Source organism: Lepidochelys kempii, chromosome 5 (genome assembly GCF_965140285.1).
Source record: "Lepidochelys kempii isolate rLepKem1 chromosome 5, rLepKem1.hap1, whole genome shotgun sequence".
NCBI lineage: Eukaryota > Metazoa > Chordata > Testudines > Cheloniidae > Lepidochelys > Lepidochelys kempii.
Genome location: NC_136384.1, coordinates 93,111,075 through 93,255,253, shown reverse-complemented (window position 1 = coordinate 93,255,253; position 144,179 = coordinate 93,111,075). Strand labels below are relative to the sequence as shown.

Genomic DNA, 144,179 nt, shown 5'->3' with positions numbered 1-144,179 from the left:
TCAAAATGTTAAAATCCCATTTTATAGGGTTTTTTTTTTCATAATGTGGCAGGTAACAGTCCAATTCTGCTTTGGTATGCATTTTCCAATGCAGACTTGGACTTAACCCTTAAATCTCAGTATTTCTAGTATAAAGTGAAGTTCATACACCACTAATAAAAATGGTGTTAGTACTGCTTGAGACAGCTATTGCTACTGAAGGACGATTAATTTAGTCTCACAGTAGACACTTAAAGTTCATTTTGGTGATATTGTTGGTTTCAGCTATTTTTCTCAGCTTAAATGGACAAATACTTCAAGAATCAGTACTATATCTGAAACAAGCATGAATTTTTAAGTGTGCCTAGTACTTGCACACTAATATAATACCATGGTTATGACGGTACCATGGAAATAATGTGTCTGACTTGATTGGATCCTGAAATTCTCTCCCAGGATTTTTTTTTAAACCAACATGAATGGTCCAAAGTGCTTCTTCCAATTTTGAAGCGTTTGCTGTAGAATATGGCTATACGTTGTAAAAAAAAGGGGTGCAGTCATTAGTGTGACCATAAAGAAAGACTTCAGTAGCTAGAGTAAATCCTAGTGTTCATCAGGGATGTCTGCCCTCACACAGTCTTCTCACTGCCTCACAACTCAGTGATAGCTTGGTAACTGGCAACTGTCTAACAGCAAAGAGAGATTTTACTTCCTTAGTTCTAATTCCCTGTTAGAATATCAACATATATATCAATTTCAAAAGAGCTGGGCACTTGCAGCTCCCACTGAGTGCGATTTGCTGGTGGCTAGTAACTCTGAAAATCAGATCATTACGGTCAAGGTGCATTGTACATGTTTGTTTTACAATCACACATTTAACAATATCACAAGAAAGCTGTGACTTGTCATTACAATAAAGATGAATTTTACTCTGTAGTACATTTCAAAACAAGTGAATTATATTAACAGACACAAAACTTCTGATTACTTTTAATTTGTACATTCATAATGCTGTGGATTACTAACCATTATCAATCATTTCCCCCCAAATAGTTTGACACTAAATACTAGCGATCACAGAGTTATAACAAAACCACTGCTTTCTGACTGCATGAAAATATAAGTGCATTTCCCCCTTAAATATCTCATACACCACACTCATCCTCCCAACTCACTCACTATCTCATTCAAAATATGGTATGGGAAGGCTTTTGAGTATCTAATGAGAGCACAGAAAGAGATAGAAACCAAAGGGTGGCCAGACTTGTTCCCTGAACAATTCCTCAAAGCTGTCTGTACTGTTGCCTCCAATCAATCTGTTACTACCTGTGCTTGACTGACAGCTCATTTCCACCATCCGTGTAAACATATGGCCACACAATTCTAGGAGGTTCCTTAAAGCCACAGATGCCTTTTGACTTTATTTCAGAGAACAAAGTTGATTATGCTTATATAATAAAATAAATAGTATAATTAAGGGGGGGGGAGAAACATCAGTACAATGAACAAACTAATTTTAAAGGAATGATCTCTGCGGGACCTTTAGTACAGGTTGAGCTGCCAGCAAATTCCAGAATAAGGATAAAAGGATAGCAACAACCAAAGGGGACAGATAAGGCACTGCATTCTTAGAGCTGAATTTGTTAAAATTATTTTCCTATTTTTCTCCCCCAGTGACCTTGCTCCTTTTGCAAAGATCACAGTTGTTGTCCCCTCTTGTAACATGTGGAGACTGCTCCAAAGCGGAAATCAAGAAAGAAAACACGGTGACACCCTGAAGTGCAGATTCAGAGCTTGTACTTCAGATAAAGCAGCTGGTTTGCTCCTTCTGCTTCAGGCACAGGTCTGGGACATTTACCCTTTAATAGCCTTTTTTCATTTCATAGAATTAAGGACATAGATGAACATATTCCCTTGGGGGCCAGGAGAGACATGGCCCAAACTTAATGAGAAACAGGAATAATTTCATCAGGAAGAATGATTTTTGTTTAATAAAAACTATAATAAAAAAACAAAAAAAGAAAAACACCAACTCCCTTGCCTCATGCAAACAATCGTTCATTAGTTAGCCCACTACTGAGAATGCATCATTGCTAACAACTTGAGTGAAGGAACAGGCTACAGCTTTAAACCAATAGTGGCTGGAATATTTATTGGGTTAATCAGGTCAAAGCAACCTGCCACCTAGAACTTCATTAAATGTCATCATTGCCATTAAAAACAAATGCTAGCTGGACTAGATGGGGGAGGGTAGATGACTCCAACCCAGGAAGAAGCAGCAACCTACTTTGTGTGTTGACTTTCTGTTTGCGAGATATATAGTCAGCATTCCTAATGAATTTGCTCGAAGCAGCTAGAATATTATGATTTATAGCACCTTCCCACTCTCTATCATAGCATTTTATTAGATGGATGAGAAGCCAGTAGTAATGAGGTTAGGAATGAGAAAACATCCATCAAGCTTGGCTACATCTTTTCAGGAAAGACAACACACTAACTCGTATGTCATAGGCAGTGATCTAGGTCACGATGATATAAAATGTGTGATTAAAACCAAGCATTTGACACTAGATAATAGGCATCTAGTTAAAAAATAGCTCTGGTGTTCCCAACTTTTAATTAAACCCAACTCGTAAATATGTGCTGTGGTAAATATACTGCAGAATGGGACTTGTTTATATTCCACCACATAACAATTACCTCCAGAATGGACCCTTTATTTCACTACATGGTGTTATTAGGCAGGAGATGGTCTAAAATACAAATGTTAAGCAAGCGATGTTAGGCAGGTACACAATGATATCATCCACTTCACCCTTGCTTTCCTTCTCACACTTGCCACTGCAGTTATCAATCTTAAATAAAGCACCTTTAATCATTTGTAACAATCTTTTACTCTACTTCTGATTGCATCAGTAATAACTGCAAGAGAGGGGACCTCTTAAATACATAATGATAGTGCTCAGTAAATCTATTCCTTCAAAAGATTTATTTTTACTTGTGGCTCATTTAAGAGAGATTTTTTTAATCTTACATACGGTAATGTAAAACTGACAAAGTTGTGTAAACAAATTGTGCTCATTAAGTAGGCTTGTTTATTTAGACTCTGATTCAGCTGTACTTAAGCATGTGCCTAAGTATGTATAGGGGTAGTCCCACTGAAGGTCAGTTAACAATTTCAGTCTATTTTTAATTCAACAGTCAAATCAACAAAGCAGGCACTCAGTTCCTCATAACATCAAGAGGTAGCATCCTCAGATTCAAACAAAAAGGTTCTGGGTTCAAATTCCATATGGGTGAAATCCTGGTCCAGCTAAAATAAGTGGGAGTTTGGCCACTGATTTCAGTGGTACCCAGGATTTCACTGCAGGACTTTGGCTCAAGCTAGCAGTATAGTAAATGCTAAAGGAAGGGCACTTTAAGAAAGTAAAGTCTCATCCTTTGAGTCAGCTGTTAAACCAGGGACCCCTTCTAGGATGTCAGCCATCCAGATGAAAGTTAAAGATACTAGGGCACACTTTGAAAATAATAGGAAATAAGCATTTCCACCTATAATGGCAAAAGTGCAAAGATGGACAATTTCCTTTCTGTTTACACCTGCACCTAGCCCCCATTGGGGGTGGGGAGATACTTTGCCACTGGGGAAAATAGTTTTTCTTGAAATTACTTTTTTAAATGAGGAAAATAGGTCTTCTAGTTTACAAAGTCAAAACAACAGTGGTGAGGAAGCCAAGTACCGTCTTTCTGTAGGCTGCTTAGACAACGCACACCCCTCTAAGCAATACAACATTCCACACGGATTACCCAAAACAATGCTGCATTTTGTACCATCACTGTACTCTAGTACTTTTTCTAATCTCCATTTTGCCTCTATTTTATTCATCACCCCTTTCACAGCTGCGATACGCCATTGTACCGATGGCATCATTAAATTCCTAAGGTTTTGAAGGCCCTGGGAAATCCTCTAAAAGCCCAAGTCTTGGGCCAAAAGCCTGTGATTAGGCAGACGGGATACTACCACTATCCTGGCCAACCCTCTCTCTCAATTACATTGGTTGTCTGAGGCTGAATGAGATTTACTGCTGAGTATGTAGTAGCTGTTGAGTTTTTCTACAGGGTCATCTCATCATCAAGATCTAATGCATTGTTTGTGGAAACGGAGTAAGAAATACCTTCTATAAAAGGCCACTTCCATTCCAGAGTATATCAAATGAGTTAATATTGAGATGTGCAAGAGCCTAGAATTCAAAGTTATAGTTCCAACAGCAACAATAGCTCTGCCCCTTGTGCACATTTATTATGTAGAATTAAATGCAAGGATTCTAGCTTTAGCGCTAAATTCTAGGAGGGCCTGGAGTGTGTGCACACAAAAGCATCTCCTTTTGTATGCATGCATCACAACTGCATATACATATCAAATTATTGTCACAGGCAAGTGAATATTTTGGTGCCTCAGACACCATTTTTGCACACAAAATTGTGAGCTTATTTTTGTCCACAGAGCAATCAATCAATCAACCAACAAATAAACAGGGTCCTTAAAGCTTTTATATGTGCAGCATCTCAGCTAGGTTATAATGCACTATTAACAGTTTGCTACATTGAATTTCCTATTCTTTTTTATCCTTCAAGTGCAGCACAGATGCCCTCCAAAGGAGTATGTCTTATACAACATAAGCACATTATATAAGCTCAAGTCAGCACAACTGTTGCTTCTGTGGTTTGTGTGATACAATTGCCACCAGTTCAGTCTGCCGGGTTATTCTCTTCTATAACATCGCTGAATGTTTGTACCTCCATCAGCTGAGCTACCCTTCTTTCTGCTTCACCTCTAGTTTGACTCCTGAGCTCAGGCAATTCACTCTGTAGATAGGGTCCCTGCACTGGTCTCAGATAGTCACTGTGAAGGGACTGTTGTGTCAGTGAAGGGACTGGTGGGGACACGCTGGGGGTGGGCTACATGGGTTCCAATTTGATTCCAATTAGTAATGTGTCCCACTTCTGCTATCTGTGGTCTCGCTTCTGCTATCAGTTGTGACAACACGTAAGGAGACTCCGTCCCTGCCCCAAAGTTCTTACAGTTTAAGACAAGAACTACACAGAGAGAGTAGGGGTGAGGGACACAATCCTATATAATAATGTGATTGTGAAATACCAGCAAAGAGATAAACTGACAGTAGAGACTTTAGGTGCTGTCAGGTGCCAGTTGTGAGGCCCCCCATTATAATGATTTTATCATATGTATTTTAGATTACAGCAATAACTCTAACTGACAACCAGCCCACTGAACAAGTTATAGCAATGCCTGACTATTTTGCTCTCCATTGCTTAGATGTGAGACACAAACAGCCACTAGTCTGATTGATATGTCATAGCGGGTGAATACTCTGACCTAGTCTCATCAGTCATTTCCATTGTAAACTAAACTATGTTTGTCATGTCAGACTCACAGGGGCCATCAATGTCTCTACCAAGAACTGTGTGAAAAATAATCACATTTCTTGTGAGACAAGAAGAAACTCTTGGTGGGGAAAATAATTTTATTTTTACTCATCCTCAGAAAAGGGAAGCAGCTGGTTTGTTTCTTTTTGCAAGCATTTCAAGAAAAAAAAAAGTCATTTTACTGGAAAATGGGTAACATTGCTTGGTAAATATGGCAATCGTCCCCTGGAGAAAATTCACAGAATTTCAGTTTGCCCCAGAAGACTTGCAGTTCTGCAATTTCTGCTATAAAATTTGTACTATATTCTTTGCCAAAGACAGTAACTTTTGTTCTTAGGGCTACAAAGAACATTTCCTAGTGGTCTGCAGAGAGCTGGATGGTCACATGATGCTGGGTCCTCTTCCTTATCTCACCTATGAAATCACATTGAAAGACAGCTATAAAAAACACATGAAGTACTTTCCTCGTGTGATTTTTCCAGGCATTCAAATGCTGGAATTGCCACAGGGATGTTATTCTGTAGTCAGAGATAGAGGATGTGGTCTGCTCAATCATTGTTGGGACTGACCTGGTGCTAAGGGGCGGGGCCGGGAGAAAGAGTAAAGGGAATATTTGCTCCCCCAAATGATCCTCAAGGGGCCCAAAATTGTGATAAAGGCCAAACGATGTACAAAGGTATCTGATGTTAAGCAATGGAACAGCAGCATCCTTTATAAAAATTATGTCTCAGCAAAATACTGACATGGTGGCCAAATTTTAAAATTTTTTAAAAACACTTAATATTCAAAGTTTTCCAGTGGTCTAACTCACCTCTGGACTTCTGAAAGGTGGTGATGGGGATTTTTAAAAAATAATAGTGACCTACAGGGACCCCAAAATACCCACTCACCCTCCCCCATAGTGGGACCCTATAACCATCCTGACTGAGGTGATCCACAAGAAAAATCTCAATTAAAATGTGGTCCAATGTATGAAAATGTGAGAACCCCTGAATATGAACAAACAAAAAAGGATAGTGTCTCAGAACGTTATGCTCTTTGTCACACACATTGTAGGAGCAACAGTAGTAGTTGTTGCTGGGTTTTTCCTCGGAAGTTTAGTTTTAGAGAAGGTATGGGTTACTGGATGCAGGATCTCTCCCTAATGGGAAATGGAGTTTCTATATGGTAGGATCATTCTAGTCCTACAAGTTTACCAACGTTTTTGGGTCATAGTCTGCTCTTCTTGACTTCAGTTATGGAGTATCTCCACTGAACACAAAATAGTTACTCCCAATGTATACTGTTATAGCAGCAGAATCTGGTTCTCTGCCTTGAAGTGCTAAACCTTGGCTCTTGCTCATTTGAAAAGACAACTTTGATCAATTGGTTCATGTGGGTATACTTTTTATCCCCTTTCCTTTACCTTGGCTTGGAGGGTCTTCATTATGTAGTCATCATTTAACATGTTAAGATAAGTAAACTAGTACATTCAATAGCATTATAGTTGTAAATTCTACCTGAAAGTATTGTATTAGGTGCATTCAGGAAGATAGATGAATTTTTCTACCTGCAGTATTCATTGGTTCATCAGCCAGCCATAACCTCCTTATTTTTAAAATGACATTTTTGGTGAAATTAGATTTTTGTGTTAAAGCTCCCTCTTACTTGTATAGAGTTTATTACTGAATAGAAAATTATTTTTGCTATAAAAGACATTGGAACAAGAACCAAATTTCATCTTTATTTCATTAGAAAATTCTTCAGATATTCCTCTGATACTCGTATGACTACCCTTCCATTCCATGCTAACCCCACTGGGAATATAGTTTCTGATATGCAATGCAATCTAAAGGCACATTTCACATCAAATGAACTTTACCCCTTACTACCAGTTGAGTGCCCATGGTTTTTCCACCCACAAGGATGAAATTGAACAAATTTTCATTTTACAGAGACATGGCTTGCATTCACTTTTGTAAAAGTGACTCTGGACAGTGCTGAAAAGCCACTAAGACCATAATATTCAAAGGAGGGTCTCTGGAGCCAAGAAAGTAAAATGTTAGTGGTATACAGAGAACAGAAATTTTGTTTGGTGAAGGAATTTGATATTTCAAAATTTGGCTTTGTTTTGAATTAGAACAAACCCTGAAATTTTCAAAATTGTGAAGGAAAATTCTGATTTATTATTTTTTCCCAGATTAATCAAAACTCACTTCAACAAAATTGAAATGCGTTTTTGATTTTTACTTTAACTTTTATATTATAATATATAATTTTTAAAAATTAGAAACGTAAAGGTTTTTCAAAAAAAAAAAAAAAAAACCCAAACACCAAAACATTTTGCTTTGACAATGTCCAAACAAGGTATTTTGATGTTTGTTTTTTCCAAAATGAAATTGATGCAATTTTGTGAATTATTTCAATTTTAATGGAACTACATTTTCTAACAGAAAATGGTTGTCAAAATTTTTCAGAGCAGCTTCATAGAACATGAATGAAGCAGTGAATGTTTCTCCACAGACACTTGTGATCAATACTGAGTCAATCCACTGGTGATAAGTAGGTGACATACAGGTAAAGTACTCCCTACCCCCAAACAATGTGCATCAGAAAATCCCTCTCTTCAAAGATAACTAGATTTTGCTGAATTGGTTTAACCCATTTCTAGTGCTCCATTAACTTAATACACAAGGGATCCATTCGAATATCACATATTTGTATAAGTGACTTCATTTTATGGTTTATTTGTTTTTTTAAAAAGAATAAAAATCTCAGATGAATTATTGAAGTCTTCTTGGATGAAAGTGCTTGGCGTTGGAATCCAGGTTCCATTTGTGACGTTTAGACTGGGAAATGTATCCTTAAAAATGTTTATAAATTTCCTATTAGTTTTGTGTATTGATAACAGGACTACTCTCACCCAATAAAAGGCATGATCTTCACATACAAATAGGGTGAGCTACAGTGTAACAAAGATTTCTGACTTTGCAATGGAATAAAAATAGTTTCTTGGATGAAACAACCACGTTATAAGCAGGCTGAGGGACACCTACTTTCAGCCATCATAATCTTTGCAGAAAGATTTATTACACAGGGTTTTATTACACACCCATTTTTCGGAGGAATAAATTACAAGCTTATATTACTGTGTTAATATTGTGGGCAACCATTGGTGCTGTTTCCCTCAGCAATGCCTTTCATACAGTGCCAACTGAGCATTAGGTGGGAATGTTGGCAAAGGGATTTTAATGTCTCAGCTAGAGGTCAATGCCACCTACTAAGACTCCAGCATTTACCTAGTAATGGATTGTATAGTCAGCACTTGGTTTGAGCCCAGCTCTTGAGGGAATTGAATATACAGTCTTCTGAATGAAAGCAGGTGCTATCAAAAAAGCCATATTGATATTCAGCATGCATCCTATAATAACTATGGAGCATATCCATGACCTCATCTTACCAACTTGGCTTGTTTACCAGTGGCTTTCAGGTGCTGTTAATGTTCCATCATTGACTTAGTATAATTTATATACTGAGAGAGACAAGGTAAGTGAGGTAATACCTTTTATTAGACCAACTTCTGTTAGTGGAAGGAACAAGCTTTCAAGCTTCACAGAGCTCTTCTTCAGGTCTAGGGAAGGTAACCAGTGTCTCTAAGTTAAGTACAAGTTGAGATACATTGTTAAGAATAAGGGGTTCACACTTAAAATGATGTAGGCAAGTAAGGGTTAGCAAGCAGTAGGGTGTGTTACAAATTGTTGTAATGAACCATAAAACCAGTGTATCTATTTAGTCCATGGATTTTAGTGTTTAGCAGAATTAATAATTCAAGTTCCCGAGTTTGCTTTCTGAAGGTTTGGTGCAGGTTTCCTTTGAGAATGAGGACTGAGGGGTCAGATATGGAGTGATTGCTTTGGGAAGTGTTTGTCCAGGGGTGATTTGGTATTTGTCTTAATTTTCTGTGAGAGTTCCTTCACCCACATAGTTGTTGTTGGGATATTTGATGCACTGGATGTGGCACACCACATTGTGTGACAGGCATGCATAGGACCATGGACACTGAAAGATGTTGTTGTAAGGGTTATTGATCATCATAGCAGTGGAGATAGCTCTACAGGTTGTGTCTCTTTTGCTATGGCAGAGGCTTGTGCCACTTTGAGTTGGTGTGTCCTGGTCTGTGGGGAGCAAGCCTGCCTGCCTGCCATCCCCCCCCCCCGCCCCACTCACATCTATATATCCTGGGACAAGCATGGCTACAACATTGCAAATAGTTTATATACTGACACTCTATTATTAATACTGTGTGGTGCGCATTGTGCTCAGTAAGTGTACAACTTTTTCTCTTCTATTTTCTACAGCTGGCAAGAATTTGTAACTGTGATCAAACAATCCAGCAGTTTGGAAATCTTAGATGTTTACAGTATCCAATCAAAGTTAATATGCATTTCAGGTCATTCTAGAAATAATGGGTAATTCCAGTTCTCTGTGGGGTTCATTGCTCTTGAATGTTTAAATTTGATATTCACTTACCTTTTCTAGAGTTTCCTGACACACACACCCAACCACTGTTCACAGATTTGGTGGTGAGCTCCTCTTTTTAAATGCCAAGAGGTGGACTGAAAAAATAGCACAAGGTTTGGATTCTGTCCAGAAACCACAAGATAATTTTAGGCTCTGAACATGATCCCAGTTGTTAGACAATTTGGCTTTTGTGAAGGAACATGCCATTAGATATTATCTTGTTTTCTTCATTTGTGACCGAGATAGTCAATGAATCCTGCTCTTGGTAAATAAAATTCAAAGTCCTGGATGTTGGAAAAATGGCCATTTATTGACAGAAAAAACAAACAAACCACAAACCAAACAAAAACAAACCACCACCAACAGTCCATTAGATGAACTTCAGCAAACACAAGGTCTCTCAAACATACCACTCAATTCAGGAGAAAAAAACCTTTCCTGCAACGTTTGAGGTGAGGCCAGCTAATTCGCTCATCTTCCTAAACATTCCCTTCAACTATAACCAAGTTCACCTACCCTCATGAGATACTGTTCCCTTCTCAGCAGCATGTGCACCCAGAGACTCCTTTGGACAATAAAATTCCCCTCACATCCAGCATTTAAAAATAAATTAAAAACAAAACAACACACAAAACACAAAGGTCCTGCCCAAATTCTTCCTTTTCTCCCTGCATATGAAGGGGGAACACCCATGTACCCAAGGGGCCTCCATTTTCCCCAATACCCTTTTTGTTTTCAAAAGAAACTGAATGGAAATTGCTTCACCTCCATATTCTAGGAGCTGTAAAGGGACAATACAATCCCAGTCATAGATAAGGTCAGCCTGAGGACTGCTCCTAGTGGAACCCTCGTGGCTGGGGCCCCTATTGGCCTTGTAGCAGACAGAAACTAGCTAGAAACTGTACTGCCTCCTCTCACCGCACCTGCCAACTACACTACCAGGGTTCCTGTGAGGAAGCCAGCTCTGCACCTATTGGAGAAGTCTTCAATGTCAGGGATATTCCTCAAGGGAACTACAAGGCCTTCACAGCCACCTTACACTAGCACAGCTGGCATTAACTGGCTGCAAAGCACTGAAGAATTCAGCCCAGAGACAGCAGAGTTCCATGACCCTGCCTTAACCAAGCCCCTGAAGAACTTATCCAGCGTTGCCAACTCTTTTCGGTTTTAGCCCCTGCTGGAGCTGGTCTGGCAATGAGGATGCAAGAGGTCCCAGACATTGTATGATTTTCATCACTGACCAGGGGAAACCCACCTTTGAATTGCCTGACTTCCCTGCTTTGGCTGCTCTTTCCAAAGACACAGCTTTCCCCTCCCCCGAATCAGGAGTAGAGAGGATTTTTTGGTATGAGATGGGCAAGAAAGAGCAGCCAATACTATTTTCAGAAGAGAGGAGGGGAGAAGGTCTCCTCCTGGCCTTTCAGGTATGATGAGCATCTCACCCTATCACACTCACCCTGCACATGTTGCACTACATGATGCAATATGCACACAGCTGAAAAAAGAGGTATTTAAAGGAAGAGGAATCTCTTGCCAACTTCAGGCAAAGTTTTGGATTCAGATCTTATACAAGATAATGATTTTACTGTTACCTAGCTCTTACTCTTGTATTCTTCATTAATATCCTCTCACACTTGAAGCATTAGGCAATATACTCTATTATTTTTCCAGATATTCACATTGGGCAGGATTTGGTTTATTAAGCACTAGTCCATTTTGGGGCCACACAAAGGTGTGCCACACAGAAGGAGCACACTGAGGTAGGTACTGTGGCTTGCACACAGTATAATGTACACCAAAGAGGTTCCTGGTTCACAGAAGGAGCATTACTGCTGGTATGCTCCTGAAGAGCATCCTAGGAACTTTCCTCTTTGTGGCCTTTTATCTCCACTGACTGGGGTGAAGGAGGCAGTGGAGATGGCTAGTGTAGAGCCCAAGGACTGTGACTGTGCTCAGTCCCTGTGCATGATGAACAAAAAAGGGGAGGAAGCAGGGCTCACAGGTGCTCGAAGTAAAACAAGTGAACTGAAAACAAAAAAAGTTTTTCTATGAACTGCTGTGAACCAAAACAGCCAAGCTTTGGTTATTCCACGTCTAATCAGAATAAACTGTAGTAAACGATGGTCTTATTCTCACTCTGAAACTTAAACAGTGCCTTCACTGGAAAAAACAAGGTGAGTTTTACATTGTTACGATAGCTATCGTAACAAAGTCCTAATGCGCAGGTAGTTTAGATCTTCATGTTGCTATTCAAGGTCAAGGTAGGCTGATACTGACCCAAAAGCCTTAAGGAGTCCCAAAGGTAAGGGTTCTCTTACTGCACATGATGTCACAATAAGTAAACAGCACTAGGAAGATTGTTTCCATTTTAATCTTTCAGCAAGGAGCATGCTGCAACAGAAAGAGAACAGCATCTTCCTTGCTAGAAAACTAGGCTTCTGTCTCACTTTCCTAACAAGACTTCCCTCAATGCCATTGCATTTACTTTCTTTGCATAGAAAAGCTAAACAGTGAGCACATCAGTGCATAAGCCCTTCAACCATTGAGATATTGAATTCTGATCTTTAATAAACCAACACTGATTTACTTCACTGCTTCTGTTTGCTTAGTTAAGCTCCATTGGCATAAGAAAAGGCACACATAATTTAATCAGATTGCTTTTTTCATTTGATTTTTATTAATGCAGCAAGCAGGCACTGAGCACTGTGAATTCTCTTCTCACCAGTAGAATGCCCCTTCCCCCAGCCCCAGAATGGAAGTTTGAAACTACAACAAAAAACAGCAATAAAAGTACAGCAATTTATATAGAGATGATGTGTTTTGATTCTATGGGACAGGCGGTTTCCAATCTTGCATTAAAAAGATGCTTTGTAGAATTGAGAGAGCTGTGATAAACATACCATTCTATTCTTCTTAGCCAAACAATCCATCAGAGTCCAGGACATCTATCCAGCTACTCGTGATTTTTAGTGCCCAGCCAATCCTGCTGTTCTTAGTCTTCTCCTACAATCTAGATAAAAACAGTCCTGCTCAGCTGTCCCAATCGGAGATTTGCAGTCTTATTTTTTCTGATTCATGTTTCTCAACAGTACTTACCAAGACTTTCCCATTGACTTGAGGGTCTAATCTTTAAAAAAGACACACGTACTTTGTCTCTCTCTCTCTGACAATGTTTTTAAGAGGAACCAGGTTAAACGGGAGTTGAAGCTTGTGAGGATACTTTTGCTCTCTTCCCACTCCAACCTCTGAAGATATTTGTACTATATTAGAGGGAAAATTGAGACAAGGCCTGGACATTTTCTTGACTGAATCAGTTCTGCCTACCTTTCTTCCGACTGAATGAGAATAGCTTGTTTATCCTGGCAGTTACGTTATAGTACCTCTTTTCTGCCATGTCACAGTGTGTTCTGTTTTGGCATACTGGAGGCTGACTCATCACTTTGTAACATTCATAATCATACATGTGATGTATCAGGCTTGGAAGTTACTGCATGAATGTATTTAATCAGAATTGTATGTTGCCTGCCCAACTTCAGTGCTACTCAGCATCTCCAGCCACCGCATTTTCTTCAAGTCCTATATTTCCCCAAGGGACCATGCAAACTTCCAGTGTAATTGTCAAAATGATATTTCCTAAATGATGTGAGATTTTCCCTGAAGGGGAAAATCTGGATAAGAGCTGGTAAGGGGAGAAGAGAATACCATAGAATTCCCTTGGCAGTGCCCTCTTTGGAGAACAGGTTTGAGAGCAGTAGGGGGAAGGGATGGCAAAATATTTGGGAGGTTGAATCTCCTTCCAACCCTGTGGATTTTGGGGATTTCCTTTCTCACAAAGCCAGGAAACTTCCTGCAGGGAGAGTTGCTATTCCACTGCTTCCCACCCCCACCAAGCAACTCCTGAGCCTAGAGTTAGGCACAGACATGTTTCTACTGGCTTCAGAATACGTGAGCAAACTCAAGGCCCTCTCAATGGGTCCAATCCCACTATCATTTTGAAACCAAAGGGAGTTTTGGTTGTGTAGAACTGCAGGACTAGATGTTTCCTCTTCTCTTGGTATGATGCAATTTTTGATGTTGGACCTGCGCACGTTTTGCTTCTAAACATATCCAGTCATTTGGACTGCTGGCCTCTTTCCATGACAGTTCTCTATCCAAGTTTCAAATCTATGATTTGAAATAAAAGTCTCAATGTACTCCTGACATCTAGGTTGAAATTTTCAAAATGGGCTCAGCACTGGACTGAGTCCATAATTAGTTATGTGACCCCCGAGCTCTAGCACTCTTACTTTGGCCTGTCTGTAATGATCTTTTGGTCTTATGTTTAGATTGCAAACTCTGGGGCACAGGTCATCTTTTTGTTTTAGGTTTGTACAGCACCTAGCACAACAGGGATCTTGGTCCATGACTAGGGCTCCTAGGTGCTATGGTCATAATAAAATAAATATATACAATAGAGTATGCTTTTCAGTTGTGGGAGTTTTATTATGGACTTCAAGGGGGCAGAGTTAGGCCAACGTAGTGTGCTTTTGTAAATACTATCTCTGTGCACATTGCCTTGTGGTACTGAAAGACTGGATTACATTTATAGATACATATATTTCAACAAAGTATATTCAGAGCAGCAGCACAAAAACTACATCCAAAATGTTCAGCTTTGGATGCCAGAAATTATGTAATTAAAACTGGCCTGATATGCTGAGCACATAGTGATCCCAGTGATGACTTAAAGGTAGTGAGTTCACACGGCATTGTTAGGTGGCAATGACTCAACACTATGGATTAATAAGAAGTTACAGGTCTGGAGGGCTCCAAAGGACACAGATAATGCCTGGAATATAAAATGTCCCCATGTATTTATACCATACTTCATCTTAATTGCTCTCAAGGTTCTTCAACATCCTACTTCAGTAAACATAAACATGCATTTAAATATGTATTCAAAGGCAGACCTGCACAGACTCCAGAGATATTGAATACCATCATAGAAAAAAAAAATTCAACTGAGACAAATTGCTTTAAGGGGACAACTAAACGAAAAAAACAAGTTGTTTGCAGTGTTGTTGTGGCCACGTTGGTCCTTGGATAGGAGAGACACAAGGTAGGTGAGGTAATATCTTTTATTGAATCAACTTCTATAGGTAGAAGGGCAAATTTTTGAGCTTCTGAAGAGGAGTTCTGTGAAGCTCAAAAGCTTGTCCCTTCCCCCAAAAGAAGTTGGTCCAATAAAAGATATTATCTCATTTACCTCTCTCTCTTGCTCTCTCAAAACAAACAAACAAAAAAACCCAAACAAAATAAACCCCCACCCACGCACAAAACAACCAAGGACATTGACAATGAAGAGAATAACTAATGTTAATTAGTCTCCATTCCCGGATTTGAAGTATATGCATAATATACAGGGATATTCTGTCATGCACTGATGTGAGACCTATGAGATACCTATGCACAAAGGGAGAGGTGGGTGGGTTCTATTTTACATTTAAAAATGCAATTTCTTGGGTTTTAAACCTATAAAAGCAGCATTCATGATCTCATTTAAATTACAATTCTTTAGAGTTTAATTCTACATGAAACCCAGCAACAAAAGAAAGACTCACAAAAGCTATTTTGCAGAAGGCTGAAAAGTTAATAGAACTGCAGAAATACCCATTGCATACTACTATATGGACCAAAATTTAAAAATGGTATGGGATGCCCTGAGTAAGCATAGGCCTGTTAGTTTGACATAGATCTTGGGCAAGATAATGGAGCAGCTGATTCCAGACTCTGTTAAAAAAGAGCTAAAGAGGGATAATGTAATTAATGCCAATCAAAATGAATTTATGGAAAAATAGGTCAAACTAACTTGATTTTTAAAATAAAATTACAAGGTTGGTTGATAAAAGCAATAGTGTTGGATTTCTGCTTGGACTTCTTTAAGGTGTTTGACTTGGTACCTAATGAAGTTTTGATTAAAAAACACTAGTAGGATATAAAATTAACATGGCACATATTAAATTGATTAAAAGCTGGCTAACTGCTGTGTCTCAGAATGTAATTGTAAATGGGGAATCATCATTGAGCAGGTTTGCTTCCAGTAGGGTTGGTTCCAGGTTCTATGTTAGTTAATATTTTTTATCAGTGACCTAGAAGAAAACAAAATCCTCATGGATAAAGTTTACAGATGGCAGAAAAACTGGAGGAGTGATAAACAATGCTATCAGAGATCTGTCCTCTTCAATCTGGATCACTTGGTTAGCTGAGCGCAAGCAAGCAACATGCATTTTAATATGGCTGAATATAAATGTATACATCTAGGAACAAAGAATGCATGCCATACTTAATGATGGGGGAATCCATCCCTGTAAGCTGTGACTCAAAAATATTTGGGGTTGTGGTGGATTGTGATGGGGTATATAATCCCTAGAACAGAGGGGGTTAAGAAGCAACTCTGGGCTAAGGAGACTCCACCCTTCTGCCCAAGCCAAGCGTGCTCCAAGTTGGAGCAGGGTTTAAAACCCAGCCAGGCAGCTCAGTCAGGGGCTGGCAAGCCAGGAAGGAGGGTGTGCCCTGGGAGCTCCAGGCGAGGATATGGGCTGAGCCCACACCAAGCCAGAGAGCAGAGGAGCCAGAGCACCCAGCAACCGTGACCAGGGCTGAAATCCTGGAAAGAGACGTTCTCCAGAGATGGGCGGCAGCTGGATGGAGTGCAGACCAAGGTAGGAAGTGACCCAGGGAAACTGACTTCAGGCTGACAACAGATGAGCAGCTGAACCAGCCTCCCAAGGCCCTGGGTTGGAACCAAGTCAAGTGGAAGGGCCTGGGTTCTCCTCCCCTCCCCCGGCACCGTACCCGTTGCTGTCATAAGAACTGGATTCACTAGGCGGAGTTACCGTCCCCTAAACCACACCTGTTAAGAGTGACTAATATCATAGGCACTAATCATTAGGCAGGAGACCACCCACCAGATCACATGAATATTCAACTGAACATGAGTTCCCAGTGCAACCCTGTGGCCAAAAGAGCCAATGCAGTGCTGGGATTCATGAATGGGAATATCAAGTAGAGCAGAGAGGTTATTTTACCTCTATATTTGACACTGTATTCCAGCGGGGTTGCACCAGTGTCCAGTTCTGGTGTCCACAATTCAAGAAGAATACTAATAAATTGGAGATGGTTCAGAGAAGAACCACAAGAATAACAAAAGGATTAAAAAACCTTGCCTCAGATTGAGCTCCTTGAGTCTGTCACTATATTTAGCTTAACAAACAGAATGTTAAGGGGTCACTTGATTACGGTCTATAAGTACCTGCATGTGGAATAAATATTTGATAATGGGCTCTTCAGAGAAAGATATAAACACAAATGACTGGAAGGTGAAGATATGCCTTATTTCTGGTCTGAATTTGTCTAAGTGTTTAACAGTGAGTAATTAACCATCATTATACCAAGGGTCATGGTGGGTTTTGAGATGGTAGTCTCCCCATTGTGCCAAAATATATATTAGGGGTATGGAACAGCTTCCCTATGAGGAGAGATTAAAAAGACTGGGACTTTTCAGCTTGGAAAAGAGGCTACTAAGGAGGGCTATGATAGAGGTCTATAAAATCATGACTGGTGCAGAGAAAGTTAATAAGGAAGTATTATTTATTCCTTCTCATAACACAAAAACTAGGGGTCACCAAATGAAGTTAATAGGCAGCAGGTTTAAAACAAACAAGAGGAAGTATTTCTTCACACAACACATAGTCAACATGTGTTAACTCTTTGCCAGATGATGTTGTGAAGGCCAAGACTATAACAGGGTTCAAAGAGAACTAGATAAATTCATGAAGGATAGATCCATCAATGGCTATTAGCCAGGATGGGCAGGGATGGTGTCCCTAAACTTTTGTTTGCCAGAAGCTGGGAATGGGCAACAGGGGGTAGATCACTTGATGATTACCTGTTTCTGTTCTTTGCCTCTGAAGCACCTGGCTTTGGCTACTGTCAGAAGACAGGATACTGGGCTAGATGGACCTTTGGTCTGACCCAGTATGGCCGTTCTTATGTTCTCCATCACTGGCAATTTAAAAAAGTCAAACTGGAAGTTTTTCTATAAAAGATCTGCTCTAGAATTATTTTGGGGAAGTCCTATGGCCTGTGTTATACAGGAGCTAAGACTACATGATCACAAATGGTCCCTTCTGGCCTTGGAATCTATGACTATATATAATCAAACGTACGGAAATTTTTTAAAAAATACCCTATTGTTCTGTTTGCATGGACACAAAAGCTACATTCAAACCAGAAGATTGTTCTGAGAAGCATTTTTATAGAATGCTACCTTCAAAAAAGAAAAAAAAAACCTGTCACAAAAGTAGGAAATGTTATCCGTCACAGCATACATACTGTCACTGCCCTTCTGATTGTGTATCTCTGGTTTGCCTGCTTTACATGAAATATAAGGGGCATTCATATTCAAAAAGCTTGTGCCAGAGGATCTCCGTCCCATTTAATAGTCAAATCACTCACTGTTCACACTGTATGACAAATTGTATTACTAACTTTAGATATTCCAAAGAAGTGTATTCAGGATAAGTATTCTGCACAGTGTGATTCACTGAGGCAGGCTATATAAATCCTCTTAGCACTTCACATTTATTTGATGGAGACTTTGATTGGAATACATGTGACACCAACAGAAGCATTTCAACCAAGTTTGGTTGGTATTTGAATGGAAAAGAGAGATGCAGGAACTGTTATGCCTCCAGTACTATTCATCTGCATCTTAGAAGCAATTCTTCCAGCAATGACTTATCCTTGGCTCACAAAGATACTTTAAAAGACCACAATATTTATGTTTGAAGTGTTTCATGATGCACCAACTAGCGTGTACTTGCCAGAAAACTTCCCTGTGGGGAAGCATTATAATGTGTTATATATAGGAAGGTATGGAAGATGGTATTGTTTTTTCTATGAACCACTAATTTAAAATCAGTAGCTTCTGTGCTAGTCTTCTGGGGAGAGGTAGTGCTCAGAGGCTACTCCGTTCAAGATGGAGGATCTTAGAGGGAAAAATATCCACTAAATTTTTCTTGCCCACGAAGATTTCATGTTCTCCCTTTCCCCTCTTCCCACCCCAAACCTAACATAAAAGGAAAAAGCTAATAAAGCGCATGCTTTGCCCATCATGAATTGAAAACATAAGAAGATATTCTTGGGTCTCCCCTCAAGAGCTTTATCCCATCCCACCTGAACCCCCTGCACATTATCCAGTTGAAACAGGGAGCGTGTGTGGGTGTATATATTAACAACTTGTTTTTTGGTTCCCTGCCCCAAGTTACCTTTTAAATGTCTTCATTCCAGATATAACCATATTTCATTTTGTAATTCACTTAGGGCAGGTCTACATTAAAATGCTGCATCAGCGCCGCTGCACCAGTGTCACACTTTGACATGAAATGAAGACACTCCACGCCGATGGTAGAGAGTTCTCCCATCGGCGTAGTTAATCCACCTCCCCGAGAGATGGCAGCTATGTCAACAGGAGAAGCTATGTCAACAGGAGAACCAACATAGCACTATCTACACCAGGGGCTAGACCAGTATAACTAGGTTGCTCAGAGGTGTGGATTTTTCACACCTCTGAGTGACGTAGTTATACCGATGTAAGTCTAGTGTAGACCAGACTTTATTCTATAGGGACAACACTATCCCTAGTCTTCATTCCATTGAGATATGATATGTTGGATCATACCTTTTTAAAAACATGTTTGTGCAGCTCCCTAATTCCTAGGTTGGAAGGGGCTGAGCGCCTTTGACTCCCACTAAAGTCAATAAGAGTTGAAGGTATTCACAGCAGCCTACAGATGGTGCTAATCACCTGATAGGTTCAGGCCCTCCTGAGCACTATGGGTGAAATCCTAGCTGCACTAAACTCAATTGCAAAACTCCCATTGTCATTAATGCAGCCAGAGTTTCACCCTATCACTCTTTCATAGGGTATTACTAGACATCAGGAGCAGCCATTTTGTTTATTATGGAACTGTATTTTTTATTTTCAAAAACAGATTTTAATCTCACCCTTAATTTATTGTAGAAGAGTTAATGATCAAATATTATTTATATTGCAGCATCATTTCATGACCCCAGCTGACATTAGGGCAACCACTATGCTAAGCACCGCACAGACACACAGAGAGGGACTGTCCCAGTCCCAGAAAGCTTACAATATCAATAGGTAAGACAGTCAAAGGTGGGAGAGAAAATGAGGTAGAATCACTCGTCCAAGTTTGCAGAGTGGTAACACCAGGTCTCATGATTTTCAATTACCCTATCCACTACACCTAGCAGATTAAATATAGTTACTTGATTAAGAACATGAACATCGATCTTACTTTTAAGCCTTTGCTATATAATATAAATATAATAAATTATATTTCATGTTTTGTTCTTGCTCTCCTTGAATTTTCTGCAGCTTCCATTAATAGCCAACATTCAGTTTAAAAACTGAAAATATTTAATTAGTTTAGCTCCTTATGCGGATTATAAATAAGCAGCTATGACAAGATCTCTATCAAGCATTCTTAAAACTACAATACCCACCTGCTGAAGTGAAGAAACAGATTGACAGAGCCAGAAGAGTACCCAGAAGTCACCTATTACAGGACAGGCCCAACAAAGAAAATAACAGAACGCCACTAGCCATCACCTTCAGCCCCCAAATAAAACCTCTCCTTCGCATCGTCAAGGATCTACAACCTATCCTGAAGGACGACCCATCACTCTCACAGATCTTGGGAGACAGGCCAGTCCTTGCTTACAGACAGCCCCCCAGCCTGAAGCAAATGCTCACCAGCAACCACACACCACACAACAGAACCACTAACCCAGGAACCTATCCTTGCAACAAAGCCCGTTGCCAACTGTGCCCACATATCTATTCAGGGGACACCATGATAGGGCCTAATCACATCAGCCACACTATCAGAGGCTCGTTCACCTGCACATCTACCAATGTGATATAAGCCATCATGTGCCAGCAATGCCCCTCTGCCATATACATTGGTCAAACCGGACAGTCTCTACGTAAAAGAATAAATGGACACAAATCAGACGTCAAGAATTATAAGATTCAAAAACCAGTCGGAGAACACGTCAATCTCTCTGGTCACTCGATTAGACCTAAAAGTGGCAATTCTTCAACAAAAAGACTTCAAAAATAGACTCCAATGAGAGACTGCTGAATTGGAATTAATTTGCAAAGGGGATACAATTAACTTAGGCTTGAATAGAGTCTGGGAGTGGATGGGTCATAACACAATGTAAAACTATTTCCCCATGTTTATTTCCCCCTCTCCACCCGCCACTGTTCTTCGGACGTTCTTGTCAACTGTTGGAAATGGCCCACCTTGATCATCACTACAAAAGGTTCTCCCCCCCACCCCCGCTCTCCTGCTGGTAATAGCTCATCTTACCTGATCACTCTCCTTACAGTGTGTACAATAACACCCATTTTTTCATGTTCTGTGTATATATAAATCTCCTCATGTATTTTCCATTGAATGCATCCGATGAAGTGAGCTGTAGCTCATGAAAGCTTATGCTCAAATAAATTGTTAGTCTCTAAAGGTGCCACAAGTACTCCTTTTCTTTTTGTGAATATAGACTAACAAGGCTGCTACTCTGAAACCAGCTATGACCTAGAATTCACACTGGTTCCATGTTTTAAAAATGTCTAATGTCCTACTGGATTCTTTACTCTACTGTATCCTTAATGCTCTACCTGAACTAACAAGATCTCTCCCTTGTATTCTTGTGGAAACTGTAAACTGAGGTCTGCCAGTCCATCTGTGTGTTTGCCTGCTTTGGTAGAAGAGTCGTCATGACACCTATTTTACTTCATATAATTATTTAATCCATGAAGGAAGCAGGAGAGCAAGAAAGCAGAGTAGTTTAAATGTGGTCTTCCTCATCTACATCATCATCACTGAATGGGTCTCATGATGGGGAAAATATAGGTTCAATTCTTCCATCATGGAGTAGGTCCTCAAGGAATCAATTCTGAAGCACTTAGAGGAGAGGAAAGTGATCAGGAACAGTCAGCATGGATTCACCAAGGGTAAGTCATGCCTGACTAATCTAATTGCCTTCTATGTCAAGATAACTGGCTCTGTGGATGAGGGAAAAGCAGTGAATGTGTTGTTCCTTGACTTTAGCAAAGCTTTTGACACAGTCTCCCACAGTATCCTTGCCAGCAAGTTAAAGGAGGATGGGCTGGATGAATGGACTATAAAGGTGGATAGAAAGTCAGGCTCAACGGGTAGTGATCAATGGCTCAATGTCTATTTGGCAGCCGGTATCAAGCGGAGTGCCCCAAGGGTCAGTCCTGGGGCTGATATTGTTCAATATCTTCATTAATGATCTGGAGGATGGTATGGATTGCACCCTCTGCAAGTTTGCAGATGACACTAAACTGGGAGGAGAGGTAGATACACTGGAGGGTAGGGATAGGATACAGAGGGACCTAGACAAATTAGAGGATTGGGCCAAAAGAAATCTGATGAGGTTCAAGGAGGACAAGTGCAGAGTCCTGCACTTAGGACGGAAGAATCCCATGCACCGTTACACACTAGGGACTGAATGGCTAGGCAGCAGTTCTGCAAAAAAGGACCTAGGGGTTTCAGTGGATGAGAAGCTGGATATGAGTCAACAGCGTGCCATTGTTGTCAAGAAGGCCAATGGCATTTTGGGAATGTATAAGTAGGGGCATTGCCAGCAGATCGAGGGACGTGATCGTTCCCCTCTATTCGACATTGGTGAGGCCTCATCTGGAGTACTGTGTCCAGTTTTGGGCCCCACACTACAAGGAGGATGTGGAAAAATTGGAAAAACATCCAGCAGAGGGCAACAAAAATGATTAGGGGACTGGAACACATGACTTATGAGGAGAGGCTGAGGGAACTGGGATTGTTTAGTCTGCAGAAGAGAAGAATGAGGGGGGATTTGAGAGCTGCTTTCAACTACCTGAAAGGGGGTTCCAAAGAGGATGGATCTAGACTGTTCTCATTGGTAGCAGATGACAGAACGAGGAGTAATGGTCTCAAGTTGCAGTGGGGGAGGTTTAGGTTGGATATTAGGAAAAACTTTTTCACGAGGAGGGTGATGAAACACTGCAATGCGTTACCTAGGGAGGTGGTGGAATCTCCTTCCTTAGATATTTTTAAGGTCAGGCTTGATAAAGCCCTGGCTAGGATGATTTAGTTGGGGATTGGTCCTGCTTCGAGCAGGGGGTTGGACTAGATAACCTCCTGAGGTCCCTTCCAACCCTGATATTCTATGATTCAGTCCACAGTACACTTGAGCAAATAAATGCAAGTTACACCAAAAATTATGCTAATTTATGAGCAAAGGGATAGGGAACATAATAAGGCTGTACATATATCCTGATCCTTTTAAGAAAACCGTAGAAAATGTTGCCATGACCTTCCAAAAGGTGGTGTGGTTGGGGCCATTAGTCTTGTTATAATTTATTATATCTTACAGGTAGAGCAGGATTTTTAAAAATATATATATATATCAAAACTAGGAACTCAGTTTAACAATTTCCACCCCCACATCCATTTTCCGACTAGCTGTTCACCTGGGAAACAGAACAGAATTCACATTATCCACTCATCTAACAAATTCTTGCTGCCTATCTACCTGTTTCTACTGATAGCTCCAACTGCCACCAACACACATCTGTACAACGCACAATAGTGATATTTCATATTGAGAAGATTGCTGTGATAACCACCAATCTGTTGAGTCTTCAGGGGCTGTATATGTTTGTGCTTTTCCACATTTAAGAAAATATTGCTTGCACTTCCTGATGCAAGACCCCTATTCTCACTGAAACCACACCTACCAGCGACTGATTGTTGCTCACATTGCAGATTCATGTGGATTCGATGGGAGAATAGGATGAAATTTATACTTTTGTAGTACATTCTTAGAGCACCTTTTCCCATGATTTTTATTTTATTTTATTTTATTTATTTCAATGGGAAATGAAGTCAAATATACTTTAACTATAAAAGAAACTGCATTGCATGTTTGGTTTTGGATTGAGAATCTAATCTCTTCTCCTCCCTTCTCTTCACAAATGATATGCAGTTCTGGGGCCTGATCCAGCACATGATCTGAATTCCCAGTGACCTCAGCGGGAGCTATGCGTGGAGAGAGCAGACGGATGGCGCCTTCAGTTTAAGAAAGAAGATTCAATGAACATGTCACTGCACACCATTTTGCAGTGTGAATATTTACATGCAAGCCAGATATATTACATACCTTGATGGTAATTACATATGAAGTCTGCAGGTCCAAGACAGAACCGCTTCATGGAAGCTCACTTGGAAGTTTAAAATATCCCCATTATCTATGGAATAAGGACTAATCTTTTACAGAAAGCACATGGAATACTAAAATTGCCACAACTATTTATTAAGGGGGGAATCACCAAAATCTGAGAATATACTGAATCTGATTTAGGGAAGGACAAGGTGTACTTTAATAGTTGTACTGAGGATTCTGTTGAGATACTGGCTGATGTTAAAGGTATATGTTACAAAATGCAGCATATGAGACAGCTATAGAAGGTGGGTGGGGTCAAATGGAAAGATTTCAAGGAAAATGGAAACTTCTTTCAGGTAAAGTCGAACAAAGTGATCTTCACCAGCAACTGCTCTCTCCAAGGTCCCTCTCTATCAACTACTCTTCCTTTCCATCATTGCTAACTCCCTTCAGAATCTCAAGTGTATTGATCATTCTGATTTCTCAGCTTCCCTTTTCAGCTTTCCCCTCCTGTGTGAGTGTCCTTCCCCTCATAGATTCCACAGTTTCTATTTATAACTTCACTCCTACATGGAGTTTCTTTGAAGTTGTGTGCCTTCAATATGATTCTCCTCTTTGGTACTGTACTCCCAAAATCTCTACCACGCTAAAACTATTCTTCTCCTTCCTTCATGGGACACCTACTGCCTTTCACCATCGCCACCCTTTCTCTACTTTGGCTTCTCCCCTTAAACTCGCTACTCCATCGCCTTCCATTTCCTCAAGATTTCGTGGAATATTTCAAAACAAAAATCAACACTATCCAACACAAGCTCTTCTTCAGCACCTCTCTCCTCCCCTTCTCCTTTTACAGGCTTCTCCTCCTTTATTGAATGAGCCTGTCTTCCTCCAACCTCACCCCATCTAGGGTTTCATTCCATGCTCATCACCACTGTATCCGAGTGCCTATCCTCTCAACCCAATACCCCACCCTGATGTCTAGCTCCCTTTAGTATTTTCTTCTGTTTTTCTCCCCAAGTGAATGGCCATGCTATTCCACCTTTTATTTCTCATTCTTATCCTTATCTTCTCTTCCCCTGCAAGCACTTTCCTCTCTAAATTTTTATTTTCACCTTTCTAAAAATCCCTCTCTCCTCTCCACCTGGCTTGTCTAACTTCCATCATCTCCTTTCTCCTCTTCAGCCTCCTGCAACCAGGCTTTCACCCTCTCCTCACCAGTGAAAATACTTTCACTAATGACATTTTAGCAAGTCTGTAAATAATTCAGGTACCATGTTAATAATGCACAGCAAAGGAAGAAATAAATTAAGAGGTACAGGACAAAAATTTTCAGCAGAGATCTGAAATGAGATTGAAAGGTACAATAACTTTTCTGCACTAGATGATCTCCAGAGAAAAAGACTCATATGCCAATAATAGTGCAATTGTCTGATGAGGAAAGGGGGGCCTGGTGCTAAATAAACAGAGGGGAATAGAAAACAGAGGTTCATGAGGTAGTCTGAAGTCAATCCACAGAGAAAGATCTTAAAACCATTTTTAAAACTAGATAAATGAATGGGGAGTAACTGTAAATTTCAAGAATGGAGGATGGTTATGCTTCATTATACTTGTGACAAGACAGACAAGCAAGCAGTGTTCTGTGTGTGCCTTGAGGATTTCCTACTTTTAAGACAGTACTTCTCTCAAATAGAGTACACACTTGTATTAACACTAATAATTCTATGCTTGCATCCGTACAAGATGAGGCAACACTGCCTAGTCAATGCAATGGTCAGAACTTTGTATGGATCTATTGTGATTCTGCCTTTGAAAGGATGCTGATGAAATTGCAACACAGTACGTGGACTGCTTTTCATAGTGCATGGGATTTGCAGCCTCTTTGTCATAACTTCCAGAAAATTTCTTTGATCCATTCTGTTCTGAAGGCAGGATGGCCTTAAACCAGTTGATCCAGCAACTTTTCAATGTTCTCATTACAAAAGACAGCTGCATTTTCCAGTCACACAGTGGAACCTGAGAGCTGTGTTCGTGGGAGCAGAGTGCTGAAGAAAATACAGATTATATTCATCCCCAAATAAAACAGGAACTAGAGTGCTCTACATCATCAGTCAATTCCAGCTCTGGATAATAGGAAGAGAGAGACATTCCTTTCACTTTTGCAATTAGCAAGAATATTATGCATAGCAACAATGTGATTTATGATGTTTGAGCTAGAGGTCCATTATTTCCATGCACATATGAAGAATTCTTTAAATGCTACATCTTGCTCAGACAGATAGATTTGTGAGGAAATCTGTGATTTCACTTTAGGTTTTCTCCTGAGGAAATGGCAATGCTGTGTCACATGTGAACTTACCAAATGTGAGAGAAGATTATTTAATTTCTTTGAGGAGTCAGCTGGTTTGTTTGGAAAACAGACTTTGCTCCAGAAACTTTAAAAGGCTTAATCAAGCTTACTCTTTTTAAGGGGGCTGGATGGTGGGGGGGGAGTCTGCTTGAGTCCCCAGTCACAATCCCAGGATCCTTACTCCAGTACCATTGAATGCTTCTAGAGGAAGAGCATATCCCAACCTGCAAGCCATGCTTTTCTTACTGTGGTCCACTTTTGGCCCATTTAGTCCCTACGTGGATGCTGGACAACCACTCTCCTGTAACTTGAATCTATGATGGGAAAGCAACTGTTGTAACTTCTCTCTCTTGCCCTCCAAAATACATTTTGATAGTATAAGCCCTAGCCTCTGCCTATATACAGTTCTGAAGCTTCTGTTTCTCCTACCAGCAGCCGCATGTTTTTATCCTGGGGAGAGATGTTCTATAATCTCGTGTGTTGTCCTTGTGCTTTATGATCCCTTGTGCTGTCATTTAAAAAAAAACAAAAAACCCAGCGGCATCCCCAAACTATAGTTCATGGGCTTGAAGTGCAACAACCATCGTAAGATTATTGGGAGAAACCAGACAACATTACTGCAGATAAGCATAACAATAACACTAAGTGAAAATTTAACAATCCACTCTTGAAATAAAGCCCATCAGCTCTGGGGCAGTTTTTAGAAGCTGAGTATAATACCAGAAAAGTTTATTCCGCCTAAATCTCTCTCTAAGAATAATTTCTTAGGCACAGCTTCTGCCTACGGGTTATTCCCACACACAAAAAAACAAAACAAAAACAAAAACATTGCATCTTGCCAACATTGCAGCCCCTACCACTCCTCCCCAAATGAGTCCGCATAAAAAGCCCTGAAACCTATACACAAACCTGGAGTGAGTTTCTGGTTCATTAATTACAACCAAATCCAGATTAGTTTTGAATGAATTCAGACTATATTTTTCATGTTTTGTATAGCTCTTCTGCCTTCTTAGAAGGCTTTGCAGGCAAAGAGTTTTAAAAGTGTTAAAACTATCTTGTTTTAAATTTTTTTCCATGCATACACTTTTTTCTTAAGCACTGTTCATCTTATCTGGTTCTTTTTTTAAAAAGGCAAATAATTAAGAAGAATCTCAATTTTTAGACAGACAATTTTATCTTGTAAAACTGTAATTTCACATCAGCGGTAAAGCTACACTTTTACTGATACATGCATCAACTTAAGGGACATCAATAAGAGTAAAGCAGGATTTCATGGTAACAACTTTTCCACTCAACTCTTCCGGGTAGCACTTTATACTGAAAAGTTTGATTTCAGCACTAGAACATAATTAGCGTATCCTTGTTTTGTGACAAGTGTTTGCTACTGAAGCTTGAAAATAACCTCCTAACCTCTGAGAAGTGTTCCTTGGATGCCAGATCTGAATTTTGAAAAAGTTGACTTTATGTTAAATTACATTGAATGGCACACATCAGCTAAAATCTAAACTGTGAAAAAAAACTAAATATCAGTTTACTGACAGATTTCAGTACTGCAATCAAGACAAATCTGACTTTTCAACATACTACTTTATAACCAAAATGACCTTCCACAGGGAGATATGTAGCAGATCTACTCAGCCTCTATGTTCAACTCTGTATTATCACCACATCATCATATCCTCTACTTGTCACCATGTCATCTGAATGGGAGCAACCCACAGTTCTAGCATCATTCATTAAATAAAATTAATGACAGGCAAAACTCAAAGGGTTTGATGCAAATCAGGCAAGCATGTGTGACAATACCTGCCTTTTATTGGTATATGCATCAGCTTGAAACAGTTCAGATTCTTATCCTGAAATCCAAGTCTTTTGAACTAACCTCACATTCCCCTGGAAGTTTCTAGGTGAGCCAATTGCCCATATCTGCACCACAGTTAGCTTCTTCCTTCTTTCCCAGGCTCTAGTCACCACCTTCCATTGAAGATCTGTGGGGCTTATCAGTTCAATTAGTCATCTTTGCTGAATGGGCTTAACACTGTTCTGTCAGCCAGGCTCTCTGATAGGGCCCAGGCTGCTAAATGACTTGACACAGTCAGGGCTGGCCTTACCATCAGACGAACTGAGGCGGCCAGCTCAGGTGCCAGACTGTGGGGGGCAGAGAGGGACACTAGGACCCAGAGAGTAAAAAAATTGTGTCTGCTGCTGGTGCATATGTATTCTCTCTGCTCTAGATGCACAGAGATGGTGGAGTGCTGTGCTGGAGGAAGGAGGGCACAAGAGACATAACAGGCAGGCAGGAGAAAAGGTGAGAGGGAATAACAGAAAGCAGCAGGAGCTGCAGGGAGAGAGGAAGAGGAGGAGCCTCTTATGTACCTCTCTAGCACCCCCAGGAGCCTGGACTGATTGACACCAACTTCTCAGGGAGCTTCCTGTTTCCTGCTGCTTCCCTGAACCCACTTGAGGAGAACAGAGAGTCAACTGAAGTAGTAGGAGCTAGTTAGGCCCTTAAGACACCGATATCTTCCCTCACTCAGGCCCTGCTACCAGCCTGCTTATTTGTCCCTTTCAACTGAGTGTCGAGAGCCACTATTGCTGGGACAGAACAGCAGTCATGAGTGAAAGAAGAAAATGCCCCTCTGGGGCAACATTCAGAAAAAGAAAAAGCAAAGGAAGCTTTTCTATCTAAGTAGGAAGGAGCTCTCCTGAGATACATAGACACAAATGTTCACAGTGAGCCTTCTGGCCCCAGTGAAGATGTGAGTGGTGAGGAGATGCCTGATCTTCCAGTTAGTCAGAGTGCAGGTGACCTGACAGCTACTGCAGCATCCACATCTCCATCCCAAATGGATGTAACATGTGCCTCCACCATGCTCTTCAGGAATGTGCAAGGAACAGCTGCTGCTGAGTTTAGTTCCTTAAGTCTAGATGATCCAGGACTGTGGACCCATTTGAGCAGTAGCCGGAGGGACTTCCTTGTACTGCATGGGCCACAGCAAGTGAAAAACTTCATGTTCCCCAAAGACAATGAAAATAGAAGTTTTCATCCAACACATTACTGGCATGAAATCCCCAGTGGTGACAAAGTGGAGAGGCCATGGCTTATGTACTCAAAAACCCAGAATGCTGCATACTGTTTTTGTTGCAAACTCTTCCAGTCTAATGTTCCAGCCACATTGGGTTCGACAGGAACAAAGGACTGGAAAAATCTGGCTAGAAATCTCGCATGCCATGAGAAGGCAGCAAATCACCAGAGAGCATTCCATAGGCGGAAAGAGCTTGAGATGAGACTAAGGTTAAAGGACACCATAGATGATCAGCATCAAGAGAAGATTGCATCAGTCTCTCTTTACTGGCAAAATGTTCTGAAAAGGCTCATTGCCATTGTGAGAATGCTTGCTACCCAAAACCTAGCACTGCGTGGCACTTCAGATCAGCTGTATGTGCCAAACAATGGAAACTTCCTTAAAATTGTGGAGCTGATGGCTGAGTTTGATGCTGTACTCCGGGAGCATCTGAGAAGAGTCACCACCCAAGAAGTGCACACACACCACTACCTTGGAAAAACAAGTCAAAATGAGATCATACAGTTACTGGCACCAAAAGTCAAACAGAAGATTGTGGCAGATCTGAAGTCAGCAAGATATTACTCTGTTATTCTAGACTGCACACCTGGCATCAGCCATAAGGAACAAATGACTTTAATGGTGTGTTTTGTAACAACAGAACGTAGTGAAAATGTCCCTGCAATGGTGACTGTCGGAGAGCATTTTCTAGAATTTATTAATATTGATGATACTACAGGAGCCGGTATGACAAATGTGCTTCTTAAAAAGCTGGAAGATACGGAATTGCGATAGCTAACATGAGAGGTCAGGGCTACGATGATGGTGCCAACATGAGAGTAAAGAACAGAGGAGTGCAGACACGGATCTGAGAGTTAAACCCTCGAGCTTTTTTTGTGCCATGCAGTTCTCATTCATTGAACTTGGTGGTCAGTGATGCAGCATCAGCTTCTAATGAGGCTGCTGAATTTTTTTTAATGTAATTCAAAGTATCTATGTCTTTTTCTCTGCATCAACTCATTGATGGCAAATTTTGAAGCAACATCTGGGAACATCCTCTCTGACACTGAAACCACTGAGTGCCACATGATGGGAAAGTTGAGTGGAGGCGATAAAGCCTATCAAACACCAAATTGGGAAAATAGATGATGCCATAGTTGCCATTATGGAGGATAATGCTATCACAGAAACTGTTCGTGGGAAAACAGTGGCAGAGGAAAATGGAATCACCAGAAACATACATAACTTCAAATTTCTGTGTGGCTTAGTGTTGTGACATGACATACTGTTTGAAATCAATGTTGTAAGCAAGAGACTCCAAGGTGATAACCTTGATATATCTGGAGCAATGGAACAACTGGACAAAGCAAAGTCATACCTACAGTCTTACCGGTAGTTTGAGGGATTTCAAAATGTTCTGAAGAGTGCACAGAAGTTGGCAGAGGAACTTCACACTGAAGCTATTTTCCCACCCATTCAAGAATACAAGAGTCACCGAAGAAGATGACATTTTGATTACAAGGCATGGGATAATCCCATAAGAGACCCCAAACAACAATTCAAAGTTGAATCCTTTAACCAGGTGCTAGATTGTGCAATAGTGTCAGTTTTGGCCCAAGCAAGGGGGCACGGAGGTGTCATTTGGGCTCCCCACCTCAGGTGCCAAAATGTTGTGGGCCGGTCCTAGACACAGTGGAGTCTCTCTTCCCCGGCCGCCCGCCCCCAACTCCAGAATGTAGAAGATTGAGGTTCACTCATTTTCAATGAGAAAAGTTTTAGATTTTAGTTCAGTTTGAGTTTTAATTGACATTTTAGACCAATTTCTCCAAACTGGTTTCCCCAATACCATAGCTCTTGATATAGCCAAACGAATGCCCACAGTTGTAGTTTCTAGTCAACTTCACCCTTGGACTGATTTCCAAAAGGGAAGCAGCTCTGGACCATGCCCATGTGCACACCATCTGTGTGCCCATTTGCACACTTGGTAATCATCATTGCACAAGCAAATTGCCAGATGATTCATGCATGTAGTCATGATAATTGCACAAATGAAGCTCACAGCTGTACACATAGTACCCCTTAGCTATGTACTTTTATACATGGCTCATGGTTTCTGCCCTTTTGAAAGTCAGGTTCACTATAAACACTTCGGCTTTCACAGAAGAAGCTGCTGTAAAATTTTGAAATCTCCCCCTCCCAGCCCCCCACGCCCTTACATACCTAAAGTGAAGGCCAGGCAGAACTGCAGTCATTTGGGAGAGCACAGGGGCTGCTCCATGCCTATCCTCTCAGGAGCATGGAAAAGATAGGATGGTGGAGAAAGCCATATTCTCCCTCTCTCCAAACACACGAGGAAATGGCGACAGTTATACACTTACTACCTTCAGTCAGCTATCAGGGAATGCATAGGTTCTGTGCATCCAGGAGCTATAGGAGGAAATCCTCTCCAGGTGTTCCCCAATGGCAAAACACAGTCTGCTAGCACCCCCAGTGCAGGACTATGTTTGAGTCCTTAACGTTCATAAAGTATTTTGAGATCATTGGATGTTTACTTGTTTCTATATCAGCATTAAGCATTGTTATTTCTTAGTCATTGGTGTGGTCATTAATTAACCCAATATGATTGGTAATGAATATTTTAATAGAGTTTAAACACACTGTATAAATAAACTGAGCCAGTGCTGTGTCACCTGAAGAACTTCTTTTACTTCAATTGTTTAATTAATTTGTGATGCAAGTTCTGTTCTGCTGCATGTCCTCCTTTCTTCCAATCCGGCAGATGGGTTTTACAGTAATCACATCTAGCCTAAATCATCACAGAAAACAAACTTCAGCACAGGCAGGAAAGGTTAGATATTTTTAAAAGGCAAACAAAATGAATTTTTAAAAGCTTCAAAATAGTCTTGGAACCATAAGGTGCTTTCCCAGGCCACTGGCAGTTCTTTTAACAAAAGATGCTCTTAAGTTATGCAGGCTTCTCATTTGTCAGTTCAGAGATTTCTCAGTCTCCTCTGCTCCATACTCTGTATAATTTAAGGTGACTCACTGTACAGGAAAGTTCACCTTCCATTAAAGTGTTTTCTTTAGTAAGCACTCTCCTCCAAGTGCTGTAGTGTAAACATGAGTGGCTACGAATACGAACATTTATTAAATAGAACTGATGAATATTTCAATACCTAAGGGAGAGCAATTCACAGCTCAATCTTTCAAGCTGTTTTAAGTGCACCACAGGACAATTCCACTACATCTTCCATTAATATTTAATTGCCCATTTTATTCTGTTTACCTTTTTGGTTAATATATAATTTAAAGCCCTTCTACTAAAAAGGATTGGAGGGAAAAAAAACAAGAAAAAAAAACGAACAACTGTTAGTCTGCTTTTAACAAATCTCTGGTGAGAGCTTTTGCTTCATTTAAAATTCATTGCAAAGAATTTTTATTTAATATCAGTAACGCAAACCTCAGGTATTAAAGTAAAACTTGGAAGCAAGTGTTGCGTAACATTCCTGATGCTGACTTGGATTTGATTTATGTTAGTTTCTGACTAGCTGCCATTGACAAAGCAGTAAAGCAACCTTTGATGGTGCCATGTGTGATAACCCAGTGAATGAACAAAAAAAAAAAAATTGGACCAAAAAAAATTGCTATGGCAGAAAGCTGGCCACACAGCAGAAAGTGATATTCTTGTAGTCCTTCTACATAGGTTTTACTGGCTAGGAAAAAGGTATTACACTAAGCAGAATGAAAATACATTCCAATAGGGAACAGTTATAGATGTGGAGACTGTGATTGCTAAATACTTCTCTAACTTTTGGTGCATATGTGTAGAAACCTATTGGATTAGTAGACATACAGCATTGCTAATGTCTGGGATTATTTTTTACCTAATCTGGTCAATATATTTTGCAGGTACTATACATAGTATTTTAAAGCAATGCTCATGGGAGTAGGAGACCCAATCTGCACTTGCCAGTCATCAGGATTTCACAACACATCACAGAGTTGTTCAATAGAAGATGGTGATAAAAATGAGCAGGACCTGTCAACTAAGGTGCCCAGAACAATGCTGGGGAATAGCAGTACTCACAGTATTCACTGTAGTTTGGTAAGTAATCAGCAAAACATATCTAAATAATGCAGTTGGACAAGACTTGAAATGGCTATTACACACACACACATTGTGTAATGGTTTATTGCATCCAGTTCTTCTAGAATTCACAGATTTGATCAGAACATCCATAGGCAGAGTAAACTGTGCACTCCTGATTTTCTTTGACACACACAATGACAAACTAATGGACTAGAAGCTGCCAGGCTCCCTTTTCATGCCTCCTGACAGGCATGAGGAAGGAGCAGGATAAGATAATGGATTGCGTGGAATTCCAGACACAGTTTAATGATGATACAATGTCCTGCCAGTGCAATGTGATGCTAGCATTAGAGTGTTGCATCAATGTGTGATGGATTATTTGGAATCATGGCATTTCACTGTCAGGATATCACATTGCAATTATTTTGTTATTCTCTGCAAGGCTGTACAGTTAAGCAAAACTCACTTAAAATAATAAGGAAGAGGGGTGTTGTCCAGGACTGATCTTTTTGTAGGTTTGCTAATTTGTCAAGCCAGCTATTTAAAAATAACAGTGGATAATCAGAAAAGGCGGCACCTACGGTCTAATTGCCACTTTGGTAGTTTTAAAGCAATGCATTGGGAGATGTAAAAGCTAAATATTCCTGTCCTTGTTCCAAATTCAGGTTAGGTTTGGTTTTTGAAAATTGTTGGCGGGGAAGTACAACAAGGGCATCATATTCATCTTATTTCTTGCATCATGGCCTTGCAGAAAAGCCTTGTTGTTGCTGGTTTTCACAAAGATCTGTCAGGTCGTCCCATGGCCACTGCCTACAACTGTCTTTTCAATCTAATTTATGATGTGTGAGAAGATTAAGAGCATGATCATGTGGTGGTTTTTGGGGATGTTTTAACCAACAATACCCACTTACACAAATCACTTTCATGTAACAGCAATTTGACAGCATTTGAAATTCTCTAATTTTTCCCCCCTCAAAAGTCAGACCCCAAAAGTTACTCTCAGCTCCATTCCCTGGTCTCTCTGGAACTTTTAGGGTCATCTTTCCCATATGCCTCCAAGTATGGAGCACTGATAGAATATTGGTACAAATGCAAGACAATCTGATTTACATATTCATATTTAGAAAATGAAAAAAAAAATAAATGTGAAGGAATTAAATTCTGTAGCTGACTTTTTTTTTTGGACTTTTCAGTTTTCTTTCACTATCATTATATGATGGCAAAATTGTGTTTAAAAACATCATTGAGCAAACTAAAGTATGATTCAGCACATAAGCACACACATAACTCAATGGAATGAGTAGTTCCATTGACTGCAATAGCATAAATGGAAACACAGATATAAGTGTTTGCAGGGATGGAATCTAATGTGTTACATTCAACGTAAAATGAGAATATATAAGCATATTTATGCATTCAGAGAGAGACAAACACACCAAATATTATGGAAAGGCAATACCAATTCTAATCAAGCTTTTTTTTTTTTTTAAGAAAAAAGAAAAAAAGTGAGTGAGAGAAACTAAACCAAAAACTAAAATATGAATTGGGCAGAACAGCAGAGCTGCAATTCTTGAAAGTGAAGATTTGCTGCCTGAACAAGTCAATCTGCCTATAGAATACAGTGAGTATATTCAGGATTGTTGCATCCCACTTTTCTGCTCTTGAATCAAATTCCTATGATAGTAAGAGAAGGCTAACAATTATACAAGTATTTAACAGTTTGATAAGAATAAGGCACGTGCAGAAACCCACGTGCAGAAAGTTTAGCCAGAGCCAGGATCAGGCTAGATCGTCAATACAGAATGAGAGGAAGTTTACATTATTTTGTTTGACTGAAACCTTGAACTGTTGGTGAATTCTCGAAAAAACAATTTCTTATACAATGCTGGTCATGGTTTAAAGGAGGACTGGGAAGGAGCAACAGCCTGCTAAAAGCTAAACAAAATCACCTCTCTCAGACCTCAGTGAGAGGTGCTCTACATCCTGCGTGCTCCCATACAGCAACACTCCAATCAGGCATGAGAGCAGGAAACAGTAGTTTCCCTGTACTCCAATACAATCCCAACCTCACAGCTTAATTTCTTTCTCCGTATGATTGATGGGCAGCGACATGCTTGCCCAGGCTTTCTCCTTCTCCAGTGCTGCCATCTTTCATGATTTGTAGGAGAACAACATGATCACCAGTGCCTTCTATCTTTGCTCCCCTATGGACTTGATGCACAGAACCTGGTTCTGCTTGGTGATTATGCATAATGTGCAAGCTCCATTTTGCCTACTGACTTATTTAAGCCATGAATTCTGACCACATCTTCCAAGGCTGTAAAGTATGCAAAGCATATGAATGTGAAATATGATCTCATGCTATTTAAAACCATGCAGATAATCCTTAAACAGTCATTGTCAAGGGTGAAATCAATGCATTTCCTAGGAGCAGAAATTACACATTTGGGGGGGGGGGGAAATAAGCCGAATCTAGTTTCTTCCCCTACCGAAGCAGAGCTATGTGTTATTGTTTTCTGACATGGTGGCAGATACTAGAATGGATTTGATTAGTTACAGTCTCAGCTTGAAGTCATTCTTTGAATATCTTATTTCCACCCATTCTCTTTCTGGGAACTGATACAATTTCATCACAACTTGTGTGTCTTCCAATTAGCGGTCAGGTACTAGAGTAGCCTTTGCTAAGTATCAGAATCCTCCATCCAATGCCTGGAGATGGTATGTGCAGGCTAAATGTTCAGCTTGAAGTAAGATCCTCATGGGCTCTAGAAAACAGCTCTACAGATGAGCTAAAAGTTATCCTATTCTGGGTTTCACTCTTCTAGGTTTCTGTCAACCTCAGATACACATTGCATGTTATGGGCTACTTTATGACTTTGTGCAATGCAGGTCTGGATCCAAATTTCAGTAAGTGGAGACAGAGATTGGGTGAAAACCATTAGTCCATAGTTTAACAGTAATAATATCTGCAGTCTAAACTAAACCCTCTCACATCCTTCTTGGTGCAACATAAGTTTATAAACATGTCTGCTAAAATTTCTTTTAATTCTCTTTAATGTTTTTCTCTTTTTCTTTTTATGGGGTGGGTGGGAGGAGTTGGCAACTTATCTGTTTAACTATATTTTATTCATGCCACTAGTTCTAGTATTATCTACCCAATTCCAAGTTCTTTTCCATTCATGCCTAGAAATCTGATGGACAAAATGTCTGCCTTTTAACCATTGGAAAGATAGCTGCAAGTAATTGTTTGTCTCTGTTCTTTCTTTTTCTCTTGTCTCTGATTTTCCTGTCATTACTGTTAGTGAAATCATCTGATTTCACTGTCTGCTAGACATACTGTACTTCTAAAACCTTTAACTTTTAGTGTTGATGCTCTACTTTATTCAATACTCGTTATCTGGGCTTGAGCCATTAACATATTATATGCTTGTAATTCTTTAGAATCCATCTGGTCCCAGCCATGCACAAAGTTACCAGTATAGTTTGTAAGCACAGCAACACTGGTTTAATATGACAGAATCGGTTGACTCAGTCCTTCCATTTAACATAACCTCAGCAGCTATTAAACTTTTTGATACTTGGTGTTTTGCTTAAGACAACTGACTTAAGCTCACAAGCCTCCTGCATCTTGTCTTTCCCACTGTTTTTTGTTCAGCAGGAGGAGTATGCTGGCTGCATGCCACCTATCATAAAATAAGTTTACTATAACATGAGTTCAGGTGTCGGCATTCTGTTGCCATTTGAGAATGTCTACCTACATGAGGAGTGGGAGAGGAATTCATTTCCCTTTAAAAACATATACAGTACAAAAAAGAGCAAGAACTATTGTATGTAAGATGTAAAACACCTTACCTGATCATCAGCCGCAACATGGGAAGAAGTTTCACTGGCATATCAAGAGACAGGAGAAAGCTTGCCTTGATTTTATCATGTCAAAGAACTACCTCCCGTTTGTCAGATCTTGTTAGTGGTCCTGATGTTGTTCACACTGGATGTCCACAGAGCTCTGCTTAGTAGCATGGCATATTCTTGGCACATTCTAAAGATAAGTAAAACATATACAAAGAACTTCAGGCTCAGAAGATGATAGAAACCAGAAATGGTTCACATCCAAATGCCAGTACTTTGAGAAAAAGCTGGATCGGCAAACCTTTTGTAGCTTACAATAGGGAGAACTCTGGTTTATGGTAAAAGAGAAAGAGGAATTCAAACATAAATGGAAAGTAGAATTTCCGGTGTACAAATACTGAAACAGTGTAGTTTTCTTGAACATAAGAGAGTTCACACACATGCTTGACGTTGCATTGTTAGGGTCTAATGCTAGTTAGAAAAATTATTCCTGCCAGTTTCCGAGTTATATCACAAAGTTACATATCATTTTAGTAAGAGCCATAGATTTTCTGACCAGATGGGACCATCATTATCACGTAGTCTGACCACCTGCATGACAAAAGCCATAGCATTCCTGAATCTAGCTCCATAACTTGTGTAGGAACCAAAGCTCATCTTTTAGAAAAAAAAAAATCACATCTTGATTTAAAGATTCTAACTGATGGAGAATTTACCACATCCCATGATCATTTGTTCCAAAAGTTAATTACAATGATGCTTTAAAATGTCTTATTTCCAGTTTGACTTTTGCTGACTTCAGTTTCCAGCTGGATCTTATCTTGTACCTTTGCCTGCTAGATTAAAGAGACCTGAGCTATCTTTTCCTTATGTAGGTAATTATACCATGGTGTAAGGTTAAAAGGCAACCATGATTAAGTCATCACACAATAACCTGCGCTCTTTTAGTTGCTCATTTGTAAGGCATGTATTCCAGATCACTTATTCTTGTAGCTCTTCTCTGTACCCTCTACAATTTTTAAACACTCTTTTTAAAATGACACCAGCACTGGACACAGTATTCCAGCAGTGGTCTCTCCAATGCCCTAGACAGAGGTAACATCACCTCCCTACTCATTATGGCTATGTTTATTCATCCAAAGATCACATTAGCCACTTTGCGACAGTATCAAACTAGGAATGCACAGTCAGATGATAATTGTTAGCAAGACCTTCTCAGCATCATTGTATTCCAGGATACAGGCCACCCCATTCGACCAAGCCACCACCCTGTAAATGTTGCTCACTTTGTTCCTAGATACGTGACCTTGAATTCTATTGCAGGTGTTCCTACATATGATTTTTGTGAGAAAGAGACTTACCCAGGTCATCTGTTTATATTATAGTTACAAAGGGGCTCAAAATCAACTTTACTTTGAGTCCCTGGTTGCAAGCTTCACTCTGGGGAGGCCACTGCCTCTGCATGACAAGCCCCACAGACTGGAAGAGCTAGTCCTACAACTCAAGGAAACAACTGCCTCTACCACATGAGCTAAAATACAACTGCTGGTAGTCCTCAGATCTAACAGGCTCATTATGTTCCTTATAAGCTACAACCAGCCAAAAGAAAGGAAAATACTCACAAACACGTACAATGCAAGACCCTATTTTTACTGACTTCAGTGGGAACAAACAAACCCTAACTGGAATCAGTAGGAGCAAGATGTAACCCAACGCAATCCACAACCACAAGAAAAAAACCATTAATCTAGTATACGCTAGTTTCTTCAATCATAAACAGCTTGTGAGCTGTAAAATAAACTGAACTATATGGAAAGTTCATAAACGGAATAGCAAGTCACAAACCACAATGGTACTAGATTGGGACACAACATTCATTATACAAAAGTCAAAATTCCAAGTCAGGGTAATTTTTAATTAACTTCAATTCAGAACTGTGCTTGCAGAAATATTTCCTGGCAATTTTCAGACCAAATTAATTTTCCAGTCCAAAGCTATAAAGGAAGAGAACTTTAGAGAAGAAGCTCTTTGTAACCTCCCTATGACTAAGAATGACTAATGCTGCTCAGTAATACTGAGGCTTGCTTGGCTTTATAAAATTGGAACATTTATCTTAGGGCTGTGCTTGTTTTTAAGGAAGCTGTTTTTGCATCCTCCAGTGGTATTAATAGCAGGTCAGGGCAGTTTATACTGCTCTAGCACATTCTCTTCTGTCTATATCCATTATTTGTAAAAAAACCCACTAGACTTTTATTAATTACCAGAGCTGATTCATACTCACTTGTGGGGTAGTTTCCACTCGAGGAAGAACCTGACTCTGCAATTTTGACACCAACACCTAAAGACATTGACTTTCTTAACAGGAAAAGGAAGACTGCCTATTTAGACTTGATAAAAGGAGGCGCTCCACCTGTGCAAAATCCAGCCTCCCTTCTTAATTGGAAAATTGTAATATCTTGGTGATTAATATCAGCTAATGTTGCAGTGAGCCTAAAAAGTTGGGGGTTCCTTATAGTGTGTTTTTAGTCCCATGAATCTAGACCTTCCCCTAGGAAATACCTACAGATAGTGTTTGTGGAAGATTAGTATTATCCATGTTTTTATGTTTTAATTTCTGCACTATCATTCTTTATCTAAAGAAAGAGTTCATTGTATTTCCCTGTACACCACATTAGTGGCACAAACATGCCACACTAATCTCGCCTATGTAGCCAAGAAAAAGCGTGAAACAAACTGCAGAGAAATGCAAAGGTTGCAGTTTACCTTTTAATTTTTTTAAGTAAAAATAATTTTTTAATTATAAAATCATTTTGTTTGCATGCTCCTGGAATAATCATTTGCAACAGAAATGGCCGCGCATCAAATACATCCTAGGCTGATTCAGGAAGTCTGTGATGCATCACCTCTCACCAATTAGGAATAAAGATGCTTTTTAGCTGTTTGTTCCAAATATTCCACTTTGGCTGAGATCTAAATTCTATTTAGATCTGAGCTGTGAATAGCAGTGCTGGCTGCTTATGATTTCTGACAGAAAATGTCTGGTGATAACAGTAATTGAGTTAGTCCCCTTTATCTTAGGCATGTGATAAAATATAATTAACACTGTGCATATTCTTCCTCTGGGTTTGTGAGTGGGCTGGGGCAACAAGAGGCACCACATGGCTCTTATTTGACCCGAATCCTGGGGAAAAGAAGGTACAATTAATGCAGATATTAACATTTCTTAATGAGTTGATTAATTAGAAGTGGATGTCTCTTATTATTAAATATACACTCTTATGAACATAAATGTGCATGTCTGGCAGGATTTGATTTTTCTTCTATAGAGCTAAGAGTCCTGATGTTTCAGTATTTATTTTTCATGCCAAACAGAAATCAAAGCATGTTCTTCTGTTTTTAAAGAAATTCACCCAAACCTAGAGAATAATGAAATTATGCTATTATTGTAGCCATCTGTCTCTTCACATCAGTCTTTTATGATGTTTATAGTGCAGTTTCAGGGCTCCATAAGAAATAGTAGTTTACCAGCATTTAATTTGATGATTTAAGTCTCAATTTTGAATTAGCTTAAACCCAGTAGAGATTCATGTGTTTCCATGTTTGGGGACGGGGGTGGGGAGAAAATGCCTGGAAAGTTATTTATTGCGTTCTCCTTGATTGGCTATTAAAGTAGGGGATGATGTGCTCCTCTGCTTTTGTTATATACTTTTTTTTGCTGTTTGCCACCCTGACAGACAGGAAAGTTACATCCAGTGCTAATTTGAGTAACATCTAAAGCCTGGTCTGACAAGGTAAATTCAAATTATGAAGTGATCCCTTCACATACAGAGACCTTGTTAGTTAGATTAGTGGGGGATTAGCTCAGTGTGACAGCTTGTTTACTAAATGTGAGCTATCTGCATTACCAATGCAGGCAGTCTATATATTCATTTAAAGAAAAAAAAATAAAGATGCCATTTTTCTTATTTGTCACAGAGTTCATGTAATATTCCTTCTCAGTTTTCTTCACTGTTGACTTCTTAAGGAAATAGCTGCAAGTGTGTACCTTGGAGCGAGACAGCTAATTTTGTTATGGATGAACATAGTGTTGTGACAAAACAGTGGCACAGCTGTCATAACAGCTGTCACACATTAATCATGACAGCGGCAAATAGCATAATTACTTTATCTGGAATTCCTAGCATGCACACTCAGTATGCACCACTACAGTGTAAGCATATCAAGTGTGGTTTAATTAAAAGACATCAATACAGGTTAGTTAGACATGGGCTAGGAGACACTGATACAAAATGAAAATAAAATTTATAGTTTCCTTTTTAGGGACACCCAAAGACCAATTACTTAGCCAACAAGGTAATTTGAATCTGTTTTCCTAACCAGCCCTTCTTGATGCATATGCTGTGAGGTAAATTGAGCCACTTGTACAGTTATGTTTCTGACCAATTCTCAGCTATGCACTATTCAATGGCTATTCCTCCTTTCCAGCTGTTTTGTATGTTCGCATTTGTCCCGCATCTTCTGGTACACGATAAGATTCTGAAGCACAAATAACGAGTTCCATTGTATATGTGGTAAAACTTTAATTTCCCACACATTTACATATTGAGAGAGTCATGCCATGAAATTTGCACTCTGATCTGGATCTGCACATGCCAAAGTTTGGGTAGTACATATCAGAGGCTCATTATAAAGACAGTCTAACTCATTCCCATGGTGTCAGATGCCACTTACGGTCCAAACAAGGTTCCCCCGCTGTTTCATTCACAAAAAGAGAAGATGAATGCAAGTTAGGTTGAACAAATGGAACTTTATTAAACCCTGTGCACTTCTCTGTCCATGTGGCTGTCCGCCCCTTCTCTCTTTCCCTGGTATCTCTTCAAGAACAGTCCTTCCAGGAAACATGGTCTCTCTGTCGGGTGACCAGACAAGAAGTGTGAAAAATCGGGATGGGGGTGGGGGGTAATAGGAGCCTATATAAGAAAAAGACCCAAAAATTGGGACTGTCCCTATAAAATCGGGACATCTGGTCACCCTATCCCTCTGACACCAGTTCCAGAGATCATGATACTCTCCCATCTTTGTCTATCCTGGGCCTTTCTTTGTATATTCTCTATGTCGTTAAGTCCCATAAGTTTTTTCTCTCTGAGTAGGGTTTGATGGAGGAGTTCTTTCATTTGACGATAGTGGCTATCAGAGGGTGCTGATTTCAAACAACCCAAAGTCCAGGAGTGTTTGGAACTGAGGTTTATTTCAGGCTCATAACTAGTTCCATATTTCTCTACTTCAGCATCATTTTACAGGTCTATGGCTGCATTTAGCTTTGTTGTGCCTGCTGTGTTTGGATTTAGTTTAAGTTTAACACCACTGTGTTGTTGCTAAGGCTCAGTGAAGGCAGCCAATTCCATTGGTATTTACCATCTCTCAGTATTTTTACTTTTTGCTCCAAATTTGTAAAGCTTTGTGATTCACTGAATTCACTTATTGAATTTCTAGAAGCAGTTCATGAATTGTACTGAAGCAGAGTTAATGAAATATTAATGAATCAATTTCCATAGACATGGACTCATTATCTCACGGGATGCCATTGGAAAACACAGTCCTACAGGCAGTGTCCTTCCGCCTGCCTGCAAGATGATTTGATTTTCTTCTATTATTAATTTTTTAAAAGCCCACACGCAGGGACTTCTTGATAACTTTGGACCAGCAGTTTCCCACCAGATAAAATGAAGGGAAACTATTGTGATACCTTTGCTGCACCTCACTAATCTGTTGAAAATGATCTCCTATAAGCAGGCAAAAAGAGTTTGTCAATGAGATGTGTGGATCACAGGAAGCAAAAGCCATGCTGAGAAGTTTCTAATCCTTTCAAAAAGAAAAATCAACAAATTTTTTTAAAAATCAAAATGAGAGTTGTGGGAAAATGACAAAATACTTTACCAATTAACTTCTGGATGGAATTATAACTGACGAATCAAGCACTTGGCATCTGATATAAATTTGCACGGGGCAGGTAAAATTTGTACTGACATGGAGCTGTCCTCTGCAAAAGATCATGTAAGAACCTGTACTCATTTGACTTGTTAGTGTTTTTAACGATAATTTTAGCAAAAGATGGGTGAACCTGCCAAGGCTTGCCTTTCAGATCAGCTGCTGACCATAACCTTTGTCCCGTACAAAGCCCCAGACTGAACTGCTTGGGCCTAATTCTCCTTTCACTGTATAGCTTCCTCACTGTAGCTCTACTGACCTTCCTGGGGTTACTCTTGGACACACACAACCAGTCCCCTTCTCTCAGCATTGTACCAGGCCTGGAGTCCAAGCATGCAGGATTCTTCAGGGCTCACAGCCCAACATGAGAAGCCTATTACATCATGACACAAATAGTAACCCTTTGTCTATCAAAATGACTTCACAACATTCAGGTTGGAGGCAGCAGTCTCAAATGCTACTAGTTTAGGTCACCGTGGATTGGTACTCAAACTATGCACCTAGCCCTGATTTTTAGGCTGTTCTATGGCATTTGAAATTGATTGCAATGTGCATTCTATACAATATTTCTTCACTGAATTTCAAAAGCCATGCTTGCTTGACTAAAATGAAAGCGTTAACATGAAAATCCTTTATTCTTTTCTCTCTGTTCATTAGATACCTCACAGTAGCACTTTCTCTCCCTAACAATGGGAAGCAGCAGGCTTTTGGTGTAAAAACTAATGGCAGCCAATTGTATTTATCTCCTTGACTAAGAGGTTTATTATTTATCTTCCCTGTTGCAGTGCCCATGTGGCAGTGCTGATATTGAGCAGCTGGACAGATTGTACCCTGGAGCCACATCTGCAGCTATATAGATCAACATCACTTGCATTGCCTCAGAGCTGAAGAAGGTTATCTTCTGTCAGCAAGATTTAGTACCTACTTCATGAATTGTTAAGGGTCTCCCCCTTCCTTATTTGGTTTTCAAACTGCATTAGTGTAATCTGGTACTGATTGTTAACAGCTGATTAGTTAAGCTTTTGTTTACTTCCCCCCCTAATTAATAGGGACTTCCACTGGGGTTTGTGAAGATGAATCTTGAACGGTAAGCTGAATACACAGAGTTCATGGAAGCTAGAAAAAGACAGTAAAAGATCATAGGCTATAAGACATTACAGTAAGATTCAGAGATTCCAAGGTCAGAAGGGACCATTGTGATCATCTAGGAAGAAACATCTGGATGCATGATTATGCCAGGGATTATATGAATTTCTCAGTATTGGACTGGACCAGCTGGTAATTATTTAAATTAGGTCTTCACTAAAGAACTGAGTGGGTCAAATCCAAAATAAGTTGGCTCCCATATTCAGCAGGAAAAAAAATTCCTTCTGAAGCTATGTCTTATCACATCCCACAGAGAAGCTGTAACAGCTGACAGGATCTTTTATTAGAGAGACAAGGTGGGTGATGTAATATCTTTTACTGGACCAACTTCTGTAGACCAATAAAGAAGAGGAGCTCTGAGTAGAAGTTGATCCAATAAAAGATATCACCTCACCCACCTTCTCTGTCTAATATCCAGGGACCAACAGAGCTACACCACCACTGCATAGAGGATCTTCTATAGCAATTTACTCAAGAAATACCAAGTTCTGTAGCAATCCCATGCCCCTTGAGACATTAATAAGCTTCTGATTGGATTTGCTGTTTTGTTGGTAGTAGGGTAGAGTCCAGGAAGTTATGTGGGCCAGTGCTTGAATAATGGCCTAGGAGATAAGATTCTAGTTTCTCACCCCCACTCAGGTGGTAAATTTGGAAGGAGTGACTCAGTCAGCCAAGATGAATGTGTTTAAAGATAGAGCTGGTCCTGAACCAAAAATATGATTCCCAATCAGCACGAGGGCAAGATCACATCTGGATCTGAACTTTGCAGCTGAGACCCAGCTCTAGTTAATATACAGCGATAGGATGAACCAGTTTAGATAAAGCTAGAACAGACTTACAACTTTGTGGGTCACATTCTCGTGGTTGCGGTCATATCAAAGGCGGTAGAATTTGTCCTTCCACTTTTTCTTTTAAAGTTTGAAAAAGTTCAGTTTCAAATTAAAACAAATTAAAATCACCTGTGTTACTTCCACTCCAGATTTCAGGAAGGACCAAAACAACAAATACCAGAAGAATGAGGCCAGCTCAAGTCAGGAAATGCTGGCACTCTTATACTAATGTTTATTATTGCAAGACTTTCAGACCAGTTTCCAGACCCAAAAAGTTTGGTGTAATATCCAAGCTTCTGATGCAAATCTCCAAACTTTTTGTCATAAAGCAGAACCTTGCTGAAGATATATAATTTATTTAATTCAGAAGCAAACACCTTCTTTTCCCTCCTCTAACGCCCTTTCCTGGTTAAAAAACCCTTATGACCCCCAAAATTGGAAAGGTTTTTCTTTTTAAAAGTTGTCTCATGCCACAGTTCATTCTGTTCTACACATACCCCTGTTGACGGAAGCCAAAGTTGACTACTTTTCAACACATTAATTTGCGTAATGGCCCAATGTATTAGCATAACAGTCATTTTAAAGCATTTATTTTTAATCAAGCCTCTTCTGCAATATAGAGTGTATAAGCACATAGGGGACTCTGAGCAAAATTTGACCCGCTTTATATATATCTCATACAAATTTGCATTACAAGGGTGTATTTATTATATATAATAGAACTGGAAAGAATCAGAGATGTGCTTGAGCTGCACTGATTGGATCCAGAATCGAACTTTCCCAAAGTTTGCTACTTGCTTATATCCAGAGTGTTGGTTCAGACTTATTTCTAGTATGAGTAATAGTTGTCATAGTACAAATACTAAATGGAACTGTGGCATCTGAAACCTATGGTGTTCAAATAACCAAGCAGTTTACAGTTGGGAATGTTTTCTTTTTTCACTTTCTGCATTTTCTAAATAGTAAAAATCAGACCTTTGAAAATAACCTTTATTCTAAAGTACCATTTTCAGTGGCCTAAGGGCTTTAGTTTTGCTTCATGAATATTTAACCAGAACATGATTTGAATCATGTTACCAGGATCCACCACTGACTCGTTAAAGCAAAATTAAATAGTCTTTCTGACAAAGGGAGACACAAGCAGCACTCCTTTAAACGTTGTGAGGGGAATTATGGTGTACTTTTAATCATGAGTGGCTCATTTCATTCTGGCTATTTCAAGTGCACTACATCTTTCAGAAATTAGAATAAAATATTGTGAATTAAAGCAGGGCTATGCTTTGCATGGTGTAGAACCTAGTTAAGTGTAGACTTACTCATCATAATGTGGAGTGCAGTAGCCTACTGATTTTTTCTTCTTCCTCTACATAAACGCAGTACAAGGAATATTACTAATGAAGTGGATGCTGGGTCACCTAGTCACCATATGAAAAGGTTAACACTTTCCTTTAAGTATCCCATCAATCACTATGAATTAATTTGGTCTTCCATGTGAAAGTACTGATCATAATAAATTCAAGTGCTATTTCATGAAAATGTCAAATGTCCACCCAGAAAACTTTATCAATATAGAAAACCTTAACCAGGACCTATTCCCAATCTTTCTGCTGATGACCTGGGTTTTAATGCTTTGTATTATACACACACTGGTCAATATGCTCCCCTTGATGCAACGGGGACTTAGATTGTAAAGCCATTTTACCTAAAAATTTATAAAGTGCCTATAAACATGGTAGCCAATCTTTGTAGGCCAGGGATCTTGGGTAAAATTTTCAAAAGCACTTAGGAGCTAGGACAAGTGAGTAGGAGTGGGATTCACAAAGATATTTAGGTGCCCAACTCCCATTGAAATCCACTTAAATAACTTTGTGAATCCCGCTCTATAAGCCTATGTCTCATTCCCAAAAGTAACTTAAGCATTCAGAAGCCTAAGCTGTACTAAAAGTCAGTGGGACTTAAGCATCTAAATCACTTAGGGCCAGATTTTTAAAGGTACTTAGGCAGAAACGGGATTATCCAGTGACAGCTAGTGCTTAATACCCATTAAAATCAATGAGTTTTACGTGCCTAGAAGCTTTTGAAAATCCCACAAGCTGTCTAAATACCTTTAAAAGTCTGGCTGCTAGGTGCTTTGAAAATGTTACCCACTGTTTTACTCTTTGTCTGTAAAGTGACATGCATATCAGTAGTGCAATAGAATTAATAAGTAGGGATGTCAAGCTATTAAAAATATTAATCATGATTAATTGCATGATTAAAAATTAATTGTGATTAATCACACTGTTAATAATAGAATATCATTTATTTAAATATTTTTGGTTGTTTTCTACATTTTCAAATACATTGATTTCAATTACAACACAGAATACAAAATGCACAGTGTTCACTTTGTATTTTTTATTACAAATATTTGCACTGTAAAAAACAAAAGAAATAGTATATTTCAATTCACCTAATACAAGTACTGTAGTGCAGTCTCTTTATCATGAAAGTTGAACTTACAAATGTAGTATTATGTACAAAAAATAACTGCATTCAAAAATAAAACACAAAACTTTAGAGCCTGTAAGTTCACTCAGTCCTACTTCAGCCAATCGCTCAGACAAACAAGTTTGGTTACAATTTGCGGGAGATAATGATGCCTGCTTCTTGTTTACAATGTCACCTGAAAGTGAGAACAGACGTTTGCATGGCACTGTTGTAGCCAGCGTCACCAGATATTTACATGCCAGATGCCCTAACGATGCCCTTCATGCTTAAACCACCATATCAGAGGACATGTATTCATGCTGATGATGGGTTCTGCTCAATAATGATCCAAAGCAGAGACCAGCATGTTCATTTTCATCATCTGAGTCAGATGCCACCAGCAGAAGATTGATTTTCTTTTTTGGTGGTTCAGGTTCTGTAGTTTCCGCATCTGAGCGTTGCTCTTTTAAGACATCTGAAAGCATACTCCACACCTGGTCCCTCTCAGATTTTGGAAGGCACTTCAGATTCTTAAACCTTGGGTCGAGTGCTGTATCTATCCATAGAAATCTCACATCGGTACCTTCTTTGTGTTTTGTCAAATCTGCTGTGAAAGTGTTCTTAAAATGAACATGTGCTGGGTCATCATCCGAGATTGCTATAACATGAAAAACATGGCACAATGTGGGTACAACAGAACAGGAGACATACAATTCTCCCTCCAAGGAGTTCAGTCACAAATGTAATTAACACATTATTTTTTTAACGTGCATTATCAGCATGGAAATATGTCCATTGAAATAGCGGGTGAAGCATAAAGGGGCATATGAATGTTTAGCATATCTGGCACGTAAATACCTTGCAACACTGACTACAAAAGTGCCATGCAAATGCCTGTTCTCACTTTCAGGTGACATTGTAAATAAGAAGCAGTCAGCAGCATCTCCTGTAAATGTAAACAAACTTGTTTGTCTTAGCGATTGGCTGAACAAGAAGTAGGACTGAGTGGACTTGTAGGCTCTAAAGTTTTATATTGTTTTGTTTTTGAGTGCAGTTATGTAACAAAAAATCTTCATGTGTAAGTTACACTTTCATGATAAAGAGATTGTACTACAGTTCTTGTATGAGGTGAATTGAAAAATAATACTATTTCTTTTATCATTTTTACAGTGCAAATATTTGTAATAAAAAAATTAAGTGAACACTGTACACTTTGTATTCTGTGTTGTAATAGAAATCAATATATTTGAAAATGTAGAAAAACATCCAAATATATAGAATAAATTTCAATTGGTATTGTATTGTTTAACAGTGTGATTAATCACAATTAATTTTTTTAATCACAGTTAATTTTTTTGAGTTAATCACGTGAGTTAACTGCAATTAATCAACAGCCCTAATAATATGTAATAAATATTCATAATCTTTTTTTTTAATGGAACAGAAAAGTTTTAGGGTCTGGGAGAAGGCTGGACCCTGAAGTTTGGAGAGGTCCAACTGTTAAGAGGAAGCCATCCTCTTTACCCAGAATCACACTGATCAGGAGACTTCAACATGGTGGCTTCCATGGTAAAAGGAGTTAAATATCTCATTATTACATTAGCCATTCTGGTTTCTTAATTGCATTTTGAACTATTTCTTTTATAATGCATGACAAAAGCACACCTGATGTTTGATGATAACATGCATCCTTTGGCCTAATCCCCAGTAATACAATCTAGAGAGGGTGTGTGCTTTTATGACAGTAACAGACATACTAGTTTGCCTCATTGCTTAAATGTTATAAAGCATGTTCTAGTGATCATCACATAATAATAGTTTGATAATACTTTAATAATAGCATGCTTGGCATAATAATAGGTTTACAACATAGTAATAATCCTAATTACAGAGAGAAAAACATTCCAGTAAAAAATCTGATACAAAAGGATTTTCATAAAACAGTTTACTGGTCTTCTAGCTGTCTCCCACAGCAGCAAAAAAGAACAGGTTTGACTTAGAAGCATGAAGAAAAACAAAAAAAATGTTGATTGACTTTGTAGAGTAAGATTGTTCCAGGGAGTAAAGATCTGACTGACTGTTCAGAGGCTCGTTCACCTGCACATCCACCAATGTGATCTATGCCATCATGTGCCAGCAATGCCCCTCTGCCATGTACATTGGTCAAACTGGACAGTCTCTACGTAAAAGAATAAATGGACACAAATCAGATGTCAAGAATTATAACATTCATAAACCAGTCGGAGAACACTTCAATCTCTCTGGTCACGCAATCACAGACATGAAGGTCGCTATCTTAAAACAAAAAAACTTCAAATCCAGACTCCAGCGAGAAACTGCTGAATTGGAATTCATTTGCAAATTGGATACTATTAATTTAGGCTTAAATAGAGACTGGGAGTGGCTAAGTCATTATGCAAGGTAGCCTGTTTCCTCTTGTTTTTTCCTACCCCCCCCCCCAGATGTTCTGGTTTAACTTGGATTTAAACCTGGAGAATGGTCAGTTTAGATGAGCTATTACCAGCAGGAGAGTGAGTTTGTGTGTGTATGGGGGTGGGGGGGATGTGAGAAAACCTTGATCTATGCAGGAAATAGCCCAACTTGATTATGTAAAGAGTTGTCACTTTGGATGGGCTAGCACCAGCAGGAGAGTGAATTTGTGTGGGGGGGTGGAGGGTGAGAAAACCTGGATTTGTGCTGGAAATGGCCCACCTGTTAATCACTTTAGATAAGCTATTACCAGCAGGACAGTGGGGTGGGAGGAGGTATTGTTTCATGATTTCTGTGTGTATATAAAGTCTGCTGCAGTTTCCACGGTAAACATCTGATGAAGTGAGCTGTAGCTCACGAAAGCTCATGCTCAAATAAATTGGTTAGTCTCTAAGGTGCCACAAGTACTCCTTTTCTTTTTGCGAATACAGACTAACACGGCTGTTCCTCTGAAACCTGTTCTGGGAAGTTGTTTTGCTGAGCATGTTTTCTACCAGGTAATATCACATCACGTAGCAGTGCTAGTTATTTAGTAGAAAATTATTTGCTTTCCAAACTAAGAAGAAACACTAGTCAGTCATAAAGGAAAAAATGACCAAAAAAAAGACATTACATCCCCATCTACGCTCAATGTATGAGGTTTTTAAATTCATGTAGAAATCCTCAGTGCTTTTCTCTTTAAAATTGCAAGAATCAGTAGTATCCTTTAAATGATTACCGGAATAAAGAATATTTCCCTAAGCCACCCCATTTAAACCAGTGTCAATGTTTACCTGGCACTCAAACTCTGCTGAGCAGGGAATATGTGCCACAGAAATGACATATTTAATTCACAGGAAAAAAATGGAGACACTCAAGACCAAAATTTCAAAGCATTGAATGCCCCTACATTAGGCCATTATGGATGCAATTACATGGCCTGAGTTTGTGCCCACAACTGAGTATCAAAGCAAATGTGGTAAAAGGGGAAAGAGTGTCTGAAACAATGACTGTGTTGGGGCCCTACAGAGTAGCTCTCTGTATGTCACAGAAGAAATTCTTGCAAAGGTCCAGGGGTGATAGAAGCAATCATGAACCAATTTGTGGAGCTACAGAACGATCTGGAAAGCCAAACACACAGGAGCCATGCTCTATTTGCGATAGTTAATGTGGGCACAACAAGTGCCTACCAGAGAGCTATATGGAGAAATCACAGGTATTAGAATCCAGCCTGCCACTTCTCCTGCATGTAAGTGCCATGTGCCATTCACAGGAGGGTTAGTTAATATAATAACTTCCCCAGAGATGGGATGTACCAACAAGTCTTGAGAAAATTCTAATTATCAACTGCCCTTATATTACCCTTAGTGCAGTCTCCTCAGGGAATGAGATGACTTCAGATGGGAGAAGGGATTCCATTCAATCCATGTACTAGTTGCTTGTGAGACCAGTCACCTTAACACACAAGAGCATGATTTGCACTACTCCCTCTGATTATCCACACTTGCCAACACAACTTAGTTCCTCCTCCCCACTATCCCACGCCCATTAAAATGGTTTGTGCAAATAACTAGCTAGTCACAGAAAATAAGATTTGTTCTACATGGTGCTATACTGAAATCACTAACTTTTGCAATGAACAATAAAGTTTAAAAGCTTGTACAAAAATAATAAATGATAACTTTAAAAAAAAGGGTAAGGTGACAAAAGGCTAGGCATTTATTTCAGCATATTGGATCCCTGGTGGATTGCAGTCTCTAGTACAAATAGTGCAACACTAAGGGTATGTCTACACTGCAGCCAGAGGAGTCATTGCAGCATATGTAGACATACCCAAGCTAGCTTTAATGTTGCTAATTCAGAACTAATAGCAGAGAAGCCACAACAGCAAAGACTGCAGTACGAACTAGTCAGTCAAGTACAAGCCCACCAGGGAGCCTGGATAAATACGGTGGTGGCTAGCCCATACTGCCATGGCTTCATTGCTATTTGTACACAAGCTAGTTGGATTAAAGCTAGCTCAGGTATGTCTACATGTGCTACAGTCACACCTCCAATTGCAGGGCAGATGTATCTTAAGACAGAGCTGGGGACTACATAGTAACACTACATATTGGAGTGACATTAGGAAACAATGTTACCAAATATGACATGTATCCCCTTATCCTCTAAGGTCAATGCATTAATAAAAAGAACAGGATGTCTGTTTAAACTAGCTAAAACAATGCAGCAACCAACCATGCCACACAGTCCTCTGCTGTGTGCTGCACAAGATGATGAAAACAGAAAAAACAATCAGGACACTTATTATATTTAACTTTCTATGTATGAATGAAAAGTGTGTGGTGGCCAGCAATAATATCCATTAATAGTTGTATATAATTTTACAAGAGTAATATTTAGTACATTAAATGAAGAAATTGAAAAAAAGATATGAAACTATGAATTCAAAAAGATCCTGCCATCCCATTCCAAATCCTTTGAGCAAAAGAGCCTCTTACAAAAAAGAAATTAATTGGAAAAAAAAGAACTTTAAAAGAAATTGAAAAGGAAAGGAAATTACTACATGTTACTATAACTGGGGACAGATTGTATCACAGGATTATTAGAATCTGGAGGAAAACATTATTTTTTAAATTGAATTGGATTATTTATTACAGTTCTAAAAAGTATTGAACACAAGGAAGAGTCCAAGCAAATATTAGATTAGACCAGGAAATAATGTATATGAGAGAAGTGGCTCTGAGATAAATCTCTATATAAACATTACAAATATTAAATTTTTTTTACGTAGCTCAGAGCTGATAAGAATAGCGTTGCATTTTCTAAATAGCTCGCAGTGTAGTTCTAGTTGCTACCTAGGTAGAAAAAAACATAGGTCAAATTCTGACAGGAAGAAAGCCTGTATTCGACAGGGGAGAGAACAGGGTGGGTATTTTCTACTCCCATCCTGGCTCCTCCCAACACTAACACAAAGACTGTTTTACAGGCCTTCCATTAGAGAAGCCACAGAAGCAGTGAGATAGAATGGCACTCACATACCTATCTCTGCACTTCTGAGGTAAAATGCCATTCTAAGGAACCATAGACTCTCATACATGTTAATAGAATAGATTTATTTTCACAACGCCCCATGAGAGAGGGATGCATTTTATAAATGGGGAGCTGAGACACAGGTATTGAAGTGAAGTGTTGCACAACTAGAAACTGAACCAAGGTCTCCTGAGGAATCCAGACTAGTGCCATAATCATAAGGCCATCCTTCCTCTTTCGGTCAGTCTATTTCTACACTATGCCGGCACTATTTGCTAATTGGGCAGCTGCTGGACAGAACACATGTACATGCTAAAGCCTATTTTGCATAGTATTGCCCATGTTCTCCTCTTCGTTAAAGTCAAAGGTATTGCACTGATGTAATTACTTTAATTTGTGGTTTGGGACCATTCACAATTGATAAATTCTGACCCAATCTGTTTTACCAAAATTTGAAAAGTATTGCAGCCTTAGAATAGAACCTCAGCAAAAGTAACAATACCACCCAAGGTTAAGACTGTTAAAAATCAAAACTAGGGAAGACAAGAAATCCCAAAAGTTCCAAATAAAATGAGGGAACTGGTTCTTTGGCTAGATGGGTTTGGCATTTTTCAGCACTATTTTTTCTGCTCATTTTTTAAAAAATAAATTGACCCAAGGTACACATAAGGTCTCTCACATGTATGTAGACCACAGGAGCCCAAGAAAATGAAATAATATTTAATACTCTCACCCATGGCTTCTTTGCGGGAGGGGTCTTCCAATCACAGTAAGTACAATGGGAGTCTTCAGAAACCCTGTAAAACACTGCTATTCATATATCTGTTATGGAGGGTGACACATTTATTTTATATTTTACATCCTGTCTGTAGAAACCTAAAAAGTTTATGGTTGAAAGCACTGGCTGGTCAGAGAGCTGACAGAGTTACTGCTTTTCACTACTATTTTGAATGTGGCCCAGGCTACCACTGAAATCTTTTGATGGCCGTTCCCCATGAATGTAAAAGTGATATTATGGTATCAGTCTAGTTCCTAGGAAACAAAGATGACCACCACATTGGTAATTTCATTGTTCAGTGTAACAAATTTAATTGAAGGATTGCCATTCATGAAGGAATGGTATACTGCTCCGATACTAGTCCACTTCAGGTAGATTTATTAATTGCCTTCTGAGAGAACTATTGATTTCAGTTTCTCTCTTTTCATTCATAATAAGATTAAGTAAATATGGAAAAAGCTCCCAGGCTCTAGGCACCTTTGACATAAGTTACAAATACAATCACAAAGAATAAGCCTGCCATTTCCACTCAGCCCCAAACCAGAATATAACCAACCCCAGACCGTAACATCTCTCATCTAGGGACACCAGCCATTATCATGTCCTGGCCTCTCAGAAGCGTGGTTAAATAGATGGGCCTTTTATGCCCTGAAACACAACAAATTCAAGCTAATTCACACCAAGCAGGGGAGTAAATTCACTTACGAAAAATGACCAGCTGGTGCATCTCCTCCCTTTTAAACTGAGGAGACTCCACCTCAGACACCCTTGTTGATGGCAGCAGTGGCTGTGTTATACTGGGAAAAGGGCAGTCTTTCAAATAAATAGGTCCCAAACCATTTCAGACTTTATAGGTCAAAATCAAATGTACATCCACACAAAAATCAAGAAACAGCCAATGCTGCCTGCAGAGCATCTCTGATTTCTGGGTTGATTTAAGATGTAGAGTTCATTACTGTAGTAGAGTTCTGAAGTGACAAATCCATGGACGATTGCAGGAAGGTCCGCATCTGCAGAAAAATGGTTAAAAACACCCAGCAAATAAAAGATTAAAAGAAAGGACACCCCCACCATTTGATCATCTAGCAGCAGACAGGCATCCAAAAATGTCCCCTAAATATACCATTCTTCTAGATGAAGAACAGTTTCCATAGCAAGTAATTTCAACTGGGGCTGAGAGTGACCACGATTAGCATATGAATAATTTGTGTAAATATTGGTCCAGAAAATTTTGTTAGCTTAGTGTGCCCTGAGAACATACATTATGTTAGAAAACATTAACTAACACTACGTTAAACATGAGATTGCCCTTATTATAGGTAAGGACATTCACCTTAGGGGGAGGGATAGCTCAGTGGTTTGAGCTATGGCCTGCTAAACCCAGGGTTGTGAGTTCAATCCTTGAGAGGGCCATTTAGGGATCTGGGGCAAAAATCAGGGATTGGTCTTGCTTTGAGCAAGGGCTTGGACTAGATGACCTCTAGAGGTCCCTTCCCACCCTGATATTCTATGATCTACAAATGTCTTAGCTGGTTGTGGTTAAGCCCAGGAATGATCAAAACAGTTTTTAAACAGTGCTTGCCCATTTACTTGAGGTGTTAACATGATGCCTTTCCCCAATGTAGATATCACTTAAGAGGCTGGGGAACGGTCCACACCCAAATGTAATGTTTTTTCTTCCCTCACCAGCTGCCAAATGGATTTTCTTCATATCTGTTTCTCCTTTTAATTTTTAACACATCAGCTTGCAAATGTATGTTGGTCCTTAAATTCATGTCTATGCCTAAAAGGAGACTATAAAATAGGCACTTTAAAGACTGCATCTGAAAGAGTACTACTCACTGTACAGACTCCAAGTCTCATTACTAACCTTTGACTCAAAAGCAGTCCAAGCGGACCCTTTTTATGCTCATTGACATTTTTTTTTCCATAAATACAAGTAATTAGAGAAGTTGAAAGCTGAATATATTCTCTGAGTTGTGGTACTAATTACAATGTGGAAATTTGACCTTTTCAGCATCCTGAATCACATTAGCCTTCGCCTAGTAATTCACATGACTGAGATGTATTTAGAGTTTGTAATATCACTATATTGATCGGGTGAGAGGTTTTTCCTTGTTTGTTTATATATCTTTTTATAATTCTCTAAGTAAGGTGAAGAGGTGATCTAGTGATCTCCACTCATCATTTTAATATCATAAGAGTGAACTTCAATTCTGTACTGGTCTTAAACTACATGATAAGACCTGTCAATATCACAGGCAACTGCTTCCTAAGAGCGTGATACCACATGCCAGTTGGAAGCAAGCAGGTGCCAACATATTTTTCCACTTGGAAGACACGGGCAGGAAAATGGATTGAAGCAGCAAAGGGGGGTTTCTCAACAAGGAACTGGTAACAAGCATGTTCAGTATTATCCTTTGCTCACAAATTCTGCCTGTGTCTCAACCTCCCTCACCCCAATCCCTGCTTGTCAGACTGATAAGAAAGAACTGGTCACTTGGAAGCTGCAGAGGGAATTTTGTTTCAATCACAGCCAAGCTGCTTCAAGCAAGCTCTAATATTATCGTAAGCCAAGGACGTCAGAAATTTTTTTTGGTAGGAATACAATAATTCTGTAAATCCAAGGTTGGAAGTATTCCCAGGTTTTTGACAGAAAGGAAACAAAAGTGGACATATGCAGCTATTCTGAAGTGCAATCTCATTAAATTAAAATCCTGCCTCTTCCTCCCACTCCCCAACAAGTCAATTCTGAAATCTCTTCTTTCTGATTTATAACACTTAAACTAGAGGCCAAATTCACAGCTGAAGAAGCGAGGGCAACTCCCTGTGCCAGGGAGGTAGCTGTACTCTAAAGAGAAGGCAGGTAGTCTTACACTTCAGAGGACAGCTTTAGATAATCCAGTGGTTCCATAGGCACTCTGCCATCTAAAGCTGAAGTGGCAGTATGCTAAACAAACACATACCAGTTGCCTGGAACAAACCAGGGGCAGAGTTCCAAAGGAAGACTACTAAGAATATGTCTGCATTTGACTCGGAAGGTGTGATTCCCAGCTCATGTAGACATAGCTGTACTAGTGCTTCTTGAGCTAGCACCTAAAAATAATAGCATGTCCACAACTGCATACGCAGTGGCTTGGGCTAACCTCCTGAGTGCGTACCTGGGGGGGGTCCGGCGGGATTGTACTTGGGGTGGCTAACCCAAGTCATCACCCATATCGCTGTGGACATAGTGCTATTGTTAGGTGTTATCTCAAGCAGAGCTAGTGCAGGTATGTCTAATGCGACCTATGCTGCTACATAATTAAGCACTTCTGAAAATTGTACCCAGTAAGCTCTGTGTGGTAATGCCTCGCACACTTTTGGTTACTATAAAATATATGGAATGGAAATATTAATTTTGAAGTTCTACATATGGCAAAACATATACAATGTATGACTTGCATGGAGTTAGCAAGTGCTCAGCACTATCCAGGATTTTCCCATTGAAATAGCTTGTGTTTTATAATTTATTTATTGTGAGGAATAATGGGTAAGAAAGCCTTCGCTGATCACTGACTCAAGCTAGCATAGCTAATCTTTTAAATCATGCAAGAGAAGCAAGTAAAACTGGATTCTACCCCCTCAAATTACCTCTCTCCCCAGCCCTGTAAAGTAACTAAATAGTAACTGGTGTGGGCAGCCTCTGGTTACCCAGTGAAAACGTGGCAGGCATCTGGGGTTAACTTAGAAATACGTATTTTGAGAGAAAACAGATTGGGAGATATTGAAGAGTCATCTACAATCTTGAGCTAGAGGATGATCCTGAGGCCCTGTCCTGGATTGGGGGTAGTACCGAGCTGTATTGTCTCAAATGGAGCACACAAAGGAGCAGAAAATCTCTTGCAACAAATCAGTGCCTAGGGGAGCGCTGAAAATGGCAGTACCTTTTTAAGAGGTGCAGCTTATTTCCCCCTGACAGTGTGGGGAAGGCAAAACCTCCTTTTGTTTCTGCATGAGTAACTTAGGAATAGTCCCCAGGCTTCACTGTGTGTAGGGGGTGCAGTTCTATCTGAGCCCCATAGGGGGAAAGTCATCTTATTCCCTTCCCCACTCTGTCCTGTATGTGCGAAGTATGCTAGTTAGAACAAAGTCCATGAATAATTAAATCTGTAAAATAACTGTTGATTTTCAAACCATTACCTAAAACACATTTCTATTAAACCAAAGACCCTAGCTCTGTTTCAGCTATTGTGCTACTGCATGACCTGATAGTATGGGGCTATATTTTACTGTGGTTAGGAAAAAAAACACACCTCAAGCCATAAAAATAACTTTGCAGGGAATGTGATGGATCTGCACCAGGAGGGAGAGCCTTCAGAACATGAAACATGCTGGCTAGTTAGATTCCTTTGTAGCTCCCACATCACTCAGATAGACACAGCTGCCTCTGCTTTAATCTACGCTTGACAATTGCTGGGAAGGCAAACCTCAGGCTTCTCCAGAGGGCCAAAAAAAGGGCTGTTGTCAGTGTTTTACTACCAATAATTTCAGCCTTCTGGGAAACTGCACCTTTCTAGTTTACTGTATTATTTCTGTGAAACTCAAGCCAGTGTTGAGATGTTGCGAAGGAAACAAATTGATATTTAGGCCTATATCCTTAGTTGGTGTAAATCAGGAACTCCATTACCTACAATTGAGGTATTCCAATTTACACCAGCTGAGCATTTGGCCTCATGATAAAATGAACTAGAAGAAGAATTTGGTTCATGGTAAAAGGAATTACCTGTGGGGCAAGCAGCTACTCAATAAGAGTATGGAAGCAGAATCAGGCCCAAAATGTTGGGGGAAACGGATACGCAACATCACAATTGTCCATAATTTTCCATTGTCAGGATCCCAACAAGGGCAGTCAGGGCCAAAGGTCAGAGCATGTGCAAACCTGCAGCTGGGAGAAGTGGAGGAGCTAATAGTCAGATTCCAGGTCAGGCTCAACACCAAGGATCAGAGTCTGAGTCAGGTTTCAGGGTCTGACTCAGGAGGTGAAGTTCAAATCAAGCCAAGACCAAAGCCAGGAATTCAGGCGCTATCATGGCAGCTACATGCTGTTGCCTACACACTTCCTGGAGCGCCTCTTGGGTTTTATAGGGCAGGGAACCAATCAGGAGCCAGGAGGCTGCTGTCTGTCAAACCCTTGAGAAGGAGTTTCCCATGATCCGTGTCCACAGTGGGTTATGGGAAGTGGAGCACAAACTGGTTGGAATTGCCGCTGGGTAGCAGCTTGGAGATGACAGCTGCTTGGTAGCTCTGCAGCCCTGTGTTCTAGGGAGTCTTACACTCATTTGGGAAACTGCATGTTACAGCTATGACAATTTTAGGCCAATTCTGTTCCTGCTGACATCAACTGCTAAACTTCTTTTAAATCCAATGAGAGCAGGAGTGAGACATTAACCATTGTTCCCTTAAACAGACTTGAGAACTACTTGTGTTAGTAAGAATTTGTAGGACTAGGCCTTTTGTGAGGATTATCTATTGCTATACCAACTTCTTGTAGGTAATCAATTATATATTACTGATCCATGGTATCCATATATTATACATTCAGTCTCTATTGTGAAAGGCTGAGGCAACATTACTGTCTGAAAAATCAGGAAACACTAGATCAGTGGTTCTCAAAGAGGGGTACATGTACCTCTGGCGGTACGCAGATGTCTTCCTGGGGGTATATTAAATTGTCTAGATATTTGCCGAATTTTACAACAGACTACATAAAAACCATTAGCAAAGTTAGAACAAACTAAAATTTCATAAAGACAAAATGAGAATGTAAGCAATTTTTCAACAATAGTGTGCAGTCTGATTTTGTAAGCAAGTAGATTTTAAGTGAAGTGAAACTTGGGGTACACAAGACAAATCGGACTCCTGAAAGGAGTACAGTAGTCTGGAAAGGTTGAGAAACACTGCACTAGATCACTAACATTTTACCACTATTTCACTCACAGTTTATCACCAATTCTATTGTGTACTCAGCTAAGGATAAAGACAGACCCTGGGCCTGACTATTAGAGATGGCCTCCTTTTATAATGATTCAATTTTGTGCCTGAAAATAAGCAATGATGTGGGCACAAATAGTCATTAGGAAATTCACTACCCATTTATGGAGGCAAAAATGGAAGCCACAGAATAGCACAGCTCAGAAATTGAGTTTTTACATATAGTCTATTTACATACAGAGATGCTAAAAGTTATGCAGATGACAAGAGCTTTATATACTATAGTTCCATACCATTACCAATAGGGCCTAGTCCTGAGAGGTGCTAAGCAACTCTCATTGACTCCAATTTCAGGAAGGTTTCAGAGTAACAGCCGTGTTAGTCTGTATTCGCAAAAAGAAAAGGAGTACTTGTGGCACCTTAGAGACTAACAAATTTATTTGAGCATAAGCTTTCATGAGCTACAGCTGCATCCGATGAAGTGAGCTGTAGCTCACGAAAGCTTATGCTCAAATAAATTTGTTAGTCTCTAAGGTGCCACAAGTCCTCCTTTTCTTTTTGCGAATTTCAGGAAGGTTTTTGCTGGACAGGAATGCAGGACTGGGCTCTGACAGAATAAAGAAATGAGAAGAAACAATTACATCTTGTTTAACTTTGCCATTAAAATTGCTAAACCTTTTTTTTCTTGTCTTTCTCTAGAGCTATCATAACTTTATTCAGCTGACTTTTTATTTGTAAAGATATCAATCCCACCCCCTCTGCCGGATTTCACATAAGAAATATCTAACATAAGATGCAATACTTTTATATGCTGCCACTGCAGTAATTATTAACATTTCTAAATAAATTATGTCATTTAACATCTGTTATTAAACTACATCCACATTTATTGCCTCATAACATTGTTATTTCAGATGAAAGCTGAGCAGATGAGCAGCATGCATTGTAAACACTAATAAATGTACAGTATTTATATAAATATTTGCTTCTCTGACTCTTCATCCTTTTAATTGTGACTATTAACAGCCATCTTAACTGTAACATAGACAAGATGTCTAACCTCCATTCCCATATAAATTACCATACTGTTCATATGAAATAATATTTGTAATTCCAATCTCATACTTCTTGGAAGTGTCAGAGCTTGGGTCTAGGCACAGAAAGAATTGTGTGCTAATAACCTCAAGAAAAGGCTTCTTAGGCAAAATCAGACAATCTGTGGGGCCTACCATGGTCCCAAAGCCACCATGACCCCATGTCATTACCCTTCCTCTCCTTGGAGAGGTGTCAGGTTTCCGAGTTAAGATGAATGGGGCAATTGGCACTTCTTAAAGCTATTTTTCAGACTCCCTGCAGGTTCAGGTAATCCCAGGTTTCACTTGAATCACATTTTCAAGCTTTTCTTTGCAATCAAAAAGACTGGACAGTTGTTAAAAGTGAAAGCTGAAATTCTGATCTGATCAGGTAATTCCAGGAATTGGGGTCCCAGGCATAAGCACTATAGGCCTATGTCTTATTCCAGCCCTGAGGAAGGAAAAAAATCAAATACTTTGTGCTGCAGCAGCATCTCTTCCTTACCAGAATCTCAAAGTGCATTAAAAACATTATCTAATTACTCCCCACAATACACATGTGAAGTAAATGCTATTAACCTACTTATCATGATGGGGAAACTCAGGCACAGAAAGGTGAAAGCCAACATTTTGTGATCGGCTAGAAGAGTGCTGCAAAACAAGCGGCCGCTGCTTGTAAGAAAATGAGTCACAATGGCTTCTGCACACACTCCTGACCATGTGACAAACAATCCTGATCACAGAGTTAGGAATAAAACCATCTCCCTGATTCGATTAATCGTAACCAGCCCACCTTGATGATAAAAAGAAATGTGAAAATTTGAAGCCAATGTTTTGCTGTCATACTAACAGGGAAAAATAGTGTACACTGTTTCATGGAAATTTTGAAAGATTCCTCCAAATATGTAAGGCTTTTACACACATGCAAATAGGCAAATTCAGACCAAAACCACAGTCTGCATAAACACTACATTCTGCATTTTGCCAGTTGTTTCTTTATGGTTTTAAGGGAGCAGTTGTATAAAAATTAAGAATGTTTTCCCATAGCCTCTCCTGTAAATGTAGTTATCAAAACAAAAGCATAAATATAACTTTCAGAGCATAAGTAGAATAAACCATCCAGCAACTGGTGAAGATCCTGCAGGCCTACTTCAGAAAGCTTGAAAGCTCACTGCCATTTGCCCATTCGTCTTAAGATAAAAAGCAAGCCAGAAAGCTGCTGAGAAACATACGACACTGAGCCAGCCAGTGCACTGTCAGCATGGGAACTAACAGATCTAATCCCTCCATTGCTGAAATGAGATAACATAGCGTTCAGTATGAGATCATTGTGTGTTCTGTATATGATTTCCTTGGTGTGCCTAGAGAGAGGAGACAGAGTGTGCGGATTAGAAAGGTAATTTAAATGAGTTATCTCTCAATCAGAAAATTTTTTAAAAATATCATACTATATCCTACTGTGCTGCCCTTGTCCAGTTTTTACATAGAATTAATTATAAATAAGTATCTTCCAAGACGAGGAAAACATTCAACTAAACACCCCCAACAGAATAAAAACAGAAGCATTTCTTCCTATCTCTGTCTTCTCCCAAGATTTTATAAATAAAACTGCATTGTTTTTAGATCAGTCTGAGGAAGAAAGGCAGCAGCACATATGTTTTCTTTTAACTTATGCTGTTTTAGGGGGAAGGAAGGTGTTTGGTTTTATCTTAAAGTGAGACCAGTTGGCTGGAAGGAATAACTCTGATCCCAGAACAAAAGGAAAGTAGCACGTTTAAACACTTAATTTAGTTTGACCCTGAGCTACTTTTCCCTTGTATTTTGACTGTATGTCACTCCTCTCTGTAAATCTGCCTATTCCCACCTCTGGAACATGGCCAGAATTCATCCTTGCCTTGATCCTGTCTCTGCTGAATCCTTAATCCCATCTTGTTTTAACTTCGCAGTTCCCTCTTTTATGGTCTTCTGCCTAGATGCCTATTATCTGAAGGGACTTGAACAAAATCTGAATAAATGGGCTTTGTTCAAGAGAACTCTCTGGGAGAAAAGTACCTTCAACCCAAGACCACAGATCAACAGTACAGCCACTACAAATAGATATAATTTCCCCATTCTCCTCTTAAATTGTCCCATTAGCCACACTTTTTCGTGTTCCGCAAGTCCCTGGTTCACACTGCTACAGAACCAGCCACAAGGTACACAGGAAGCAGAATTTCTTAAAGTGGCTTCTCCATTGCCTGCCTTGTTGCTATGTGAAACTTCCCGGGTTCTGCTATGTTTATCTCTGCACTTGGGGTGGGGAGCGGGAGGATGAAAGCATTTGGTTAAATTTTCAGGGAACTGTAATACAGGAAATCTGTCCATATTCTCCCATAATTTGTCACCTCCAGTGAGCTTCTCTCCATTTCTGAATCCAATATACATTACCTTCCTATTTAAACAGTCTGATTTGCTGCTTGCTGCTGCGGCCACTTATTCTGCTGGTCATTTTTCCAGCCTTGACCTCTTCCCTCTATATGTTTTGGAATGAGTAAAAAAGTTCCCCAATGCTACATAAACACCTTAAGGGGAAGCTCTGCTACTCATCCTTTTACAGTATGTACATCAAATGTTGGTGTGCATTCTGCTTCTTGCTTGGTGTTAATGAAGTTAGTTGAAGAGTGTCTCTGCACATGTATAATTCACATTTCAGTTTTCCAACGAGAAAGCATAAAATTAGTACACTCTTCCCTCTCCCACTGACTATCTGCAGTTGGGTGTCACTACGTCTGTTCAGATGCCCCATCCAACGTTCTCTGACCTCATCAGTCATAGTCACCAATTGACTTCCTTCTCGAAACCTTACCATGAAACCTTCCTATTCACCTCCTATTTACTTTATCATATAACTGCCATTAATCTTCAACCACTGCACCATTCCCATCAGAAGTTTCATCTTCATTTTTACTGGTTTTTTAGCTCTCTTAGTTTATGTTCTATCCCCTCTCAGTACATTCCTCCTTTCTGTAGGCCTCTGTACCTGGTGCTATAAAGAGATATCCTTCATCTTACTGTCACTGTAAAGTGTTTGATGAGGATTAACATGAAAAAATAAATGGAATTTAAGAAAAGAAAAAGGAGGGAAAAATCAGCCAAGGAAAGTGATAGTATATGTTTTGATTGAGGGTCTGTATCTTACATAATTTTTAATTACTTCATATTAGGATGTTATTCTTTCTGAAGTGATTGTATAAGAATCTGCAATATTGATAACTTGTTTTATTTTTGGAGGAGTTGTTTATGCTACACTTCTGTTCTCTAATGCCTTGATTCTTGCCACCCTTACCCATGCTGGAACTACACAAAGAAAGGTACTACTCACCATGAGCAATAATGGCACAAGCAGGCCCTAACTGATCTGGGAAATCGACAAAGCCCTGGCCATCTTAAAACAGTGCAGGGCCTTGTGCTCTGAGGTCTGCACAGTGTAAGTCCATGCACATAGAGGGTAAAATAGTTTAGTCAAGAATCCCTATGTGAATATGATAAGCAGCATGCTGCTCTTCAACATTTAGTTATATATCAGAAAAAATCAACTTCATGGCTCAGTCCTGATTCCCTCAATCCATTCCACTGTGTGCAAAAGAAAAGTAAGATTGGGCTCTAAATTATTATCTGTATTAAATGGACATATTCTTAAGTGTTGAGTAAAATACTTTATGATGTTTGACTGTTAGAAGCTGGAACTGGGCAACAGGAGATGGATTATTGAATAAATTGCTGTATTCTGTTCACTCCTGAATCATATGGCACCAGCCACTGTCTGAAGACAGGATACAGAACTAGATGGACCACTGGTCTGACCCAATATGGCCATTCTTATGTTCTAATGTATATTTTTAAAATGTTAATATGAATTAATTATATAAAACATTTTATAGCATTTGTAGGACCAAAGTAGAGCTTATACATTTGAGATGGATCAAAACTGAATTACATGCCTCCAGCTGCTTCCTAGTAGCACTGGTGGGTTGGTTACCCAACCTTGCAATTAACTGTAGAAATCCACATCAAAATGTTTGGAGCTTGAATTAATTACCCGAACATGACTCAGTGAGATTAGAACAAGTATTGTCTCTTCAACATTTAGCACGGCTGCCAGAAAATAAAGGAGTGAATTAAGAAAACATTAGAAGGAAAAGAATTAAAAGAAGAGCTGCCAGAAGATGGAAAGAGGTACTTAATGATGCTGTGTATTTTCTCCTCTGTAATTTCCCTTTCTCTTGCTTTCACACCTCCCTAAACTACTGGTATCTAGTGAGTTTTGCAAACGAGCAAGAAATAGCACACCCATGCAGTTTAAAATATCTGGTTCTTATACATTTCACTGTACTTTGTATTATTCAGCTAGTAAGCAGATGCCCCATTTTCAGATCACCACAGTTTGTTGTGGAGATAAAGTAAAAGCAGTGTAAGATTCTCTCTCACTTCCTTCTTGTTCATACCTCTGAGGTGTAAATTAGAAAGCCAGAGGTATACTGGATGCACTAAGTACATTCCACTTATTTTAGCATCTACAACCTATTTAAAAAGTAGGTCTTCTTACATTCGGACATCAGAAATAGAACCAAACCTGCCTCCACTGAAGTCAATACAGTTTTGTCATTGACTTCAGTTAGGTCCAGAATTTCACCCAATGAGTTTCAGGATGGGGATTCAAGTTTCACAGTGGGTCCTTATCTCGATAGTGAACCTTGTATCAAGCACTTAGAAACTGAAGTTCTGATGGAGACAGGTCCACTGTTTGGACTAATACATAGTAAACACATGCATACATATGCTAAACATGTCTGTTTCCTTTTTCCATTTTGGGGGTTTACACACCCCTTTCAATTAAAAAACAATATTTGCAAAACTTGCAAAAATAAGGTTTTTTAAATGTTTAAGAAGCTTCATTTAAAATTAAATGAAAATGCAGAGCCCCCCGGACTGGTGGCCAGGACCCGGGCTGTGTGAGTGCCACTGAAAATCAGCTCGCGTGCCATAGGTTGCCTACCCCTAGTGTAGACATACTCATGCTAACTCTCATTAAGCTAGCATGCTAAGAATAGTACTGTAGCTGCGGTTGCATGGGTAGCAGCATGGGCTGGGCAACCCAAATAGAAACTTGCCTGATCGCCGTGGATATGTATTTGGGGAGGCTAGCATGTACAGCCACTGCTCATGCCAGGGCAGCTACTCTACTATTTTTAGCATGCTAGTTCAGATGAGAGTTAGGAGGAGTATGTCTACGCAAGCTGGGGAATCACACCCCTAGTTCAGAGCATTGATGTAGCCACAGATGCTCTACTTTGGTTCTCTTTAACCTTTTCCGCTAACTTACCACTCTTTTCCTGAATGATTGGTCTTCATCCCACCTCATTTCTTCTTCCCTTTCTACTGCTCATTTGACGCTATTTATATATGTACATTGTTACTGAAAGCTAACCCCCAAACTTTTAATTTCTCTCAGAGGGTGGCCACTTGAAATACAAAGCAACATAATACATATAAGGGCATATTAATCCAGTGGTTCCATGGTGATAGTAAACAAGGGAAAGAGCTGTAAAGGTGGCCACCATTAAACACTTACAGGGATAATGGCTGTTTCTCTTGATGAAAAGAAAAGATTTCACAAGTAGCAGCAGCAGAAGTGATGCCTTAAAAAAAAAGAGAGAGAGAGAGAATTGGCTTTGTCTTTGTTTAGTAAAGAAACAATTTTAGAACCTCAGTTGACAATATGGGTCCATCCAATAACCAATGCCATCATAATTCACTAAGCCTGAGATGATGAATTTTATAAAGACAGCCCTATCAGTTCCAGATTTATAGCCTCACATCCACTTTATTCTTACAATAGTTTTTTAAATGATTTTTTCCTTGTGGCTCCTTAGATGATAAACTCTATTTACTGGACAGCATCTCATAAGTTATTTCAGATAATTTCAATACAAACCCAGGCTGAATGCCAGTTTATGCTGCTTTAAAAGGCCATCCACTTTTATTCAAGTTCCATTTCCTATTCCAGCAGCACATCCTATCGCCCTTCCATAAGCAGATGCCTTAAAGGCATCCCAAATGCAACATGGTGAATGAGTTGAGCTGGAATTACATTCAGCAAACTGAATGATTCTCTTACCCACATACTCATAAAAATCCATCAACAGAGAGATATTACATTTTCATCATCTATTCAAAGAAGTTTCTACATCCAAAAACAATTGTCGGCAACCCAGTCCAAGAATGCACAATGCTGCATACTGCACACTGTCATGTCTCCAAATGGCTGTAACGAGTTAGGTATGTTCTGAGTTTCCAACACAAAACTGAACCCAGGGACAGCCAAATAAATATTTTTAATTTTTTAAATTTAAAAATAAGACACATACTTGTTTTCTTCACCTTCCCTGTCCACCCTCCTTAAAGAAGTGAGTATTAAGGGGGCACAACTAGAGACAATTGATTGTAGCTGAGGCAAAAAATTCTTGACTAGGATTTACTTTTGACTGTCATAGTTTAAATGTATTTAGCTAACAGGCTCTGACCTAGTGTCAGAGAGGGAGAGGACTATCAACCAGTTCACTCCTCTAGAAGGATTTATGAATTAGCATTATTCACCAAAGACAGACAGACAGTCACCTACCTGCAATTACTCCTTCTGGTAGGGACTTTATCATCAGATTTTCTAAATGCTGAATACCCGATATTCATTTCTATACATCAAAATTGTTCAAATTAATTATTTGTCTTTGATATTCTTTTCCCCCCAGCCAACTATAAATTATAATTTCATTGTATGTATATATGAAATATATGCAGAGAGACAGAAATTATGTTAGTAATATAACAAACTGAGAAGATCCCAAAGTGCTCAGAGAATTGGCTCTAGGAGTACGGAAAGCCTACTGAATTGCCAACGTTGACACAGACCAAATGAATAGATGAGTCTATAACATAATACTTCCTGGGAGGTTTAAAGTATACACTTTACTCTCTCTCCTTTTAGCAATGTCTTAAAAAGCCATGGGTGGCTGGAACATGTATTGTTCCTGTTCTATATACAACGGTAAACAAACAGGGCCAGATAATGGCTTTTTAGCCAGGGCCTCCATAAAGGATAAGGATGAACGACTTTGCCAGTGGGAGCCCCTGGAGCAGTGATTCTCAACCTATTTACCATTGTGGGCCACATATGCAGCTCTCTATGGGGCCGCATCCAGACAATATATATACACTACCTGTAAGGCCCTGAGGATGTCACATGGGCCACAGCTGTGTGCTGATTGCTGCAAGTGGCCTGTAGGCCACAGGTTGAGAACTGCTGCCCTGGAGGAATTCTGGCTGGCTTTGCCAAAACTGCTCTTCTGGCCCTATCAGCTCTGCCACTGTTTGACATTGTATGGAATGTGCTCCCTTTTGCACCCAGCTAGCTGCTTTGAGCAATGTAGAGTTAGGAAGCAGCGCTTTGGACTGTATCTCATTAAATTCTTCTCAAGTCCTTTCTGAGCCTTTCAGAACACTGTTGTCAGCTGTGCTAGCCTGGAGCACTGTCCACACTCGCCAGTTAGACTGTGCCTCTCTCCTCCACAGGAGCACAAAGACAGACTCTCTTCCACCTTATGCACCTACACAAAGCCAGGAACTTCTAGCCCATATTCCTGGGCCCTATCCGACTACACTTGAATACAATGGGAGTCATCAAATATGTTTGGTTGAGATTTGCATCCAGATTTAGATAGATACGTATGTTTTAAATATCTCAAGTAAGTTTGAAATAAGATTTAAATTTTAAATAAGAAAGCAAAATATTTCACCAATATGAAAAAAAATCTATTTCGGAGATCTTTGTCAAGGATATACTTCCTATTTAGGCATAGTAATCTTCAGATCTATTTACAAAAAATGAAGCAAATTTCTGCACTAGGACTAAATTCTGTAAACTTTGATTTTGAACAAAACAGTCTTAATCAAACCATGAGAATCCATAACATGACTGTGAATTGGGTGACCTCATTGCTGTTATCAGCATTGCTTAAATCCCTACACTGAACTATGCTGTCTTTTAGGGGCATGATAGAAGGGTATCTTTCACCTCCCAAATAATACATCTTGTAGATTTCAACACAGCTTTTACTTCAATGATGTTTGCAATTAAAGGAAGATCACCAACTGAAAAATTCCAAAATTAAAATGAAGGCAGCAGTCAAACTATGAGACCTGTCAAATGGTCAGGCTGAGAATGGTACCTACTGTGTTTAAAATTACCATATACAGTCAGATGGGTCAGAATCTCCGCAAATAAGATTTGACTTCTACGGAGCTATGCTGATTTATACCACTGAAGTTCTGGCCCAGCTGATCCCACACTGTTGGCTTTGATCTCACCTGTCACACTTTTCAGTCTCCTTTTATATATATATATAATTTGACAGGTTTCTGACAATGAATTGACTCAATTGCCTTCTAAAATTGCAGTCCTCTGGGTCATCATTTTTGAAAAATGTATCAAGAGAGCTGAAAACTTGTATGAAATGTCTCATAAAGGGGCCAAAGCATATTTCTTTGGTACTTTATAGCTTTATAGTTTTTCATTCAGTCATAGAATCACTTGTTTAGAATATTGCTGATTAATTTTTTTAAATAAAATTGAATATAATCTGATGTTTTACTGAAGCTATAACTCCACTCTGAAGTAAAGCAGGGAGTCTAGATGGGCTTTGATAACAATAATAAGATTTAACCAGTCTTCCTGCCAAAAAAGCATTTCCTAATCTTTTTCATTTATTGAATTTATATAGTTCACTTTCTATAGTTGCTGTAAGAGAAGACCATCCAACCTTTGTAAAGTAATTCTAATTCTGGCTGGCCAATTAGAAAGTTAGTGCTCTTCATTTTACACCAGTTGTTGAGCAAATTGAGTTAATGAAGCTGTCCCTTCTGAATTTTCTGAATTAAGAAAAAATGAATAGAATCTATCATTTTGACCCCTTTATGCCCGATTGGCTGTGAAGTGCACAATAAGCAATAGCTGGGCAGTGTTACTTTCTACCCAGCTCAGTGCAAAAAGCTCTGATAAATAGCAACAATAAAGGCTTCAAGCATTACAATCAATACTTAATGGAATAACGTAAATCCAGCCCATGTATGTCTTGGGATTGTGTTCTCTTGCAAAGAGCAAAAGATTGATGCACAGTAGCAGAAGTGCATCTTTTTTTCTGAAGTCAGAGCCATAAGGAAGACACAATAATGTGCTAAAGTTGCTTTGCTTGTATTGTGGTGTTGTTATTCCTATTTTTTTCATCTCGGTTTAAAAGGAGCTAGAGAGACATTGTGGTTCCCAGGGCTCTGTAAGAAACAAGTTAATGGTATTCTCAGTCTTTAGACACATTTACACATTCTCCATCTGCTTGGGAGGAAAAAAACCCAGATTTCAATAACAAAAATTGTACAGATCTGCCTTGAGGCAACAGAAAATGCATGTGATAAGGGAATTGCCATGAAGCGCAAAGGAGTATTTAGGTCTTAGTGCTTATTGACTGGAGACAGTAAAGGAGATGTGAAGGATGTGTGAAAAATCCTAAATAAAAGAGCTAGAATAACATATAATATGGATAAGAAAATGTACTTGAAAGGGCCACAACTGTCACACAAAAGAACATAGTGAGTGGAGGAGGGGAAAGAGAGCTATGCATGACAAGAATGAAGATAAGCAATATTCTACATCCAGAGTCTGATTCAAGAGAGACATACTGTACTCTGCGCTTCAATCATTTGAGTACATTACATCAATTCAAACAAAGTTTAAAATGCACAAATCTTACTTTTCTCTTCTCCTTTTCCTTACCTCTATTGAGATAGATTCTATTCTGTGATGAGGTCAGGCTCACAGTAGTTTGAAATGATAAAGACCTGGAATATGCAGACTTGGAGGACACTGAAAACCAAAATACGGCAAATATGTCATGTTGTTAATATTCCAGGATCATAACTGAATTGTAACTCTGTTTAATATTTGGTAATTGTTCACAAATATTGCATTAGAAGAGTATAGGGTATTTATTCACAAAATAAACCAATATTATAGCAGACATGAAGAACGCACATTTTAATTAAGGTTAACCACATTTTTCAATTCCATGTAATTTTCTCAGGCAAATTCTTTGTGGCCAGAAATGTTCCATGACTGGTCTCAGCCCAAAGCTTTCTGGAAAGTTTGAGGAAAATTAGTTCTTCCATTTTTGAACTATTAAATCCTGGGGGTTGGGGGGGCATTGTTTTTGACAAATAATCTGATTTATATATATATATTGCATTTGGATAGTGTGTGTGTGTGTGTGTATATATATATATATATACACATACAAAGTTTTAAAGTTATGAATATTTAAAGTTACCTGTTTTGCAGATTTTTTTCTAGTGTCCCTATGACACTTGTGTCAGAGTTGTCCCAGTTCAGGAAGCACTGGCTGAACTTAACCACCCATAAATTTTAAAACTACTGGACCAGTTTTCTTTGATTTTTAGGTCTTAACACCTATAAAAAAGCCAAGTTTGAAGAAAAATGATCCTTTACCTGAGGCTTAAGGTTAAGAATGGCTGAAATCATCAAATGCATCCTGATCAGAGACAACCTTAACAAGTGATTGCTGGATTTCTGGATAGCAATCCTGGAACATTCTGGATCACAGATGCCATCTTACCAACATTTTAAAAACGTTTATCAGTCCTACTAACCACCTCCCCATGAACTTCCCTTATTTTTGTGTTTCTCCCTGATCTTTCTCTGTAGACACAGTTTTAGGACATAACCTCATTCCCTGACCTTTCCTCCATTGAAAAAACATGGGGTCTGAGATGAAAATTTTTTGAGGGAGCCCCTTGTTAAAACTTTGGCCGCACATCACTGCATGGCACGTTGTGGCATCCTCAGATGGAAGATGTTACAAAATGATGGAAAAAACGCACAGGCTAAAGCTAAGCACATTGCAGGCAGCTGTTTTGCTGCTTCCTACTGCCTCACAGTTCTACAAATACATTTCAGTCATGACATCACCCCTCATACCACCTCTGTTGTTCCAGGCCTTCAGTAGAACCTGGCTATGTCTATACCACAGAGCCTATGCAGGCATAGCTATGTTGGCATAGCTCTGCCTGCATAGTCCCCTAGTGAGAATGCAGCTTACTCCAACAGAAGGAGCACCACCTCCCCAAACAACATTAGCTGCATCGACAGAAGCATTCTTCTGTCCATGTAGCTGTGTCTACTCTCAGGTTTTACTGGCAAAGTTACACCATTCAGGGGTATGGAATTTTTTCATCCATGACTGACTATTAAAATTAAATTAAGATATTAAATTAAGCTATTAAAATTGTAGGCCAAGCAGTTGTCCATGAGGCCAAATGATGCTGTGATTTTGCAGACAAACTGAAGTTAAAATGAAATGACCAGTTTCTCTGGTGACTTAATTTTAGATTTGAATATAGGTCTCCAATGCTTTCTAAGCCTCCTGCTTGTGACATTTTGTTTTAAAAGTAGTTATTCATTTAACAAAATTACCAATTTACCAATATTGAAATTCAGGACGTATCTTCAATATGGCACAAGTAACTAATGCTGCATGCAAAAATATTAATAATTTTTGAATCTGTACTGTAAAATAGCACTAGAAGGTGCTTAATATGGAAAGCATTGGGTGAAATTCACTTCACATGGAGGGTTACTGCAAGACCTTTGGCTCAATTTAAGCCCCACAGAGGGGTTGCTCAGGAGTTTTACCTTCTGATCAATTGTATAGGGGTACCTGAACATCCCCCTGGCACACTGCAGGAAGGGGCTTCACACTCTCCCCACACAGACTGGTGCAGAAGGCTATATTGGGGGCAGAATAGGGCAGGGAAGGCCAGAGGAGGGTCTGCAGAACCAGGCTTATGCAAAACCAGTGAAATCCACCCCTCCTCCGTGAGTTGAGTACTATGTCCAACTGGCCCATAAGCTGAAATGTTAAGCCTGTATCCTGGCCCTTGTTTGGGGGTTGGATTTCAGCTCCCCACCCCCTCCACCACACTCCCTGAATACTTGGGCCTTATACAGGTAGAATGAATTTCACCCCAAAGTAGTAAAAAGCATCTTCAACCTACAGAATTCTGATCTCTGCTTTGAGTCAGTTGTGAGACAAATATGCTTAAACCAAAGCTGTGCGGGAAACAAAATTATTGAAGGTAAATTCAAGCCAGAGTCAGTCTATGGCTCAAAAATATCTGAAGAGTGGTATATAAAGTCAGTGTGACCACCACAAAGTAAAACCAGAATAGCCTCACCAGCTTGACTCTTCCCTCTTTAAGAAAAATAATGAAAAAGGTCTCTTTCAAGCTGTTTTAACCCTGCCATATTATTCAGCAATGGAATTGACACATGGCATCCTCCAGCCTCTGACCTAATTTAACAAAGGGTCATCCCATGAGACAACCTTTCAGTGACTCTGAGGATGAGGCATAAGAGAGCGATGAGAACTGAAATTCTACCATATGCTATAACATATGTACAGTCAGCTTACATTGCACTGAATTTATGTCAACATGGGGCCCTCCAATTCAAATATATCACAAGAAATCCTGCCTTTGGTTACACTCCCGCTAACTTCATTGACTTCAAATATACATAGTTGCGGGATGAATTTGGCCCATATGATCATCGCACATATAATCTGCAGCATGTGTACCAATAAAAATAATATATTTTGAATATACAATCAGATCATTTCCTATTATAAATGGCATATACTGTATATTATAGTATAACATCATGTATTATAAATGTACCAGATTAAGTACCTTGCATCTTTCTTTGGATAATTATGTTAAACATGCAAATTATTATGATTTATTCATTGTATTATGGTAGTGCTCAGATTCCCCATTCGGGATTGAAGCCACATTGTGCTTAACACTGTGCAAATGGTAGGAAGGCACTGTCCCTGCCCTCAAGAGTTTACAACTGAAGGTCCTGATCCTGAAAAGGCTTTTGCATGTGCTTAACTATAAGCACAAGTGGGCCCACTGATTTCACTGCAGCTACTTATGTGCTTAAAATTAAGCATGTAAGTCCCCAGTCTTGAAATAGGTTGTGTGTTTGTTATATCATTAATTACCTTTCACATCATGTCTAAGCACTGATCAAATGAAATAGGCATCTTTTCATACATACTTAGAAATCAAAAGTAATTACATATTTTATAGGAATCCTGTTTAAAGGAACAGTTTGGAAAAACCTCTATTTGCCTTCAAATGAGTCATACTCAGAATCATGTGCGAAGCACACGCATCAGGAATGACACCAATAGAAAATGGATTCTGGAAATTTATTTTTGATCTATACAGCCAAGCAGTGATCACTAACACTAAATTCCATTCTGTGGGCCAGTCTCTGGTGTCGTGTAGATTATGATCCAGTAAGGAGGTATAGCTCAGTGTGGGTTTAAATGGGTATATTTTCCATACTTAGGGGGAACATCTGTAGCAGAAAAACAACCAATACAAAGGTGTAAGATGGAGATTATGTGGGATGGGGGAAAAGAGATGGCTGCTTTGATACATCTTCTGAAAATCCCCTGTTGGTTGCTTTTCTTGCCAGCATCACACATTCCAGTCCCCAAACACAGATTCTATTTTCAGTTATATCAATGTAAATGTGGAATCATGTCACTGAAGTAAATCCTAGTGCTACTCCACATATACACCCTCCCTCAGAATTAAGAGCAAAATCTGGTCCTCACTGTGTTACACCAACTCACACTGATTTATCAAGGTATAACTTACACCTCTTTTTATGTTACCACTGAATTTGTCCCAGCATTTGTAGGTCTGAAACCTTAAATATATATGTTCCTCATATTTGTGGAACTGTTGACAGCTACATGTCTCTGTCACTGAAAATGCACGATAAAGATCATTGCAGATGCAGTTCACAAAAAGGTACAGAATTCAAAGGCCTCTAAATGTAAAAGCTAACAGTTGAGTAGGAGCATTGTTTGCATTACTGAATTGAAGGTTGGGAGTCCTGTGTGTTAATCCTGATTTCATGTGGAGCTTTGGGGTTTTTCAATGTCTCTGTCTCAGCTTCTCCATTTTTAAAATAGGAATAATATTTACTTGCCTACCCACAGAGGTTTTGTGAGGATTAGTTAATGTTTGTGTGGTGCCATTTAAGTGCTAAGTATTATTACTAAGGACTTAAGGTAAGATAATATGATATATTTGAATGGGAGGGTCATTACCTTCACATAAATTCAATGTAGTGTAAACTGACTGTCCATATGTTATAGCATATGGCAGAATTCCAGTACCTCTATCTTATTCGTTGTCCTCCGAGTCACCAAATGGCAGTTTCGCAGGGGGATGCTGTGTGAAATTAGGTCAGAGACTGGGTGACTCTGTCTCTCTTCCAGTGCTGATTAACATGAGGTACAAATGACAAATCAAGATGGACTGAAATTTCCATTTCAACCTTCGGAGGTGGGAGGTGGGAGGAACTGCACCTACAGTATTTATAATATAGTCAAACAGCACAATATATTTTCAAGTAGGGCCAATTTTGTTGCATTTGTTTTAAATTGACCCAGACGGCAGAAGAAGATTTTATTTTCTGGCTTTCTTGAAGGTAGTAGAAATAAAGGAGTTTTCTCCAAAACTAACAACTAACCAGTGAAAACAATTAAGCCATTGACATGCAAGCCTCTCTTATTTTAGTGTTTTTGTTAAAATCCCTTCAGGAACTGGGGTGTCTATAGCATATATTTAAAGAGCTAGAACTCAAAATTAACTTCTTGGATGCACATTATATTTTGGTGAAAGAACTTTTGTGTCTGGGTTGACAATTCCTACAACATATCAAATCCCATCTTGTCCTATTTTAAAGGAGATCCAGAAGTAAGCTATGCTTGATATCCTGTGCTTCTGTATACCACTGTACACTACAACTACATAAGTATAGAAAAAATTACTACTATTTCATAAAGACAAATATTTGGAACTGGAAATACTATTAGAGCACAGGCGAGTAAATTTTGATTTTCTAGTCGTGAATTAGTTGGGTGTTGTCATATTGGTATTGAATACTTTCATACTTGTCATAAACTGTTGTCGACAAAATCAGGATTGTATTTTTTATACAAAGTGAGAGTGGCACTCAGGTCACTGGAAGCCCTGAAGTGAACAGCTGTGAGCCTTGATTTACACATAATACGTAGCTTCAAACACACAAAAAAATACATTTCCAGGGAGGCTGCAAATTCAATAGGCCAATCTCCTACCCAGATGTCTGATCTATAATTGATTATGCTTATTTCATGGAGATTTGGTCAAAGTAATGACAGATGCATATTCTCCAGTACAGGCAAACTACACAGTGCACAATTGACAAGGGGTTTGGGATGTGGAGAAAAGGTGGTTTAAAGCTCACCTTTGTACTCTTCTCATCATAGTGCTGCTCTGTGCAAGCTAGTCCTTTCCATTGAGTTACAGCAGTCAAGGGGCAGCTGAAACATTTACACCAGACAGCAAAAGGCACAGGGAGCCAAAAACACAGCCAAGGATTGGCAGAGCACAAAGCATTTTGGCCAGAACCCCCTTCCCTCCACCCATACCCATTTTCCCCTCTTACACCTACATGAGCTTGATGGCACAGGAGGAATGAACTGGTTAAGCCAGATTTTCAGACAGAATACATTTGCAGGGTATTACAAAGCATCCACACTGAACCAGAAGAATTGGCCCATGAAGCACAAATAATGGAACTAACATTTTGTGGGAAAAAGTGCCCAAACAGCATCTCGTGCTTCAAAGAACTGTCCTTAAACAGATCAGTTAAAGAGAATTCAGCTAGAAGCTCAAGAGACTATAATTAATAGATGCATAGATTTCAAAGCCAGAAGGGATCATTATGATCTCGTCTGACCTCCTGCAAAACAGAAGCCACAAAATGTCACCCAGTAATTCCTCCATCAAGCCCAATAACTTGTGGCTGAACAACAACATACCTTCTAGAAAGATATCCAGTCTTAACTTCAAGTGATGGATCAGAAAATGTCTGATTTTCCAGCATACTAAATGTTTGGACTGACTCACAAGAAGCATAGTACCAACTAATTAGCCATCACAATGTATCTTTGCAACATTACATTCTAGCAGAAGGTAGGGTTGAGATTGCTAGACATCTTTATCTGCATTTTGCTCTGTACATTATTTTATTTTACTGTGTTGTGGGCATATTGTATTTTTTAAATGTTATGGGCCAATGGTATACGGCTATAACTTTATTGAAACAAATGGAGTTACACCAAAAATTTATTTGTCCCATTATGACCTGCGTGGTATGTTGTGACTAAATTCCAGTACTTGTTAAAGTATGAAACAACCAAACTTCACTGACATTGAAGCCAAGGTAAACATTTTTTGAAGTTCAAAATGTTTCATTAACCCTTTTCTTCATTTGTGTTTACATCACCACTTTCTAGCCAAAACCTGGACTGAAATATTGTGAAGATGGTCATCATCACGCTATTTCCAACTCTGAATCACTAGTTCAGTCTAGTGATGGGTTACCATTTAATGTTTGAGGTTTGGTAAGCACCCATAAGTTTGGAGCCCAACTGTGTGAATCTCTTGTGTTTGCATAATTAAGCTGGAAAACTTGAGAGAACAACCCCACTGATGGATTCCCACTTGCAGCTGGAACCAGGAAGAGAAGAAGCAGGCAAAACTGAAAGATAGTAATGATGGAGTCAACTGTGCCTTTTTGTAAGGAAATGCATCACTTTGGGGAGTCACAATGGGTATGTCTACACTGTATTGAGAACCCATGGCACTGAATCTCAGAGCTCGGTTCAATTGACTTGGGCTCTCAGGGATTGGGATGCAGGGCTAAAAATTGCAATATAGACATTTGAGCTCAGGCTGGCTCTGAGACACACCCTCCGCACAAGGTTTCAAAGCCTGGGCTCCAGCCCGAGCCTGAACATCTACACTGCAATCGTTAGCCCCACAGGCCAAATCCCACAAGCCCGAGTCAACTGACCCAGGCCAGCTGTGGGTCTTTTATTGCCATGTAGACATACTCATTGACCTCTGAAAATTCTGTGCATGCATGGAGAGCATCCCCATACAGCACATACTACTTTCTGCAACCACACATTTTCCACTGGCTTCACACCTTCTCCCCTTCACACATTCCTTCCCTTTAAAGCTTGCACTTATGGGAGCTTGCAACAACTGCAAGGGAAACACAAAAAACACAGTTGTTGTCAGAAACACTGAACAGGAAGAATAAGGATGACAGGAGAGGCTGTTGCTTATACACAATAGCTCCACCCTATACACATATGAAAAGGGACTGGCTGCCATCTGTCCCTAAATAAAAAGCGGCTTTATAATTTTTCAAACTTGCTAAAAGGTCTGGTATTAGATTTGGGATGAAAGTCAGAGTCCTTTACTTATTTATCCAAACTGGTTAGCTTACCCCTAGTTCAGAGACATATCAAGACTTTGAGCTGCTTATCTTAACTGAGTCTCTGATTCTTAGGCAAGTGAAGACTACATACTTGCTATTGCTCAGTCATTACTCGAGCTATTTGAATAATTGATTTTTTGGTTCATGAGCAGTTCCACATTTTTTTAAAAAAATTGTTTAAATTTTTTTTGTTGGTGAATCAAAAAGTCAAAAATTAATTTGGGGTCAACTGAAACATTTCCTTTGACCTGAAATGTTTTGTTTCAGTTTTGAGCCATTTAACATTTACTTTTTAAATAAAATTGAAGGAAATTTGAAACAAAACAGTTAATTCAAAATGAAATAGTTATTTCAAAAAACATTTACATTAAAAAAATATCTAGGCTTTTTTCCCATGGAGGAAAACAATTAAGCAAAATCAACACAAATTCATGAAACATTTCAGCTGGCCCAAATCTGCCTTTTTCTCTGAAAAAAAGTTTCAGCCAAAAATTACACACACACACAAGATAGGAGGACCACTCTCTTTGGTGGTGTCAATCAAAGTTCATCTCTTAACTACATCTAATCTGATTTTTAGAAGGGACTGAAATGAAATTTATTGGGCCCAGTTAATCCCTGATGTAACTCCACTGACATCAGTGTGGCCCATTATATTTAAAGCCTTCACCTTAATGTAAACAGGTGACTAATAGAGGGAAAGGTGATCAGCGCTCTATCTAGAACAACCAAGTCCTAAGTGTTACAGAACCTACTGAAATAAAAATGTTTTCTGACTGGCATCAGTCAGAAAGTGACACATGCAGACTGGTAGTTAGCTACCCATGATTCCTTGTGTTCCATTTCACTGAGAGCTTATTGAAAGCAGAACCACTGATTTTGACTTTATGTGGTAAATGTGCCAAAATGAGCTTAAAAAGGGGGGTTGGGGGAAGATAGCAAGAATGTGATTGTATAGCACAGTATTTAAGCATCACAAATAGTTGCCTCAACTGAGACAGAAATGATGGGGAAACGTCATATCTGAAAGTCACCATGGGGAGTCTCTCTGAGTCTTTCTGATGTGATGGAACCAGCAGGAAATATCCTCTCTGATTTAGTGTTTGACAGTCTGGTGTCTCTGTCAATGGGTCCAAGGCACTAAATGCTTGACTGGAAAGTTTATAATTACTTAAGGGTTCTATTTACCAATGAACTGAAAAATATTTCTGAAAAACCTAAGGTTTATTTAAAAAACAGACAATATAAGCTAGGTCCAATTCTGCAATCGATTCAGAAAATAACAGGGTAATAACTCTGAGGCTGAATTTGATAACTACTCCTTTTTTGGTGCCATGAATGTGGAGTGGTAATTTAAATTTCTTTTGGATACCCCACAGAGTAGGCGAACATCCAACTCAAAAGCAAACAATATAGGTGCTTCATTTGCTAGGATGAATGGGCCCTACTACTTATAAGGCATCCTTTAACACTGACAGCTACAATAAAAAAAAATCTTTATTAGAACTGACAGAAAGTAAAGGCCTAGAATTCAAAGGTACTTGGGCTCCTAAGACCCAGTTTTAGGCGTCACTGCAACCCACGGAACTCCCACTCGAGTGCTGCCTGACTCTGTAGGCACCTACGTTTTTGCAGTAAAAATTCTCTCAGCGTTTAACTTTCAGCCACTGGACAGGTACGCTGCTGCCCCACTCTGGGCACCTCTCTCCTACCTAAATCCCAGAGCAATCCACAAACCAGGGGAAGACAAATGTTTGTCCACCTAACTTGCGTGTGGAGCTCCAATCCTGTAGGTGTGCTCAGAGGCCACCTACCCTCCCAGGTCCAATTCAAAATCTCTCTGGAGAAGGAGTAGAAGATGCTAGTGGAAAAGAGTAATTGGAACAGGGAGTCTGGACCCTGGATCTCTCACCTCCCAGGTGGCCTAACCACCAGGCTACAGAGTCATTCCCTCGCTCATTCTCTCTCTGGCCCAAAGACCCTTAATATTTGTACACAATGGAAATATTTCAACAGGAGAGGTTGGGGGAACCACAAATCAGAATATCCCATAGCTCAGTGGTCAGAGATTTTCCTCAGTGGTGTGGGACATGACTGTTCAAATCATCTTTCCCCCTCATGCAGAGAGCAGATTTGAACCTGGGTCTCCCACGTCCCAGGTGAGTGTTCTAACCACTGGGTTAAAATATATAAGGGAGGTGGCACCACCTCCTCCTCCAGCTGTTTTGTATGAAATGAGGCAAGCACCTAACTCATTCTCACAAGACATGACTTAGGCACCTAAGCCACCTGACTCGAGGAGAGGGGTTCCCAGCTGCGGATGACAAGCAAAGCTAGGTGCCTCCCTGCAGCCTGGTTTTAGGCATTTCTCTCTGTGAGAGGGGCAGGGCTTAAGAAATCCCCATCCTCAGCATCTCCCATTAGTTAGGCACTGTAATGTCCATCATCACAATATCTAAGTCTCTTTGTGGATCAGGGACTAAGTCAATATGGTGGTTATAAGAAAAAAAACTATATACACACAATCACACAATATACACACACAATCTGGGGCCCAGATAATCTTCATCCAAGAATATTAATGGAATTGGCACATGAAAATGCAAGCCCATTAGCAAGAATTTTTAATGAATCTGTAAACTCAGGGGTTGTACCAGATGACTGGAGAATTGCTAACATAGTTCCTATTTTTAAGAAAGGGAAAAAAAAGTGATCCAGGTAACTACAGGCCTGTTAGTTTGACATCTGTAGTATGCAAGGTCTTGGAAAAAATTTTGAAGGAGAAAGTAGTTAAGGACATTGAGGTCAATGGTAAATGGGACAAAATACAACATGGTTTTACAAAAGGTAGATCGTGCCAAACCAACCTGATCTCCTTCTTTGAGAAAGTAACAGATGTTTTACACAAAGGAAATGCAGTGGATCTAATTTAGATTTCAGTAAGGCATTTGATACATTGCCACATGGGGAATTATTAGTTAAATATGAAAACTGAAAGGTGGATAAGGAATTGGTTAAAAGCGGGTCATACTAAAAGGTGAATTGTCAGGCTGGAGGGAGGTTACCAGTGGAGTTCCTCAGCGACCGGTTTTGGAACCAATCTTATTTAATTTTTTTATTACTGACCTCAGCACAAAAAGTGGGAGTGTGCTAATAAAGTTTGCGGATGATACAAAGCTGGGAGGTATTGCCAATTTAGAGAAGGACCGGGATATCATACAGGAGGATCTGGATGACCTTGTAAACTGGACTAATAGTAAATAGGATGAAATTTAATAGTGAAAAGTGCAAGGTCATGCTTTTAGGGATTAATAACATCAATTTTAGTTTTAAGCTGGGGATGCATCAATTAGAAGTAACAGAGGAGGAGAAGGACCTGGGAAAATTGGTTGACCACAGGAGGACTATGAGCCGCCAATGTGATATGGCCATGAAAAAAGCTAATGCAGTCTTGGGATGCATCAGGCGAGGTACTTCTAGTAGAGATAAGGAGGTGTTAGTACCATTATACAAGGCACTGGTGAGACCTCATCTGGAATACTGTGTGCAGTTCTGGTCTTCCATGTTTAAGAAAGATTAATTCAAACTGGAACAGGTACAGAGAAGGTCTATTAGGATGATCCGAGGAATGGAAAACCTGTCTTATGAAAGGAGACTCAAGGAGCTTGGCTTGTTTAGCCTAACCAAAAGAAGGTTGAGGGGAGATATGATTGCTCTCTATAAATATATCAGAGGGATAAATACCAGAGAGGGAGAGGAATTATTTAAGCTCAGTACCAATGTGGACACAAGAACAAATGGAGATAAACTGGCCATTGGGAAGTTTAGACTTGAAATTAGACAAAGGTTTCTAACCATCAGAGGAGTGAAGTTCCGGAATAGCATTCCAAAGGAAGCAGTGGGGGCAAAAGACTTATCTGGCTTCAAGATTAAACTCGATAAGTTTATGGACGAGATGGTATAATGGGATAACATGATTTTGGCAATTTATTGATCTTTAACTATTCATGGTAAATAGGCCCAATGGCCTGTGATGGAATGTTAGATGGGGTGGGATCTGAGTTACTACAGAGAATTCTTTCCTGGGTATCTGGCTGGTAAATCTTGCCCACATGCTCAGGGTTCAGCTGATCACCATATTTGTGGTCGGGAAGGAATTTTCCTCCAGGGCAGATTGGAAGAGGCCCTGGGGGGTTTTCGCCTTCTTCTGTAGCATGGGGCACGGGTCACTTGCTGGAGGATTCTCTGCACCTTGAAGTCTTTAAACCATGATTTGAGGACTTCAATAGCTCAGACATAGGTGAGAGGTTTATTGCAGGGGTGGATGGGTGAGATTCTGTGACCTGCGTTGTGCAGGAGGTCAGATTGGATGATCATAATGGTCTCTTCTGACTTTATAGACTATGACACACCGTTACACGCCCCTACCTTTAAGTTCTTTCTAAATGACCACTAGATGGGCAGTACAAAGAAGAGACCACGCATAACCTTGCCTTGGAACTTCTGATCCTTCAAGTCTATTTCTTTTCTGATGGCAAGCCTTTTGTGTCACACTTTGCAGAACCACCACCCCTCCCCCCAAGTGATTGGCAAAATTAATGCTGCTATAAGCAATTTTATTTTATATTCCACCACTGCACTACCCATATGAAAAGGGTTTTGCGCTAGCCTGGTAACCAATAAGAGAATGGCTCCTGTCAGAGGTGTGAGCCAGAGGGCCCAGAAGAGTATTATGAATAAGCCCATCCTTTGGTCTGATGCTCTGGCATACTCATGACTGGACTTCCTCAGAATTGGGAGACCACATGCTCTACCTCTTCCAATGCAAACTTCTCCCATCTGAAGGATAGACTCATTGGAAACTCAGCAAGATCCACCTCACAGAGTGTGTTAGGCCTCTATCCCCTCATACGGGTATCAGTGGGACTGTTGCCCTTAATTTGGTTAATAGATTTGCTCTTGCATGACATGAACCTAAGCTGTTATTTTAGTAAACAAAATAATTTGTTAAATCATTTGTTTAGTTATTGGATATATTATCCCTTAACAGATGTTACGTGATAAACATCAGATAACCACACATTCCAACTACATAAAAAGAAAAGGAGTACTTGTGGCACCTTAGAGACTAACCAATTTATTTGAGCATGAGCTTTCGTGAGCTACAGCTCACTTCATCAGATGTTTACCGTGGAAACTGCAGCAGACTTTATATACACACAGAAATCATGAAACAATACCTCCTCCCACCCCACTGTCCTGCTGGTAATAGCTTATCTAAAGTGATCAACAGGTGGGCCATTTCCAGCACAAATCCAGGTTTTCTCACCCTCCACCCCCCCACCCATGAGTGAAACATACTATGGCCCTGCCGGAAGGAGGATCCTTGTTCGTGCCTCTTTACATATCAATAGCCAGAATGCTCCTGCAGCTCAGAGAGTTACTTCACAGCAATTTTGGTGTCTGGAAAAAATGAAAGGTCTGGGTATGTTGTTTATTGATTGAGCTATTTACCACAAAATGAATGGCAATATATACTGAAGGAGGTATTTAAGCACATGGATGGGGGTAGCTTATGATTCACTAGTCACACATCTCAGTTTCAAGTTTCTGAGTTGTTTGTCACCCACAACATATTTTTATGACTGACGCTTGGAAAATATGCTCTGTATTTTATCATCAACCAGAATGTCTTCCTGTCTTAATGAACTCTTGGGGCCTGATCCTGCTTCCATTGACTCCCATGGTGCAGAACCAGACCTTTCATCTTTTAACTGATTTTCTGTCTTGTGCTATGTTCTGTTAATTTTGTCTTTTATACAATTTGAAGGTTCTTTGCTGTTGACATATCTACCCAGTGGAGGTTACTGCAGATCATATTCTGTAATTTAATAGCTTAAATACTTTTCCTTAAATACCTTTCAGGTTTCTTCAACTGTTGGAACCGCTCCTCACTGGCTGCCATGTTGAGAACAGGAAACTCATTAGTCATTCTTCAAACTGACTGCAAAAATCAAACTGTAGTGAATAACATTCGGGCGGTTATTGGTGACTAGTTTTTATTTCCTCCCTTGATACCAGTCTACAAACACTGGACCGTCTTCCTCTTTAAACTGAGTGTATCTTATTCTCTCTGATTCACACTGCCAAGATCTCTGTTTTTACCATTTGTCATTTTATATTTCCAATGGGCCTTTGCTGACCAGGTTAAGGCAAAACTATGGATGTTTTATCCAGTTCTACAGGACATCAAACCATTTACTCTGGATTTTATTTTTCAATTCAGAAAGAGAAGAATATACTTCTTTTATAATTAAAAGTTTTTAATATTCTAGTTTTAAACTAGCTAGCAGTTTCCAAAGCTAGAGCTACTTTATTCCTTTGACGTTGGCTAGTGAGGTTCCTTGGAACATAAATATATGCAATAAGCCAATAATTTCTGCTGCTTTTGAGGGTATCCCAGGGCTGGCAAACAGAAGGATAATGGGAATTAGAAGGAGGGAAAAAACAGCAATAAAAATATAAATCACAAAAGGAAGGAAATTCATTTGGTCCTTGGCTGCAAAGACACCGCTCAACTAATCCATGCTGAGTGCAATCCAATACTCCTGTATATAATCCTGTACTTGTGGAAGAAAATTAAAGTTTAATGCAATAATGGCTGACACAAATCACTTTTGTTGCCCAGAAGCAGAGTAAAGAAAGTTAAAATCATACAAATCTAATTTCTCTCTCTCTTTTTTACTTTATTCTTTAACATCTTGATTCTTTAATCCATAGGATCAGTTTCTGATTATTAAACATATATTACCAATTTAAGCAAGATTTTTTTTTTGAAGGATGGCGGGAGAGGACAATGAGAGACAAGAAATTATTTGTGCTCAATGGTACATGTTAAAGCTCTTTCAAAATCCATACATTTTTCATAGACTGATATAGGTCCTTGCCTATAATCAATCTGTGTCCCAGGGACTTTGAAAATAAACATAACGGCAATGGAATACCATCAGTCATAATTGCATCCCACCCACTATTATGTATGTTTGTTCAGCGTAATATATTTGAGTTCTGCCAGCTATGGGACCAAGTGGGGGTCTCTGTTAAAGACAAATGATAAAAGGAAACGTGGTTATGGTTATCCTCCATCCCTATTACCCTAGCCATAAACTACAACCATTACCACTTCCCTTCTAGAGCAAACTTGACTAAAGAAACAGCTGAGAGCATATGCCAGGCATATTCTATTCTACACCATATGTTTCTCTGTGCCAGAGAGGGAAATCAGTTATCTGGAAGTTTGATCAGACTAAAACTATCTTCTTATCCTTCCACTTAAATAGTGTCAGATTTTTCATTCTCCTCCCCATCTCGAAACAAAAAGAAAATAAAAACTGGTTTTCATTGGTCCAGACTCCAATAAAATGAACATGGGAAACCTTCCCTAATACCCATATGGTAGTGGTGGGACAACATGACAGCAGACTCAGCAGGAGCTCATGCAGAAGCAATAATGGAAGTTGTGTAGTTATCATTGTTTCCTGTGGAGTCATAAGGTGGGCTGGGAAGTTTGTGGAACAGCTCCTTGGGATAAGTGGGGTGCATAAATTCAGTCTCATTTTACCCTTCCTCCAGATTTTGCAGTAGCCCCTCTGCAGGGCTGGTATTCATGCATAGAGAAGGAGAGGGCTTGTCAAGGTTCCTCCCCCACTCTGAACTCTAGGGTACAGATGTGGGGACCTGCATGAAAAACCTCCTAAGCTTATCTTTACCAGCTTAGGTCAAAACTTCCCCAAGGTACAAAATATTCCACCCTTTGTCCTTGGATTGGCCGCTACCACCACCAAACTAATACTGGTTACTGGGGAAGAGCTGTTTGGACGCGTCTTTCCCCCCAAAATACTTCCCAAAACCTTGCACCCCACTTCCTGGACAAGGTTTGGTAAAAAGCCTCACCAATTTGCCTAGGTGACTACAGACCCAGACCCTTGGATCTTAAGAACAATGAACAATCCTCCCAACACTTGCACCCCCCATTTCCTGGGAAATGTTGGATAAAAAGCCTCACCAATTTGCATAGGTGACCACAGACCCAAACCCTTGGATCTGAGAACAATGAAAAAGCATTCAGTTTTCTTACAAGAAGACTTTTAATAAAAATAGAAGTAAATACAAATAAAGAAATCCCCCCTGTAAAATCAGGATGGTAGATATCTTACAGGGTAATTAGATTCAAAAACATAGAGAACCCCTTTAGGCAAAACCTTAAGTTACAAAAAAGATACACAGACAGAAATAGTTATTCTATTCAGCACAATTCTTTTCTCAGCCATTTAAAGAAATCATAATCTAACACATACCTAGCTAGATTACTTACTAAAAGTTCTAAGACTCCATTCCTGGTCTATCCCTGGCAGAAACCAGCATACAGACAGACACACAGACCCTTTGTTTCTCTCCCTCCTCCCAGCTTTTGAAAGTATCTTGTCTCCTCATTGGTCATTTTGGTCAGGTGCCAGCGAGGTTACCTTTAGCTTCTTAACCCTTTACAGGTGAGAGGAGCTTTCCCCTGGCCAGGAGGGATTTCAAAGGGGTTTACCCTTCCCTTTATATTTATGACAGGGCTATTGTTGGGAAGAGTTGGAGATGAGGATACATTATATACCACTAAACATGCAAGTATTCCCCATCTCAATCATCACAGATTCAGTATATTAACATAGGCACTGTCCTCCCAGGATGAGGATTCCAGGGGAGCGGGGCGCCATGGAGGAGTGGGGAAGTCAAGATGCGTTGTGTGGGGACTCTCTGTATGAATGTCCTTGTCTTTGGTAGGTATCAGGGGATCCTCAGGTTTGGGTGTCTGAGCAACCTCTTTTGTTCCACAGAGGCAACTCCACAGGAATAATACAGAGGGAACTACATCAGAGCAACTTCAGAGCTGCTGATCTACAGGTACATGCTGGGGTAAAAGCAGGGGATGTAGTGAGGGCTTTCCTGCGCCTCAGTGATACCAAGCTGCCACATTGGGTCTCTGGGACAGTTGGCAGCTGGTGCATGTCAGAACAGCTTGAAGGCTGCTCTGACATGTGCTAGAGAATTGGCCCCGTACTCAGATGGACCAGCATCAGTGAAGCAATAAGGTGACTTATAGTCACCTTCATACCAACCCATTTTCCGTCCTAAATTTCATAGTGCACTCCTTAGCCACATTTGAAGCTCCGGGCCTCTCTCTCTTCTTTGGTTTCTCACTGACTGTTGCCTCTACCCTTTTTTCAGTTGGGCACTGCTCTGTATTTCAGCATGTGACACATTGGTTCAGATTTGTTACAACTTGTTACAGCATGTTCACAGAGCTTAAATGAAGTCACCCCATGCACTGTTATGAGGGAAGGTCCTTACTAATCATTTTATAGTTTGTTGAAACATATTTAAGAGACTTGTACATTTCTAAAAAATATGAGGATTTCAGAGGCTTATTTCCCTTCTTTCTGTCTCCTTGACCCTGCCTAATCGACCAGAAGAGCATTGCACCTGTATCTTTTGTTATCTTTTTAAAAAAACTGTCATCTGTTCTGATTATTTGGACTCAGCAGTGGCAAGACCTAGTCAATCGAGTGCCACGAAATATGTAAGTTAGTTTATAGCTGGTTGTGCTGGCTTCCTGTGCAAACTGGAAAAAGTATTAAATGTAGTTATAGAAGGTGGGGATTTTTTTTAATCCCTTTGCAGCCTGACAAATTTAAACTGCAAATGTCATCAAAATGAATGCAGTAGCTGAATCCAACAGGTGGGGTAATAAACCCTGACATTTCCAGCTAATTAATTGTACTGGGTGTGATGGGATACCTTTCAGTACAAACATGGTTTTACTTGATGTCAGTGACAAGGCCACGGACCTACTTTTCTACTATGTATCCACATGATCCACAGTGTAAAGTTCCCACCTACAATATACTTTATGACCTTTCAGGTGATGAAACCTCTGACCTATATCATTCTTATCTTTGCTGGTTCAGCTGCTGGGTGGTGACAACCTGCTAGACTCCATGTCGGGTCTAACTGTGATTTACTGTGTATTAGAATTAAAAAGTTAACATGATATTCCTGTCCACCGAACCCTAAAGGGCTTAGGTAGTGGTACTGCAGCTCTCTGGAGGAAATTGCAACATCCAGGGATTTGTTATGAGCCTAGTGCCAAGGCAGTTCATAAATCTAAGTACAACATGACATCAACATGACTGGCTCTGAGTCTTTTTCCTTTTGGCCCTTCCATATGACAATTTCATCAGCTGTCTTTCTGACTGCCCTGTATGATGCACAAAAACTTCTGACAACAGGAAACATCTCCAGTTCTAGTTCATCATTTTAAAAAAAATACAAATATTATAGGTTGAAAAAATTGATAATTAATCAAAAGAGCAGAAATACTAAAAACAGGCACAAGTTATCTGCTCAAATACACCACTGAAAATTCAGAGAAAATCTATTGATTTTAATAGACCTTTTCTGCATCTACACTAGTGTAACTGTGAGCAAAATTTCACTCAAATCTTGAATTTTTTTCATTTTTTCTTTTAATGTGATTTTAAAAATAGATGATTCATTGTAAAATAAGAGTAGACCTGAGTGAGGGTAAGCGTAATAGAACTGTTAAATAACTAATGGGTTGTACTTGTACAAAATTATTAACACCAGATTCAATTATTATTAAAAGGAAAATTCATTCTGAAATAATTTATAGATTCTTAGATTCCAAAGCCATCAGGGAGCATTGTGATCATCCAGTCTAACCTCCTGTATAACACAGGTCATAGAGCTTCCCCAAAATAATTCTTAGGCAAGATCTTTTTAAACAACATCCAAACTAGATTCAGAAATGGTCAGTGATAGAGAATCCACCAGGATCCTTGGTAAATTGTTCTAATGGTTAATTACACTCACCACTATAAATATATGCCTTGTTTCCAGTCTGAAGTCTAGCTTTAACTTCCAGCTATTGGATCATGTTATACCTTTCTCTGCCAGATTGAAGAGTCCATTATCAAATATTTGTTCCCCATGTAGGTACTAATGGACTGTGATTAAGTCACCACTTAAAAAAAGATCAGGTTAAGAGAAGATTATTTTTTTCCCAAAGAGAAGAGCTCCTTAGGTCTACCACTATAGTGCATGTTTTCTAATCCTTTAATCATTCTTGTAGCTCTTCTCTAAACCCTCTCTAATTTATTAACAACCTTCTTGAATTGTGACCCCAGAACTGGACACAGTATTTCAGCAGCAGTTGCAGCAGTACCAAATACAGAGGTAGCATAACCTTTCTACTCCTGCTTCAGAGTTCCCTGTTTATGCATCCTAGAATTTCATTAGCCTTCTTCACACAGCATTACACTGGGAGCTCATGTTCAGCTGATTATCTCCCATGACCCCCAAAATTCTTTTCAGAGTCACTGCTTCCCAGGAACAGTCCCAATCCTGTAAGTATCACCTTGTGATACTTGTGATCACCTGCAAGTATCACCGAATCCTGTAAGTATCATTATTGGTTCCTAGTTGCAGACATTTTACATTTGGCTGTACTGTAATGCATATTGTTGGCTTGCACACAGCTTACCAAGTGATCTAGATCACTCTGTATCCATTACTTGACCTCTTCATTATTTACCGTGCCCCCAATTTTTCTGTCATCTCTAAACTTTATCAGTAATCGTTTTAGGCTAAGTCCTGGATGTTAACTAATACAGCCAAGAACCAATCCCTGTGAGACTCCACTAGAAACACACCTGTTCAATGATGATTCCCCGTTTACAATTGCATTTTGAGGCCCACCAATTATCAACTTTTTAATCTTTTTAACGTGTGCCATATTCATTTTATATCATTCTAGTTTTTAATCTAAATGTTGTGCAGTACTGAGTCAAATGCCTTACAGAAGTCTAAGTATATTACATCAACAATATTACCTTTATCAACTGTAAATGAGTTCTTGACTCTTTTAGGGAAAACACCAGTAAGGAATTATTTGTGGATGCACTAGAGACTAGATGAACTCAGGACACCCCACTATTTCCCAAATATACCTGCCTTTCCCCAGGAAACTCCAAGCAGCATGAGAGCAGGATGAGGGGGTACTGTGGGGTGGGATAGCAGGGGGTTAATTACATGCTCAGAAATAGGTGTCAGACTTACCAGCAAGCCTCCAAAAAGTGCTGTTTTCAACAGTAACTTCTCTGGGACAAAGCCTCTTAAGGGGAGAAAATAAAGACTTTTGAGGCAGATTCTCAGCGGATGTAAATCCATGTAACTCTATTGATTTCAGTGGCATTATATTGATTCATATCAGCTGAGAATCTGGCCACTTTGAATTTGACAGTTGTAGGCAACATGAATTTCATTGTATGTTCAGATTTGGGATACTGGCATAAGAAAGCTGTGTTTTTTGTTTGTTTGTTTTTTAAACACAACCTTGGTTGTCTCTGGAAACATTATTTGAATTTACCTTTTTATATGTGCTTTATTTCAAGATAAAGTTACAGGCATGTGTGTGTCTGATGAGAAGTTTGCAGCCAGTTTGAAACTAATGAACTAGTTAAATTCCCTCAGGCTTATTATTTTTTTGCAACTTGGCTGATCAGGTGAAAGTCTCCTACTAAGTGACTCACCTTTGTACAATTAATGCTTTTTTCCTTCTAGCTTTAAAATTTCCTGCCAAGATATAAGTGCAACTCCTACTGAAGCAATGTGACACTGAGTACCTTTCCCAGACCTAGAGCTTTGTGTAACTCAGAACGCTTGTCTCTCTCACCGGCAGAAGTTGGTCCAGTAAAAGATATTACCTCACCAAACTTTTCTCTGTAATATCCTGGGACTGACAGGGCTACAGCAACACTGCATAAATCTGTTCAGGACATTCTATTTAATGGATGTGCTACTAGACCATTAATTAATTTGAAATTAGTCATTCTTATAAAAACTAAGGGTGAAATGATGACCCCACTGATATGAATCCCATTGACTTCCGTGGGGCCACCATTTCACCTTCAGTTTCTTGCCCCTATAGTTGTGAAGAAAAACCTTTAAAATGTGAACCAAGGTTAAACTGGTGCAGCTGTTTTCCTGAGGCTATGTATACACTACAGGGACTGTAGTGGCATAGCTACAGTGCCATAGCTACGTTAGCATAAACCCACAGTGTATACGTGGCCTACAGAGACAACAGGGTTTTTTCTGTCACTGGAGAAACACCATCTCTTCCCCCCACTCCTGAGCAATGGTAGCTAGATTGATGGAAGCATTTTCCCTACACAGGGAGTTAGGTAAGCATAGCTACGGTGCTCAGTGGTGCGGATTTTTCCTGAGCACCATAGCTATGTCAACTAAATTTTAAGTGTAGGTCAGGCCTGAGTCTGGAGGCAGCCTAAAACAATAGTCCTAAGAGGTATGAACAGCTCCATTCATGTCAACGGGTAGTAACTGTGAAAGGTATCAGTTTGATTGTCAACTAATTCAACTAACGTGCTTATCCTACAATCCCAAAGTGCCTCCCACAACTCCCCAGCTTCCAAAAACCTCTGCTGTCTCCTACCAAGCTGTCAAAACTGCCAGTTTCCCCCGACAACTTCTGTGATGTAATTTCGTGCTGACAGCTTAAAAATCTACAGAGTATCAAAAACTGAAAAGGGGGGGGGTGGGGACATTGTAAAATAAATTGAATGTTCTAGCAAAATAAACAGGAACTGCTGTAATTATCAAAGGGTTTATTTTAATACTTAATTCATTAAAATTAATAAGGCCGCATGGTCTAATGGATAGGGCACCAGATTGGGAGTCATGTTACCTACGTTCTGTTCCCAGCTCCATCGCTGACCTGTTGTGTGACCTCAAACAAGTCACTTCACCTCTCTGCTTCTGTTTTCTCTCCGACCATTGGTCTGTTTTGTCTAAGTTGTACACTTTATGGGGGCAGGGACAGTCTCATGCTATGTATTTGTATAGTGCCTAGCACAGTGGGTCCACAATTTCTGCGTGGACCACTAGGCAATAGTGTAATCCAAATAAATAATAAAATATTCAATTCTGTCATTTAAATGAAGCTGGCACACCAAAATGCCCTGGAGCCCAGGATCCTCGCCATAGAATTTACATCAGTGCATGGGGCTTAGACTGTAGTAGATACAACCAGAGCTTGCTGGAATACTGTGTGGAAAATAAAAATCAACACGTTTCAAGTTTCCTGGCAGTACAAAATGTATATTTATGGTTCACATTTTGCAACTGTACTGCAATAGGCAGAATACAAGAGTGTTCTATTCTCTTCTATTCCATATAGGTTTTTACACATCACTCATCACCATAGTATCTGAGCTGCTGAGTGTTGGAGGTAGTGTGGGTGGCTGATTTCACACCAGGTTTGTACAGTCCTGAAGGCAGTGCACCATATTTGTAGTGGACACACAGAGCCACCCATCTGCCACTTTGATGACCCCCAAACTTCCCTTTATGGCAAATGCCACAAACAGGATTGGCTTTAGAGTATCGTTGCAAGGACTTAGGGGCGCATAGAACTGTGACAGGACACACAATCAATGCTATTAGAAATCCCATGTGGTAAAACTAAAGCATAAAATTTAACACAAAATGACAGATTAAACTGCCACCCCTGTTCTCACAAGATGTTGCAGCACTGAAAAATAAAAGCTTCAACCAGCCCTTCCAATATGAGGCACATAATGGAACAAACTGTTTGACACTGGAGACTACAGGAGCGTGGCAGCACCTGCTGTTCAGAACTACTCAAGTACAATTAAATTGCCTGTTTCTCACAAGTATTTTTTGCCCACTAATCCCATGCCAGAAACTCATTTAACTATCTAGCAGGTAAAATATTAGCTGGCAAGGGACACGGAAAATAAATAAGGACATTGCTTTACATGCAGTGTAGTTGTAGCCATGTCAGTCCCAGGATATGAGAGAGAGAAGGTGGGTGAAGTAATATCTTTTATTGGATCAACTTCTGTTGGCGAGAGAGACATGGTTTTACATGTCTTGTGTGCTATATTCCATCTATTCTAATTGCATTGTGTCCTCCTCTCTAATTTATAGTTATAATACAAACATTCCCAACTCACTCTGCAAATTCTACTGGGTTATTTCTTGGCTCTAACCTTGAATCTGTATTTTCTGTAGGACTGGAATGGATCCCATAAATATTTGCAAAAAGAAAAGGAGTACTTGTGGCACCTTAGAGACTAACCAATTTAATAAATAAATATTTGGTACATGTCTAAAATGTATAATTGTTACACCTTATTTCAAGAGTATTTTTAATGAGGATAACAAAATATATGTTTCTGGTGTCTATTTTAACTAGGTCACTAGGTTTAGGTCAGACATACTGCTACAGTCAAGCAAAAAAAAAATTACCTACCCTTTTAGTCCATTGGTAATGTTATGGAAAATATTCTTTGAATGCTCTCTTTCTAAATAATGTTTTTAAATTACATTGGCATCATCTCCCTCATAGTTAAAGCACATAATCAGTTCCACTATTGGTGCACAAGAGATATACTCTTTGGCATAAATCCTCTATTTGGTTGGAATATTCAAAGGATTCTAAGGGTGCCCAATTCCCATTGGATTTCCTATTGAATGGCTTCCTTGAAAATCCCCATCCTTATCTACAGGTACATAGCAAAGGCAATTGCAGAATGAATTTCCCTACACACTTGTCTTAATAATGTACCTTAGCCTTAAACTAGAGAAACAACTTTTAAGAGTTAGAGGATTATTTTAGGTCTACACTAAGAGTGCTTTGCTGGTATAGCTATACCTGTTTTTTATACCAGCAAAATGTTCCTAGTGTACACACAATTTATACCAGCAAAAATGTACTTTTTGCCAGCATAGCTTATTCCACTCCCCCTCGCCCCATCCCCCAATAAAATAATTAGTTTCCAGGCTGATTCAGCCCTTGTTTTCTCTGTTGAGATTGTCAACAGGCATGCCAGTTGAGATGAGGTTGATAATGATCTACTACAAACTGAACTAAGGCCACTACAAGCCACCCAGGAGCCATCAGATGATGACAACATTTGGTCTACCACCAAACTGGCACACACAGAGTGGGTGACCTAAAAATGAAAGAGCCTGTATCTCATTATCAGCCCCTAGGCCACCCAGTCTTCCAAATTCCTGTTTTCATAGTTTATACATCAACCACAACATCCTGATCTAGACTGAAATATGGCAAAAGGTCAAATGCTTAAAGGAAACCTAAGCTCTGAATGCAAGATGTGTGCACAGTTACTGCAGTAGAGAGACACAAATAACTGAACTCACTCCAACCCTCCCTTCCGCCTCCTCTTCCATTTACTTTTGATTTTTTTCTTTTTTGGCATTTACACACACGTGCACTCTAACCACCCAACAGTAAAAACCTAGGGCCAATGGGGACAGTGATTTCCTCTCCGAGGGCAGAATTTAGCCCAAGGTACCTGTAAATTATATTATTTTTTTTAAAGCCCTTCTCTGCTGGGGGCAGCGGAACCCTGAAAATCAGAGAAAGAAGATTCAAATCAAATGTAATCAACCCAGCTTAACCCAAATTTTGCATATAAACCCTTACTCATGAGTTGTGAATACTTATACGAAATCTCATGTTGGTATTAACAATTGATTTGTAGACCCTATGAAATAAGGCCTCCCAGCTATAGGATTGTCATAAGACATTTTAAATTAAGGGCCTGATCCTACTCCCATGGAAATCAAGGGGAGTTTTGTTGTTGGGACCAATGGGAACAGGATAGGACCCAAACCTGTTACAATAATAGACATGTCTGTACATTGGTTTCTTTGTGTGCAATATGCATTGTTATGAATGGCTCTTTTAAAGCTTGATTGATAGGTCAGAACATGCCTCGCTTGTTACTACATAAATGAGCCACAAGGCTGACGGAATTCCAAAAATAACAATCTCTTATTGAAAGTCTGCTTAACAGGCCACTATTTAGAACAGCTCAGTTTAACAGGCCTCTGTTAACAGAATCAAGGATAGGGAGACAAAGAAATTACAAGTCCATAGATCTCAGGCAAAAGCCATCATTAGCCTATTTCAGAGATGGGCTCTGACCAGTAATCAACAAGATGATAGAGTAAATATGTTAATGGGTGCAGTATATGTTCTGGGCATGAGCATAGAAGCTGAGTGCTATCACATCACTTAAAAATGTATTATTAATCAAGGACATGTACCCTGCTTCACCTGGCAGCAGCATACTTCTAGGAAATGAAAAAAACCCTTACGTTCTATGAATCAACGAATAGTAGATTCATATAGATTCCAAGGCCAGAAGAGACCATTATGATCATCTAGTCCAACTTTCTTTAGAACACAGCCCATATAATTTCCCCACCATAATTCCTAGAGCACATATTTTAGAAAAACATCCAATCCTGATTTAAAAATTGTCAGTGATGGAGAATCCATTAGGACCCTTGGTAAATTGTTCCCATGATTAATTACTCTCACCATTAAAAATGTATACCTTATTTCCATTCTGAAATTGTCTAGCTTCAGCTTCCAGCCATTGAATCATGTTATATCTTTCTCTGCTAGATTGAAGAGCCCATTGTTAACTATTCGGTCCCCATCTATACAGTTCTTATATAGCACTTTCCATTACTAGATCTCAAAGTGTTTTACAAGAGAGATTATCCTTATCTTCAATTTACAGATGGGGAGGAAAAAAGAGGTGGCATTTCTTGCCAAAGATCACCAAGCAGGCCAACAGTGAAGCAAGGAATAAAACCCAGGTCTCCTATTTCCCAGGACAGTACTTTATCCCCCTAGACCACCCTGCCTCCCAACAAATACAAGCTTATTAACTCGTGGGCAAAATCCTGTAGTCCTTATTCAGGCAAAACACCATTGAAATTAATGTGAGCTGAGCCTGAGTAAAGACTACAGGATTTGACCATTTCTGCCATATCCTCTCTTCCCTGAGCAGAGTCAGAGCAAATAGGCTTGATGTTATTTTCTCCATGCCAGGTTGTGTGCTTGTGCGGAAGAGCAGAATTATCCTCCTTTTCACCAAGAACAGAATGCCAGCATAGCCAACCCACTAAGCAAAACCCAGCCAAGTACTGCAGCTCCTGAGATGGGTTTGTAAGACTTCTGGATTCATTGGCCCATTCCTACCCTCATGGTAGTGAGAATGGAGCCCCAAAGTCCACTGCTCAACAGTGCAGGCAGTTACAAATCCTCCCAGCAAAGACTCTTTGCCCTTTCCCAGTGCACAGCAGAAGCCTATCTGTTAAGCTCCCATTGTGACCACACAGCAGGGACAGGACCTTAGGGCTACATAGTTAATTCTAAACAGGGTACCAGACCTGCTATCAGTCCAGCATTGCATCCACTGATCTCTGTATTTTAACATTAAATTGAGATGTTTTATTAGAAAGATGGATATTATTGTAAATTGTCTGATATAAAACTATCTAATCAAGTGGGAAATGCATTCAGCAGTTTAGAAAAAGGTAGCTTACCGTATAAGACACGTAAGAGTTGAGATTTATTAAGTAGTATTATTCGTATGATTGTAGTGCTCTATTATTCTTACATTGTCAGACAATCTGCAGAAATTTGTTCTGCTTCAGGCAATTCTTACCCTTGCTATACAACTGTTGTTATGTACATTTTTCTCATTATGGTAAGTACTTTGATCTCTCAGCAAACGTTCAGCATTTTATAAACTGTAACATAAAACTCACATAGAGAAAAGATATGACTAAAAAGATCTTAACAATCATAACTGCACTTCTCAGATAACCCTAAAATACACAATGGAAAAATAAGAGGGGGTGAGGGGGAAGATAGAAATGCTTTGATTGTCAGTTGTGTTCTACAATCTTAAGCTTCAGATTATTTTCTCCTTCAGTAAAGTCCCTTTAAGATCAAATTTTTTACAGTCATCAGAAACCTGGGTCAACTAAAATACTTCCCTTCATAATGAAAAGCACCTTGTATAATTTAGAACTGCTCTTTCAAGGGGCACTAACCGTGATCCACTTTAATGAGAGTATATCTAGCCAATTATAGGACATGAATGTATAAACCCTTTATTTTATATGCCTTTGACAAAATGAAACTTACACTCTGAAGAGGGTTATCAATTTAAAATACACAATTTATTAAGATTTATTGTTAGCTATAGGTTGGGTCTTTCTATTAATACAGTAGATGTGTCTTTTCACAGAGCAGTCCCACATTGTGGCCAAGACATGGATTGTGAGGTCTTTTAAATAATTAGAAAGCAGCCCAGTAGTGCAGTCATTCATTCTTTCATTCATTTTCTTTCCCTTTCTGAGAAAGGGTAAAAGCATTATTTCCCATGGCAACCTATGAAAATTAGATTTGCCCAGTTTAGGCAGGAATCCCAGAATTAAAGCAGTTTTCTAAAATATAAAATTTATGGCAAGGTGGTATATAAACTGGACAATCATGCAAAAGACCCAGTGCTGGGAAAAAGATGTGACCTCTTGGGATTTACAGGCTGGTAGGGGCTGGGCTTATTAGAGACAAGTTGTCACACTTCTCCTTTGAAGAAAAAGGTCCCAGCTCCTCCCTCCTTCTCCTTTCTCTCCCCGCTCAGCACCCCTCTGTCTAGTGTTAGCACCCTCTGTAGGTAAAATTACTAGACAGAATTGCTTTTCTGTTCAGAGACCCAGGGAAGGACAATAAATGAGTTGGAAGAGAAACATAACGTAGAATGTGTGGGGGAAATGGAGGGGAAAATAAAATAAAGAGTAGGCAGGAAAGAAATCTATATCTTCAAGGAGAGGATAAAATCACCTCTCAAATGAAAGGAATATGAGGGTTGTATCATTTTGCTCTGCAGATGGAGACAGACTGGCTGCTGCCACAGATTGGGGCAGGGAGAAGAATAATCTAAATACCAAACATCACAGAACAAAACAGGAAAGAAATCACCTACTTCTGAAGTTATAATGGTTACAAGAGAGACCTTCTGGCTTTATAAATTACTGTTTGCACAGGCACCATAGTGATTCACTTTGTTACTAGGGGCAGTTGCCCTGTTGCAGCCTCTCAAAGGCATTGAGGTAATCAGATTCCAAGTGCAGCACTTACCACAAGAGATAGGCCTAAGCCACACAGTTCAGACCAGAACTATCACAAGGTTGAGAGGTGTTTGGATCTGAAGTTTTGGTTGTGCCCCATATCTGCTGACTATGTTCATAAGGTCTGTTACTTTAATCATTTCTTGGTGGTTATTGTCTCCCTAACTACAGAAGGTAAGGAACAAGATAAAAAAAGAGAGAGAGAGAAATGCCCATAGAGTGACCAGATAGCAAGTGTAAAAAATTGAGATGGGCAAGGATAGGGGGTGGAATAGATTTCCCATATAAGACAAAGCCCCTAATATCAGGGCATCTGCTCACGCTGAGTGCCCATGAAACCAAGACTTCTGGGCTAAATGCCACAGACTGAAAAACATTGTTTGTGATAACATATGAAATTGGCTGGTAAGGCATAAATTCTGTCCTCAGACCTATGCTGATTTCAGTGGGTATCTGAGAGCAAAATCTCACCATTAATATTTAAATCTGGACAGAAAAGGGAGAAACTGTGACTTGACAACATTCTGCCAAACCATTTAGAGACTTATTTAGGATAACTTTCCTTGTACTGTGGTCAATTCAAAAACATGCTGATATAAATGAATACAGTTACCTCTGTATTTATGGTATTCCTTTGATTTCTAAGAAACAGATATAGGGATTGTATAGGGAATACTGCATATGTTGAGAATCTTATTAATTTAACTAAGGACAAACTGACAGGTTTTTAAGGGCAAGCATCGTAGAATACAAGTCATTAAAAAGTCAACATTTGTGCAGTGTTATGACTCAGCACAGATCTCCTATCTCCTACAAGGACATACTCTGGTAATCTCAGATGCCACTGTATGCTGTTTGCAAATGCTGATTTTTTAATGGCAATCACTGTAAAACATTCTCTTAATAAATGCTGATGTGATATTTCAAACAAACAGATTGGATTCAACATAATTCCATTTTATAAATACAGGGATAGGATGCATAAGAGATAGGTAAATAATATTTAGTGTGATGGATGTGATTCTGTGTATTGTGCTAAACCCTAAAGTCTTTCCCCAGCTCCAGAATCTCTATTTATTATCATAATCTTCTTACTGTACATGTCATTGGTGTTATCTTCATTCTCCGTATCTCTCTGAAGACCTGTTGTGACCTCTGTTAGTTATGTTTTTGGTTTGTTTGCTTTAGTAAGACTACTAAAATGCTCACCACTAAAAAAAGACAACTTTTGCCAGCAGATACTGCACATCTTTCCTTTCTAAGAACAGAGAAAAAACATGAAATCTCAGATACCACTCTCTAATAGTCGCTGACAAATACTGACTTCCTACTGGCAACCACTCTGAACTATCTGATAGAGGGATTGAGTTTTAATTAATGTTTATAAAGTACCTTGAGCATCTTGGATTGTAGGTACTATACATACAGTAAGAACACAGCATTTTTGTCTACTATACTAAACAGCTCTGTGGAGTGTTTCTATAATTGCCTAGATGCTTCAATTCTAGATGCCTCCTCTCTAAAAAAATGGGATTAAACTAAAAGTGGACTTCGTTAATTCAGGAAGCTTCAGGGTTTTTGGAAAATGTAATTATAGCCTACCTGTGAGTAAACAGTGTATGTGCAAGTAAACATTTTAAAACTAATTTAATTTTTTTAAAAATACTAAATTGAAACGAGTGGAAACACACTTTCTGTTTATTCACAGGACACAAACAACATACAATAAGCACTGAGCACAAGTTTCTTCTCACTGCCCTGTCCATATATTTCACGGAGACCTGGAAAGACCATCTCTAAGGCTGGGAGAGCAGTTCATGACCCACTCATATAAAGAGTGCCCATGGGTGTCATCAGCTGCCATGGTGGTTTTTGACAATACGGTCATTTGTCCACTAGGCTCTGACCAGCTCATTTAACAAAATAGGCAGCAAGATAACAACATTTGGTCATGGCTATCCTGGGCTGGACTCAGACTGGTGCCTTAGAAGTGGAAGACTTACCAAAGTTAGAGTTATTGAGTAACCAATCGACACGCCACAAACCAGTTTGGCACCATTTCCCAAATTATCAGTCCTGAAGGTAGTACTATCAATAGCGATACAACCTTCATTTTCTGCTAACATCACTCTGGGGAGCGTCCAGCTTCCAGGAGGGATACCAGAGAAAGCGAATATGGGCAAAGTCCTTGCTAGCATATAAGGAAATTAGGGAGATTGCTGCAGATTTCTGGCTTGTAGTGTAAAAAGGAAACAAGAAACATATTTCATTAGATACATAACACAAGAAAACTATTATACACTATTGTGGGGCCTCAGAACCTGCAGTAATACCACATATGGATGTTGTCACCTACCCGTGTTTATGTTTCTGACTTATACTTGATAACCTTTACATTAATAGAGCCAGATCCTAGTCTCCCTATCTGGCTCTTTGGCACTACTCAGGCAGGGCAAAGCAGTGAGAATACTGCCATAAGAGGGCAGCTGGGGATTCCACTGGGATAGGAAAACCGTAGGTGGCGGAAAGCCAAGGTAGTTAATGCTGCACCACCCACTGCTAATGTCCCCCCTCCAGCATAGAGACATGTTGGGAGCAGGCCAAAAACAGAAGTCATTGCCAATTCCCTGAACTGTCAACGTAACTTAAAAGCAGGATTCAGTACTGAGGGAGGAGAAAGGTGGTCTAGAGCCACATTCCTTCCTCACTAAGATCCTATAATAATGTTTGTTAGCTTGACCAGACCAGTTGATCTGGTCCATAATTTGTAAATGCAACTGTGACACATGTAGGACCACCTCTGGATGTAGGCAGACCCTATCTGGCCCAATGAGGGTTAAACTATAAAGCTGCACTTAAATAATAATGTTGATGTTAATTTCCTATGCTCCACTACAGTAGAATTTGATCTTCCATATACAAATTTTGACTGAAGACGGATGCATACATTGATATAAATCACACTTCAGCACCTAAACTGCTAAGAACAATAACAGAACATAATATCCAACAGATTTATACACTCAGACCCAGTCTATATCAGAAGCAGCCACAAACATAGCAAACAAATTCTTGGGATTGAGTGGACATCAACCATTTTAATTCATACAGGAGAAAGGTATAATTTTGTTTAACAATCTCTCGTCTCTGAGAAGGTGGTATATTCTTTCCTCCCCCCACAGTAAAGTAAAAACTTGAAATTTTAAGGCTATAAATTACCCCGATATAGCCACTAAAAACCCCAAAACAAACAACAACAAATAGCTGTCAGCATTGGCTTGCATTTGAAACTAGGTGGGGCTCCTCTCTGAACCCTGAATGGAAACATTATTTTTTCCTCCTCTAGAAGCCATCATCACTCTTTCAACAAATGGAAGGTCACACCATCTTTCACAAAAGATTTGCTTGCTTGTAATTACTGCCTGCAGTGTACAGACAAATGCAATCTTTTAAAATGCTAACTGTGTTATACTTATACCCGAGGGATCCAATGGTACAAATGTAATGTGGCCTAACCAGTTTGTCTTAGCAAGACCTTACAGTGCTGATTTGAAACAGCTGAACTAAATCAACAGTTACCTTGAGCCAGAGGCCTTTGGAGAGCAATTAGAGTCAAAGCTTGGGTTTTGAACCCAATATGCTCTGTCAGTCTCAATGATTTGTGTTTGTTGTACTCAGCCTCATTTCCTGCATGAAATACAAGGCTGTATAAAGAGGAAAAATTCCCAAGATTAAAAAATATTTGACCTCAGTGCATTTGAGAGCATGAAAGTACACATGTCTAAATGACCATTTTGGTTTGTAGTACAAAGTTCTATTGATGTTGGCAGGCTGAGCTTCCCTGTCTCAAAGCCACATGAATGGTTTCAAGTTTCAGCCAAAAAAATGTTTTCCACATGCTTTAGTCTGGGCCAATTTACACAGCAGATTTTGCAGAGACTGTGGCCAAGTGCTTCATAAAGAGCTGCCTTCTTTGGGATCAGGGAAACCACAACAGACACATTGCTAATACAATCTAATTATCTGCTTGAATATTTTTCCAGATGTATTTAATGTCTAAAAATACTGCAGTAAAAAGGTATTATTTGGCTCCTTGGACTAAAACAGTGGCATAAAGAACCTGTTTGTCTAGAGGGAAAGTTACAACAATGCAAGTTGACAACTGTGTTTAAATCAAACAAAACAGAACGCCCTGAGGGTAGGCTATTTGATGCTTTATGTTTGAATTATCCTCTGAAATGAAATCATGACCGAAAGGGGTTACTCCTTTCCATGAAGAGATGCAGCCCATAATTGGGAGTTAACTTCCCTCATTTGTGGTTGATAATTTGGTTTTTGGGTTGGTCAATTTAATGCACAGTGAAGATTTATTTATTTATTTATTTACTGGATCCAGTTGAAACACAATGTATCAGACGTTGTGGTATGTAAAGCTGTGGCATGGGTAAACTTCCTCCCCATCACTGACTCTTGTGACAGGTAGATCGTTCATTGCCACAAATCCCAGGCCTATGTGCAAATAGGAAGTGGTTGGTTTTCATGAAGTCTTTCTGGGTTGCCTATTGCTTTATTTCAGTTGAAATAGTTTTTTTCCCCCTGTTTTGCATAAAAATTACCAAATTGGGGTATTTTATTAATTTGGGATCTGATCACCCTGTGGGATTTTGGTCTTATTTTTGGTTTGGGTCAAGATATTTAAATGGAAAGATTGAACTGAAATCCACTGAAACTGGGTTTGTTAATGCTAGTGTTTTCCCATTATGCACTATATAATTTACATTTCCATATAAAGTCCAGATCTTGCAGCTAATTCTTTTTAGAATCCCAAGAAGATGTATATTTAATGAGGAATGTACATAACTGGACTTTGATGAAAGAGAAAATCTGTCAATATAAAAATAATGAGAGGATTTTTTAATTACTAAAAGGAGATTTTAAAGATATAATGAAAACCAATGTTTTAAACTATTAAACTTTCCCACAATCAATAAGAATAAATATCTACAACATACTGGAAAAGCAGTAAATTAGAGCAGTGACATACCATTGCTATTTTGGCTATTCTCAGTCACAACCACAAAACCACTGTGAACAATATTCCTAATTTCCATCATGCACCGCTAGGGTGGGCAGTGGTGCCAAGGTAATAGGGTTTTAAACAGGCTGGATCTGAAGCTGTGTCTGCTGCCTGAAGAGAATATGGGAAGAATGCTGAAAACAGCATGAGAGATAACCAAGCAGGATCTCCTTGGATATTTTTGGGATTTTAGTGTCCCCACTGAATTATTTGAGCTATTTCCATACAGTGACATTTGGTCAAAACAGGATTTATTTGAGCTTGTGGTTATGTGTGAACTCTCAAAAACGTGTATTATAGACAACATGTGCCAGTCTTATGACTTGGCTTATTGGACAAGGAGTGGTAATTGTGGGATAGGGAGATGAGTCCAGAAACATAGCTGCATAGAAGATGTTCCCAGTGGCTTAGATTTGGCTTTGGTTTTCTGTTTAAAAAGAAAAACAAACACCATCACACTGCCTACCCTCTCTCACCACACCAACTCACCGCAGCTCAGCGTGCTTACCCTTAATTTTACAGAGCAAATTTATGGCTTTGCATAATGATTCCAGGAAGCTTTGAAAATAGTATACTATTATATCTACATTAGACTCAGAGATTTAAGGCCAAAACAGACCATCATGATAATCTAGTCTGACCTCCTGCACATTGCAGGCCACAGAACTTCACCCACCCACTCCTGTGATAGACCCATAATCTCTGGTTTAGTTACCAAAGTCCTCAAATCATTATTTAAAGACTTAAAGTTACAGAGAATCCACCATTTACTCTAGTTTAAACCAGCAACTGACCTGAGCCCCAGGTTGCCGAGGAAGACAAAAAAAAAAAAAAAAACACCTAGGGTCTCTGCCTCTCGCTTAAAATTCACAATTAAATAAAGCTCTTTTTGTAATGTTAACACATTAATCCCAGGAGAAATAATTTTACAAGCCACATAGCAGGCATTAGGCCCCACCATAGCAACTCTAAAGAAAACCCAGTTGCTCCAATATGTTGTATATCTTGGTTAGCAGGTCTCCAGTCATCAGCATTATAGGATAAATACAACCTTAGTTACTAGTGTGGATGAAAATTAGTTAATTGAGTAACACATATCAATAAGTAAAATATTCTTCTGAATGTTCTGGCGTAGGTGCACACCCACTTGATAATGCCTTTGCCTCTTAATTGTGACAGGTGATTTACTCCATAAAGCTTCATAGTTCCTTTCTGCCTTTCGATTCCTGCATTAGGACCAATTTGTATAGTGATGTGAATGGTAATTTCAGTGGCAATTGACAGGAAAAAATGCATTCCGAGACAAGGCACCTAGACTGTTCTGCAGTAATATTTTTATCATGGACTTGAATAACTGTAACTGTAGTAACAGCTGAAAAACAGGTGTGGTTTGGAGTTTGTTGTTTAACCCTTATTGATGAGGCATTTATGTTCCACTGTGTTTTGGAGAGGCAAGGTCCTGTGATTTACTTTCTCTCACATACAATTACAGTTCAGGGGAATAACCTACTTATGGTTAAAAACATGTTGTCCAATAAATGCATGCAGCTCAGAACCACCCAGCCACCTACATCTCCATATTTGGCTGACCCCCTCACTTAGACGGTTAATGAAGATACATATATTCCCCGTCTCTCTCTTGTGCAAAAATAGGGTGCTAGTTTTACAGTGTTTTCAGCTAAATAAGTGATTTCAGAAAGAATAGAGGCCATCCAGACAATAGCAGAAATTTCAAGAAACAGTAAGTGTTGCTAGCACCTAATGGCAAAAAAATAGCAATTAAATGATCTTGTGAAAAGACATAAGTCATGATGGAAAATGGGATGTACATGTGTGCCTGATGGAACCCCAGTGAATTCAATGGGCTTTGGAACAGGCTGAATAGGAGGTGATCCTGCAGACAGTTAGTATTACCAATGACTGCAGTTACCAGACCATCCATCCAGATGGTACATTTGGTCCACAAGCCACTCTGTCTCTCTGTCCAGCTAAATTCCACTGAAGACTCACACTTTTCACAATATCCACAAGTAACTAGTCAACAATAAGAGCAATGCTAACACCACGCACCTATTTGAAATCCTAGTCTTTTCCTTCTGTATGCCTGCAAGTACACTTGGTCTACTCTTTGCCCTGGTCTACACTATGAGTTTAGGTCGAATTTAGCAGTTAGATCGATTTAACCCTGCACCCGTCCACACAATGAAGCCATTTTTGTCAACTTAATGGGCTCTTAAAATCGATTTCTGTACTCCTCCACAACGACGGGATTAGCACTTGGTAGTGTGGACGTAATTTGACAGTATTGGCATCTGGGGGCTATCCCAGAGTGCTCCATTGTGTCTGCTCTGGATAGCACTTTCAACTCGGATGCACTGGCCAGGTAGACAGGAAAAGCCCCGCAAATTTTTGAATTTCATTTCCTGTTTGGCCACTGCGGCAAGCTGATCAGCACAGATGACTGTGCAGATCTCATCAGCAGAGGTGACCATGGAGTCCCAGAATCGCAAAAGAGCTCCAGCATGGATGGAACGGGAGGTACTGGATCTGATCGCTGTATAGGGAGGCGAATCCGTGCTATGCCAAAAGACAAAATGCCAAAATATTTGAAAAAATCTTAAGGGCATGAAGGACAGAGGCTATAACAGGGACCTGCAGCAGTGCCGTGTGAAATTTAAGGAGCTCAGGCAAGCCTTACCAAAAAACCACAGAGGCAAACGCCCGCTCGGGGTCAGAGCCCCAGACATACCGCTTCTATGATGATCTGCATGCAATTCTCGGGGATGCCCCTACAACTATCTCACACCTGTATGTGCACTTCTGCAAGGGAGTCTCACTCAAGAGGGATGAGGATTTTGGGACAAGGAAGATGAGGAGGAGGGGGAGGTTGAAGATAGCGCATACCAGGCAAGCGGAAAAACTGTTCTCCCTGACAGCCAGGAACTGTTTATCATCCTGGAGCCAATATCCTCCCAATCCGGACTCCTGCACCTTGAAGGTGGAGAAGGCACCTCTGGTGAGTGTACCTTTGTAAATATAATACAGGGTTTAAAAGCAAGTGTGTTTAATGACTAATTTGCCCTGAAGACTTGGGATGCATTCTTGGCCAGTACAGCTACTGGAAAAGTCTGTTAACTTGTCTAGGGATGGAATGGAAATCCTCCAGGGACATCTCAATGAACCTCTGCTGGAGGTACTCCCAAAGCCTTTGCAAAAGGTTTCTGGGGAGGGCAGCCTTATTGCGTCCTCCACGGTAGGACGCTTTACCATGCCAGGCCAGTAGCACATACTCGGGAACCATTGCATAAGAAAGCATGGCAGCATGTGGTTCCAATGTTTGCTGGCATTCAAGCAACATCCGTTCTTTATCTCTCTGTGTTATCCTCAGGAGAGAGATATCATTCATGGTCACCTGGTTGAAATAGGGGAATTTTATTAAGGGGACATTCAGAGGTGACCATTCCTGCTGGGCTGTTTGCCTGTGGCTGAAAAGAAATCATCCCCGCTGTTAGCCATGCAGAGGGGTGAAGCAATCATCCCAGAGAATTGGGTGTGTGTGTGTGGGGGGGGTTAGTTGGGTTTGTGCTGCATGTTAACCCGAAAACATGAGCCCCTCCTTTTAAATGGCCAATGTGTCTTTTTCAATTTTACTCTCCCTTTTCTTCCTCCTGCAGCTGCAAATGTTTCAATGCTGCCACTAGCATCTCCATCCCAGAGGCTAGCGCAGATAAGGCTAAAAAAATGCACTCGCGATGAAATGTTCTCGGAGCGCATGCAGTCCTCCCGCACTGAAAGAGCCCAGCAGAATGCATGGAGGCAGACAATGTCAGAGTCCAGGAAAGCACAAAATGAACATGAGGACAGGAGGGACACGCAAGAGGATAGATGGCTGGAGCAACAGGAGAGGTGGCGGGATCAAGAGGAAAGGTGGTGGCAGCATGATGAAAGGAGGCGGGATGCAATGCTGAGGCTACTGGAGGATCAAACTGATATGATCTGGCGTATGGTTGAGGTGCAGGAAAGCCACAGACCACCACTGCAGCCCCTGTGTAACCAACCATCCTCTTCCCCAAGTTCCATAGCCTCCTCATCCAGATGCCCAAGAACGCAGGGCGGGGGGGAGCTCTGGGCACACAACCACTCCACCCCAGAGGCCTGCCCAAGCAACAGGAGGCTGGCATTCAATAAGTTTTGAAGTGCAGTGTGGCCTTGTCCTTCCGTCCTCCCGCACCCCACCTGGTGTGTCCCTCCTCCCCCGCCCCTCCCGGGCTACCTTGGCAGTTATCCCCCTGTTTGTGTGACAAATTAATAAAGAATGCATGAATTTGAAACAACAATTACTTTATTGCCTCTGCAAGCAGTGATTGAAGGGGGGAGGGTGGTTGGCTTACAGGGAAGTAGAGTGAACCAAGGGGCAGGTTTTCATCAAGGAGAAACAAACAGAACTATCACTCTGTAGCCTGGTTAGCCATGAAACTGGTTTTCAAAGTTTCTCTGATGTGTAGCACACCCTGCTGTGCTCTTCTAATCACGCTGGTGTCTGGGTGCGCGTAATCAGCAGCCAGGTGATTTGCCTCAACTTCTCACCCCACCATAAATGTCTCCCCCTTACTCTTACAGATATTGTGGAGCACACAGGAAGCAGTAATAACAATGGGAATATTGGTTTTGCTGAAGCCTAACCGAGTCAGTAAATTGCACCAGCGCGCCTTTAAACATCCAAATGCACATTCTACCACCATTCTGCACTTGTTCAGCCTATAGTTGAACAGCTCCTGACTACTGTCCAGCATGCCTGTGTATGGCTTCATGAGCCATGGTATTAAGGGACAGGCTGGGTCCCCAAGGATAACTATAGGCATTTCAACATCCCCAATGGTTATTTTCTGGTCTGGAAAGTAAGTCCCTTGCTATAGCTGTTTATACAGACCAGAATTCCTGAAGATGTGAGTGTCATGTACCTTTCCCTGCCATCCCATGTTGATGTTGGTGAAACGTCCCTTGTGATCCACCAGTGCTTGCAGAACCATTGAAAAGTACCCCTTGCAGTTTATGTACTCGCCGGCTTGGTGCTCCGGTGCCAAGATAGGGATATGGATTCCGTCTACGGCCCCACCACAGTTAGGAAAACTCATTGCAGCAAAGCCATCCACTATAACCTGCACATTTCCCAGAGTCACTACCCTTGATAGCAGCAGCTCAGGGATTGCATTGGCTACTTGGATCACAGCAGCCCCCACAGTAGATTTGCCCACTCCAAATTGATTCCTGACTGACCGGTAGCTGTCTGGCATTGCAAGCTTCCACAGGGCTATCGCCACTCACTTGTGAACTGTGAGAGCTGCTCTCATCTTGGTATTCTTGTGCTTCAGGACAGGAGAAAGCAAGTCACAAAGTTCCATGAAACTGCCCTTACACATGCGAAAGTTTTGCAGCCACTGGAAATCATCCCAGACCTGCAACAAACACTATGCGGTCCCACAAATCTGTGCTTGTTTCCCGGCCCCAGAATCGGCGTTCCACGGCATGAACCTGCCCCATTGCCACCAGGATGGCCAAATTGCCGGTGCCTGTGCTTTGACTGAAATCTGTGTCCATGTCCTCATCACTCTCGTCACTGTGCTGCTGTCACCTCCTCCCTTGTTTTTGCAGGTTTTGATTCTGCATATACTGCAGAATAATGCGTGAGGTGTTTACAATGCTCATAACTGCCGCAGTGATCTGAGCAGACTCCATGCTTGCCATGGTATGGCATCTGCAGGAGAGTAGAGTTGCAGGGGAAGTGGTGGCTGGATGACCAGTTTTGCAGACCTACTGCACCGTCTGCTGCCAGGACACAACAGCTGAGTGGGCTGCACACTTGCTGTGGTATGGTGAGACAAGAGTAGCTGAACAGAGTTGTAGCGGAAGCGGTGGATGATGATGGTCATATAGAGGACCTGCGAGACCACCAGGAGAGCAGGAGGGCAGAGTGGCAGCGGAAGTGGTGGATGATGACGGTCATATAGAGGACTCTGCAAGGTGGATTCATAGCACCAGGAGAGCAGAGTGGCAGCGGAAGCAGTCGTTCGATGACAATGGTTTGCAGACCTACTGCACCGTCTGCTGAAAGCAATATGGCGCCCGCACGGAAAAAAGGCGCGAAACAATTGTCTGCCATTGTTTTCACAGAGGGAAAGGCAACTGATGACATGTACCCAAAACCACCCACGACAAAGTTTTTGCAGGCATTGGGAGCTCAACCCAGAATTCCAATGGGCAGCGGAGACTGCGGGAACTGTGGGATAGCTACCCACAGTGCAATGCTCCGAAAGTCATCGTTTGCCTTGGTACTGTGGACGCACTCCGCCAACTTAATGCGCTTAGAGCGGACACGCACAATCGACTGTATAATATCACTTTCTAAAAAATCGACTTCTATAAATTCGACCTAATTTCATAGTGTAGACATACCTCTCTTTTTCTACTGTAAGCTCTACAGGGAAGGGACCATCTGCGTTGGGTGTCTTGTAAAGCACCTACCACATTGTTGGGAGTTTTAATAATAGTGTAACAAACAGCAAACACCATGGACAGTGTATGAAACAGAGATCTTTCAAAGGGGAAGATGTTCAGACAGGCAGCTGTGGTTGTTTTTAAAATACATACAGTATAAGGGAGAAGGGGAATAACGACAGACTTTAAGGTGGGGAAGATCAAAACTGATACTGAGGTGTGAAGCCAAACTAGACAACTTTGGTTGTCCCCTTGAAGAATTTAAGAAATGAGTTTCCATGATCTGAACGGACAATGGGCTTACCGCTTCAAATCACAAGAAAAGAACTGTGTTTTGAACAGTGGGGAAGAGAAGGAGAGACTATGTCAGGGATAATAAAACAAACAAAGGGAGAGAGGAACTAGAAAGAAAGTGAGAGAAAATGGATAGGGAAAGAGGCAACCCCTTTGCTATCAGCTTCTTCATTTCTATTGCATCCCTTCTTTCTTTCATTCTTTCTTTCTTTCCAAATAGCACACCTGCTCATTTCAAGGACAACATAGATTTGCTCTTGGGGCTGGTGGTGAAGTGAAGAATTCACCCTTCTGTCAAAGTTCTGTGAAGGTGACATCTTTCAGAAAAGAAGAACATACAGAGAGAGAGAGAGAGAGAGAGAGGAAGACAGACAATGGGAGAAGACCAGCCTGGAGAGGCAAGGGACCACTTCAGTTTCTCTTCTAGATATAGTGCCCAGAACAATTTGGAGCCCAGTCCTGACTGCAGACACAGTCTTTAGGTATTATCACAATATAAATATTTACTACTAATAATAAGAGACAGTTGGTCCCTCTTGGTATCTTGTTCTCTCTGTCCTGCTCACTACTCAACTTTTTCTTCCTTCCATTTTTACTCTCTCCCCATTATCTCTTTTCTCCTCTGATCTTTCCCCTGATCTCTTCTATTTTCTTATTCTCTGCCTTTTCTGTGTCTCCCTTCTGTTTCCCATTTTCAAAGTTGAAGCTGCTGACATAGGCCAATAACTTCCCACTCTATGGCATGGAGCCATGAGGTGAACAAGCTAATGCACAGCAGCAGAGGCCATTGCCAAAAGGGAGTTTGATACTAAATATGTACCACAATTGCACTTGTACTAATTACCAGAAGAGGAAATACAATACAGCACACAGAAAATTGACTGCAATTGGCAGTCTTCTGAAAAACACATTTCTAACAAACAGAGTATGGGTCAAAGTAACTTTTCCTCTATCTACACCAAGAATATTTTGCCTACGTTCAGTTGTAATGATTTTTTGTTGTGTAATAATCTCAGATTTCTACTGAAACTGTAAAGTTCCCATGCAACACAATTCCAGGATGCAGCGGCATGGTTATGACAGCACTTCTGGGTATTATGTACAGCTGTGGGAATTTATTAAATTAGTGCTTTCCACAAAAAAGGCACACACACACACACACACACACACACACAACGTGTTGTTAAAATAGGTTTTTGTTTTTTGTCCTGCAAAAACTGCTTTTTGTGTTCATAGAAAACAGAGATGAATTCAAGGCAACAATGCAAAATGTTCCCCTCTCCATAAAGCCTGCATCTCTCTTAACTTTTCACACCAATTTTGCTTCACAGTGCAAATGTTTCACTTTACATTGACATCATTATGGGTGTTGCTGCACACAATACCAAAGTCCACAATGGTACTTGAAGATAAATGGAAAAAAACATGAACAAGAACACCATTTAAAGAGATCCCCATGCTGGTATCTCTTAGAATTTCCTTTCAGACACCAGGCTGTCAGCCTCTTATTAAAATAAGGTTTGACACGAATTCACACAATTATGGCAAATTGTCAAAGAGGGGGATGAGTACTTTAAATCACAACAGAGAAAGGCAGAAAAAAGTCTTCAGACTCTTCAAGATTTTTCTGAGGCAGCACTTGCTGACATGGGCACACAATTTCACACTCGTACTTGCCATAAGCACTCAAGAGATGTTTGACCTTCATCAGGCTTTTTTCCTCCCACTTCAACAAAAGCTAGTCAGAGAAAGTATTGCATTATGTTTTGTGATGCAGATAATTCCTAGTAATAGTACATAATGCTACCTGGAACTCACAGCCCAAGAAGTTCACCAAGTTCAGTGTCTTCTTGAATCTTAGCAGAGAAGAGCTCCTTATAAGCTTGTCTCTTTCACCAACCGAAGTTGGGCCAATACAAAATATCACCTCACGCACCTTCTCTCTCAGAGTACATCTGTCATTTCACTCAAGAGCCGGCCTATGGGTAATCATTTAATCAAAACCACTGCTGTGATTGCTACTTGTATAGAAAATTATAAAGCTGCAGCAGCTTCAAAGCCAGGATTACAAAGATTAAATGGGCACTGTTTTTTGCTAAGTGTTGGGTAAGAATGAATTACAGTATTCTTAAACTAGAAGAAAATTAGAGAGGGAAAATTATTCATTTGGTCAGACCAGAATTTCCTAATTTTCATGTCCTCTCATACTTACAGTAAATTATGCAATTGAGAATTCATGGAAGACACACACACCAGAGACCATCTAATTGTAATCCTAGTGCTAGAAGATGCTTCAGCCTAGCTTTGTGGCCTTTGCCTTTCTGTTTAAGGCTAATAATGTTTCTTTACAAAAATTAAAAGACTTCCCCTTCCCCCCCCCCGAAAAAATCATCATCATCATCATCATGATCTCCCACAAGTTAATCAACTAAAAATCAAGAGATGGTGATTCCAGAGACATTTTAAACCAAACATGAGAGTAAAGAGGCAACTGAATAAAATTGCAATTACCATACGAAACTGCAAGTGACCTTTTCTTTGCAGATACAGATTCACTACATTCTGCTGTCATTTCTTTCACCCTTCCCAAAAGACTAAAGTTTTGAAAACAGCACATCTAAAATTAGAGTTTGTTAAAAGAGATGGGGCAGCTTTGTGCACAGATACACACATGCAGCTCTGAGTGAATTTAATGAGAGCTGCATGCAAAAAAAGAGGGCAGAAGTCAGCTCATGGCTCTCAGCATATTGGGGAACAAAGTAACAGAGTTCCAGAAAGTGCTGCAGGAAACTGACTTTATTTCAGTATCCTGGAGACTGTCTCTAATTTTAAATTCAATTGGAAATCCTAAACATAAAGAGAGTTTAGTATGATTAATACGATACTTATTTACCATAGTGATAAGAATCTTAGACATATCAGACTGATGGTAAACACTTTTTTTTTTGTATTATCTGTGTCAACATTCTGTGTATTACTTAGTACTATCAATCATTAACATTCAATCATTAACTATCAATCATATCATGCCAGCAAGCTCCCATAGGCCCTCATAACGCTGAGCCTACACCTCCCATATATGCTTAAACCATAAGTCCCAACATGATATTAAAGTGGCACACATCATGAATAGTTCAAAGATCAAAGGGCTCCAGCAGCACTCCCACTGGACTGCAAATCTGTCTTTACTCACTTAGCTCTTAGGGTTGGCAATTTTCTAGTCGCACAAAACCAAAGACCCTAGCCCTGCCCCCTCACAAGGCCCTGCCCCCCACTCACTACATTCCCCCTTTCTCGGTGACTCACTCTCCCCCACCCTCACTCACGTTCACTGGGCTGGGGCAGGGAGTTGGAGTGCGGGAGGAGGTGAAGGCTCCGGCTGGGGGTGTGGGCTCTGGGTTGGGGCTAGGGATGAGGGGTTTGGGGTGCAGGAGGAGGCTCCAGGCTGGGGGGAGGGTCCAAGAGATTCAGAGTGTGGGAAGGGACTGCAGGTTGAGGTGCAGGAGTGGGTGAAGGCTCTGGGGTGGGGCTGGGGATGAGGGGTTCAGGGTGTGGGAGGGGACTCTGGCCTGGGGCAAGGGGTTGGGGTGCAGGGAGGTGAGGGCTCGGGGTACAGACTCTGGGGTGGGGCTGGGGGGTTTGGGGTGCAGGAGGTTGCTCTGGGGGGGCTCAGGGCTGGGGCATGGGCTTACCTCGGGCAGCTTCTGCTCTGCAGTGCAGTGGGGCTAAGGCAGGCTGCCTGCCTGTCCTGGCACCAAGCTGTGCGCGCCCCTGTAACAGCCAGCAGGTCCAGGTCCTAGGCTGGGGGTGCAGCAGGCTGCACATGCTGTTCTCGCCCTCAGGCAGCCCCCCCCAGCTCCCATTGGCCAGTTCCCAGCGAATGTGAGTGCAGAGCCAGTGCTCGGGGCAGAGCCCCCCCAGCTTAGGAGCCGGACCTGCTGGCTGCTTCCAAGGTGCGGTGCGGTGTGAGCCAGGACACGTAGAGACTAGCCTGCCTTAGCACCACAGCACCACCAACTGTACCTTTAATGACCCAGTTGGCGGTGCTCGCTGGAGCTGCCAGGGTCTCTTTTCAACCAGGTGTTCCAGTAGAAAAATGGACTCTTGGTCACCCTATTGGCTCTGCAGTTCCTCCTCCCATACTACGTCACCTTCCCCCAGAATCTTGCTCTGTGCCCTTAGCATGCTAATCTTGCATTATGCATGCTTAACTGTAGCTCTTTCCCTAGACTGGCTGGTGTAGCTACTAAATGCATGCCTCGACACCCTTCCTCTTTCAAGGAAATTCCCAGCAACCTCCTCTCTCCCTCCCTGGATTTTTAAAATAAATCATGGAAGAAACAGCTTACCTTTCTCTTATTTTTATGCTGAAACTATGCTATCACCTTCCCCAAACTGTGGTACCCTAATCCTTAGTGTCCATCGGTTAATATGGCTCTTTTAATCACTCCCTTTTGCTACTCCTAATTATTGTCTAGTATTTTGTCTAGTACTTCGAGGGACTGATATTGTTAGATGATGGAAAAACACTAAAAGAAAATGCAGTATGATTGCAAGTGGTATTGTGTACGGAGCAGTGCTGAGAATTAAACTCTGTTGTGCTACTACATAGCAGAGACAGTTAAAGGAAGTTGATTAATACCCAGTTTACACTAGGAAAGGTTTGCTGATACAGCTACACCTATATAATCATAGCTCGCTCTTCTATAGTGCTTTTCTTCAGTAGTTCTCAAAGCACTTTACAATCTCTAATGTATTTATCTTCAATGCCCCTGTGAGGTAGGCATTGTCCACGTTTTACAGATGGGCAACTGAGGCACAAAAAAAGCTAAATGACTTGCCGATGGTGACACAGGAAGTCTGTGACAGAATAGAATTGAATCAGAGTCTCCCAAATCCTATGCTAGCCCTTAACCCCTGGACCACTCTTCCTCTATAGCAGATATAGTAGCAAATCCTCTTAGCGTAAAGGCAGGTTATACTGGCAAAAGTATGTTTTTGTTGGTATACCTTATACCAGCTAGGTGAACAAAATAAGCTCTGCTAGCAACAATACTTTTATGCCAGTGTAACTGCGTCTGCACTATGGGGTTTGTCACAACCCTCATTATCATTGTTGTACCAGCACAGGTTTCTAGTGTAGAACTGGGCTAACTTTAATATGAAGACTGCACTGTTTGCCCCACACATTTCAATAAATCCCGTCTTCCTTCATGCCCATCCTATACATCAAGGGCTGAAGTTCTACTGAAACACAATGATGGAATATTATGTCAATATACTTTTAAGCAAAGTATCCATGAATTTCAGAATAAGGCTCTCGCTTTAAATTCTTTATTACATTTTCTTGTAACACAAAAGTTTAGTATGACTAGCTCAGGATTACACCGAAGTAGGAAACCAGTGAATTTGCATTTATCCTAAAAGCCTATAAGGAGGCTTCAACATCAAAAGAACTGCCTCAGTTGATCTGATGCTTGTCATCAACATTTCTCCAAAGGATCAAACTAATTTAAAGTGGGTTAAACAACACTGACCTCTAATACTTCTTAATCTCTTTGATTTTCCTCATACACATTAAGGAGTTTACATATAAAACAATATAAAATATGCCTGTATTTAAACCCACTTCTATTCTTCCTTTTTAATAGCCTGGGGGAAAATGAAATAACATAAAATAAGCCACTGGCTAAAGAAAAAAAGTTTAAAAAAAATTCTTTACTTGTAGCGGTTTCTACAGGGAAAACATCTGCATCCAGAAATGTTTCTGTGAAAATACACATTAAACCGCACCCACAAAATTTGCTCACACATGAAAGTGTGCAAAGGGCCTGAATGATCCCCGCATTCCTCTAGTTTTGCCCCAGTGTAATGTTATTGATTTTAATGGTATTACACTAACACAGAACTGCAGCCCATGCAGCAGTGAGCCAGCACAATATATCCCGTTGGATTAATCATCCAGCTAATATACATGCACAAATAGCTGTTTGTACGTGCAGGTACCGGCATTGTGCACCCAATTGAACATTTTGCATGTGCACTTACTTGGGTACACACGTATATGTTTGAAGGAGCTACATAGGGACCAACTTTTTTATTGCTCTAAATAGCCAGTATATTCAATGTGCCACATATTTATACAATACTACGGGCTTCCTGGACAATTACCAAATGAAAAAGAGTTTTAGGGTCTTCTCTCTGATAATTGGGAGTGGATAAATTATTGTCATTTTAAAAGTGGGAAGTGATTGAACACAAACCAGAAAGACAGTTTATTCTCTAGAACGTCTAGCTTTAAAAGAGACCAATGTTAACTGAAAAGGGGACATTTTTAGTGCAAAGTCCAGCAATTTACAAAAACTGGTCTTCCTTATTCCAGCTTCTGGAACTGGAGTAGGTAATTCCCCAGCAATACTAAAGTGAGATGCATGAACATACCCCATATATGATTGGCAAAAGAGACAACTTTTCCTAACAAACAACTTAAATAACAAGACCCTAGGGTGCTAGGTGTATCTTACTGCAGCTTTGTAACATGATTTTATTTAGTTAACCACTCTGCCATTCAGTTTTAACTACCATCAGAGTTGGATCAATCAACTGATTGGCCCCAAACCCCTGTTCAGATTAAGACACCAATTCTCCACTACCTTCAAGTAATTCTCAGACATAGCAGAGAGTGGCAGCTGCAGAGGGCCAACTGCTGCTCCCCCATCCTAAATCATCAGTCCCCAGTGGAAGTTAAAGCAGCAGAAGCTGACTCCAGCCTGTACCTTTGGTGTAATATCCATCATGGACTATATGTCAATGGAGAGTCAGGCTTATTTCACCACATTCACTTCTACCCAAACCCTGCCCACAGAATGCCCCTTTCCACCGGCCATCTCCAGCTATTTTAAAGCCCCTTTGCACTGCGTATGTGGCACAAAGTGCCCTTAGCAAACCAGAAAATCCAGCCCTAACACTATATATTCAAAACCAATGCATAGATTCAGTTTCTAGTACATTGTACGTGGGCCAGATGGAGCAAATCCCACCACACTGCATCACTTAAGAAAACCCTCTCACCTTGCCCAGCTCTGTAGCTCCTCCTCTTCCTCCCACCCCTGCCTTTCTGGTACCAAAGGGTCAAGTCCAGTAGCATCTAATCAGCCCTTTATCTTCTGACAGATGATAGGAAGTTCTCTCTGTGTTGTCCTTGGAAGAGAGCTTAAACACTCAGGTCTCATTTGCTCTGCAGGGCATTAAATTTCTCACAGTGCTTTTCCAAGAAGAAACGGTCATTAAATTACTTGTAAATGAATTACATTCTCTTTAGCTACAACTTAACTTGGAAAAGAGATTATTAACATCCTGTTCTAAAATACTGTGTGGTGGTGTTGTATGTTATTACAGATTTACCACATTTCCCTCCATTTTCCAAGTCATTGCCTTTCAGTGGTGGATGGAATTATCTCTGTGCACACTCTGTGTATCAGTTTATAAAGTTTGTAAAATGTTTTGGTATCCTTATCCTGATGAAAAGCTCATGTAAATGTAAGATTATCAAGGCCAAATCCATGGAGTTGATGCCGTAACAATATCAACAGGCAAACTCTTCCACTCCCTGTTATCCTAACCATCACATAATGTTTTCTAATTTCAAGTTGAATTTGCCATTAATTATGTTACTCGCCAAGTGTAAACACTCCTTTGCCATCCCCTGTGATAACTTATACACTTATAGTGAAGGGTAATATAGAATTATATTCCTAAATCGTTTTGGTTATTAAAACCATCCAACTCCTTTCAGAGCGTGTTTCATAAATGACCAGTGAGTGAGGTAATTCACTAGCCTGACTATAGAACAAAATAAGGACAGTCTGGAGGTAATTCTTCTGTTTTTCCTGCAAGTAGCAAGGACATTTGTAAAAGAAAGTGGTATTATTATTAAGCAATAATCTGTCCCCACCATGGGGAAGGAAATTGTTTCTTTTGTTTTTCAGACACTCTACAAGCAAGCTGGCGCCAGCGGGAAAAATAACCCAGAATACCATGGATCTATGTTTTGTGTTGTTTGTCTGTGGTGTTTGTCTTGTTGCTAGCATTGTTGTGTTTTAATGAACAGAAAACCTCATGATGTGGGTGGGGGATGGCTTCCAAAGGCTGGCCTTGGGGGGGAAGATGTGTATGGGAATGCAAATTCTCAACTAGGAGGCCAGCATCTGTATAATAGCTTCCGTGGTACCTGGAAATGGAATGGCAACTAAGGTGGCCCCCACAAGCCCTATGGAAATAATGAAAAGGGGAGGAGCTCACTGGGAAATCAATGGGGGTGTGTGTAAAATAGTGTAAATCAATAGAAGATGTTTGGATGTGCCCCTCTCTTATGACTATAGAGGAGCGGGATCAATGGCCTATGCAAGGGGTGGACAATTGGGTGTACTGTGTATAAGGTGTTTTGCTGGGAATGTACATATTACTGGGGGCACAATTACACCAGCCCATAACCAAACTATACCCATCTACATGCTGCTATATGGACTTTGGTGCTCAAATGGATCTGTGAATCTTATTGCTGTGAATAAGCCAGGGCTTACTGCCTGATTCCATACCAAGTGGTCAAGCTAGTTTGGACAATATCCCATTTCTCTGTGAACATTCAATGGACTTGTGATATGGACAAAAGCATACAAAACTTGAAGGAGCAGCTTGTTGCAACTGCCAGCAACTGGACACAAGATCGTGACCCCATCGAAGGAGGAGAGGCAGTATTTTGGGGGTGTCTCGGATGTTGGACGATACTGCAGTGGTCAGGACTCGGTGTTGCTGTGGATTTTGTATTGTTAACTGTACTTGTGTTACGTTGCATAGGGAGATAACCTATTAGGAATGTAATAAGCCCTCCAAACCCTGCAGTGTACTAGACAACCCGGACCCAACCTTCTCAGGCCCACTCTAATGGGAAGTCCGGAACACTAATTGGAATAGGTGTGGTATGCCCGTATGAGAGAAGGTGCAGGGCACAATACTACACAAGGGGCAGTGGGACAAATGGAATATCGACACCTTCCACCTTGATGCCTGGCCCTATCAGGAAATGTGTCGCCATATGTCCTATGCTTTTCCAGGGATACCTGGGCAGGAGGATCCCAAAAGAAAAAGAAAAAAAAGGGGTGGAGTGTTAGGATATAGATATTCAGGCCTGTCTGCAAAGGCCTGTACTCTAAGAATTTAGGTGTATTCTTATCACTTGGCTAGTGATAGAGGTATAAAAGAAAGAATCAAAATCACTGTCTGCTGGTGTAAGGGCCTTCTCTTACTGTGACAGTCTGAGGCCCTGTTCTTAGGCTAAGGCCTTTGGCTAAGCAGCAGAGGCAGCCATAAGCTGGGAAGCGAACGGTCACATCCTCACATTCCAAACTAGTCACATTGAAATAAGGTGCTATTGGGCTGTCAGGCACTATCAGGACAGGATTGTATTCCTATCACCTCCAGAGAAAGGGAAGTGCCTAGAAAATGTAAAAGGAAACTTAGTTTGATAGCATCCTGTCTGGCAAGAACTCACTTATCAATAGCTGGGATGTGAAATCCTCACTTCTGTATTGTTTTGTCATTATAGTTCCTACTTTGCTGTTGTTTGTCTGTATAATCTCTGTCTGGTTCTGTGATTGTTCCTGTCTGCTGTATAATTAATTTTGCTGGGTGTAAACTAATTGAGGTGGTGGGATATAATTGGTTACATAATCATGTTACAATATGTTAGGATTGGTTAGTTAAATTTCAGGAAAATGATTGGTTAAGGTATAGCTAAGCAGAACTCAAGTTTTACTATATAATCTGTAGTCAATGAGGAAGTGACGGGGTGGGGGTGGGCATGTGGGTGTGTGAGATGGGAACAGGGAATGGGGGTAAGAAAATTGGAATCATGTTTTGCTAAAGGGGGAAATGGGAACAGGGAATGGGAGTAAGGAAGTTGGAATCATGTTTGGCTAAGGGCAGGAATGGGAACAGGGACACAGGTGTAAGGCTTTGTGGTGTCAGAGCTGGGAAGGAGGATACTAAGGAAGGAAACTGGAATCATGCTTGCTGGAAGTTCACCCCAATAAACATCGAATTGTTTGCACCTTTGGACTTCGGGTATTGTTGCTCTCTGTTCATGCGAGAAGGACCAGGGAAGTAAGTGGGTGAAGGAATAAGCCCCCTAACACTAACCATCACATAATGTTTTCTAATTTCAAGTTGAATTTGCCATTAATTATGTTACTCGCCAAGCGTAAACACTCCTTTGCCATCCCCTGTGATAACTTATACACTTATAGTGAAGGGTAATATAGAATTATATTCCTAAATCGTTTTGGTTATTAAAACCATCCAACTCCTTTCAGAGCGTGTTCTGCACTCCTTACTCAGGCTTACCAAAGCCCCAAAACTTCCTCCAGAATTGGCACTGCTTGGTATTGTCACTAGCAACCCTAAGAAAAAGGCCATAAACTCCAGGCATAGAGTAAGACCTATTCTCTGACCCCTAGACATCATCCATGGTCATATACTCCTTGTACACAGTAGGTTGCAGGGCTGCTACTAGCAGGTCAGGCTTCTGTATTAGATATGGACTGGCTGCGGAGCTTCCTTCTCAGAATGATACACCAGGGATGTGTCTTCCATAAGATTATTAATGCTTTGCCAAGTATGAGTAAGGTTAGCTTAAATAAGGTATGTTACACACAGCGCCACATACTGGCTGAATGGTATAACACAATTTAGCATTCTATTACACCCATTTAGGTCATGTTTCAGGTCCATTGATGGGGCCTTGTGATGAAGTCTGCACTGCTCTACTGGTTGTGTAGATAAAGGAATTCAGGGCTAGATTGCTGGGTCTGGATGAGCCACAATTGCTAGAATACAACAGAAAGATGACTCCAGCACACTCCAGCTCTACCCCTTATTTCCTGGACAGCTCAAGAATGTCCCCTGTGCCTGATGGGAAGAATGGAGGGGTTATAGAGCCAGCTCTTGGCTGTATAGTATTTCTCCCCTACTGTCTATCTGAAGATATCGACAGAGAGGCACAAAAGGATGGACCCAGGGCCCAGAATCTGGCCCTCAGTCTTCAGGGTTGTCACTTCTGTACGTCTCATTAAAATAAATTTAGAAAAAGTTATAAAACCCATCAGTGAAAGCCCCATCATCCTTGCTTTTGCACATACAGGGGAAAATATACACTGAACATCTAGGATGACCAATAATACAAATATTTAGCCCTGCATTTCCCAAGTCTCAACCTCTCCCCTACTTAGCCCAGTTGAAAACCATCAGCACAAACTGATTCTTCAGATAAAGTGAACGTGCAGGTGTCCAGACAAAGAGTTGATTTATTTATTACTCTTTCAAGGGAAAGGTTACACTTAATGGATAGATATTTTCAAAATCATTTGAATAAGGAAAGATCCTTTGATAACATTATTCATGTTAGGAGAGACTGTTATCAATGGAAATATGCATTAGGTAACAAACATTAACTTTTGTTGACTGTAAAAGAGCACCAGCTTTATTCAATTACTTAGGTTTAATAACTTCCTTAGGAGCATATTGTACACTCATTTAGCACTCAGAAGAAATGTAAAATATATACCCCTTATTGCCCAAAAGACAGATCTTTATTATTGTAGTTTAATGGGTAAATTATTTACATAATGAGCACCAAATCAGTATCTTGCATGTAATCACATGAAAACAAACCTCATTCTTTTACATTACAGAGAAAGAAACACAAAAGGCTTAACACTGGCACAGGGTGCAGCAGGAATCCCAAGTCTTATCACCACTGCGGCTGCAACAGCAGGCTGACTTACTTTCACTTGTCTGTATTGATCATGTTTGTATCTACTTTCTGGCTCTGAAGTTTTGTTCGCACTTGCAGATAGTAGAGTGGTTTCACATATACAGGACCAATTTGGGCTGCTCCTGCATGGGTGTACTGGACTGGGTTTTGAGAAGGAATGGGTAGAGGGAGCCTGCCCCATCCCAAGCCACAGGCACCCCCATACACGAGTCAAACACAAGACCAGCATAGAGCTCCCTTAATTGTTAGACTGTGGGGTTATCTAGGGTGTCACACAGCACCCACACTAAATGCAATGTCTGGAACCCCTTCCATACTCCAGCATCCCTATTCACATGTCAGCAGATGCTAGGGGAAGCACACACTACTCCTTCCAAAAGGCAGGTGAAATTTTCAATGCACTTTTGCTCAATCATTAAAGCTCTGTGCATACCCAAATCCACCAGCAAGGTGGCAATTTTGCCTGTAAATTAAAAACAAGTAAGTTCATTAGAAAACTGGAAATTCTCCAAGTTGTATGGTATTAATATTACAATTCCTTTTCACTTTAGTGGCAAATGTGTCTTAATCCCATTCAATTTTGTGAAACCATAGAGGTTAAGGAAGCAAATAAGAGAAGAAGCGGGAGTATCAGTCCTCTCTGTGGCAAGAAACACATGTGGTTCATTAGAAAGACAGATCTGCCACTCATGTGCAAGGAATTTCCCATTGATTAATCTGCCAGTCTTTATAGGATATTGATGCCAGTCATTACTGAACATATGCCTCTCTGGGCCACTGGTGCATGGGTCAACAAAATGAGACCATGAACCATTTTTTGAAAGGGGTAAAAGAGAGGTTCCACGTTTTCATAGGCTCAAAATTCCTTCCCCTCTCCTCCAGTGGACACACACACAAGCATCCAGATTCAGATGTACAAACTCCAGGGGAGGAAAAAGGGGCATGAAAGTCACAAAATGCCAACCTGAGTTAAAAAACATCTATTACTATGGGGGGGGGGGGTTGGAGTAAAAAAAAAAAAAAAGCAGAAGAAGCAGCAGCAGCCAACATTAAGTTCTCTCTCTCACAAATTTCTAGTAGTCATTTTTATAGGCTACAACTATGGTCATTATTGTTCTCCATCCATCTTATAATTTCAACTAAATCGAGCAATGAAAATTTTATAGTGCATCCCTAATTGTGCACCAGACTGGAACTGTTCATACAAATTCCAAGCAATTATCATGCTTTCTGGGAAACATTGGCAGCAAACACAGGATTAAATGCTTGTAACAGCAAGCCAGATGGGAAACACTGATAAAGAAAATCTCATGGAACTCAATTCCTTTTCCAAAACTATGGTATTATTTAATTTAACCTGGGGTTGGAATACATTCATACCATATTCAAAGCAAGGTCATTTAGGTACAATAACTAGATCATAAGTATGCCAAATATTCCCTGCACACACACAGTTATATACTGTGTATAGAACGAACATAGACATAAATAGAAACACCCCTACACACACACAAATTTATAAACAAAAATGTGTCAGTTAATTAAGACCCCCTGAAACTGACTGGATGAGGAAAAGCACTAGAGAAGAGGATTAATTCTTTTAACTGCTTCATAAAAGAAAAGTCTTCTCATGGACTTTCCTTGGCTCCTATCTCCCACTCTTTCTTGATTCTCAAATATTACATTCTGCAGACCATCAGGAAGGGTTCTCTGCACAAGCGGTTGTCCCTGATCTACAATCCAAAAACCACTCTTTTAAGGTCATGATCCAGCAAAGCACTTAAGCCCATCACTATTCAGCATGGTTTGATGTTTACTGATGCAGCCATGGAAGCAAGGAAACACACACATCAGAGTAAATGGTTAAATACAGAGGCTGAAACTTTCAACTATTAACCAAATGAAACCATTCCCCAAACTACACAGCAGGGCCATTCCAGTGTGGCGTCAATGGCTGGAGATTCGGATGATGGGTATAAGGGCAATGTCCTTTATGCCTCCAGGCCTGCCCTGACCCTCGCAGGAAGACAGAGTCCCAAACCATTACCCTTATCCTCACTGTAAATAGGAGAGAGGAGATGAAGGTAGCCCTACACTGCGCAAGATATGGAGGCATATCCCAACACCATGCAATGTTGTGCTCAGGGCCCAGTACCCAAGCAGCCCCTTTCTTAACCCACCCATTGCACTGGTAGCTACCTGGGGTATGACAGCAGTCAACCTGAACTTCTACACCTTGTCATAGGTCCTTCAAGAAAATGTCTGACCCCCAGGTCGGATAAATATGCTCCATCTTCTCTGAACAGACAATCCATCTATGGAGATGTACTTAGATCTTGAATGGGAAGTCACTGCACCCCTTTTGTGATAATATACTTACTAATCTCCCAGTTCAGTTCCTTCCACACCTGGTCAATTTCATCTTGATAGCACCTCTGCTTATTAGAATAAACAGGAAAATCAGCATGCTTTCAGCAGTCTTACTGACCAAACTTCTTAGGTTATCACTCCACCCTCTCACCCTCCGCAATCCAATGGCTGCTTGCTTTGTCCCTTCAGTTGCATTGAATCAATGGGTAGAAAGAGGCGGGAGGTGCCTTGAAGTGTTTGTTCCTCTTTTTCACAGTTTCAGTCCCCCTCTTGAAAAACATTTCTAGCTGGATAACAGGAAACAAAAAATCTACGGGAAAGGATATTCCCTGCAGCTTCCCCCACCCCGTCACTTGTCTGAGCTTCCTTTGTTTCCCTCCCTGCTTCATTACAGTGTTTACTGATGAAATGCAAATTAAGCAGAGCACACATTCCCTTTTTTGGAGACAGACCTGTTTGCCAACCTCAGTTTGGAATATGTGTTAATAGCACCATACAGTGGAATTTTATAGCTTCACATACAATATTGCCACACAATTTGCTGGTCATTATTGTCCTGATAAAATGTGAGTTTTCAGATGATACCTTGCAAGGCATACTTTGTACAAAGATTATTACGATAGTGTGTAAAGTGTGAATACAGGGGTACATTCTGTCACAACTGGTTTCCTGGAATCTACCCTGGGGCCCTTTAAACATGACCAACAACTATCTGGCACAAGGATTGGGAAATCTTACTGCCTGTGCACTGCAGGAATTGCCTGCTAATTAACCTGCAATTGTCAATGACACCAGCCCCAAGGTGCACTAACTATACCACAAACTGAAGTATGTGTGATTTGGGAATAGGCCATATGTGGGGTAGGCCCTGACACATATTAAAATCCAGGAATTCTGAACACCTGTGGTGCAAACACCTGCTGTGTTAGTTCAGAACACCTGTGGTGCAAAAGAAATTTCCATCAGTCCAAGTAGGAAACCTTGGATGTTGCTCACATGGCTTGAAGCATCAACGTTGGATCCTTTTTTGGTTTGTGATACTGGTTCCTGATATTGATCCGCCCGCAGGCTCTGCAATACAAATAACTTACAATCTGCTAATGAGGCAATCTGTACCACTATTGTGCTGTCGCTCCAGAAGCAAACCTGCTTAATAGTGACAGCCATTAGAATATAGCAATATTGCAGAAACGTGAGGTCTTTGGTAATGCCTTTCATGTTCCATTCCTCCATTCCTGAGCACACACCACTCTCCTTGAAAGTACACTCCAAATCCCAAGCCACCTGCCATGTCTGAGTGGACCTGCAAATAGGCATCTAGCAACCAAAAGCACTCTTCATGCCACAAGATAGCTCATTATATTCTGACAATAACATGTCCCAAACCTTTAGATCCTCTCTCATCTTCTTGCTCACCCTAACAGTAGCGCTTGTCCTGACTTCTGCCAACCATGCAATAAAGGCACAACCAGAAGCCTCCATCCTGCAAGCAAAATGCAGATGGCCAGTGATGTCCTGTCGCTGTCTGAAACAAACTTTCTTGACCTCTATTACAGTGGAAAACACACTAATTTTTCAAACGAGGGACGAGAAACACCTACCAGAGTATCTAGTTCAATCCCCAGACATACCAATCAGTCACGAAGGCCTTCTGTTCCCTTACCTGATGGGACTCCCAGGCTCCTGGTCATAGTCTGAAGTGTGGACATTTGTCTGTCCCGGCTCGCTCTACAAAAAGAAAGTCAACAAGAAAGCAGGTAACCCTGAGAAGTCCAGATTCCCCGGCCACTGCCCATTCTAACATTGAACAAAATTTTTCAAAAGCTGCAGAGGAGCTAAAACATCTTAATGGCACAGTTTTCTCAAAATAAAATTGACCTTTGAATCGAAACCCAGCAGGCTGAAGTGTGCTGCCTGAGCATCCCTCTCTCTGAAGGCTGACTTCAAATTGCTTTTGGCCGTCAGAGCTCCTTTCCCACACGTCCTCAGGAGGAGGATTGGTCCCACTGCCTCTTACTTTTTAAATATTGGATGCTCCTCTCGAGCCTCCATTCTGCTAGGTATTTAAGCATGTGCTTCTTTCCATCCCCAGTGCTTAATTTGTGCCAGGGCTTGCCAGGGCTGAGCCCCAGCACTTCTAGGTTTAGCAGTTCATAGCCCTGGCACCTGCCGCGCCAGTTATGAATGTAAAAAAAAATGGCTGGAGCCCTGGCACCCAATTGCTTGAGCCCCAGCACCTCTTTCATTACAAATTAAGCACTGTCCATCCCTATTCAGTAAAGCATGTTGTAGGAGTAGGATTTTATATTTGTATTAGAGGTTATAATGATTGATGGTTATAATAATGTAGTATGTATTAATGTATGATTTGATTTCATCCTGCCAGCCTCCCTTTTTGAATAGTCAATGGAAGGACCCTCTGGGACATTGGTAGAAATGCATCAGACAGGCTGTCTGTGTCTGAACTAATGTTAAGGCAGGAACAGACCAGAACAGTCCTTATGGATGATTATGGTCACTTTTTATTTTAGGATAGGCTTTCATCACAGTATTTGCTATAAGGTCTTGTTTCTTATCTGCATTGCAAATGAAGTTTTGTGAGGTTCCTTTGTAATCCCTTTATTAACCGTATAACCCTGTCTAAAATGTAATCCTGACTGAAATTCTTGTAAAATTGTTTGGTGTGAGTAAAGGATGTGTGCATGGTTAAGGATGAGTGTGAAAGCTATCACAAATGTCCAGATGGTCAAGAAGACGTAAGAGACTTAGAGAGACAGCAAGAAATAATCAGAAAATATCCATTGTGTTTGATGCTAAAATGAGTTAGCAGCATTGACAACCTCACAGGTGAGGCAAACACCCCCAAAGGCGAGACAACAAATAAGAGATAACCGCGGAAAACCCCAAGATTAACACCACTTAAGGACTAACGATTAGAGAATAACATTGCAAAATCCATAGACTAAAGTGGAAATTTACAAGTATAAAGCTGGGGTGTTTTGCCATAGAACTCTGGGTTCAGTCCTGCAAAGCCTTGGAGCATCGGATCGTGACTGACAGAGCCCAGCTCCTCACTCGTGCCCAATCTATCTGGCCATTAGATTGACTCAAGCTATGACAGACTGGTAACTACAAGTCCATCTGCAGGACTTGTGTGTGTGTTGTGTAATTGAATGCATATGCTAACTGTTGTATTTTCAATAAACGCCGCATATTGCCTTTTTCCCTGAAAAAGATCCTGTGTGCTTCTTATAAGCAGAACAGTGTGCTTACATGTAAAAAGTCAATGGGACTGAAGTATTTTGCTGAATAAGGGTGGACATAAGCTCCTGCTTAAAGTCAAACATATCCTAAGTGCTTTGCTGAACCACACCTCCAGAAGTCTGGGAAATCAGGAATTTGATGCAGTTGTAAGAGCTACTGTACATCTTTAAGGGGTCAAAAAGTTAAAGATAAGACTACACCTAGCTCTGTACAGAAAGCTACATTACCAGTGACAGGTAGAAGTCAAAGTCCAAACTGCTGTTCTCCACAAACTCATAAAAGAAACACATAACTGCTACCTGCATCCTTAGTAGATTGTCTTTCATGATGACGAAAGAGAGAAAATTAGATTTTCATGCATCTTTGAACTATAGCTAATGGTTGCAGATACTAACAATGACTTGGGGGATTTCAAATAGCAGGCAACAAATGTCTTTCTACCTCTGACTTTTCTTTTTAGGACTACAGAGTATTACTAGAATGGAGGCTCAAAAGGCAGCTCATGTTCCCTATACCCAGCTAAAAGGGTGGAAATGAATTTGTCAACTGCAGAGCAGGATAGATAATAAATATCAGAATCACCGGGACATATTCATGTACATTCAAAAACATGGAGTCAAATTCTGCCCTGATTAGCACTAAATCTAATTGAATTGGTTCATGTCAGGCTGGTTCATGTCAGGCCAGAATCTGGCTGCCAGTTAATAGCAATGTGTGAATTTCACATTAAAATGTCACCATTTCATTATATGCAATTTCAATGCTAATTTTTACCAAATTCAACTAAATGGCTATTTTTGAACTGAAAACTTTCCAGTTTAGAATTCTGAATTTTGCAGCCACCTTTTTCTTAAGAACAGGCCCAGTTAATACACTAGAGTGGGCTCATTTACAATGATCACATAAAAAAACCTTTATAAGCCTGAATTACATGAAGAAACTCTGATTTTGTGCTTCCAAGTGCCCCTTTCTTCTTTTGCACAGCATGATGCTTACCATCCCCTCTTTCTTCCATCCCCAGCAAACATGCATTTCTTCCTTCAGAGAATCTGATTTTTTCAGTGCTGAATAAAGTGTCAAGGGAAAAAATAAAACACAAGTCCAATTGTGTGATCCAACATACATGGCATATGTGAATCCCTCATGATCCAGGCTAACAAATGAGAGTTCTCTTACCAATTTTTTCGGAGAAACATAAGCTAGTGCATCTATCAAGCAGTGGAGTCAGTCCCTCTGCCACTGTGGAAATAAGTTATTTTCATAATGCTAGTGTTGAACATTCAGAAGATTTGGCTCAAGTGCAGAGAAAAAAAGGTCAGTTACTTTACTGCTCAGCTGAGTGCACTGCACAACCTGTTTTACGTGTATGTAAGCTGAAAATCCAAAGGAAATTTTTTCAGTGTGAACAATTTATTTTAAAATTTCAAACGGCTGACTAAATATTCAAAGCCTGGCTTTATAGCATTTTTCTGTGTTTGCAGAGGCAGTCATCTCATCAGGAAAACATATGCTATGGGGTCACCTTTACCAATCTCCGTGCCAAATACCATTAATGCCATGAGTTGCTGTAATATTTTAGCTACATCACCACTATTACCTCAATGCCTATACCCAATGAAAATCCTCCATATTAATGTATGAGATACTGATTTTTTTCCCCTAATGTGCTGTTACGTTCTCTACTTTAGTGCAATAAACTGGGCAATTTTACAAGTGCACTTATATCATCCACTTTTTTCACTGATCTAGGAATACAAGACCCAGCCGGTGTAACGTTCCTGATGGGAGAGGGACACAGGCTTGAATGTTCTCTCACACACATACACACACACACACACACAGACAGATTTTACACAGCCCTGGTTGTTACTTGGTTTACAGATATCTGTGGTGAGGTACAGCCAGAAGAGCTTGACATATTTTAGTCTTCTCATATTATATATTGTACTACTTTTGTTTCAGGTACAGTGACAATAAAGAACTGTTTCCTCTTTGACTAACCTACACACAGTGATCTCAGCAAGATAAGAGAACAAGCTGTTCTCTGGCACTAGCCACCGTAATCTCTATCCAACTCCCTCAATCCAGATTGATCTGACATTGAAACTGCCACAGAAGATATCCAAGCAGAGTTTGCCTTTCAGCATCTGGCCCAGTCTCACTAAATTAGACTGGCTCTCTGGGTCAGTCCAACCCACATACCTGATTTGGGCATGGCATTCCCTCCATCCCTGCAGTGCAATGCTCCTCAGAAGGTTAATCTTCAGCTCCCACAGTTCTTTCATGGAGATCCCGGAGGCATTCTTCAGCTGCTGCAATTCTTTCCTGTTGGAAAACGAGTCTTCAACTTCCTTTTCAGCCAATGCTTCTTTTTTGCCAGCCTTGAAAAGTAAAGTAATTCTGTATAAGAGAAGCTACAGAGACCACTTCTCCCTCTTGGACCCGCTCATCTGCAACACTTAGCTAACTGCCCCAAAAGTGATGTTTCCCAGAGCTAGAGTGAGGGTATTCTGAGCCTTGCCTTTGGTAGTCAAGCTATGGCCTGGCCACATTCAGGAAGTGATATAAAATGCACCTCTTTGCCAAAGTTTTCACTCATTGCCAACTGCAGTAATCCTAAAGTTTAAACAACTGGCAAGGATTTCCACATCATCATCTTGTAACTTGATGGTGTTACAGATGCCTGGGCCTAACTTTGGAAAATGTTATTGTTCGCAAGCTAAGCAATGTAAAGTGAAGCAAATATCAGACGTAGGTTCTGTATAAATGTTCTTAGTCAATTAACAATATAACTCTAGCACAGTACATTTATACGGGGTTGGAAAAATGCTATATATAGCTCCTAGACTAGAACAAAACACTTATACGGTATTTAAAGTTCTGCTCTTTTCACTGTGTCATGAGCATGTTGTTGATACACTACTTTTCCAAAGAACACAGGGCAAAGGGCCATATCATTTTAAGTTGCAGAATGAGACTTTCAAACAAAGTACAGATAAAGTTGCTGATTTACGAAAGCTTTTATCAGTCTCATGATGGATTTTACAGAAGTGGAACGCTATATGACCCATGTGATTTGTTTTCATTTACAAAGGTGGAAAGGCTTTGAATGTAAAAATGGAACTTTTTCTTCTCATGCCAAATGTAAATAATTTAACATCCATTTCCCATCCAGAGATTTTACCAGTTCAAAAGACTTTATATGAATCTTATCTGTATTATATTTCCTGCTGATTGGCAGTGCCTCACGCTTCAGTTTAAAAGCCAAAAATATGTTGGCTCTGAGTAGCAACAGGAAACGAACAACAAAGAAAACTGGGAAATAAACATAATGAGTAGTTATGAAGTGCTGAAAACTATACTTAGTGTTCCTCATTTCTTTAGGGCTTAGGTGCTGCCATATTGATTTATGTCTGGAAAGTATTTTATAGAAAAAGCATAACAAAAGCATTAGATTATTTGGTCAACAAGAAAACAGTTTACATTATCTTCAAAGCCTTCATCTATTCCTGACGTGACTGGTTCCATACTCCTTAATGCTGAGAACTATCTATGCTCTGGGTGAGGTTTACACTCTGTGTAGTAATTCACCATAAAAGATGATAAGCCCATGGAAGATCATGTATCTGCTATTCATGGCTGGCCAAGTAATTCAGCAGGAACCATGCCAAGCACTCTAACAAGCAGTGTGTGGTGGCTGTTAGGGTTGGATGCAGAGCCGATGTGCTTATCCACAACAGACAGTGTGGGTGGGGAAAAAGCAAGGTAACTTGCCCATTGCATGGAGCCATAATGAGATTACTTTGAAGAACTGTCTGAAAGCCACAAGTGATCCCAGACATTTAATAGGTCAGACTATTTTGAAGAGAAAAAGGAACAAGAAAAGAAATCTGCATCGACATTATGAAAAGAGGGGGAAGCTGGTGAGTGTTTAATCCCCAGTGCTTCACTTTGCATTGCAACATTTGTGGGAGGCAGGAGTTGCTCTGAAGTTCCCCCTTCAGGGTCACACGTCATATTGCAGCCACTCCCTGCTTTAGTCTGCCAGGACTGGCTGCCTGCTTGGGGCAGGTAGCCTATGCCTTAAGTTTGGCATCTGTCTCTGATCAAGCAATAAAATAGTAAATCAGGATTTAGCTGTGTGTGCCTTTACCCTTCAGATGCAAGCACATAGGGCAAGGCTCTGACGTGGGCGAGCCCTGAGGCACTCCTCTATTCCAGTCTCTCCCAGTCCCACCCCAATCAAAAGCAGGCAAGCTTGCTTAACTGGCCCACTGGTTCCTGATTGGTCAGTATATTTCCTCCTGGCCCTTCTAAACTTCTGGAGGACTGTCTTATTGGTCACCTGATCTGTGTAGATTTTCCTTGGTTTGGAAGTGTCAGGCTGCTGATGCCTCCAGCAGGGGGCAGAGAAGGCCCAATTGTCCTTGCTGTGACAGTACCCTAACTATATAAATTACTGAGACAAGGCAGGTGAGGTAATATCTTCTATTGGTCCAACTTCTATTGGTGGCAGAGACAAGTTGTCGAGCTACACAGAACTCTTCTTCAGATCACAAAATCAATGAAAGTCATAACCCAGACATAAAAAGTTAAGAGACTAGAACATATTGCAAAACTGTTTGAAGGCTTATGTATGTTGTGCCACGACTGTACAGTGTGCTTTACAAAACAAAGAATAATAAACACAAAAGAACAAACCCTGCCCCCAAAAAACCTACAATGTAAAGGCCAGAATTGGTCAAATACAAGAGAACAAACAAAGTGTTGTATAGTCTTTAAAGCTGGCATACTCCATGGATCAGTGCACAGCTAAATTAGTCATGTCTTTTGAACCCACAACTGATGACATGCACTTTTTTGTGTCTCATAATCCCATCAGGCACCATGATTTTCCAGATATAGAATCTAGGATTCTTACACTGTGCTCTCAGAAGATCCTGGCATAGATATTTCCTATTCTCCTAATGATATCTTAGTCTTATTATAGGAGTCAGAAAGCATGCCAACTCACAAAATAAAATTGAACACTATTTCTTCACAAACACACCAGTGCACATTGTTCCACACAACTCTGTCTGGCTTATGCAATTCCCTTAGGTTCGAGAGACATGATGACAGTGGGTCACTGTGAATTGCGGGCACCCCTACAGTTTGAGGATTCACAATTTGAGGGTCCCCAGCTGCCATTTGTAGCATATCTATGGACAGAGACCACAGACCCACCAATAAGTCATTTTATATCCCTGCATGCCCTGTTGATCCCACCTGATTTCTCTTTGTCCCTTGAGATGGAAGATTTTCTTGTCTCCCAGGGTATTCTCTCAGTCCCAGCATCAGCAATCAAGACTAAATTAGCAGTGAATTTAAACTAAATTAATGTAATTGCAACAATCTTTCTGTAAAGGTGTCAAAAACAGATTGTCCCAGCTACACCAGAAGATTAACAGTTTTCAGCTCCAGTTCAGGGTGGCTCATTAATGACAGAACGTTTTTGACAACTACTCCAAGGTTGAAACAACAGACTGGACTTCTACATAGAGTGCTTCCGCCGACATGCACGGGCTGAAATTGTGGAAAAGCAGCATCACTTACCCCATAACCTCAGCCGTGCAGAACACAATGCCATCCACAGCCTCAGAAACAACTCTGACATCATAATCAAAAAGGCTGACAAAGGAGGTGCTGTCATCATCATGAATAGGTTGGAATATGAACAAGAGGGTGCTAGGCAGCTCTCCAACACCACTTTCTACAAGCCATTACCCTCTGATCCCACTGAGGGTTACCAAAAGAAACTACACCATCTGCTCAAGAAACTCCCTGAAAAAGCACAAGAACAAATCCGCACAGACACACCCCTAGAACTGCAACCCCAGGGGTATTCTATCTGCTACCCAAGATCCATAAACATGGAAATCCTGGACGCGCCATCATCTCAGGCATTGGCACCCTGACAGCAGGATTGTCTGGCTATGTAGACTCCCTCCTCATGCCCTATGCTACCAGCACTCCCAGCTATCTTTGAGACACCACCAACTTCCTGAGGAAACTACAATCCATCTGTGATCTTCCTGTAAACACCATCCTGGCCACTATATACTTGTAGAAGCCCTCTACACCAACATTCCACACAAAGACAGACTACAAGCCATCAGGAACAGTATCCCCGATAATGTCGCAGCAAACCTGGTGGCTGAACTTTGTGACTTTGTCCTCACTCATAACGATTTCACATTTGGGGACAATGTATACCTTCAAATCAACGGCACTGCTATGGGTATCCACATGGCCCCACAGTATGCCAACATTTTTATGGCTGACTTAGAAGAATGCTTCCTCAGCTCTCGTCTCCTAATGCTCCTACTCTACTTGCGCTACATTGATGACATCTTCATCATCTGGACCCATGGAAAAGAAGCCCTTGAGGAATTCCACCGTGATTTCAACAATTTCCATCCCACCATCAACCTCAGCCTGGACCAGTCCACACAAGAGATCCACTTCCTGGACGCTACGGTGCTAATAAGCGATGGTCACATAAACATCACCCTATACTGGAAACCTACTGACCGCTATGCCTACCTACATGCCTCCAGCTTTCATCCAGACCACACCACACAACCCGTTGTCTACAGCCAAGCTCTATGATACAACCGCATTTGCTCCAACCCCTCAGACAGAGACAAACACCTGCAAGATCTCTATCAAGCATTCTTACAAACTACAATATCCACCTGCTGAAGTGAAGATCGACAGAGCCAGAAGAGTACCCAGAAGTTACCTACTACAGGACAGGCCCAACAAAGAAAATAATAGAACACCACTAGCCATCACCTTCAGCCCCCAACTAAAACCTCTCCAATGCATCATCAAGGATCTACAACCTATCCTGAAGGACGACCCATCACTCTCAAAGATCTTGAGAGACAGGCCCGTCCTTGCTTACAGACAGCCCCCCAATCTGAAGCAAATACTCACCAGCAACCACACACCACACAACAAAACCACTAACCCAGGAACCTATCCTTGCAACAAAGCCCATTGCCAACTCTGTCCGCATATCTATTCAGGGGACTCCATCATAGGGCCTAATCACATCAGCTACGCTATCAGAGGCTCGTTCACCTGCACATCTACCAATGTGATATGTGCCAGCAATGCCCCTCTGCCATGTACATTGGCCAAACTGGACAGTCTCTACGTAAAAAAATAAATGGACACAAATCAGACGTCAAGAATTATAACATACAAAAACCAGTCAGAGAACACTTCAATCTCACTCGATTACAGACCTAAAAGTGGCAATTCTTCAACAAAAAAACTTCAAAACAGACTCCAACAAGAAACTGCTGAATTGGAATTAATTTGCAAACTGGATACAATTAACTTAGGCTTGAATAAAGACTGGGAGTGGATGTGTCATACACAAAATAAAACTATTTCCCCATGTTTATTTCCCCCCTGCCCCCACCCACTGTTCCTCACATATTCTTGTCAACTGCTGGAAATGGCCCACCTTGATTATCACTACAAAAGGTTTTCTCCTCCCCTCTCCCCCCCACCCCCCACTCTCCTGCTGGTAATAGCTCACCTTACCTGATCACTCTCCTTACAGTGTGTATGGTAACACCCACTGTTTCATGTTCTCTGTGTATATAAATCTCCCCACTGTATTTTCCATTGAAGTATCTGTAATTATTCAAAGCTTATCATGAAAACTCTTCTCCTCAGGGAATGTTTCTTACTATATGTTTGTTCAGCACTTAGCACAATTAGGCACCAGTGTGAGTGGAACTTCTGAATGCCACTGTAATTTTACTAATTAATAAATCAAATATCATAGTATCTTCCCACTGAAGATTTCAAAGTGCTTTATAAACATTAGCTCGCTGCACCTCACAACAATCCTGGTAGCTAGGTAATGGGCATATATGGATAATTTCCTCCACCCCAAAATTGCAGCCACCTCTGGAATGGAACGCAGTAGCTGTTAACCATGCCTAGTAAAACTAAGCAGTTTAAGACTTGAGGAAAATAAGAATATTAGTTAAAAATAAAGGGAATTAGAAATACAAGTACACAAAAATTAATTACCCAAACGGAACATGGCCAGAGTACTACCCTATCCTGCTGAAACCCCCACAATAAACCAAAATTATATTCGGGGATCTTTTTTATCTGAAGGATGAATCTCTAGCAGGACAAGACTGCTATGCCTGGTGCATTATTTCCTGATTCCAGGAGAAGAGTGATATCTACTAATCACTAACACCACTTCTTGTAAATTAGCGGTTCACTGGAGGTCCTTCACTCGCCCAAAAATACTAAACTAGTCAAGTCCTGTTTCAGTTGTGAAGGCTGACAGGATCACTGCACAAACTGATATGCATGCTTTAAGATGTTACACAGGTCATATTAACTAGTTTTCCTATACACTTCTCACCCTGATACAGAAATAAACAAAATGGAGGTTTTAATACCTGCAATTTTTGGTTTTTGGTCCAGTTAATCTAATCCAGTAAGTTTCTTCACAGCCACATATTACTAGCCATCTTGGCTCTGCACCCTACTAGGAAAAGTCCAGTTACCCTTTTCTTAATGAAATCTTACCTGATTTCATGCAGTGAAAAGAAGGGAGGGATGTTACTTGAGATGAATGAGGGTTCCATACCATTAATCAGCGTTTCACTCCTTTCTAGCATTTTTGTCTCCTGGATTAAACCCTGTGTCAGGTACCAAATTGAAGAAGCCTGTGGAGCTTTAATAGGCTAGGCTGCTAAAAAAGCCTATTTTGTTGTGAAAAGCAGTAATTCTCACACACACCCCTAAAATACCACATGTAAAATGGTATAGAAAAGGCCCTTTTAAAGAATCAGAATGAATACAGGCTAAGGGCTAAATTGTGCCTTTGAGGTTGCACTAAGGCATTGCAGAGCTGAAGTGGTGAAGCTGAAGTGGCCTGAGGTATTCTGCCTCCATAGGGCAGAGGTAGGCAGAATGCCTTGTGGCAGAACAACATGGGGAAACTCACTCAGCAACAGAGTTTAGCACATTTTTTTAAAAGGTGCAACATGTATTCCCAACTAACAATAGTCTTCAAGCCCATAAAGGTGCCCTGATGGGGGATGGGGTAGAAGTGATTGTCCCAAATAATGAATTAGCCTCCCTCCCCACCTTCCAATTCATGAAATTTAAAAAAAATAAACTAGTTGAATTCTTTTTATTTGCCTTTTGGTTTTTGAGATGTTAGGGGTCACATTTCAAACTTTTCTTTGTAACTGTAAGAACCAGAAACTTCCTTAAAAAAAAAAACGCTGAGTCTCGTGTCATTAATTACATGATTTCTGGAGTTGGAGTTCTATGAAACTAAATACCATGAGAGTTGGCAACATTTGGACCATTGCCTCTTCTCCATTTGTTTTTATTTAATCTACATTAAATAAATAAAATTAATAGTATTTTATTTAAATTGTTCTTCGAAACAGGAAAAGGAGGGATAAATACATTTAAAATGTTAGTCCTGGGGCAATTATAAACAGGTTTAGAAACATGGATTAAAACAGACATTTAGGATTTCAGCCAAATAACCAGCAATATTTGCATGAAAATAGAGAACTGGAGTAAGTAAGGAATTGTCTAACTCAATAAAAAGTTTCTATATTACAGGAGTGGCACTGGACTTGTGCATTGAGAATAGCTTCCACATAGGTCAATAACCTTTCTATCCAATATTAAATTAGTAGATTGTAATATATTTTTCTAGAAAAATCATATTACACCATCCTTGGAATTTCAGTGCAGTTTCAAAACTTACTACATTTTACTAAATTAAAGCTGCAGTTCATAATTGCCACTTATCTCTTCTGAGTCATGCTTTTCCATTCCTTCTGTGTAATCAATAGAAAGAGCTCATAACTGACTTATTTCAAGACACAGTGCAAACTTTAACCTTCTCATAGACAAAAATCTAGTGTGGTGTTGGAATGCATTGCTTTACCTCCTTCTGATCTCATGGCTAGGTAGACTTTTTCTGAACACACACACAGACTGTAACGTAACTGCCTGCATTTAAGAGACGCTGAGCTTAATTTAAAGAAGTTAACAGCAAATAAGACATCCTATGTAGTCTTCTCTCATGATTCTCTGTGTCTTATCTATAAGTACATAGCACATATATTATTGTTTTAGATAAAAACAAAGGAGTTTCTTCTCTTTGTATAGCTCTTTTTTGGTACAAATTCATCTTTAATATGTACACATTTTATTTTCAGCTGTCCTACTCTAGAAAACCTTCTGATTTTCTGCCATGTGCACGAGCAACTCTTCACTACAGCCCATAAAAGGGGCCAAGTCACCTCAATTTCTGAAAGAAGTGGGCAGGAAGCCCCAAAAGAGACAATTGCTCTGGAAAAATCAAGGGCTGTTTTTAATGGCCAGCGTGTTCCACTGGAGGAAGCGCCAATCGGGTGACCTGACCCCTGTTACTGAACTTCAGGCAATTTTGTACTCTAGTGATCATTCTAGTAAACAGAGATTTAGCTTGATAAGCCCCTGTAGTCGCAGGACAAACAGGCATATGCCATGCTCCTGAAGAGTTACATAGAATCCAGTAAATAACCTCTAACTGTGCTCCTACAGTTTCACAATTGAAAGCAATATAGATGTGAATTTAAAAATTTTGCTGTATGGTTACTTGATTGCTATCAGAACCAGGGAGGATAATTACAAAACATTGCACTGCCACTTAAGAAAACCAAAAACATTTACTTTATATGAAAGGTGTAGGTCATCTTTAACTCTCTGACACTGTCCCAGCAGTAAAAGGGTGTTCTTAAATTGGTCTTAATTGAAAAATTGGAAGCTAGGAAAATTCCAAACAAAAGCTACACACTCACTACAGAGTTACCCTCCTGGGTCTGGCTTCATTAGATTAACAGATTTGAAGGGCACAAGGGACCACTATGATCATTTAGTCTGACCTCCTGTTTATACAGACCATAGAATTCCATCAATCAGTCCTTGCATTAAACCCATAACTTCTGGTTCAGCTAAATTTTCCCCTTTTAGACATGCATGAATAAAAGGTAGTTGCAAACTAACTATATTGGAACTTCAACCAAAGTGTTATCCTCAGGTTTAGTTGCTCCTGGATTCTTTCCCCCAGAACGTATCTGTCCCAACCTATACCTCCATTGCCCAGAGGGCTACTCACATCTTCTTTATATCCGGCAAGGGTTTAACCAGCCACATCTGCCCCAGTGATTCAGCAGTAATTAACCATCTCCCTGCAGTGTCCCAACACCTGTTAGCAGGTTGGGAAATTAAGAGAATCTTGCCACCATTAAGCATTCAGTGAAAACATACCAATAGACATAAATACTACTCCCAAGACTCCATGTTCCTATTAGGCACTAGGTACAACACTAAATGCTTCTACTTGCATCCTTTACTTGGATGTATAAAAACCCTACCACATTGGCTAGGGAAGAACAAGCTTCAGTTCCTAGACTCAGGTTCTCCGTAAACCAACTCCCAATTTGTTCAATTTTCCTTTGTATTAGTGTATATTCCAGACTGATCTGTATCATGAGATTAGGAGGGCCCTTACAAGAAGAGAAGAGGATTTCTTCATGATCCATTTTCTCCATGAACATAGCATAGTTCTGGAGAGATCTTGCTAGAGGCAAGATTTTAGGACATCCAAAGTATCTCTTCTTACTTTTCATAGGCTGTGTAGAGGCGTTTTCTCTGCAGGCTGCTTTTTTGTATGTACGTGAGAAACTCCTTCTCAAGAACCCTGGAATGTCCATGAATACTTGTGCCTCCTCACTACAGTCCTGCTCTGCATGATATGGATGCAATATCCAAGACTAGACACCCTTAAATGACCAAATTTGTGACACTATGCAATGATGGGAAAAATAAAAAAAGGTAAAAACAATAATGTAACCTCTAATATATATATTTAGTTTATTTTAGCCTGAAGGTTACTTACAGAAAAATCACACTTGATACAATAACTTGTCCTGAGGACACTTAACATACAACCAGAAGAGCATTGGCATAAGAGAATCATTTCTTTCCAAATAAATACAATTGGCCATATTTAAAAAACTCACAAAGAGAGATGATCCTGACAACATGAAGGTACTTGTTTTTACAATTACACACCAGGCCACTGGGGCAGGGTCCTTCCTGTCAACCATGCTATAACCACTCCAGGAGTATTCATCCTAGTGAGATTTATGGTTGACCCTACAGAAAAAATATTTTTTTTAAAGAAAGTACACACAAACAGCTGCCTATCAGACTACTTGTTTATTTACAAAGAATGAATGGAGAATTCAAATAATGACATGACTTAAATTAAACATCCTAAACTTCTAAATTCTAAACTCCATTTCTAATTTTGCCTTTCCCTTATTATTTTTCCAAGCCCCACCATTTTAGTTATATTCCTTCTGTTAGAGTACTGAACAATGGGTGGCCCTTCCCATTGGTTTTGAGGCATGATCTAAGCTTGGAGTGTGGTCACAAAGCACTAAGGACCCTGTCTATAATGCACTTTCTCAATAGTCCTAGAATCAGAAATCCACAAGAAAGGGAGTATTCAATATAGACATACAATATAGATACTTTATGATTCTGAAGTTGTACCAAAACACTAGAGAGTGGTATGGAAAGAGTGACAGTAAAAAGCTCAGAAACTTCAGCAGGCCATTAAATAAATATTTATCATCCCCCCCTCCGGCCCCCACCCCAAGAGATATGAGTAAGCCAGACATTTCAGAGAAGCAATTATTTCCAGCCACTATTTAATTTTCTTCCGTATCTCAGGATTGTTTAGATATATGTTGAATGGATACGAAGAGCTATTTCTCATATTGAATACAAAAACTGTCTATTACATCCCATCCCATTACACATTCCATTCTTTGCAGGATTTTATTTAATGAAAGTACATTGCAGAGAAGAGAGCCTTTAGGGTACAGTATATTTCAAAACACAATTAAAATAAACTCTTCAAGTGGAAATGTAAAATGTATTTGTATTCTATTAAAGCCTTTGGCCTTATCAACTGCAGCACACTATATAACAAGGTCATTAGTAACAAGTCACATACAATGGAGAACATACATCAGCAGCAGAAAAACAAACATCAGTCCAAAACATCACAATAACTTCCTGTACCTGCTCTTGTTTGCTTGCTGAGCTCTCAAACATTGTGAGTCGCTGAAATACATAAAAGTGTAACAGCTTGAGTCAATATTTGCCAACCAAAGTGAGCGATTCTATTTAGCACGGTGACTGGACATCTTGAACAAATACATCTTCATGTACACAGCATAACAACTGCAGTCCAGCCTGCAAAACAACAAGAGAGGGCTAGCCATTCGGAGAATGGAATTTGTCTGGGAAAAGCTCAGTAGAAATTGACTGATGTCAAGCTTCCACACACAAATAAAACATGTTCATTCTGCAACAAAATCAGGATGATGCTATAGCAAATTTGTGGTGTGGCCATTGCTATTGTTTTTGTGGAGTTTCCTTTTGGTTTTGGATTTCAGGGAATGTAATGCCCTGCAAATATAAAACCTCCTTATGAGGTCAGGTTTCCTTTTGACTATGTTCTCCCCTTCTCCCCACCCCCAAAGAGTTGCTTATTATATGGATTGTCTGATTGATTCATAAAGAAAATGATTACTTTTACGTATTACCACTCTGCCTCTTCGGGCAGGAGAGAGGAGAGGAAACACCTGCTGCCACCTCTGCTACTCCCAAGAGAAAGAAAGGCCTTACTGCTGCTACTGCTGGACAAAGAAGTGGTGTCCAGGTGGCCTTTCCTCCCTCAATGGGATGGGAGAGTTTCCTTCATTTAGCACCACTCTAGGTCAAGAGTGGGTCAGTGGTACAGGGTTAGGGCTGCCGGGGTGGAGCCATAGCAGACCCCACCCACTGGGCTGAATCTTATTTTACTCAGTCACAACTCCCATTAACGTCTGTGGAAGTTTTGCCTGAGCCAACAGTGGACTGAACAAAAAATGTAAGTTCTTCAGGCTTTGGGCCATGTGCAATACCAAAAAATGGCGCCACCTATGTGTCTGAAAGGATAGTAGTGGCCTCCACACAAGATGGCTGCTCTGCCAGCATACTGCTCTCCTTCAAAGGCTGACTTAGAACAAACATATGTATAATGCACCTGTTCTAGAAGAGGCATGGAGTGAGTAAAATGGAAGGGTTTTTTTTAGCATTATGCACCAGTTAAGCAAATATGCCTTTTATAATCTAGAATATCAGAAACACATTTCATGACCACAGTACATTCCATGTATTTGCCAGAATAAACACAACATCATGATCCTCAGATGCTCCAGCAACAGAGATCAATTTGCTTAAAGTATATGGAATTTCATGCAACTTTTTACTGTATCAAAGATCCAAATGCAAAATCCAGCACTCAGGCACAACACACACATTTGTGCTACTCAGAGTCCATAAAGTACAAGACGCTCATCGCAGCTTTTTAATCGCTGATGGACATTAGGAATAATATTTTTCATTTAATAAGTCAACCCAAGTTTGGTTACATAGAAGCTACCAATAGAAATGGAGGCTATTTTTATTTGAGAATTCCCTGTGAGAGAAAACACAACTGAGTGGAAGCAGATTATACGAAATGTGAGGGGGCTTTAGCATTTGGTGACACATGGAATGCCTCTCTGAAGACATAGGCATGTGACACTCAGTTTTTCAGCTCAGGCATATCATCTAGGCTGTGCGTTATCATGGCTGAAAAGCCAGCCTGTGAATGATATATATTTCATTTCACTAAGCAGCATGCAACATAATACAAAATTATGCTGCTTGAACTGTAAAATGTTGCAATATATATTGGACTTGTATAATGTAGTATAGTAAGAATGAGGACATATTCATTTAGTCCCATCCCCAACCACCACATCTATAGTGCAAAGAACATACTAACCCATGTGTTTGAAGGAGTGAGATATACAAGCACGGAGTAGGAATATTGGTCTTTTTCAGAAGCATGTGATTAGTTAAACCATGTCTCTATATATTATATATGAGAGATTTTAGCCCTGTGCATCAGTTATTTGCATACTCCTGTGTGACACAAACATATTGAAGATATGACTGCAACAGATTTGAAAGGAATGATGTTCTTATGACTGAAGCGTAAGATTGAGTCAGAGATCTTGGGGATTTTCCTGCCTTTGTCACATATTTAGTGTGTAACAGGGGACAAATAATTTAATGTCTCTATGCCTCACTTTCTTCATCTCTATAATGGAGATACTATTATTTCAGATGGAAGTTTTCAAATTAATTAATATTTGCAAAAATGCTTTAAGAACATCCGATGGAATCCTTTAGAGCAACAAAAGGAATTATTTTTGGATTATTGTGCTGTATGCAATTAGTTAAATTAAAAGACAATGATTAGAGACAAATAATACAGAAAATACTTGCAAGTAGGGTACCTGATTGCTCCAGCAAAAACGTATATGCATATCATACAACTACATGTACAAGCACTTGCTAATACAGCTATATGTCAATTTCCCAATTTGTGCATGTGACTGAATTCTGCAGGTGCACTTTCGTGTGCATAGTTTGTGTGTCTGCAATTGAAAATGTGGCACTCTATATAGATGCAGTTGGCTAAACTGTGTAGAACCAAACTTCTGCCCTAGATTGTTTATTCCTCATGATGTACAAGCTAATCTGAGTCACATTTCTTATCTCTACCATATAGCTAGTGAAGCAATAGCTAAGGATTATGCCTACAGTAGACAAGACATGTACAGTATGGGTTATACCCTAACCATATTCACCCCAGG

General features: G+C 40.2%; 1 long non-coding RNA gene across 2 annotated transcripts; it reads right to left on the bottom strand.

Moving 5' to 3' along the window:
* Positions 1-53,260: 53,260 nt before the first annotated feature.
* Positions 53,261-125,235, bottom strand: LOC140911636 (uncharacterized). Of its 2 annotated transcripts, none has more exons than XR_012159060.1 (7): positions 125,060-125,235; positions 71,192-71,281; positions 67,991-68,060; positions 66,941-67,007; positions 54,989-55,293; positions 54,239-54,302; positions 53,261-53,330 (listed from the first exon to the last, which is right to left on the bottom strand). It is a non-coding gene; the product is annotated as an uncharacterized LOC140911636 (long non-coding RNA). The 2 variants fall into 2 exon arrangements; XR_012159059.2 differs by lacking the exon at positions 125,060-125,235 and adding an exon at positions 84,769-84,819.
* Between the last annotated feature and the right edge of the window lie 18,944 nt (positions 125,236-144,179).